Source organism: Lutra lutra, chromosome 8 (genome assembly GCF_902655055.1).
Source record: "Lutra lutra chromosome 8, mLutLut1.2, whole genome shotgun sequence".
In the NCBI taxonomy this organism is placed as follows: domain Eukaryota; kingdom Metazoa; phylum Chordata; class Mammalia; order Carnivora; family Mustelidae; genus Lutra; species Lutra lutra.
In genome coordinates, this window is record NC_062285.1 from 134,530,444 (window position 1) to 134,631,393 (window position 100,950).

The 100,950-nt window shown below is 53.5% G+C and overlaps 5 protein-coding genes across 8 annotated transcripts; 3 read left to right on the forward strand and 2 right to left on the reverse strand.

The window, feature by feature from the left end:
• Positions 1–675: 675 nt before the first annotated feature.
• Positions 676–28,763, forward strand: EIF3L (eukaryotic translation initiation factor 3 subunit L). Of its 2 annotated transcripts, XM_047740106.1 has the most exons (13): positions 676–791; positions 1,332–1,380; positions 3,285–3,495; positions 6,870–6,949; positions 10,523–10,584; positions 13,771–13,840; positions 14,054–14,127; positions 17,343–17,514; positions 19,506–19,660; positions 20,409–20,579; positions 21,623–22,120; positions 27,602–27,682; positions 28,557–28,763. In XM_047740106.1, exons 1-13 carry the CDS (start codon positions 759–761, stop codon positions 28,593–28,595), a joined length of 1,695 nt encoding a protein of 564 aa, XP_047596062.1. In that variant the 5' UTR covers positions 676–758; the 3' UTR covers positions 28,596–28,763. The 2 variants fall into 2 exon arrangements, with proteins under 2 accessions (XP_047596062.1, XP_047596063.1); XM_047740107.1 differs by lacking the exons at positions 676–791; positions 1,332–1,380; positions 6,870–6,949 and having other exon boundaries at positions 3,417–3,495.
• A 10,334-nt stretch (positions 28,764–39,097) lies between these two features.
• Positions 39,098–66,306, forward strand: MICALL1 (MICAL like 1). Of its 2 annotated transcripts, none has more exons than XM_047743066.1 (16): positions 39,098–39,484; positions 44,400–44,448; positions 44,904–45,045; positions 49,536–49,624; positions 50,746–50,888; positions 52,537–52,982; positions 53,644–53,701; positions 54,571–54,956; positions 56,578–56,993; positions 59,079–59,213; positions 59,745–59,871; positions 60,010–60,100; positions 60,282–60,355; positions 62,951–63,065; positions 63,243–63,289; positions 64,447–66,306. In XM_047743066.1, exons 1-16 carry the CDS (start codon positions 39,456–39,458, stop codon positions 64,566–64,568), a joined length of 2,469 nt encoding a protein of 822 aa, XP_047599022.1. In that variant the 5' UTR covers positions 39,098–39,455; the 3' UTR covers positions 64,569–66,306. The 2 variants fall into 2 exon arrangements, with proteins under 2 accessions (XP_047599022.1, XP_047599021.1); XM_047743065.1 differs by lacking the exon at positions 39,098–39,484 and adding an exon at positions 39,551–40,355.
• A 1,042-nt stretch (positions 66,307–67,348) lies between these two features.
• On the reverse strand, positions 67,349–74,643 carry C8H22orf23 (chromosome 8 C22orf23 homolog). Of its 2 annotated transcripts, none has more exons than XM_047743073.1 (7): positions 74,471–74,643; positions 74,034–74,145; positions 72,985–73,047; positions 69,115–69,297; positions 68,367–68,498; positions 68,066–68,166; positions 67,349–67,880 (listed from the first exon to the last, which is right to left on the reverse strand). In XM_047743073.1, the coding sequence occupies exons 2-7, from the start codon at positions 74,134–74,136 to the stop codon at positions 67,809–67,811; spliced, it is 654 nt and encodes a 217-aa protein (XP_047599029.1). In that variant the 5' UTR covers positions 74,137–74,145; positions 74,471–74,643; the 3' UTR covers positions 67,349–67,808. The 2 variants fall into 2 exon arrangements, with proteins under 2 accessions (XP_047599029.1, XP_047599030.1); XM_047743074.1 differs by lacking the exon at positions 74,471–74,643 and adding an exon at positions 74,343–74,427.
• Positions 74,644–74,679: 36 nt separating this feature from the next.
• On the forward strand, positions 74,680–85,384 carry POLR2F (RNA polymerase II, I and III subunit F). The gene is made up of 5 exons (XM_047743076.1): positions 74,680–74,835; positions 76,649–76,718; positions 79,597–79,727; positions 84,648–84,719; positions 85,213–85,384. The coding sequence occupies exons 1-5, from the start codon at positions 74,816–74,818 to the stop codon at positions 85,301–85,303; spliced, it is 384 nt and encodes a 127-aa protein (XP_047599032.1). The 5' UTR covers positions 74,680–74,815; the 3' UTR covers positions 85,304–85,384.
• A 3,638-nt stretch (positions 85,385–89,022) lies between these two features.
• SOX10 (SRY-box transcription factor 10) lies at positions 89,023–99,317 on the reverse strand. Its single transcript, XM_047743072.1, has 4 exons — positions 99,107–99,317; positions 98,129–98,643; positions 93,157–93,425; positions 89,023–90,975 (listed from the first exon to the last, which is right to left on the reverse strand). The coding sequence occupies exons 2-4, from the start codon at positions 98,563–98,565 to the stop codon at positions 90,272–90,274; spliced, it is 1,410 nt and encodes a 469-aa protein (XP_047599028.1). The 5' UTR covers positions 98,566–98,643; positions 99,107–99,317; the 3' UTR covers positions 89,023–90,271.
• Between the last annotated feature and the right edge of the window lie 1,633 nt (positions 99,318–100,950).

A 100,950-nucleotide genomic window follows, 5' to 3' on the forward strand; every position in this document is an offset into this window, starting at 1 on the left:
TGAGACAAGTTCCTGGTCACAGCAAATCAGTAGCAGAGCAGGGACTGGAATCCAAATTTCTATTAGGTGTTGTGCATGAGCAGATGACCGTACGAAGGTCCCTGTGCCACATGCTGGTTTCTGCTGGTTTTAACCCCATCCCTAACTCGAGGGTTCTCGGGAGACGAACCTACCCCACCTCCCACTGCTCCTGGGCCCCACACCACAGCTGGCCGCACACTGCCTGCTCCAGCCTTGTTGTCCAAAGTTGGCAGGAGCCTTTTCTCAATGACCTCTCGCCTCAGAGGACCAGGTCTCAACTTTTACACCAATAAGTTTACTCTTCTGAGGTCGAACATTCCAAGACACTTCTTGCCGCAGGCAAACTGCTTACACCTAAAACCAACAGTAGGCCCCCATACCCGAATTTCCCTTCTCGCGAGAAATCGCCAGAAGAGGCTGCCAGCCATCTTTTGTGTGGCATTATTTCTGGTGTCTCTTTGCCCATTTCTTATGCCGAAGTGGTTCAACCGTATTTCTGAATTTACGCAAGCGATAAAAAGTCACCCTTCCTTGTAGAGCCTCTGTTTGAAGAAGGAAGAAAAATTCAGAGGTTTGTCGTCTTCGCCCTTCTTAACGTGGCGGTCTCCTATCGCTAGAGGCTTCCTAAGGACTTCCGGCTTCCCAGCAGGCCCAGGGGCCCTGAACTTCCGGCCTCACGACGCAGGCGCGGGCCGCACTTTCCGTTCTCTCTGGCGGTGTTAGTGAGCCGCGCAGCCATGTCGTATCCGGCTGATGATTACGAGTCCGAGGTAAGCGGGCCCTGCGCGTGTATTGGGCTCCGTGACGGAGGCAGCGTTCTCTGGATGCTGGGTCCCGCTGTGTTACGGTGTCCGGGTCCCTCTGGGAGCCTCCACCGGCCGCAACTAGCTACGGTCTGCCTTCCGGCGTGCGCGGCCCTCACGCTGTTCCCATTGCTTGCGTCTCCTCTCCAGCCCAATCTCTGCCCGCCCACTTCGCGTGTCCGGTCTCCTCGTCCTCCCGTTTTCCGAGATCGGAGACGGAGACTGGTCATGGGGTTTCTGTAACTTAGCTCCTGTGGGCTTGGTTCACTCTTGTCGGTCCCGGTTGGTTCCCACAGCCTCTTGTGCTTTGCTTTACCTTATCGCACCCGTAACGTTGTATTGTCGTTTGCTTATTCGCCATTCTCTCACGAGCATGTTAGTTTCTCAAAAGCAGAGACTCTGTTTTACCCACTTTTGTATCCTTAGTACTTTTACTTGGCACATAGGTCGAACGAGCATTTTGGGTTCACGAATTGGTGACTGTTCCTATGTCTGTTTCGTTAACAGGCTGCTTATGATCCCTACGCTTACCCTGGTGACTATGATATGCACACAGGTGAGACTACGGGCTGGCTAGCTGGTACTTCTAGGGTTTTGCAACTTTTTGAATGTCTCGGAACAGCTCTTGACGGGCATCTGTGAAGCGCTGCTTCTCCGTGGTCCAGGCTCGGAGTCAGTTATTAGTTCTCAGAAAGAGGGTGGTACAGCGCCTAATAAATGAAGCCTCTTCCGTGGTCCACCTCAAAGTCTCAGAAGGGAAGGCTTACTGTCCTGGCCGTGGTTTCCTTGTTAAACTGCTTGCTGAAGAAGACAGTCTTGTTGTGAAAGATAGTGATTCAAACCAAGCCCAAATGAAATCTTTTTGGAAGGTTTTGAGGTTTCCTGAAATGTTATAGTGAGTTAGTTTGACTTAGCATTTTGTAAGTGCCGTGCATTGTTACAGGTACTCTGTGCGAAGTATTTCCTTTAATCCTTAAGAGCTCTAGGAAGTGCCTAAATTAATGTCTCCGTTTTCTCAGATGAGAAAACTGAACAGAGAGGTTTAGTGACTAGCACTGTTGTATAGGTAGTAAATGGCAGTCATTCATTCAAGAAATACTAAGTGCTGGGACACCCGGGTGGCTCAGTTGGTTAAGTGTTCAACTCTTGATCTCAGCTTAGGTCTTGATCTCGGTCTTGAGCTCAAGCCCCCTGATGGGCTGTACGCTGGGCGTGGAGCCTACTTTAGAAAAATATATAAATGGGGCGCCTGGGTGGCTCAGTGGGTTAAGCCGCTGCCTTCGGCTCAGGTCATGATCTCAGGGTCCTGGGATCGAGGCCCGCATCGGGCTCTCTGCTCAGCAGGGAGCCTGCTTCCCTCTCTCTCTCTCTCTGCCTGCCTCTCCATCTACTTGTGATCTCTCTCTGTCAAATAAATAAATAAAATCTTTAAAAAAAAAAAAAGAAAAAGAAAAATATATAAATGTATATATTTAAAATACATGTACAGAAGGTGCCTCCTACTTACCTACCCTTCCGACGGTCTTCCCTTCTCTTTCAACACACTTAAAACTGTTTTAGGTGCTGAAGGTGTACGAGTACAAGACAGACAAGGTTCTTGCCCTTATAGGATTTAAGTTCTAGCGGATGAAATCGATGATAAGCAAATATATAATTGTAAATAGTGGTAAATGTTCTGAAGAAACAGGGCGATGGGATGGAGAGTGAGTTGGGGATAATTTTATCTTTGAGTGTTTATTTTATTTATTTATTTTTAAAAGATTTTATTTATTCATTTGAAAGAGAGGCAGTGAGAGAGAGCATGAGCAAGGAGAAAGAAGGTCAGAGGGAGAAGCAGACTCCCCATGGAGCTGGGAGCCCCATGGGGGACTCCATCCCGGGACTCCAGGATCACAACCCGAGCCGAAAGCAGTCGTCCAACCAACTGAGCCACCCAGGCATCCCTGAGTGTTTATTTTTAAAGTTTATTAATTTGGGGCGGCTGGGTGGCTCAGTCATCTGCCTTTGGCTTAGGTCATGATCCCAGCGTCCTGGGATCAAGCCCCGCAGGAGGCCTGCTTCCCCCTCTCCCACTCCCCCTGCTTGTGTTCCTCTCTGTCTGTCTCTCTCTCTGTCAAATAAATAAACAATCTAAAAAAAAAGATTTATTAATTTATTTGACGGAGAGAGAGAGAGCATAGGTAGAGGGAATAACAGGCAGAGGGAGAGGGAGAAGCAGGCTCCCCGTGGAGCAGGGATCCCAATGCGGGGTTCGATCCAAAGACCCTGGAATAATGACCCGAGCCAAAGGCATGCTTAACCAACTGAGCCACGCAGGTGCCCCATCTTTGAGTGTTTAAAAGGGAATCGTACTTGATTTTATAGACTTGAATTTTCTTTGGGGGATGGTCCTGCCCTTCTGTTTTGTAACGTGTGAGTTTGAAAACACTTGGTAAAGTATTTATTATATCTGACCTCTAGGTGATCCAAAGCAGGATCTGGCTTATGAACGTCAGTATGAACAGCAGACCTATCAGGTGATCCCTGAAGTGATCAAAAACTTCATCCAGTATTTCCACAAAACCGTCTCAGATTTGATTGACCAGAAGGTGTATGAGCTGCAGGCCAGTCGTGTGTCCAGTGATGTCATTGATCAGAAGGTGTATGAGATCCAGGACATCTATGAGAACAGGTACAGAGTGCTGACTGAAATGACCGTCTTTCTGGGTGGGACTGGTTTACTGATACAGCCCCTAATAAAGGGGTCTATTAGTCATTTCTCTGTAAAGAGAGTGCCCAAGGGGTTTCTGTGATTGCTCATGGGGAGACATGTTATTCTGTTGGAATATTCTGTATTCCCAGAACTCGGGGCCTAAAATAATATCATTATCAGTAGTCGTAGCAGTAACTAGTATGTCTGTCCAGTATAGATCGAACAGTGTTTAGAACGCTTTTCCCATATTTACTCATTACTCTTCACAGTGACCTCGTGAAGTAGGTAGTATTGTTTTCTTTATTTTACAGATGAGGGAAACAAAGCCTAGAAAGGATATAGCTAGTTGAGTGCGTATGTTGAGTTTTGAACTTGCATAGTCTGACATCAGAGCCTAATTTTTTTTTAAAGATTTTATTTATTTATCTGAGAAAGAGAAGGAACAGGGGGAGGGGCAGAGGGAGAGGGAGAAGCAGACTCCCCGCTGAGCAGGGACACCCCACCCCTCCACGTGGGGACATAGGGCTGGATCTGGGGTCTCCAGGATCATGACCTGAGCCAAAGGCAGACTCTTAACTGACTGAGCCACCCAGGCACCCCCAGAGCCTAACTTTTGAGTTACTGTACAAGTTAATGCGTAACAGGGTGAGCCAAGCTTTAAGTGGCTGCTTCTGTTTTGAGGGGATTGCCCTTGTTTTATTGGCATTAGAAATGAGACCAGTTTGTTAGGGTTGAGAAAGTCAGGAAAGACTTCACCAGGGATATAGAATTTTTTTTTTTTTTTAAGATTTTATTTATTTATTTGATAGAGATTACAAGTAGGCAGAGAAGCAGTCAGGGAGAGGAGGAAGCAGGCTCCCTGCTGAGCAGAGAGCCCGATGTGGGGCTCGGTCCCAGGACCTTGGGATCATGACCTGAGCCGGAAGCAGAGGCTTTAACCCACTGAGCCACCCAGGTGCCGCCAGGGATATAGAATTTAAAGAATTCCTGGGAGAGGTGCCTGGCTGGCTCATTTGGAAGAGCACATAACTCTTGATCTCAGGGTCGTGAGTTCGAGCTCCACTATTTAAAGTAGAAATTACTGGGGCACCTGGGTGGCTCGGTGGGTTAAAGCCTCTGCCTTCGGCTCAGGTCATGATCTCGGGGTCCTGGGATCGAGCCCCGCGTTGGGCTCTCTGCTCAGCGGAGAGCCTGCTTCTCTCTCTCTCTCTCTCTCTCTCTCTGCCTACTTGTGATCTCTGTCTGTCAAATTAAAAAAAAAAAAAAAAAATTTAAAGTAGAAATTACTTTAAAATAAGTAAATAAAGTAATAATTAGTTAATTCCTAGGAGGATGGGTGGACAAAATGAATAGCCAAAGGCTTTTTGGATTAATGAATAGAATTATTCCCCGAACTGTTTTTTTCCTGCATCTGCAGGTCTTTCTAGTAGAAATGTGTAGATCAGTGCTGTCCCATAGAAATAATAATATTAGCCACATGCGTAATTTAACTTTTTTCATCAGTTATGTTTAAGAAATGTAAAAGGAGGGGCGCCTGGGTGGCTCAGTGGGTTAAGCCGCTGCCTTTGGCTCAGGTCATGATCTCAGGGTCCTGGGGTCGAGCCCCACATCGGGCTCTCTGCTCAGCGGGGCGCCTGCTTCCCCCCTCTCTCTGCCTGACTCTCTGCCTGCTTGTGATCTCTCTCTGTTAAATAAACAAATAAAATCTTAAAAAAAAAAAATGTAAAAGGAGGGGTGCCTGGCTGTCTCAGTTGGTGGAGTGTGCGACTCTTGATCTCAGGGTTGTGAGTTTGAGCCTCACGTTGGGTGGGTGAGGTTGGATGTAGAGATTACTTAAATATAAAGATTTTTTAAAAACTGAAACAGGTGAAATTAATTTTCATGAATTTCAACATCTAAAATATTATTACCACACATAATCAGTATTAAACTGTTAATGAGTTATTTTACTTTTCTTTGGTATTAAGTCTTCTAAAACCTATCTTTTGTATTTATACCACATTTCAATTCCTGTATGTTGGAAATACTTGATCTCCGTTTAGATTCCATAGCATTTACGATAGAAAAAGTAGATATCTAAGTAATTCTAAATGTAGCTGAAAGTTCACAGTAACCAAGTATTGGGTTTTTTGGTTAAAATTAAGTAAAATTTAAAATTCAATTCTTGGGGCACCTGGGTGGCTCGGTGGGTTAAAGCCTCTGCCTTCGGCTCAGGTCATGATCTCAGGGTCCTGGGATCGAGCCCCGTGTCGGGCTCTCTGCTCAGCAGGGAGCCTGTTTCCCTTCCTTTCTCTCTGCCTGCCTCTCTGTCTACTTGTGAGCTCTCTCTCTCTCTCTCTCTCTGTCAAATAAATAAAATCTTTAAAAAAATAAAAAAAATAAAATTCAATTCTTTAGTCACAATAATCACATGTGGCAAAAGGTTACTGTATTTGACGGTAAAGGCGGATACAGACTATAGTTGAAGCCAAAGTGGTAGATCTTGCTGTAGGAGAATGTGTGGTGAGAAGAATGGCTGGTGCCTTGGAAAATCCAGTGTTATTGAGATGCTTTATGTTTTATACTATGTCCTGAAGTGAGGACTTGAGCATGTTTCTATGCTGAACTGAAAAATCCAGAGAAGGGGCGCCTGGGTGACTCAGTGGGTTAAAGCACTGTCTTTGGCTCAGGTCATGATCTCAGGGTCCTAGGATCAAGCCCCGCATCAGGCTGTCAGCTCAGCAGGGAGCCTGCTTCCCCCTCTCTGTCTGCCTGCCTCTCTGCCTACTTGTGATCTCTCTCTCTCTCAAATAAATAAAATCTTAAAAAAAAAAAAAAAGGAAAAAGAAAAATCTGGAGAAGAGGAAAGGTGGGGCTTGAGGAGCGTGGAGGGCAGTTCGAAGTCGCTCCTGAGGGGATCAGGGCTGTGAGTGTTTGGGTTGGATGCTGTAGTTCTGTAGCGGCGTCAGACCGCCCCAAACAGACTGATTGGCTTCCAGATTTGGATGGGGGAGGAGGCACCGTGCTCTGGGAAAGTAGGGGGAGATTGCTAGGGGGAAAGCGTGGGTGTCTAGAAAGTAGTTATCAGACGAGGGAGTAGCAGGCTGTCCTGTGTGAGTAGAGTTCATGATACAGAGTCAGGAAATGATCCTGAAGAGCATTGGCGGTTGCCTGACTGGTAGAGAGGAGTGTTCACTGTATTAAGAAAAGTTGAGGTGCAGAGTTCTGTTGAGGAGAGTTGTAGCCTTGGAAGGCTCTGGCCCTGACTTTGTTTCTGTGACCTCTCCCTCTTTGTGAGCCTGGGTCCTTACGTAAAACGTGTGGTCTGCCTCTTTTCTGTTTCGGAGATTAGAATTTTTCTGCTTGGTTTTCAGCTGGACCAAGTTGACTGAAAGGTTCTTCAAGAATACACCGTGGCCTGAGGCCGAAGCCATTGCTCCACAGGTTGGCAACGGTAGGTATGAGTTCCGTGTTCTGTACGCTGGATGGGATTCTGCGAGTGACGGGTCCTGAGGAAGCTCAGAAGAGTCTGTGTGTGTTTTACTCACCATTTTGTTTCCCCAGGGTTTGGTGCGTAGTAGACCCTTAGTAAAGAGCTTGCTGAGTGACAGCGGAATAAATGAAGAGGGGACAGAGACCTTTCACACGTGATGAAGCTGAAACAGATCTTTGTCCTGACTTGTTTCCATCCCCTTGTGATTTTGGGGGTCAGTACAGTCACTTGGGAATGAGCTGTCTGGCTTCCTCCCGCCTCTCACCTTATGATGGTGTTTGTTGTATATGGTGTAAAGTAGGAAGATCCAGCTTCATGCTTTTTTTTTTTTTTTTTAAAGATTTTATTTATTTATTTGAGAGAGAGAGTGAGAGAGAGCATGAGCGAGGAGAAGGTCAGAGAGAAGCGGACTCCCCGCAGAGCCGAGAGCCCGATGCGGGACTCGATCCCGGGACTCCAGGATCATGACCTGAGCCAAAGGCAGTCGTCCAACCAACTGAGCCACCCAGGCGTCCCCAGCTTCATGCTTTTGTGTGTACATATCTAGTTGTCCCAGTACCAGTTTGTGAAAAGACTATTCTTTTTCCATTGGATTGTCTTGGCACCTTTGTTGAAATTGGTGATTGTGTAAATGTCAGGATTTATGTCAGGACTCTCTGTTTAACTCTGTTAGTATCTGTCTATCCTGATGCTTGTGCCGCACTGTCTGAATTATTGTGGCTTTGTGGTAAGTTTTGAAACCGGGAAGCATTAAGTCCTCCAACTGTGTTGTTGTTGTTGTTCTTGTTTTCTTTTTTTTTAAAGATTTTGTTTTTTACTTGACTGAGAAAGAGATCACAAGTAGGCAGAGAGGCAGGCGGGGGGTTGGGGGGGAAGCAGGCTCCCTGCCGAGCTGAGAGCCCAATGCGGGGCTTGATCCCAGGACCCTGAGATCATGACCTGAGCCAAACGCAGAGGCTTAACCTACTTAGCCACCCAGGTTCCTCTGTGTTCTTCTTTTTCAAACTTGTTGTTGGTTCTTCTGAGTCCCTTGGATTTCCATATGAATTTCAGGATCAGTTTGTCAGTTTCTGGAAAGAAATTGGGATTTTGATAGGGATTATGTTGCATCTGAAGATAAACTAGGGGACTATAGCCATTATATTAAGCCCTCTAATTTATGGACATGTGATGTCTTTGCATTTATTTAGGTCTTTATTTTAATATCATTTTACTGTTTTCAGTGTACAAATCTTGTACTTCTTTGATATAGCTAGTGTTTTTTGGACACTTTATTTTTAGTATTATTGGTACACAAGTTAGAACTCACTTTGTAGGAGGTGTTATTTTCTATGTTGCTCAGACTTTATGCTCTGTTTAATATGTTGCCTATAAAGAATCATATTGTGTATGTCAACAACAGTTGGGAGTCTTGAAATACGGTTGGCCCTTGAGCACATGGGTTTGAACTGGGTGAATCCACATACACATGGATTTTTTTCAATACAGTATAATAGTGTACATGTATCTTCTCCTCCTTGTGATGTTCTTAACAGTTCTCCTCTTTAGCTTACATATTGTATACCATGGTAACACAGTGTATAACATGTGTACCATGCAAAATAAGGGTTGACTGTTATTGGTAAGGTTCCAGTCAACAGTAGGCTGTTAAAGTTAACAGTTAAATATGTGGGTATTCAAAAGTTAAATGTGAGGGGCACCTGGGTGGCTCAGTGGGTTAAGCCTCTGCCTTTGGCTCAGGTCATGATCTCAGGGTCTTGGGATCGAGCCCCGCATCCGGCTCTCCGCTCACCAGGAAGTCTGCTTCTCCCTCTGTCTCTGCCTGCTGCTCTACTTGCTTGTGATCTCTCTCTCTGTCAAATAAATAAATAAAATCTTTAAAAAAAAAGTTAAAGGTGGGTTTTTGACTGCATGAGGCAGGGGGGATCTGTGTCCCTAACCCCCCTCTGTTTAAATGTCAGCTGTGTATAATTTTAAACAGGTAAGTAATGACAGGGCTTAACAGTATAAAAGTATAAAAGGAGGGGCGCCTGGGTGGCTCAGTGGGTTAAGCTGCTGCCTTCGGCTCAGGTCATGATCTCAGGGTCCTGGGATCGAGTCCCACATCAGGCTCTCTGCTCGGCGAGAAGCCTGCTTCCCTCTCTCTCTCACTCTGCCTGCCTCTCCGTCTACTTGTGATCTCTCTCTGTCAAATAAATAAATAAAATCTTTAAAAAAAAAAAAGTATAAAAGGAGATTTGGTGTAAAAATCCTCTTCCTTCTTTCCTCCTCAAGCCTTAAGTTTCTCTAGAGCCATCTAGCGGCAACACTTTCTTTTTATCCCTCCCGTGATAGTCTGTGTGTACCTAAGCAAGTAGGAATGGCTTGTTTGTTTCTTTTTACATAAAGCAAATGCCATTTTCTTCCCTTTTTAAAGTTTATTATGTTTTTTGGAGAGTATTCTGCATCTCCAGGATTCCCAAGACCACCCCCAGGTTTGATGATTTGCTAGGAGGACTCCCAGGACGCAGGGTGAAGGGAAGGGGCAGAGTGGAATCCAGAGAAAACCACGTGCATGGATGTTATCACCAGTCCTTTCTTGTGGAGTCATTTGGGATGTGCTTAATTCCTTGAGCAAAGAATTGTGACGTGTGAAAAGTCTCAGAGAAACCTGTAACACATCCAATGTCCAAGGATTTTATGGGGTGCTGGTCATGTGGGCACACCCCCTGCCTAGCACGAACCAAAATTCCAGACTCCCAGAAGGAAGGCAGGAGTTCAGGATAAACCATAGTGTTGCATAGTGTGGGGAACCCTCCTGAAATCCAGGTTCCCAGATGCCAGCCAAGACCCAACTTTACTAGCCAAAGGATAGAAGTCTCAGACCTACTTCCTTAATTCTTTTCTGTACAGCATCAGTACCCAAAGACCTTTTCTTCCCTCCTTTCTTTTTAGTGGTTGTATCATATCAATAGGATAAATTCTTTACAGTAGAATTTCTAAGTCAAAAACACCCATGTGTTCACAATTTAGATAATGTGACATTGTCTTTTTTAGAGCTGTTACTATTTATTTATGTGTTGGTTTGTTAAGCGACTGGATGGCAAAAATCTCTAAATGTTAGCAAAGGGAAGCGGGCCTGAATGGATTAAGATGAGGTTGAAAGTGGGGCGCCTGGGTGGCTCAGTGGGTTAAAGCCTCTGCTTTCGGCTCAGGTCATGATCCCAGGGTCCTGGGATCGAGCCCCGCATCGGGCTCTCTGCTCGGCAGGGAGCCTGCTTCCTCCTCTCTCTCTGCCTGTCTCTCTGCCTACTTGTGATCTCTCTCTGTCAAATAAATAAATAAAATCTTTAAAAAAAAAAAAAAAGATGAGGTTGAAAGATAGACGAGAGATGATTTTCTTTTTGCATGTATTCTTGGGGTGTATTGGAATTTAGATGTTATTTTGTATCTTAAATCATGTTTATCCCTCTCTTCCGTTCAGTGGGCTAAAACTGCCTGAAGACCCTAGTTGTTTTGTGGATTACTAAAGAAACTCTGTGCCATTTCTTTCAGATGCCGTCTTCCTGATTCTGTACAAAGAATTATACTACAGGCACATATATGCCAAAGTCAGTGTGAGTATCTAACTGTTGCTAGCTCTATGCCATTTTTGTCTTTGGAGCACAAACATTGGTTTCTGTTGGTTCAGTGTCCAGGAGTTGTTGGCATGTTTTCTGAGTGTTCAGAAATGACAGAGGGAATGCTTGAATCCAATAAGCTGCATGTCTGTCCCAGACAAACTTGCTTGGCATAGCTTGTGTGTCCTTTTCAATTTCTCCATCCCCACAATTCCTGACTTGGCACTCATCACATCGACTGGGTTTCAGGATGCCATCCTAATGGTGTGTTCCCAGACTCCTGCTGCTTCAGCTCGTGATGCCCTTACTTTTTACCTTCAGTGTAGGACTGCGAGCCTTTTCTCTGAAACACGCAGGGAGTGTCCCTGTGTGCCCGGCATAATGCTTGACACCTGGCGGGCATCTCTGCTCTAATCCTCACAGTGGCCTTGCAAGGCGGGCAAACTGGGGTGCAGAGGGGTTGCTTCTTCTCAAATTTATGCAATGAGTAGGTGGCAAAACTCCTTGAACCCAGGCCTGGCTTACTGTGATGCCAGTGTTACTGTGATGCCAGTGTTACTGTGACGCCAGTGTCGCTGTGACGCCAGTGTCGCTGTGACGCCAGTGTTCTCTCTGCCGTGCTCTCCCAGCTTTGGGCACTTGTTTGATTCTTCTGTTTCTGAATGTCGGACTGCCCCAAGTTGCTGAAATAACTATCTGTACTATTTATATACACCATGACTGAAAATCTCTATCTTTAGCCCCTGTCTCTCCAAATCCGCACTTGTATATCCAGCTCTCTATTCCATTATCTCCACTTGGCTGACTGATAGTCATCTCAGATTTGGGTGTTTTGTTTTGTTTAAGATTTTATTCTGGGGCACCTCGGTAGCTCAGTTGATTAAGCATCTGCCTTTGGCTTAGGTCCTGGTCCTGGGGTTGGGCCCCATGTCAGACTCCCTGCTTGTCAGCAAGTCTGCTGCTCTCTCTCCCCCTCCCTGCCTTGTGCTCTCTGACTTGCATGTACTCTCTCAAACAAATAATATCTTTTAAAAAAAGATTTTATTTGAGAGAGGGAGAGTATGAGCAGGGGGAGGGACAGAGGGACAAGCAGACTCCATAGTGACCAGGGAGCCCAACATGCGTCTTGATCCCAGGGCCCGGAGATCGTGACCTGAGTCGAAGGCAGATGCTTAACTGACTGAGTCACCCAGGCACCTCAAGTTTAGCATACTCCAAACGGAAGTCTTATTTTCCCTCTAAGTCTATTCTTCTCATGTCGACCAACTCAGTAAATAATACGACCATTCAAACGAAAACCTTGGCGGTGTTCTTGACTTGACTTGACTTGACTTCCAACCTTATAACAAATCCTGTTCGTCTCCGTCTTCAGCATGCTTTTTGAAACCACCCTCTTCTTACCTCCATCACTGCTGCTGCCTTGGTTCAAGGCATTGTGTCATCTCTTGCCTGAGCTGAGCAGCTGCTTACCTGCTGTCAGGTTCCACTCTTCCACTTGAGTTTATTCTCAGCCTAGTAACCTGCATGGTCCCTTTGAAACATAGTCTTGTCACGTCACACCCTCCCTCCCAATCCTACCATGACTTCTCACCGTCACACTTGGAAGAAAATCCCAGGTCTCAGTCATAGTCCTGTTTGATCTGGCCCCTGACTCCCTTGCCAGTCTCCTTTTCTACGACTTTCATTCCTTTCTTGGGCTCCTGACCATACCCTGGCACTTTGGAGCACACATCACTCGCTGACATTGTGGTATTTGTTTACTTGGGCTTTGTCTGCTACCTGCACTAGAGGGTAAGACTCCGCCAGGGCATGGACTTCGTCTTGTTGCTGCTATAATCTGGTGCCTGATCCTCAATGGTGACAAGTTAATTGTTGGAGCTTGTATGTGCATGTGTAAATGAAGGAACCTGGCACCATGATCTCTCCATAGAATATTTCTTATCCCAGTCAGCTCTCATCTCTAAAGACCACCTGACCTGGCTAGGGCTCCTGCCTTGCCACAGGAGCCACCATTGGTGGTTGCTGGAGGAGTTCCTGTTGTCAATGCGGGGGGCCATGTTTTTCCGGCATCCCAGTGAGCTCTCTGTCCTCTCTGTTAGAAAGTAAAGGTTTCCTCCTACCATTGCTATTCTAGCTCACGTACTCTGTGGCCTAGGTTGAGACTCTAGCTAGCCTGTATAACATCTCTTCTTTGGGAAGACCATGGCATCACAACCCATAGTACAGTTGGTTGTACCACTTCTAATCTTCCCTTAGGTCTGTGGTGAAGATTCAGCAGAAGTTTATTGATTCTTTGACCTTTTTGTTAGGTACCAGACAAAGTACTTTCATATATATGACCCGTTTGGAACCTTGTCGGGCGGGGGGAGTTCTTTGAGAGAGCATTTGTTATATTGGGCACTTCAACTACATAGTCTCGTACTATGGAGAGATCAAATACCTTGTCGGAAGCTCGCAGTTAGTAAGCACTGGAGCTAAAAGTCCAGGGCCGTGTTCTTTCTAGCTATTCACAAATACTAGCATATTCTTTCCCAGCTCAGAAATCTTCAGTGGTTCTCAGTTGCCAGCAACATCAAGTCTAGATTGGGGGGGGTCAAAAGCCTTCTGTGCAAAGGGCCAGATAGTTCTTTGGCTTTGAGGCCATAATGGTCTCTGTTGAATCTATTCGGATCTGCCTTTGTAGCAGCCACAGACAATGAGTGTCTATGACTATATTCCTGTTGAGCTTTTTATTTACAAAAACCAGGTGACGGTGGACTTGCTGATTTCCGTGCCCTGGATTCCTGTTCGGCACTGAAAGACCCCTGCATTCCTAGCCTGTTGTAGTCCAGTCTGGCATAGCCTAGTGTAGCGCTACCTGCTCTCCCCATCCTTCAAGCACCGTGATTTTACTCCTTTGCTTTTGTTAGTACTTCCGTCTTTCTGCTTCACCAGATCTGCCTGCATGTTCTCGAACAGTCAGTTGAGGTTGTTGCCATAATGCCTAATCGTTGTGGTCAAGATATTCATTGTCCTTTCAAATGCTCTAGCACCTACTGTCGTGCCTCTGGCCTGAGTGCTGTTTGCATACTAAGAAGGCCAGAAGAGGCATTGCTTCTCACGTGTGTTCAGCTGTCGTGGCAGACCATGAGTAAAGCACATTTAAATTAACTGTCAGTCCTGATGTCTCTGTTCTCTTTCCAGGGAGGGCCTTCATTGGAGCAGAGGTTTGAGTCCTACTACAACTACTGCAATCTCTTCAACTACATTCTTAGTGAGTTTGAGGTTTGGCCTGGGGGTGAGGCTACAGTGAGGCCTGATGTTAGCCTCCAGCTCTTTTTAGCAGGATTTTAAAAAGGGTGGGAAGGAGGGATGTCCCGTGATTCTTAGTTCTTTTAAGAGAAAAATTACAGAATGTACTCCGTATGCTTATTAAGTGAGAATAGTCATTGCTTTGCGTCTGACTTTTCTGTGATCTCCTGCACAGATGCCGATGGTCCTGCTCCCCTTGAACTACCCAACCAGTGGCTCTGGGATATCATTGATGAGTTCATCTATCAGGTATCTGGCCAGCCTTGGTCTAATTTGAAATAACTAGTCTGACAAAGGATTAGCTGTTACCATTGTTTGCATTGTTTAAAACATGCTTGGGATAAAAATGTCCCATCACTGTGGGAACGACCCCACGATGGTGGTCTTTGATGTTTCAGTTTTCTGAAGAGTCAGGCCTAAGAGCTCTGGATATGAACTTGGAAGTCAGCAGAGTTGAGCTGACTTTCACTAAGCTGTTACCTGATCTTGAGAGTTGGTCTGGTTGGAAAAAATAAAGGCATCATAAGCTTTGGAGTCGGTTATTCTGTTTTTAAGTCTACTCCGTTTCTGAAGAATAAACCTGAGGGACACCTGGGTTCTCAGTTGGTTGAGCGGCCAACTCTTAATTTTGGTCGGCTCAGGTCATTATCTCAGGGTCCTGGGATCGAGCCCCATGTCTGTTCCATGCTCAGAGCGGAGCCTTCTCCCTTTGCTCTCTTGTGTGCCTCTGCGCTCGCTCTCTCTTTCCAAATAAATAAAATCTTAAAAAACCCACAAAAAAACAGAATAATTCAATTTGGAAAAATACTTGTTTTCATGACTTTTATGGGGATGGTGTATCTCTCACTGGGTATTTCAGGAGAAATGAGTTTCTTAATAAAGCCGTTATTTGAGCTGCATAGACAAAACAGACTTAAGAAGTGCTGGCAGATTGTGATTGGTATGCTGAGAAAGCCCTCCTAGAGCTGGCCTCTCGAGAGGGAGGTTTACGAGGGTTCGGTGCCTTTGTGCAGAGAAGGCTACAAACCACACTGGCCTTGTTTGCCTTTTCTGGCTCGTTGGTCTGTGTAAGCCCTTTCTTTGGCAAATTTTAGAAGGTTGGCGGTCCTTTCAACTCACAGCAAGTCAAAGGAGGATCATCCGTGCTAAGGTTCTTCATCCTTTTTAAGATTATCATAATCCCTTGGGCTTGGGTTTAGCTGGTGTTCTCTTAAGGGGCTTAAAGTGCTCTCACTGTAACAAAGACCGGCTGGCAAGAGCCAGGTGTGACTCCTCCCGGCCAGGTAGATGTCACACGGTTGGTAAGTGGGTCCCCTACCCCCTCGGCTTTCGTTTATTTTTATCAGTACGGGTAATACATGATATGTCATTAGTGTTTAAACACTTTGTCTTTTTCAAATTGCAGGTGAAGTTTGTTTTTATCTCTCTTTTTTTTTTAAAGATCATTTATTTGAGAGAGCGAGCATGCATGTGCACACACAAGCCAGGGAAGAGAGGCAGAGGGAGAGGGAGAAGCAGACTCCCCACTGAGCAGGGAGCCTGACATGGGGCTTGATCCCAGGACCCTGGGGTCATGACCTGACCTGAAGGCAAATGCCCAACCGACTGAGCCGCCCGGGTGCCCCCAAACTACAGCTAAAGTTTAAAGTGTCTTTCTTCCTTGCCTTTGTGGCGGCATCAGTTAATGTCTGCAAAGACAGGCGTTACATTCACGCTTCTCAGGAGTTTATATAAACATATACGTATCAAATACACCATCTAAAAATGGCATAATAACTATGTTGTGTAATTTGTTGTGATATGGAACACTTAACATGTCTGTGTAGAGATGGCTTTATTCTTCTCTGCCATGTACAGGATACGGATATACCACCCTCTTGGTGATGATATACCACTCTTGGGTGTTGAGTTTGCACTGTTACACATAGTGAGTCCCTTAATAGTCTTATGTGTGTTACACATTGGTCTGTCTCTAGAGATCCCCAGAAGTAGAATTGTTGTTTGAAGAATTTTTGCTTTTTAAGTTTTTTTGTTTGTTTTTGAGAGTAAGGGAGTACCTGCGGGAGGAGGGAGGCAGGAGCAGTGGGAGAGAGAGAATCTGAAGCAGACTCCACGCCCAGCGTAGAATTGATGTTGGGCTTCATCTCACAACCCTGAGATCGTGACCTGAGCTGAAATCAGGAGTCATGTTTGGTTGTTTTTAAAGATTTTATTTATTTATTTGATAGAGCGAGATAGTGAGAGAGGGAACACAAGCAGTGGGAGAGGGAGAAGCAGGCTTCCTGCTGAGCAGGGACCCCGATGTGGGGCTCAATCCCAGGACCCGGCAATCATGACCTGAGCTGAAGGCAGACGCCTAATGACTGAGCCGCCAGGAGTCATGTTTAACTGACTGAGCCACCCAGGTTCCCCGCTTTTAAGTTTTTTAAGATCAGCTTTATAGAGTCAAAACTTGTATACAATGAGATACTGATTTTTAAGTGTGCTGTTGAAGAGATTGAACAGACGGTATCCACAGTCGATACTGAACATTTCAATCACTTTGGACCTTAATAAATAGTAATACATTGTTCCCTCTAAGGGCTTATCAGATTACACTGCTGTCAACAGCATTTGAGAGTTTTTCTCTGCTGTGGATGTGATTAGTCTAATTTTTGTCTGTTTGATGGGAAAGAAATGGTAATCTCATTTTAATTTGCATTTCTCTGATATGTGAAAAGCTTAGGTATTTTCCCTGTTAATTGGCCAGTTTTGATTTTCTTCGAAGTGATACTCATTATCCTTAGTCCATTTTTCTGATGGATTATCTTGTTCTTACTGAGTTATGGGAATTCCTTCTATATTCCTGATGCTCTTTTGTTTATTATAAATCTACAAAATCTATAAATCTACAAAATCTATAAAATTACAAACCGGGGGGCGCCTTGGTGGCTCAGTGGGTTAAGCCGCTGCCTTCGGCTCAGGTCATGATCTCAAAGTCCTGGGATCGAGCCCCGCATCGGGCTCTCTGCTCAGCTGGGAGCCTGCTTCCTCCTCTCTCTCTGCCTGCCTCTCTGCCTGCTTGTGATCTGTCAAATAAATAAATAAAAAATCTTTAAAAAAAAAAATTACAAACCGGATGGCTTGTACAGAAGATCTGTACAAGTCATCCGGTTCTGACAGCCAGATCGACTGCATTGTGAAGCCCAGAGATGTTAAGTGACTCTAGGCTGTGTTTGCTCCAAATTGAATTTTTTTTTCACAAACTACCTTTCATCTTCGAGAATTTTATTTAGCTGTGGAAGAAGTGACATACTCCATAATGAACACCATTCAGTTTAATGAGAGACGGCTTTGCAAAAACAAGTAGCGTACAGAACAGTTTAGCATGAGACGGTGCCGTGCTCCCCACCTGACCCCCGCGCGGCTCTCCCTCCATTTCAGCATCATACGCAACTCCTGCCTCTCTCCCTTCTTCCCAACAGTTTCAGTCATTCAGTCAGTACCGCTGCAAGACTGCCAAGAAGTCAGAGGAGGAGATCGACTTCCTTCGCTCCAATCCCAAAATCTGGAATGTTCACAGTGTCCTCAATGTCCTTCACTCCCTGGTAGACAAGTCCAACATTAACCGGCAGCTGGAGGTGTATACAAGCGGAGGTGAGTGCTGCTTGCCATCTGTTCTGGGGGGAGAGAGGCCCGGGGAGCGCGGGGGAACCACTGTGTCTTAGGTAATGGGCTGCTCTTCTTCGGTGCTGGGTGTGGACAGCAGCCAAGTGCGGGTGCTGAGGGCTGTCGGGCTCGGCCGTCTGTTGGCCGACATGCAGAACCAGCTGGCACTCACGAGGTCTGATTAACAGACGCTTCTACCGCGTCTCCAGGGCCGTCGTATAGATAAGCGCTTCTCATGCTTTTTCGTGTCAGGATGGCTTTACAGTCTTTAAAGACTAGAATCACAGAGTTTGTCCATATAACAGGCGTCAATGCAAAATGAACAAGCCTTTAAAAAATGTTTAAAGGAAAGGGCACCTGCAGTAGTGACCTTTTTGCAAATATGCCAGGCATATACGAAGAGAGCTGGATTCTCATTCTGCTCCTGAGTTCAGTTTGTTGGAATTACAATATGTGGTTTGGGTTGAAGTATATGAGGGAGACCTGGCCTCACCTAGATGTGGAGTTGGGAAAGGGAGGAGTGTCTTCACAGCCTTCTCAGGTAGTTCTGAGACAATGGGGGTTTCATACTGGTAAATTGCAGTGAAAAATCTGAAACCTTAGCATTGAACTTTTTTTTTTTTTAAGATTTTATTTATTTATTTGACAGAGATCACAAGTAGGCGGGAAGGGGGGAGCAGGCTCCCTGCTGAGCAGAAAGCCCAATGTGGGGCTTGATCCCAGGACCCTGGGATTATGACCTGAGCTGAAGGCAGCGGCTTAACCCACTGAGCCACCCAGCTGCCCCTTGAATGGATCTTTTTACCTCTGCACAGTTTTGTAAAATACTCATTCATTGAGTTATAAAGATTTCCTAAATGTTGATGTATTTTATTATACAACCTAAAACACCCACTTTGATCATCAGCTTCATTAGATAAGTCTTTATTTGGAAGCTCATAGTGGCAGATACAGGTTTTTAAAATTAGAATTTGCTTAAAAGCTCCTGTTTTCATTGGCAGTGAGCACTGTCCGTTGTCTTTATTGACATGCAACAGGCTCACCCCGTTCGTTTTTGAGAAAATGTCTGCTAAACACCCAAATCTAAGTAACCATAATTTGTGGGTCAGTCATTCAAGTAAAAATGGTGTTTTGTGGAAAAGTGGCAGGTTCTTTTGCTGCGTGTGGTGGGAAGGAATACAGTAATTACTGACACGGTTTGCCGCCACTGCCTGGTTTATGCTGAGTTGTCCGTTTCACCCACTGTGTTTGCACCATCAGTGCAACATGGCATTTCAGAGAGAAAGACAAATAGCGTGTTAGTGTTACTAGGAAAGTAACTTTGACCTCATGCACTTCCTGAAAGCAGGGGCCTTGATGAGTAGCTGCTCCTGATAAAAGGGGTCATCTCCGTAATCTCGGTGTCTTGGAACCAACCAAACAAAAACCTGCCCATCCCCCGCCCCCCCAAAACTCCTCTTGGTAAAAGATTAGTGTGAGGCCAAGGACACCTGGCTTGTTAGTTGGTATGGGGGTTGTGAGTTCGAGACTCATGTTAGGTGTAGGTTACCTTTTTTATTTTTTTATTTTTATTTTATTTTTAGGATTTTATTTATTTATTTGACAGAGAGACAGAACACAAGGAGGCAGAGAGGCAGGCAGAGAGAGAGATAGAGGAGGAAGCAGGTTCTCCGCTGAGCAGAGAGCCCAATGCGGGACTCAATCCCAGGACCCTGGGATCATGACCTGAGCTGAAGGCAGAGGCTTTAACCCACTGAGCCACCCAGATGCCCCAGGTTACCTTTTAAAAAAAAGAAAAGGAAAAAAAAAAAGGTCAGGCATGCTGCTTCTGGGTAGTCCTCTGAAGGCAGTTACTCCCCATTGCGGGAAGCTTCAGAGGCCCGTAGTAGGTGGAGCGTCAGCTGAGTGACATTCAGGGATTAGGCTCACCTTCCTTCACGTGTCCCTGCTGGAATGGTCACAGTGTCTGTTTCTCTCAGGTGACCCCGAGAGTGTGGCTGGCGAGTACGGACGGCACTCCCTTTACAAGATGCTTGGGTATTTCAGCCTGGTGGGTCTTCTGCGTCTGCACTCCCTGTTGGGGGACTACTATCAGGCCATCAAGGTGCTGGAGAATATCGAACTGAATAAGAAGGTGATTACCTGTTTCCCCCTGCCCCCCTGCCCAGAGCCAGAGTCTGCATTAAGAGAAACTCTGATTTCAAAGGACAAATGTTAGGGATCAGAAAAAGGAGTCTTCCCCGGCCAGTTGAAAATTGAGACGTGGGGGAAGCACTGTAGTGAACGTCTGCGCATAGGCAAGGTGCTTTCTCTTTGTTGCTTAGTAACACTCGAAATGTTTGGCAGTCTTTGATTCTATTTTCAAGACCATGATAATGGCAGATTTTTACTATTCAGATCTCACTACTTAAGGAGTGAGACTTAGTTCTGAGGTGGTATAGACAATGACGATTAGCTGTGGTGGTTTTTCTTGGCCACAGAAAAATCGGTACTTTTCTGTTGTTATGTGTGTGTGTCTTTTTATTTTAGTCTTGTTATCTGTTCCTTTATCGGTTTTTTCTGGAAAAGGAAGGAGCAGAAAGCGAGGAAGAGTACACAGCTGAGGGGTGGAGGGATTTGGAGTGGAAAGAAATGTTAGGGTCACCTGGTCTAGTCCCTTCCTGTTACATCTAACAGTGTGGAGCTCTCAGTTCACACAACTTCATCAGTGACTGGTGTGGTCTGCGCTCGGAGCCTCTTAATTCCAGAGGACAGCACTTTCCTGCTGGGTAGTTTGGGGCCTCTGTAGGGGGCTTCTGCTCGGCTGACACTGGGCTCTGCCGGCTTGCAGATTCTCTCCAGGATGACTTGGTATTGGGACTCATGGATGCTTCCATCCACAGAGCATGTACTCGCGGGTGCCCGAGTGCCAGGTGACCACATACTACTACGTCGGTTTTGCATATCTGATGATGCGTCGTTACCAGGATGCCATCCGGGTCTTTGCCAACATCCTCCTCTATATCCAGAGGACGAAGAGCATGTTCCAGAGGACCACGTACAAGTACGAGATGGTAAGGAAGCCTCTGACCAGCTTGACCCCTTGGCACATGTGCCGACAGTTTTTGGTAAAAGCTCTCCCAAATTTTGCTTTTTGTATGTGTTTTCAGTAGGGCGATTTTTTTTTTTTTTTTTTTTTTTGTTAGAGAGAGAGAGAGAGCATGAGCACAGGCAGACAGAGTGGTAGGCAGAGGCAGAGGGAGAAGCAGGCTCCCCACTGAGCAAGGAGCCCGATGTGGGACTTGATCCCAGGACGCTGGGATCATGACCTGAGCCGAAGGCAGCCGCTTAACCAACTGAGCCACCCAGGCGTCCCAGTAGGGCGATTTCTTAATGGCTGGACTACTCTTAAGTTTCTTTTGTTGTGCTTGTTACTTCAGATCATTAATTCCTTGACGATAAAGACAGTATCTTTTGTTTTACTTTCTCCCCCCAGCAGTGTCTACATTTATTCAGCAAGTTTTCTGAGTGTTTACTGGGCTCTGGGTAGTTAAAACTGAGGGAGGTGGAGGTACCACCCTCAAGCAGTTTGCCATGGAGAGGGGGAGGGTCCAAGACGTGCATAGAATTGGGAGGTTTGTAGGCAGAGCAAAGTTTCTAGGAAGAGACTTGGAAGCATGGTGATGGAGCAGCACAAGGAACAGTTTTGCTGGAGGGCCGTAGAGTAGTCAGATTGGGGGGCTAGGTTCTGGGGTAACCTTCACTGTCTAGCTCAAGTATTTAGTCTTTGTAGGCCTTACAGTGCCATCAGAATTTCTGGGTGACTCAGTCATGATGGTGTGGGAGGGTCGATCTGCCGGTGAGGATGGGGTGAACCAGGAGGAATGAGGAGGAGGCCCTAGTAAAGAATCCAGAAACCAGCTGAGGAGGCCCCGGAAGTGGGCTGGAAGTTTAGTAGAGTTGGAGGGCAGATGCGGAGGGACTTCGGGAAAGTTAACTGACGGGTGCAAGACCAGGGAGAAACCAGAGGCCTATGCAGCGTGTACATGGGAGGGTGGTGGGGACCTCAGAAAGTCCACCTCGTTTGACCCCGCGCCAATTGGTCTCGCCCCTGCAGATTAACAAGCAGAACGAGCAGATGCACGCGCTGCTGGCCATCGCCCTCACCATGTACCCCATGCGCATCGACGAGAGCATTCACCTGCAGCTGCGGGAGAAGTACGGGGACAAGATGCTGCGCATGCAGAAGGGCGACCCGCAGGTCTACGAGGAACTTTTCAGCTACTCGTGCCCCAAATTCCTGTCGCCCGTGGTCCCCAACTATGACAACGTGCACCCCAACTACCACAAGGAGCCCTTCCTGCAGCAGCTGAAGGTGTTCTCGGATGAGGTGCAGCAGCAGGCGCAGCTGTCCACCATCCGCAGCTTCCTCAAGCTCTACACCACCATGCCTGTGGCCAAGCTGGCCGGCTTCCTGGACCTCACGGAGCAGGAGTTCCGGATCCAGCTGCTGGTCTTCAAGCACAAGATGAAGAACCTGGTGTGGACCAGTGGCATCTCCGCCCTCGATGGCGAATTTCAGTCGGCCTCCGAGGTTGACTTCTACATCGATAAGGTACAGCTGCCTTCCAGCCTGGGCGGCTGCGGCCTCTCTCTCCATCTGTTCAGCCGTCAGGGTTTCCTCGGCGCCCGCCACTCGGAGCATTCGAGACTTGTGGTGCACAAAACCAGCAGAGGTTTCTGCCCTCGCACTGATCTTCTCATGTGAGAAAGTAGACACTAAGCGCTACAGTGAAGCAGACCACGTAGTAGGCGTCAGTGCCAAGTGAACAAGCCTTTATTATTTTTTTTAAAGATTTTATTTATTCACTTGACAGAGATCACAACTAGGCAGAGCAGCAGGCAGAGAGAGAGGGGGAAGCAGGCTCCCGGCCGAGCAGAGAGCCCGATGCGGGGCCCGATCCCAGGACCCTGGGATCATGACCCGAGCTGAAGGCAGAGGCCTCAACCCACTGAGCCACCCAGGCGCCCCCGAAAAAGCCTTTAAAAACACTTTTAAAGGAAAGGGCACCTGAGTGGCTCAGTCAGTTAAGTGTCTGCCTTTGGTTTGAGTCATGATCCCAGAGTCCTGGGATCAAGTCCCACATCAGGCTCTGTGCTCAGCGGGGAGCCTGTTTCTGTGTCTCCCTCTGCTCTTCTTCACTGCCCGTGCTCGCTTGCTCTCCAATCTTTTAAATTTATTTTTTTATTCTTTTAAGAAAAAGAGTTTCATTCTAGTCCAAGTTAAGAGAGCTGCCTGGGGTACACAGTCCTCACAAAGAGGAGACTCCAGGGAAGGGAGGGTTGGTGCAAAAGTCATATATGGTTTTGCTTTTGTTTTCGTTCTTGTTTTACGTAGAGTTACAAGTTGTGATGAAGGACTTTCCAGAAAGGCTGTAAGACTGGAATCTTACAGGAATCAGTGAGGTTTTTTTTCTTACATTTCTGTTTGGAATGTTTTTTTTGGTGGGTTTTGTTTGTATTTTAACGAAGCAGATGTACAGTGTGTACTTGGGGCAGGAATAGAGCCCATGTTTTGAGGTTTTGCCAAGTCAAAATGACTTCGCCAAGTCATTTTGACCTTGGGTAAATGTTTTACCAGGAGCGGGGCCTACAAACATGAAAAGTGGAATGTTCCCTTTATCATGGGTTAGAAATTGCCAAGTGCTGTGCAGTTAAGGGTAGGAAGGCAGAGGTGGCAGTATTGCACAGGTGCTCAGGGTAGCCTTTGTTGAGGAAGTGAAACTGCAGCTAAGACTTGAAGCAGGTGAAGAAACTAGCCAGACACATGTTTGAGGGAGCAGCGTTCCAAGGAGTGGGCGCTGTAAGGACAAAGGCCCTGGGGCAGGAGTGAACCCAGTATGTTTGAGGGACAACCTCATTGTGGCTGCAGTGACCTAAAACAGGAGGCTGTGGCAGAAGAAAGGATCAGGGAAGAAAGTGGGAGGGTGTGGCGTAGAGTGTTGGGATGTAGTTTAGCCAGTGAGAGCCATTGTCCTGACTTGTCTCACTCTAGATGAGTGCTGCCTACTTTTGGACCTCATGTAGCGGACTGACACAGCATGTGCTCTTTTTCTTGTGTCTGGCTTCTTTTTTTCTTGTGTTACATTTAAGAGCGGCACCATCCAGCATTTTTGTGCACAGCAGGAGTCGTCCCCTTCGGCACCCGGCCAGCTGCTGCTGCAGGAGTTGGCTGTGATTTCCGCATTCTAATGCGGATGCGCTTTTCAGTGGTTTTGTGTATTACAGAAAGTGTCCATGGTTTTGGAGAGTGGCTCTTAGTGGTTCATTGAAGTTGTTTTTTTTTTTTTTTTTTTTTTTTAAGTGATTCATTTATATCTGCTTGTGAATGCAGAGTTATTTCTGGAAGGAGGCCCGAGCAACATCCTAGGCTCCTCTCAGGAGGAGGGATAGTGTTCGTTTGCATTGCTGGATTTTAAGTTCAAGTTAACATTTTGGTGTCCTAATGAGGTTTTTAAAAGAACTAAGTTCTGTTTTGTAGATGAGTTTTTTTCAGATGTAAAATATGCTAGACTCCTAGAATTGCTTTTTCCATGAAGTCACACCCTCTCATCATCCTTAATGTGCGCACACTCAGAGACGATGTTCTACTTAACATATGTGGAAAGCTGATACGGACTTACAACAGTCTGTTAAAATGAGTAGACTGATGTCTTTCATCTCTTCTGGAATGTTCTTAGCTAATATCTTTTACTTTATGTGCTCTGTTTTCCTTCTGGAGTTCTTACTTGATGTATATTAGACCTCATTCTGTTTTCTGTGTCTCTTAAACTCTTTCTCCATCTTTTTTAGTCTCTGTTCTGGGTCATTTTCTTTTGATTGATTATTCTATCCTCATTAATCTCTTCAGCTCAGTTTTTACTTTCTCTGATTTTTCTTAAATTCATGGTGAAGTGTTTCCATAAACGTTCTTCGTTCCTTTTTTTTGTTTGTTTACTACATACAGTTTATTGTCCTTGAAAAACTTTGTTGACATTTTTTGAAGTGTAGGATGAATATTTATTCTTCTAGAAGGGATTTGCTTTTGCCTCTTCAAGATGCCTGGGGAGATTACTAGTCTGGGACCACCATAGACTCAAAGCCTCGGGTCCCCTGGACCAACCAGGAAACAAGCCCAGGCTACGGATTGTCAGAAGAATCACCTTGTGTTTTGTTTTGTTTTGTTTTTTTAAAGATTTTATTTATTTATTTGACAGAGAGAGATCACAAGCAGGCAGAGAGGCAGGTAGAGAGAGAGGAAGGGAAGCAGGCTCCCTGCTGAGCAGAGAGCCCGATGCGGGCCTCGATCCCAGGACCCTGAGATCATGACCTGAGCCGAAGGCAGCGGCTTAACCCACTGAGCCACCCAGGCGCCTGAATCACCTTGTGTTTATAACGTCCCGGGAATGTGTCTTCTTTCCTCCTGTATGTCCCTCCCCCAACTTGGTGAGCATTGCTTGGTGTCTGGAGTGGGATGGCTGCCCAGTCCCTGTTTTGCCTTCAGCTTGAGGGTGTGGCTCAAGGGATCCAGCAGTGCAGGGAGCATCTTCTGTAAGACTGACCCTGGCCTTGGCTTGTCCCTCTGTGCAAGTCTTCTGGGATTGAGGAGTGAACGCACTCCCCGCAGAGCAGGCTTCTGTGTTTCAGTTGGAATGGTTTATTTTCTCTTAAGTAGCTCTTTAATCTCTTGTCAGCTCTTCGATGCGATGAGGAGGTTTTTACAAACTATTTATTTTGTATTTCTAGTTGCTTTGAGAAAGTATTGGTCTACACATAACTATATTTTTTGGCCGTGTTTTAAAGGTATAACCGTGTAACATAAACTTCACCATTTTAAAGGATGAAATTCTGTGGTTATTGTTATATTCACAGTGTCACACAGTCGGTTTCCCCTAATTCCATGACATTTCCACAGCTCCCTACCTATGAGCAGTCATTCCCAACTCCCCTTGTCCCCTCATCCTTGGCAAACCAGTAATCTGCTCTCCATCTCTGTGGATTTGTCTGTTTTCGATTTTTGCTCTGATAAACATGTGGCCTTTTCGTGTTTGACTTCTTTCACTGAGCACGTTTTCAGGTCTCGTCCAGGCCGTGGTGCATATCTCTCCGTTTTCGTGGTGGCGAAGGACCGCGCTGGTAGGGGTGCACTGCTTTGTTGACCCAGTCATTAGCTGATGGACAGTCAAGTTTCCACCTTTTGACTATCGCGGGTAACGCCGCTATCATGAATTTTTGTGTACAAGTTTTTGTGTGGATGTCTTCTCATGGGTGTATACCTACTTGGGGAATTGCTGGGTCAGTTGGTAGTTAGTTTTGAAAGCTCATCTTGCTAACCCGAACCTTCTCATTTAGAGAGTATGGCTTTTGGAAGACTTGATGTTTGGCAGAAATTGGCTGTCTCTGACACGAACGGGCTCACTGAAAGTAGAAACATGTCACTAGGGAAGTTTTCCAGTGTTGTTTTAAAAATCAGAACTGTCCCTTGTAGTATCACGTCTACTACCTAAAGTCCTTTTCGAATTTGTTCTCAGTGCCTTCCTGACATAATGTTTGGCAGTATCGGTAACCTGCTCCGTCCCCTGTCATCACTTTGTAACCCCGCTGAACTGGTCCCAGTTATCTGGATGGTCTTTAACAAAACACTTCTGGGAAGCCTGGTGGGCGCAGTTGGTAGAACATGTGATTCTTTTTTTTCTTTTTTTTTTTTTTGAAGATTTTTATTTATTTATTTATTTATTTGATGGAGAGAGAGCGATCACAAGCAGGCAAAGAGAGGGGTAGAAGCAGGCTCCGTGCTGAGCAGAGAGCCCGATGCGGGGCTCGATCCTAGAACCCTGGGATCATGACCTGAACTGAAGGCAGAGGCTTTTACCCACTGAGCCACCTAGGCACCCCCCCTTTTTTTAAGATTTTATTTATTCATTTAAGAGAGAGAGAGAGCCAGGGACAGAGGGAGAGAGGGAGGGAGACGCAAGCTCCTCCCTGAGCAGGGAGCCCGATGTAGGGCTTGATCCCAGGACCCCGGGATCATGACCTGAGCCAAAGGCAAATGCTTAACTGAGCCACCCAGGCGCCCCATGAAAATGTTTTTGATTGCATGTTTTTGGGGCATTTTTTAAAATTATTCCTCTTACTGGTTCACTTTTGTCTTTGGCAAAATGTTGCTTTCTGGGTAGTGGTGGTGGTTCGTTTGGTAAACATTGCATTTTTATGTAACTCCTGACCCAGGGATCCAGAGTCGCATGTTCTGCTGACTGAGCCGCCAGGCATCCCTGCTTGCTTTCTGGCTTTTTTTTTTTTAAAGATTTTATTTATTTATTTGACAGACAGAAATCACAAGTAGGCAGAGAGGCAAATAGAGAGGGGAAAGCAGGCTCCCTACTGAGCAGAGAGCCCGATGCGGGCCTCGATCCCTGGACCCTGAGATCATGATCTGAGCCGAAGGCAGAGGCTTTAACCCACTGAGCCACCCAGGCGCCCTGGCTTTTCTTTTTTCATCCTTGACTTGAAAAAGTCCTGTCAAAGAGATCCAGAAAATTCTTGGGCCTTGACCTAGATTATGCAGGAATTTACAAGTAAAATGGTGCTCAACCACATTTGAGTTAAAAAACAAAGTTTAGAATCTGGATTCACTTATAGCCTCACACTCCTAAACAGTGTGTGAGAATAAAATGCTGTCTGAAATGTTTCTATTGCTGAAAGATGTGTGTTTGTTACAAAAGACTTGAAAATAAAAATGGTGCCTGGGTGGCTTAATGGGTTAAACCCTGTCTTCAGCTCTGATCATGATCTCAAGGTTGGGATCAAGCCCACATCGGGCTCCATGCTTGGCGGGGGGGGTCATCTGTCCCTCTCCCCACCTCAAATAAATGAATTAACAAGGAAGCAGAAATCGAGCATCTAGAAAGAGCGAGCTGCCGTCAGCCGGTAAGGCTCTCCCGTGGGGTGCCCCCGCCCAACGTTTGCGTTTACAAGGCAGTGTGGGGCTTTATGTATTGCAAGTCTAAGTGCCCCTGCCTCCCTGCTCGTCTCTGACTCTGCTTTGCTTCTCCCATAGGACATGATCCACATCGCAGACACCAAGGTCGCCAGGCGCTATGGGGATTTCTTTATCCGGCAGATCCACAAATTTGAGGAGGTGAGAAGTTGGGGAGCGGTGTGTGGGTTGGAGACAGAGGTTTGGAACTGGTGGGGAGTTTTTACTTTTTTTTATTTTTCATTTCAAGAAAGCCCAGAGTTGGCCCTTTAAAAAGTTTCTGAGCAAGACTGGCCGGCTGCTTGGGGTTCGGGGAGTGGGGTTGGGCCTGCAGCAGCTGCTGTGTCAGCCTTCTCCAGAGCATCTCTTTCCAAGATCTCTCTCTGCGGGTGGCCAGCTCGCCTCTCCCTCCCTGGTATTTCCTAATATGGGTGGCTTCACTGCCTGCTCTTACCCATCCCTCCCCGTTGGCAGTTACTCTCCGATGTAGACAGGTCTGGCCGGTTCTTACAGGCAGAGGACAGGAAGCCGGGTTTTGACAGACTTGGTGCATTTCACATCTTGCCCTGGGAGAGGTCCTGGGGGTCACGAGTTTGCAGGGTGTGTGCGTGCTTTCTGTGTGTGGCCGTAGCTGGAACCGCTTCGTCCTGGTGTTCTGAGTTCTCCAGCAGAGGTCACCGCTCTGCTCTGGGCCAGCCACGGGGCTCCTCCTGCAGGAAGAGCGCAGCCCTGGCAAGTTTGGCTTCTGTGAGCCGCGTGTCTTATAAAACGGACAGAGCGGTGTGGGTGTGGCGTGTGGCGTGTGAAGGGCAGGTAGAACAGTCCGTGTGAATTGTGCAGGGCTGTGGGAGTGTCAGGACGGGGGGCACCTGACTGGGGCTTTCTGCACACAAGGTGGACACCGGTGCCTGCGTCAGAGAGACCCTTCCCGGACTTTAGAGCGGTGCCCCGGGGGTCCGACCTGGGGATCGTGCACACTGGAGGACAGGGGTCGGTGAGATCTCTGTATCTAACTTGGCTTTTCTTCTTCTCCTAGCTCAATCGAACCCTGAAGAAGATGGGACAGAGACCCTGAGAACCTTCACATTCTCGTTAGGAGCTGATTCTGAGGTCTCTGCAGGCGGGGCATATTTTTGTCACCGTGAAGCCTTTACCTAGATCAGCCATCCAGCTGAGTTGAAGTTTATTTGAATTAAGGACTGAAATGTTTTTAAAAGGTCTCAGTAAAAGATCTTTGGAGCCATATTTGTCATCTCATCATTGTTGGGGGTGAGGGGGATCTGTGGTCGGGGCGACAATACGTGACTTCCTGTGACACTTTGCTCCCAATGCAGCTGTTTTTGATACTTCATTTGAATTTGCGGTTTGCAGGACGTTCTCACATTCAATATCTTATTCGCATCTCAAGAGTCCTGTGAGCATTAAGTGACCTCCCATGATTTCCACGCATGTTAGCAGAGGTGCTGGGTCTCAGGCAGAAACTCGAACCCCTCCTGCGGCCATGAGCTGCGCTGGGAGGAAGCCAGGTCGCGCTGACACCTCCCCGCATGCGGTTGGCCATCGGATCCCCACTTGCTGAGGAGGATACGCGCTCAGGCTGTAAAGTGACTGCTTGAGGCCGTATAGTTCAGGGTTTTTTTGTTTTTTTTTTTGTTTTGTTTTGTTTTTTAAGATTTTATTTATTTGTCAGAACGAGAGAGCATTCTAAAAAAGCCAAGACTCGGTTCCCAACGACTACTTACTTCTGGTGCCTTCTGCTGCCCATGTCTTCAGTGCCTCACGCTGACAACTTCGCGTGACCAGTCACGACTGAGTTGTGTACTTTCCACTCTTTGCTACTCCTTCCTTAAACGCCCTGAGGGGCTCTGCCATCTTGGGGACTTCCCTGGGAATAGCCACCTCAAAACCTAGCAAACCCACACGACATACTGTCACAGCCAATTTCTAACCTCCTAACAAAGCACAGACGATCCGGATCCGTGATGCTCGAAGACGTCACTGAGGCTGGTTGCCTCAGGCATCTCACTGGTCCCACTCACGCACGTTCGCACATTCCTGGTGCCGCAGAAGCTTTGTGTGCAGAGGTACATCCTCAGCGGGGTCTGCATGAAGTCTGCGGGTTTCCGCGTTTGTTCTGGAGCCAGGTGGACTTGGTATCCTGATTTTCTGGATGAAGAAATCGAGGCTTGGGCTAATCACATAGTTTGTCCAAGATCAAGGTAATAGTGAAAACAGTTTCCCCGACCTACTTGGACTTTAGAAGGTCCTACCCTGAGACTGGCAGGAAGAGACGAGGCAGCAGTGGACGGCCTGGACAAATCTGCACGGGCTGTGAGCCCTAAAGCGAAGGTGTATTTCCTGGAACTTGGCAGGATAGGACTGGCAAGGCTTCTCCATGTGTCCTGGTGACAGGGTTGCTAGGAATTCTCAAGCAAGACTTTGTGCTCACCTGGTGTGTGGGGGGTTCTGTTAGAGTCTCCGGATGCCTCCCCCAGTTGTGAGGTGGGGTGGGTGTGGAAGTGCCCTTGAGGGGTCTTAGTGCCTCAGCTGGGGACTGGGATGGTAGGCATCTGCTGGAGCTGGGCCGCGTGGCTTCCTCCTTACCCTGGCTGTTAGGGCTGTGCCTCCCACCTGAGGTGGGTGCGGGGATGGCTCTCGGTAGAAGACCCTCCTTGTAAGTCAGGGGCAGGAGTTAGCAATTTGAATAGGATAGTTAGAGAGGACCTGTGGTGGGTGTCATTTGGGCAGATTCCTGAGGGGGGCAGGATGGCAGCCGTTGAACTACCGGGGGACGTGTTCCAGGAGGAGGAAACCCAAGTGTGCGGGCCATGAGGCAAGGGCGTGTTCCTCGAGTTAAGAGAAGGTAGTGAAAAGGCCAGTTGGAGTCGAGTGAAGCCCCCAGTCATCTGTAGGCTACAAGGACTGTGACTGAGTCTGAGGTGGGAGACCAGGCAGGTCACAGGACTTGGCCAAGAGCTAGAGTGGAGCCAGGATTGGAACCCAGGTCAGCCCAGTGTTTGAGGCCGTGCTGTCTCTGGGACAACCATCCTACGAAGGTGGGGGAAAACAAAAGCAACCTCTGCTCTTATGTATTAAGCCCAAACATTCACGGAGCTCTTGGTAGCTTTCCAAGCACTTAGGCATCTCTTACCTTGCTGGAACCTGAGGAGTGGCAGAGTCAGGATCCTGCCACACGTTTTGATTGCCAGGCCAGTGCCAACCAGACCGTGTCCCTGCAGTGCCAGTCTGTGGTTTCCCGGCCTCCCAAAGGCTGGCCTGTCCAGCACGGCTGTTAGGCTGTTCCCCCACCGTGAGCCCTGAAGTTCGGCTCTGATGACTCAGGAATTTAGATCCACGTGGGCAGCCCCCTGGGCTTAACTTGTTTTAAATCCAACTCCAACATCTCCTAGTTCATGTCAGTCTCTTGTCTCCATCATTCAAACTCTGCCAGGTCAAGGTGTGTTGTGTCTGACACAGCCTCTCAGCATCTCCTTACTGTGCCAGGAGACAGGCCATTTCAGAAGCTCAAGGTCACACAGACCCAGTGTGTGAGCGCCTGGCTTGGGGCCACTTCCCAGTAGCTTGGTCCGGGCCCAGCAGCAGTGCTGGGCAGCCAGCAGCCCCCGGGAGGGGGCAGGCAGAGCTGAACTCTGCCTGGTACGGCTCGAGGAATGCCGGGCATTCAGCAGCTGCGGCCAGCCTGTCAGAGTTCTCGTGCAGCTTGCCTAGAATGGAAGAAGAGAGGTTACGATCCTCCCACACAGAGAGGGAGTGCAGGTTCTGTGAGGGAATGGGCAGCTCTGGCTGGTGGCCGTTACCAAGTTCTGCACCCACAAGACAAGGTGGCGTAGCAGAGTGTGTGGGCTTGGGCTTGGATCTGGGTTTGAATCCAAACTCCACATTCGGGCTGTGTGATCGCGGGCCAAGTTACTTAGCACCTCACTGTCTCAAACACCTGCCTGAGGACTGTTCTGTTGATTAACTCATACAAAGTTCTTAGCACAGAACCTGGCCATAGTGTGTTTAGGGATTAGCTGGCCGTGATCTTGGAACTCAGGGTGCTAGATGACAGATGCAAAAGGTCCTGTGTCAAACAGCATGGCTAGTTCGGGGTGGAGCTGGGATTCCCAGTCTCCAGATTCACCCCAGGACTTTCTCCACTGCCTGTTCCTCCGTGCCCTCAAGGGCAGGCCTGTGTACAGACACCCAAGAGACCGGTTCACAGAAAGGCATTTGAGGCATCTGTCTAGAGGAGCGGGGCCTCATGCAGGGGCAGCAGCAGGCGCGGGGGGGGGGGGGCAGGGGGAGTGGGAGACTTCAAGAGTGAATTGAGGAGGTCACGGACGACAGGACTTGGTAGTTGGCCGGAGGTGGAGGGGGGAGAGGTGCCCAGTCCTCTGGCTTTTGCAGCTGGGGTGATCGTGGACTCAGTTGCAGGGGTAAGTATAGCAGGTTTGGTACAGGAGGCACGTGCAGGTAGGTAGGGAACTGGGTTTGGACATCAGTTCAATGGTCCTGTGGGGCATCCGGGTGGAGATGTCCAAGGTATAGGAATTTGGGCAGAGGCAGTGAACAGCTGGGGCTGACCCCTGGTCTTCAGACCCCAAGGCTCGAGCTGGTTCCTCGGTACAGACCATCCTCTGGCAGCCTCGGCTGCTTCACGGTGTCTCTGTCCGGCTTCCTCTACACTGGGCTGCAAACCGAAGATGGGGCTTCTCTTCCCAGCCCAGCCTTGACCTTGGGTGGCCACTGATCCCCTCCTCATCTGCCAGGGGAGGTAGTGAGAGCAGCTGTCCGAGGGCTGCGGCATTCTGGGTAACATCCTAGGATCCACGCGGGCCAGGAGGCCCGGGAACACTTGAGGCAAGAGAGGCCGCCCTCAGGCGCCGTGACCTTGGCAGTAGAGAGAATGAGCTGCATGAACGATGAGTGGCTGAGGGAGGCGAGTGAGAAATGATTGAACGAAACAATGTAAGCATATGAATAAGTGATGGAGTGGGCCTTAAGTCTTTTCTAGAACAGAGAGGCAGAGAATGAATTAGTGATGAGTGTGTGCACTGTCTGGCTGGTGAGAGCCGTGGCTGGGCCTGGGCTGGCTCCTCACGGTGGCCTCTCAGCCCCTCCGCCAGCCAGCCCACCCCGAGCCTGGACATGGGCTGGAGGGAGCCACGCTCAGGGTCAGGGTGGCTCTGGGTCAGGAGCGCAGCGGGGGAAGGGGTGCACTCTGGAGGTCCAAAGCCTAACCAGCAATTTCCTGATGTTTTCCGGAGGACAGGGGCTATAGGAAGCTGCAAGTCATCCTGGTTCCTTTGGCTCCACATTCCTGTCAAGCCGGCAGCTGGACATCCTAGACTGTCCTCATGTCTGGCCCCACCCCGTTCCCATCCAGCCACTTGATTGAGATCAAGGTACCTCCTTTCTGCCCTCACCGCCACCCCCTTAGGTTCCCCTGGGGCCAGTGGGCAGGGGCTCTGGTCATGGTTCGGAAGCGGCAGGGAGCCTAAGTCCCAGTCCTGACACCGCCCCCCCCCCCTTACAAGTGGAGACATTTCTGGCACGTCACTTAATTTTTCTGAGCCTCGGCTTCCTCTTCAGCCAAGTGGAGAGAGTCACTGTCCCCCACCTGCCTCCCTGGGCAACTCTCAGTCTTAGCATATAGAGCCGGAGCGTGTGCCGGAAGTGCTGGGTGTTACTCCTGTCGCTGGGCATGCTGTGCTGTGTCACCTGGCGGAGAGGCGCACCCTCTCCAACCCCTGTTGCAGTCAGAGGAAGAAGCAACTGGTGCTCAGAGCTTCCGCGGCAAAGTCTCATTTTCTGTTTCAGACAGGAAGAGCTGCCCTGCTCGCCGTTCCGTGTAGACAGTCAGGTGAGCGGGAGACCGGCAGTCCTCCTCTAGGGTCTGGCAGCCTTGTCAAGTGGTCTGACCCCCAGCCAACCCAACTCTCTCCAGCCGACAGCCCCTCCCTTGTTGCACGGTCCTCAGAAGAGAGGTGACCGTCCAGTGTCGGAAAGGCTCTGAGACCATTTTCTGCTCCACTTGCCATTTGTAGAGCTGGCCTGGGAGATAAAGAGGGGTCACGGGGAGGGGTTCAGCGTTCCTGTCCCCACCATAATCCCCTGTCATCCCGGGAGAGTCAGGGGATAAGCAGGGCAGGCTTTGCAGACTCAACTCTGAGTCAAGCCTTCCAGTCTCCCTCCTGCTCCTTCCTGTCCACTTTCTGCCCTGAGCCCCTCCCGCGGGCTGTTAGGATCTTGAATTCTGCATCAGCAACCGAGCATGAACCCTGCTAGAAGAATCCCAGTACCAGTCATGTTGATCGCAGCTGGAAGTGAGATGGGAAGTCACAAGTGCGGCCAGGCCGGAGGCCCTGGGGCTCCCTGTCCAGGGTGGGCCTCCAGCCTGGTGGACAGGGCTTCTGGAGGCTGCAGAGCTAAGGCCCTGGGAAGGGTTCCTGCTCACCCAGCTCATGGGGAGAGGAGGAGCAAATCCGTAGTACAAACGAGGTGTGCGGGGGTAAATGGGACACACGGCCTGCTTCAGGATACCGGTGACACATCTTTGTGGTGAGAGGTCTTTGTAAAGTCAGAGCTAGGCAGAATGGCTTCAGACAGGCTTTAACCTCGCAAAGCCTTTTCTTTATCAGTAAATGGGGATCCAGTGACCGTCCCTAGCCCACAGAGTTGCTGTGAGGAGTCAAAGAGGTAATGCACTTTAACAACAAAAACATGCGTGTTAAGGATCTCACAGTCCATTGGGGAGGGACATAGATACACAAATAAATGCCACACCACAGGAGCAACTGTTCAGATGCCACCTCCTCCATGCGGCCCTCCGGGATGTACCCTGAGTCCCCAAGCGGGAGATGACAAGTTCCTTCTGGAAGTCCTGTTGCCCTTTGCTCATTTCTCCTTAGCATCCCTTGTCTTTCTGTGAATGTTTATTACAATTGTTTACATACCTGTCTTCCACACTCTGCCAGTCCCTCCAGGGGATGCATGTGGAAATTCCTTCCTGAAATCGGCAAGGATATCCCCTCTAGATTTGATCTAATGGCAAGGGTGGGATTCTGTGAGAAGGCCTAGAACTGTGTTTCCTATCTGGACCTATCATGGAAGGCTTCAGGGAGGAGGTGATGTCTGAGCTGGGCCTTGAAGCCTGTGCAGGATTTAGAACAGCAGCCGTAGGCATTTCAGGGGCAGCTGAAAAGGGTGAGGGACCGGGTAGCCACCTGTAGCACAGAGAGTGAGGATCAGGGAGATGGGGTTCAATCCGTTTCCCCTCTAAGTGCTTCTACCACCCTGAGCCGACACCTTGTCTCCCTGGGCTCTAGTCTCCCTTGTCAGTATTACAAGGGGGCTGTGCTAGCTAACCCCAACAGTCCTCGCCAGCTGGGACTCCCCTCCTGGGATAGCCCCAGATGCTAAAGTAGGAGTATTTCCTGGCTCAGAGAGCACCCTCCCAGTGACAGGCAGCTTGTGGTTGTTTGGGTTTAGGGTAAGGATACAAGCCCTTGTGCCTAGTCCCGGATGGGTTTCGCCATACGCGTGTACGTGGGGAGAGGCACAGCCTTTGAAGAAAGATCTGGGAGAGCTGCCTATCCTTAGACATATCTGGGATTCCAGGGGACCGTGCTCACCCTGGCAAGTCGGGGTCAGGGCTCAGGATGCTGTCCCGGCTTGCTCAGGGCGGGCTTCTGGCCCAGTGGGGATGAAGAGCAGGGAAGCAGCTGCCACTTCTGCCACCGGAGCCTCCCACACGCCTCCTGCTGCTCCCAAGCCCCAGCTCTGAGGTCCCACAATGCTCTCATTGTCCACCAGCCCTGCCAGGCTGCCCCCAGGGAGCAGCTCGGAGCCAAGGGCCTGGGCAGGGCCCTGATTCCTGGGGGCACAGCCTGGACAGAAAAGCACAGCCGACAGACCTACATGGAACTTGGAGAATCATAGGATCTGGCAGAAAAGCTTAGAAGAAGGAAATTGTAGAGTGAGAACTGCACGGGGGCTGAGGCTCCATGCTCAGGGAGGGATGGCCCGGTTCCATCGCCCCACTCCCTTGTGTTATTTTAGTTGTTCAACTCTAAAGGTTGACTTGCTCCATCTGACCTACCCAGATCTCTCATCTCTCCTGTGATCTGCCCTGTGGCCCGGTGGACAAATTTCGTCTTGCTCACGTGGGGCCTGTTTTGCTTTAAAATCCGAGCCCGATTTTCCTCTGGCAGGGTTGATCCCATGGCAAACAATGTTGTGTTGGTATGAGAAAGTTAAAGTGAGTTTTTTCAAGTGATTGGTTAATACTGTGACCAGAATAGAAGTTTAAAAATTAACCCATGTCGTATGACCCACTTATAAGAGGTACTCAGTGCAGCCAAACGCCCAGAAAGTAAAATGGAGGTCGAGTGCCAGGCGGTACAGACTTTGGGGCATGATGAAAATGTTCTAAATAGGGGCACCTGGGTGGCTCAATCAGTTAAGCACCTGCTTTTGGCTCAGGTCATGATCTCAGGATCCTGGGATCGAGCCCCATGTCAGGTTCCCCTCTCAGTGGAGAGCCTGCTTCTCCCTCTCTCTCTGCCTGCTGCTCTGCCTACTTGTGCTCTCTCTCACTGTCAAACAAATTAAAAAAACTTTCAAAAAAAATGTTCTAAATAGTGGTGATAATTGCACAACTCTGTGAATGTATTAAAATCCGCTGAACTGTACAGTTGAAGAGAGTGGATTTTATGGTATGTGAATTCTATCTCAGAGCTGTTATTTTAAAGTTATACCGGCGGTTGTCATAAATTCAAACCATAATGACTTATAAAAAGTGAGTCTGCCATACCCCCAGTCTCACTCCGAGTTAATACCCCCAGCATTTGGGCTGGTACCCTCTCTTCCTGATGTTGACAAATTCCATAGGTATGCTCATGTCAATGTTTCGATACGTAAATATATACGATATGAAGTATCTATCACATGCATATGAATTTTGGTTTGCAAAAATGAGATCCTTTTATACCTATTACTCTGCAGCTTGGTTTTTTCATTTCTTTCGAGGATGTATTTCCAGGACATTCTTTTTACCAGTTGTGTGGTTTCTGTCATGTAGCTGGTGCTGGAACGTAATTACCCAGTCCCTTACTAATGAATGTTTAAGATGTTTCCAGTGCTTTGCTGCTAGCAAACAAAGACCATATTTGTATGTGCATCTCAGGGCCCCTGGGATAGTATTTTTTGGAAGATGGAATCCTCCACCTTTTACAGATGTTGATGTTGAACTTGGGCAGATGACATCTTTGTCCAGGATCTTCTAGCAAGTCTGAGGTGGAGAGGGGTTGGGGGGTGAAATGGGGCCAGCCAGGTCTCCCGTCCCACCCCGGGGAACGCACATACATACATGGAGCTCTCTGGCTCTGAGACAGAAGCAGTCCACAGGCCTCTATCCACCGGCCTCTGAGCAGGTGCAGAATCAGATAAACTCAGCAGCCAGAGGTGCCTCGTGGTCCCTTCTAGGGCAGTCCTTCTCCTTTTTTCCTTTTTTTTTTTTTTTTTTTTTAAATCTCTCTGTCCAACATGGGGCTCAAACTCAATCACCAAAGATCAGGAGTCTTTCCCCCTGATCCCCAACCCCTTTTCCTTTTGTCTTTCTGAAACTGACCTTGAGATCTGCCTGGGAAGGCAAACGTAAACCTTAGGTCCTGGTCAGTCCCTCACTCTTTCATTCCCACCAGTGTTCCTCCTCTGTTAGTTTCTCCTATCCCAGTCGGTGGTGGTTTTCCACCCAGTCTTTACCTCCGCCTCCTGCAAGACAGCTTGGCAGAAGAAAGGCCAGTGGAGAAAGCAAGGCTCTCTTTCCCAAAGGAGCCCGGGAGCTCCCTTGGACACCTTCCTTCCCCTTGCCCTTTATCCTGTTCACTCACCAGACTAGTCTGGCCCTACTACTGGGCCCCCTGCAGCTGTTACCCTGGATTCAATCAGAAAAGATTCCACCTCTGCCTGCAAGGACATCTCTCACCAGCTTGCATTCAATGTGCTTTCTGGCGGGATGGGTGGGTTTTTTTTTTTTTTTTTTAAGACTTTTTAAAATTTATGTGACAGACAGAGATCACAAGTAGGCAGAGAGGCAGGCAGAGAGAGAGGAGGAAGCAGGCTCCCTGCTGAGCAGAAAGCCTGTTGTGGGGCTCCATCCCAGGACTCTGAGATCTTGACCTGAGCCCAAGGCAGAGGCTTAACCCACTGAGCCACCCAGGCACCCCTAGCTTTTATTTTTCAATGTTTGATGAGAATGTGATCCCTTAATTGGTAGTTAAAAAAAAATAAAGAAAAACACTGAATTAAGGGCCCAGACCCCTCAGTCCTAATCCTGAAATTATGGTAGGATTTGGGGCCAGCGACTTGACTTGCCTAGCCCTCTGTGGCTTCTGACCTCACCCCACCTGTAAACACAGTCCCAACTCCCTGTTCCTTCCCTTCCCCCCCTTCCCCTCCCCTCCCTTCCCTTTTATAAAGCCCGCTAATGGGGACGCAGAGGGCTGTGCCGGTTAAGTTATTATTATGGCAATGGGATCAAGGTCTGATCAGGAGCTATCTTCAGGGACCTGAAGGGAGCCCCTTAGGCTGTTGAGGACAGAGGTATAATCCCTCTTGGGTTTTAAGAGCCCTGATGGTCTTTGAAGGCCAAGGTGGGTCCTGAGGCTGAGTCTCTGATTTAGTAAAAGAAACCTTCCTTTCCTGGAGTGGCTTTCGCTCCAGAGACAGGCGGGTGAGAGGCCAGGAGGGCTCACTGGGCCACTTGGCCCATGGCAGCCACTTCCTAGGTGGCCGGGGAGAGTCCACATTCTGGGCCAAGAATGTGCCTTCACGCCTTGAACAGATCTAAGGTGGGAGGCTGGCCCGGTTGGGGTCATAATGGCATTCTGGGCTGGGGCTTGGTATGTCCTTTAGGAGGTGGGAAGCCCCAAGTGGGCTTCTCTCCTCCATAATTTCCTCAAAAGGCCCACGTGAGAAGCCGGTACAAAATGTTTTCAATCCATTTTGCCTCATGTTTAAATACCAGGTTACCAGGTAACCAGAGTTAGAATTTGTGGGTGATGACTTCAAGGTCAGGCACATTATATCTTAATCCTCTCAGCCACTTCGTAAAGCTAGAATTATCCCTATTTTTTTAATTGGAGAATAATTAACATGCGGTGTTATATTGGTTTCAGGCGCACAACGGGTCAACAATTCTATACATTACTTGGGAAGTATCCCTATTTTTAAGGCATGGAAACTGAAGTTCAGGGAGCCACAAGATCCCACAGCTGAGGGAGTGGGGAAAGCCAGGATTCCAGCCTGGGTGCTAGAACTCCCAAGACCCTGCTCTTTCCAACCTCCAAGGGCTGAGGGTGACAGAGGTGACTAAGATCCTGCTACTTCCCTCGGGGGAGGGGGAGGGGAGAGGTGGAGCTACAGACCCATCCAACTAACTATTCCATCGGTCAGAGTGACGTCACCACTGGGGGAGCGGAGTGGAAGGCTGATTCATCTGAGGTCTGGAGGGACCTCTGGGAGGAGTGGCTGACCCAGGTCTCGGAGAGGGGAGCAGAATGAGGCTTGGGGGTTCCAGGGCCTGAGTTTCAGAGCCCCAGCAGAAAAGGGCTGCTTCCTATGGGTTCTGCCCCCAGGGGCCCCACCCACCACCATTCTGATGGGGAGATCGCTGAGCCTACGGTGGAGCAGAGAACTCTGAAAGACCAATTATCAGGCTCATCACTTCACTGGTTGCGCACCTGGACCGATGGGGGTGGGGTGAGAGCATGAAGTCTCCCTGGCAGGCGATGGGGGGAGGGGCTGGTGGCAGAACTGTGGAGGTCAGGGGCGTTTTGGAGTGGTGAGACTGGCTCGGGGAAGCTGGTGGCCCTCTGGGGGTGCTTTGGGGTCAGCGGGGGAACTGCCCGATTGGCCTGAGGCGCGGGAAATGCCTGTCCAAAGTTTCAGGCAGGAGAGGTGAGGGGGTTTAGAGAAGTCAGGGTGGGGGATCTGGAGGTCCTTAGGCCAGAGTGGGAAGAAGGCGGCCTGGGAGAAAGGAGAATTCCAGGTGGGCGGCGTGGTGGAGGTCGTCGGGTGGAGAAGTCATTGTGGGACCGGCGAGTTGGCAGTGGGTGAGGGGTCCAGAGGCTGTCCCGGAGTTCTTTGAGGCGTTCCCGAGGGAAAGCGGTGACCGCGATCGCCCAGCAGGGGGGCTGCGGGGTGTCGGGCCCTCGGGAGGGCGGGGGCGCGTCTGGGGGCGGAGCCGCCGCTGGGTGGGGCGCCTGGCCCCCGCTCCCGGCGGTGGCGGCGGCGGCGGCGGTGGCAGCGGGCGGGGACCGAAGCCAGCGGGACGCCCGCGCCCGCGGCCGGCCCACAGCGAGGGGGGCGGGCGGCGGTGAGTAGGCGGCGGCCGGGCAGGGCCGGGCCACGCGGGCGGCGGCTGCTCGGGCAGGTCCGGGCAGGGCCGGGCCGGGAGCTGCGAGCCCAGCCGGGACCCCGCGCCGGAGCCCGAGCGCGGACACCGAGGCCGCGGCCCCGCCTCCTCCCCGCCCTCCGCCCGCCGCCCGCCGGTCGGCGCCCACAGCTCGGAGCGGCGCGGGAGTCGGAGCTGGAGCCGCCGCCGGAAACCGGACGGAGCCGGGTCCGGGAGTGAAGCCCGATCCCGGCGGCTCCCGGAGCCGGTCCCGAGCCCCGCGCGGCTCATGGCGGGGCCGCGGGGCGCGCTGCTGGCCTGGTGCCGCCGCCAGTGCGAGGGCTACCGCGGCGTGGACATCCGCGACCTGAGCAGCTCCTTCCGGGACGGCCTGGCCTTCTGCGCCATCCTGCACCGGCACCGTCCAGACCTGCTGTGAGTGCCGGGGGTGGGAGAGAGGAGGGGGGAGGGCGGGCGAGCCGGGGCGCCGCGGGGCGCGGGCCAGAGCTGGGGACCCCCGCCCCCCTCAGTGACGCGGAGCCCGGGCCGTGGGAGGCGCCGCCCCCCGGAGGCCGAGACGCCCATCCTGAGGACGGGCCCGCAACGACTCGCTTGGGTCACCGAGCACCCGTCCCCCGGGGAACCCCTCCCCACGAGGCCCCGCCCCCGCCCACTGGGACACTGAACCTACCCCGCATACTGGTCCTAGCACCGAGGGCCCTGGCCCCGCCCACAGGGCGCCGATTTCCGCCAAAGGGACACCTAGCCCTCCTTGGGGACCGTGGGCCTTTCCCGCACCACGGTGCTCTCAAACAGGCGCACTGAGCAGCCCCCTCCCCGCGAGGCATTGAGGCCCGTCCCTCTGTGTGCGTGGTCCTCTTGCTCACTTCTCTGATTCCCCCATGTGGTCCTCTTGCTCACTTCTCTGATTCCCCCATGTGGACTTGTCTCCAGGGCGCTAGCATGGTGCCTGACACAGAGGAGATCCTAGGTTAATAGTGGTTGGATGAATGGATAGACACCCCCTGCCTACCTCCCACCCCAGTTAGGACACGAATCTGCCCCCCAAATGTGTGCCCCACAGCCCTGCGGTCCTCAGTGGGCCACGGAGACTGAGTGAAGAGTCCCAAGGTCTGACTGACAGCCAGCGCCCCCCGCCCTGCGGCTCCGGGGTGTGAAATGGGCCCTTCTCAGCCCCAGCTACCCAGCGAGGTTCTCTTTGAAAATTTTATTCAGACCCCAGAGCAGTGGACTTGGGGCTTCTCTCTCAGCTCCCTCGCCGTGGGCTCTGGAGCCTCTCACTCGTTCACTCATTCATCCAACACAGACTGAAAATTAAGCGGGGGCCCACCATTCCTTGGGTGCCTGTCTCATCTGCAACTTGAAACTCAGAGACCTGGTCCTTGCCTCTCTTGCCAACAGTGTCCCTGAGAGGGCTCCCCAAGCCTGGCTGGGTCTGCGGTCTTTGGGTGTCTATACTGTGTGCTAGCATGTCTGGGTGCTGGGGCGGGCCCTGTGTGGGGCCGTGGAGGAGAGGGTTTTGGAGGATGTGGCTGCAGAAGAGAAGGGGACGAGGTGGAGACGTCCCTTGGCTTCCACCTGCTGTGGGCAGGTCACCGGCATGGGATGGGGACAGGATAGCCCCGGAGTGGGAGATGGAAGGATGGAGAAGGGTGCCCAGGTTGGACCCCTGCTTTGGAGCAGAGGGCTCAAGGGGTCTTCTGTTTTGCCTGGGGAAGCAGGCAGTGAGGCAGGAGACAAGGGACAGGGCCAGTGTTTGAAGGGACCTCCGTGTCCAGCTAAGGGGATTGGTGAGCCTGAGCTCGCCAGGCTGTTTGGCTTCGTTCAGCTCCTTCGTGTTCTAGATGTGCGACCTGGGGTCAGTCACTGGGCCCCTCCAGACATCAGTTTCCTCATCTGGACAGTGGGGTTGATAATAGGATCTAGGTCACAGAACTGTTGTGAGGGTTATATGAGGCAACGAGCATTCAATTAACCTGAGTTATTGTAAGTTGTGTGATTAGGCAGTCGGGTGTGATGAGTGTATGTTACCCCTTTCTTTATTCAGCAGTATTTACAGAGTGGCTGCTGTGTGCTGGGCCTGGCACGGTAATGGAGAGAGCAGGAGCCGGGTGCCGCTGGAGGAAAGGGTGGTCCCGCAGCTGGAGGGGGCCACCTGAGCTGAGCCCTGGGAGGGAGCACTGCTGGGGCCTATGGCTCAGGGCAAGGAGGACTGGGAGATGCAGATGGCCTGGAGCTACTAGCCCATTGTCAGAAGACAGACTGAGGCCCAGCTGCCACAGGAGGCGTAGGGAGGCTCTCTATGAGGGGAGGGAAGGCCGCAAGAATCATCTGAAGAGGTTCAAGCTCTTGGAGCTGGGGCCTCGCCTCTGCTGGAGGGGCGGGGTTTGCCAAGCTGGGGGGGCCCTGGTTCATTGTTTGCTGGCCCTCCCACCCCCAATCCAGGCCTGTTTAAGCTCCCTTGAGGGCAGGGACCATATGGGTTTCATTTTTGTGTACTTTATCTCCCCCAGGGCCAAATAGAACTTCCCCGGCTTTTGAAAACTCTCAGAAAATATCTGTTACCAAAGCCCAGATGTGCATTAGGGACAGGGATGGGGGAGGGGAAGAAGCTGCAGGAAAAACCAGTGTCTCTGGGGTTTTTGCAGTTTTCACACTGTTTCTGGAATTTATTCATTCAATCAACATTTGTTGAGCACTTACTAAGTACCACGAATTACATAGGGTGCTGGGGGCACAGGGCGAACAAAACGTGACACCCAGCCTTCCAGAACACTGCCCGGGAGACTGAAATTACCTGTCGAGAGAAGTTGCCTTTGTCTCTTTTGGTCTCCAAACTAGCCTTTGTTGGGGCTGGGCTTGTGTCTCCTCATCTGTTCCCAGTGTCACAGACCAGGAGGCTGAGGTTTAGAGACTAAATAACTTGCTTGTGGTCACACTCTTAGGCAGTGGCAAAGCGAAAGGGCTTAGGGACCCAGCTTCGGGTGGGGTAGGGGCGGGGGTGGCGGTGGCGGTGGGGGATGTGTGTGGAGTGGGGAGGGAAGCAGCTTGGCCAGAGGTGGCAAAAGGGCTCATACTTAGTCAGCAACTCTGTCCTAGTCCACCCAGCCTTGGGGCACCTCCCTGTAAGGGTTCTTAGGCTACCATTTCCTGCCTTTGCCCACCGTTCCTACCCTGACCCTTCCTGGAGCAGTGTAGGGGCAGGAGGAAGGGGGCGAGGCCTGCCCTTCCCCAAGCCCAGACTCAACCAGCCTTCCCCACCAACCTGGCGGTGGGTGCTAGAGCTTCTCCCAACTGACAGATGGGAAAATCAAGGCAGAGAAGACTGCTGGCCTGCCCAAGGTCGCACAGCCAGGCCTGGAAGAGCAGAGGGTGAGACCCTGACCTTGGACGTGGTGCTGCCTGCTCAGGCCTCTGGGCCCGTCAACAACGTGGGAGGGTCAAGGCTGCAGTTTGCAGCCATAGAAGGGCAAGTCCTTGGCTGGGTGCACCCAGGAGGCTGCCAAGCCAGAAAGCTACCTTTAGGCGCTTGAGCAGCCTGTAGTGCTGGGGTGGGGGGAAGGGGGTAGGGGGCTGGGGCTGAGGGTAGGGGGGTAGGGGATGGGGGGTTCGTGGTAAATAGAGCCAGCAGGGGGGCCAGCTATCTCTGGCTGGGGTCCCTGGGGCAGGCCCTGCTGCCTCTCACCTGTCCCAGCTTAGACACTGGGAAACCCTTTACTGCTCCCCCAAGGAAAGCGGGCCCCAGGAGCAGCCCAGCCGGTCGGCCAGAGGGTTAGTGTCCGTAGCTCTAGAATATGTACAATTGCCAGTCGGTTTCAAACTTGTCCCTTCTGTTCTTAGCCCCATTAAACAACATTCGTCTCTGCGCTGGGTTGGGGATTGGGCAAGTCGGTAACCCAGCTTCTCTGGGTTTCTGATATGCACTAGAAGAGCCAGAAATGCAGATTCTCAGGGCTAAGTGTCTTCCCCTGTCTGGGTCTCAGTGTCCTCATCTGTGAAATGGGGTCAGTACCTCCCAGGAGAGTTGCCATGAGAACAGACTCCCGACAGGAGCTCAGCACAGTGCCCAGCGTGAGGTCAGCAATCGGAGGCCGTCCCTGTCATTACAAACCTTAGTCCTGGTCTCAGTCTTGTCTCTGCCGCCGACTCAGGACCTGGCTTTCTGGCCGCTGGAGAGAAGGGATCTTAAACTTGAAAGCTTGGACTTGAGTCCCGCCCCTTCAGAGTGATTTCCAGCTTCTGCAAGGATGCCTCAGGGGGCCCTGAGCTCATGTTCCCCCCTGCACCTGGCAGACCCGGCTTGTTGCCTCAGTTTCCTCGTGGGCCATCCACAGACCCCTCCCCCAAGCCTGCTGAGGCCCATGCAGGCTGGGATGAGGTCAGCTCTGTTCCTCCCAGACTCCACACCCCTGCCCCAGTCACCTCCTCAGTGCTCCTCCCTCCCTCTACCTCTTGCAGAGATTTTGATTCGCTTTCCAAGGACAATGTCTTCGAGAATAACCGTTTGGTGAGTCCCCAGACAGAGGGAAGCCTTGGAGGCTGTGAGTGTGTGTTGGGCGGGGTGAGGGGGGGCAGGGGTGTTGCAGAGTAGGAGCTGAAGCGAGAAACTGCTTTGCACTGAGGCCTTGGCTGCCCCTCTCCCCACCCCCCTCTTCCTTCTGGCCCCTTTGTGCCTGGAACACCAGCCCAGCCCTTCCCCGAGTCACCCTGTGGCAGAGCTGAGGGGAGCCCCTAGTCCTGGACCCTTCATCCCACTTCTGGAAGCTGGGCCTCTGCTGAGGGCCACTCACCCTAACCCTGCCTCCTCCTCCTCTTCCTGTTCTGTTTTTGCATCCATTCCCGCACCTTCCCCACCCCTGCACCTGCTCCCCATGCCCACCCCTGCCTCTACCCCCCCCACCTTTCCCCACCCCCACTCCTACCCTTGCCCACCCCCCACCCCTACACCTGCCCTCACCCCAGGCCTTTGAAGTGGCCGAGAAGGAATTGGGGATCCCCGCTCTCCTGGACCCCAGTGACATGGTCTCCATGAGTGTCCCTGACTGCCTCAGCATCATGACCTACGTGTCCCAGTATTATCACCACTTCGCCAGCCCTGGCCAAGGTGAGAGGGGGCGGAGCTGTTCTGGGAGGCTGGCGCTGGGGGTGGGGCTGGGGAGGTGCCTGGCTGTGTTCTGAGCTCCCCAGCCCAGGAGGCAGCATGGCCTTTATTTGCTGGATCATTCTTTTAGTCCTCATAATACATATTGAGTAAGGCAGCACTGTGCCGGGCCCCCGGGGGTGCAGTTGGGAGCCTTCGCTGCCCTTGAGCCGCCCACAGTCTTACTGGCACAAAGCCCAAAACCCATCACTGAACGAAATGCAGGTAGGGAGACAAAGCAGGCAAGTTCCTCTCTCTGGCGCCCACCCCCTCACTTCCTGTGTACGGACACTTCCCTGGGGCTTTTCCCCCAAAGCCTGCGAGTGGCCCTGTGGGGCTGTGGTGCAGCGGTCTTCCCCAGAAATGACCTTCAAGGTCTGAGAACTGAGAGGCTGGGGAGCGGGCGGGGGCGATGAGGGAGCCACAGGGCGCTTCTCTGCTCCCAGTCCGGTCACTGGGTGGCTCCTGAGCCTCCCGCCTGGGGCATCCTTCAGCAGGAATCTTTCCTGGGGATCTCCTTCTGCAGAGAAGAAATGGGTCCAGAGGGGAAGCAAGAAGGTCAAGGTCACACCACAGGAAAGCTGAATGGTGGGGCCAGAATCCAGGTGTCCTGACACCTGTGCTGGGTCCCTGGGGGCCTTGCCCCTCCCCTGTCCCATTTCAGTCCTCCTCCTGCCTTGGCTCTACCTGTGGACAGTCTCTGCCTGTGTCTTTAAGAAAAAGTGTTCTACAAAGTCATTTTTTTCTTATTAAGGGCAAAACATGCTTACTATAGAACATTTAGAACATAGCAAAGAGCATAAAAATTAAGATAATCTGTTACCTGCCCCCCCAGTGATACAGATCAGTATTATAGTTGAACAAATAACATTATATGTGTTTTTTTTTTTAAGATTTTATTAATTTATTTGTCAGAGAGAGAGAGAGAGAGAGCACCAGCAGAGGAAGGAGCAGAGGGAGAGGGAGAAGCAGACTCCCCACTGAGCAGGGAGCTCCATGCGGGACTCGATCCCAGGACCCTGGGATCATGACCTGAGCTGAAAGCAGACACTTAACGGACTGAGCCACCCAGGCATCCCACATTATGTGTTCTTTTTTTTTTTTTTTTTTTTTTATAAGATTTTATTTATTTTGACACAGAGAGAGAGCACAAGTAGGCAGAGCAGCAGGCAGAGGGAGAAGGAGAAGCAGGCTCTTCACTGAGCAGGGAGCCCAATGCGGGGCTCAATCCCAGGACCTTGGAACCATGACCCGAGCCAAAGGCAGCCAATTAACTGACTGAGCCACCCAGGCGCCCCACACATTATGTGTTTTAACAGAAAACAAAAATGAAAGTATTTCCCAGCCGCCGAGTCTTTGGTGAGAGGCAGTAAGGTGGAAATTAAGAGCACAGGCTGCGGTTGACTGTCTGGGTAACAGTGGGCCACCGTGGTCACCTATCTGCCTCAGTTTCTCCTTTGCGATGCAGCAAAGAACAATGCCCACCTCTTAGGGTTGATGTGAGGCATAAGCGAGGAGATGTGAACCTGTGTCCGGCCCTTATTTAGGACTCAAGGTTAACATTATTATGACTTCTTTATTTCATTGGTTAGAGTGTAGCTTGCTTACTTAGAATCATGGTTCAGTCTTACCTTCAGGAGGGTTCCCTGTCTCCAAACCCTGATCTCTTCCAACTAAGCTCTTTTCTGGAGGGCCACCCTTCCGGGGGCCTGTGAGGTGGGAGGGTTGGGGAGGGGCCCCCACAGTACTGTTGATGGTGCCCGCTCTGTTCCTGGGTCCTTGCAGGGCACCCCGGGATGAGAGTGGTCCTGGTGGGCCCAGCAGCCCTAGCCGTGCCGGGGAGAAGGGGGCACCCCCTGGGCTTGCGGGGGTTCTTATTGATAAAGGTACAGTCTGTGCTTCTCATACAACTTGGCTTCTAAATACGAACCGTTTGTATCCCGCCTGTTGTTCCGCCAAAGGAAACAGCAGCCGTGCGTTCCCACCCCGGAGGCAGAGCTGGCTGTTAGACTCCCCCAGATGGTCCTGTGCTGTGCTTTCTGGGCCACTAGAAGGATTTCAAGGGCAATTTAAACCAGACTTGACTTTCCCTGGACCGGGTGGCTCTGAAGCCTGACCCTGGCTAAGACACAGCACTGTGCTGTGTTCGCTCGTGCCAGGCTCCATGGTGCCCGTGACCCTGGGCCCAGCAGCTGGCCCTGCCCTCCAGGAGCCACGGCATGGTCTGGAACCAGAGTGAGTGAAGGACGCCCAGCGGCTGTGTGAAATCAGCCATCACAGGGGCAGGGCGACTGTTATCTGGATGAAGTCCAGCTTTTTGTTTTTGTTTTTGTTTTTGTTTTTGGGTAGGCTACGTGCCCAAGCTGGGGCCCAGCGTGGGGCCTGAACTCACAGCCCTGAGATCACAACCTGAGCTGAGATCAAGAGTTGGACGCTTACCCCGCCAAGTCCAGCTTCTTTTTTTTTTTAAAGATTTTATTTATTTATTTGACAGAGAGAGATCACAAGTAGATGGAGAGGCAGGCAGAGAGAGAGAGAGGGAAGCAGGATCTCCGCTGAGCAGAGAACCCGATGCGGGACTCGATCCCAGGACCCTGAGATCATGACCTGAGCCGAAGGCAGCGGCTCAACCCACTGAGCCACCCAGGCGCCCCCAAGTCCAGCTTCTTAGTGGGGCCCCTGAGGCTCTCTCCCCACTTAACCTTGAGCCACTCACTGCCCCAGCTGTGGGCATACTGAATTTTTTGCGTTTTGAATACATCGCATTCCTTCTCCACTCAGCCTTTCTCCCTGGTGATCCTCCAACCCCACACTCCATTTTCTGCTCCACATCTCCCACCCACAAACATTCTTTCCTACCCATCCTCTAATCTTCACATTTTGCCTCCTCTATGCAGCCTGCCCTGATTTACCCCAGGTGTTCTGGTGGCCCCCTGCCCTGTGGTGAACACAGGTCCTAGGTGTTCATATGACAGGTCATATGACTGGTGACTCTGGTCATAATATTTGGATCACTCCTCCCTTTTCCCCTGAAGACCATCTGTGTCCGGTTCCCAGCTACATAACCCCGGCACCTGGTACTTACTCATTTAACAAATATTTATTGAGCCTCTACCGTGTGCCAGGAACTGTGCTAGGTGCTGGGGAGAGAGCTGAGAATAGGAAGGAGAGAGAGAGAGAGAGCACAGATGAAGAGGTAGTATAGTTTCAAGGGAGTCCAGTGAAGGAGACAAAACAATGGAGTAAAAAGCAGCAGGAGGGTGAAGTGGCTGTTCCAGGTGAGTGGTCACGGAGGACCTCTCTGAGGAGGTGACATTTGAGCTAAAAACCTTGAACGAGGAGAAGAAGGAGACCATTTGGAGATCTGGGAAGGAATGTTCCAGCCCAGGGCTAGCAGGGGGCCCGTGTGCTTCAGGGGACGGAGCAGGAAGGAGGGGATGAGGACAGAGGGATGGTGGGGAGTGGTACTTGATGAGGTCGTGAGCTTCCAAAATTTCTGGCTATGACTCATCACACACATGCCCATCAGAGGCCAAGTTCGTGCACACATGTGCCACTGAAACACGTTTCAGGAAACGCTTCTTCCCCTTACAGCACGTGACACACGCAGGGGTGCCTGGCTGGCTCAGTAGGTAGAGCGTGCGACTCTTGGGGTCGTGAGTTCAAGCCCCATGTTGGGCGGAGAGCTTCCTTAAAAAAAAAGACAACACAACCCTGTGTGATGCGTGAAGATATTTTCTATTTCACCTTTTAAATGTGTTGCTTGTAACCACTAAATGGATTTCAGGGTCCATTAACTAGTTTGGTAAATGATATTTTAGACGACAGCAGGGAACTTGGATTTTATTCCTAAAATCATCAAACAGTAATATTGATGTTTTGGGGTATACGGCTTTCTGGATTTTCGTTTTTTTAGTTTGATCACTGGGGACAGAGGAGGTGCTGCGTGAATATTTGCTGAAGTAATAAGGGAGTGGGGTCTCCGAGGGGGCTCATGGGCTGGGGTGGCTGAGTTTTTTCTGCTGTGAGGGAGAGCAGCCATACCAGCCTGTTTTCCCGAACCTTCTGGCCAGCACCACGCGGTTCCTCTCTTTGCCTTCCCTCCCATCCCCTTATGCTGGTGGGAAGGAAGCTGCTGGTCCTGCCACATGCTGGGCACCTGCTCCTTCCATGACTTGTACTGTTGGCCTCAGCCTTTCCATCGCTCCTGTGTGGCTGGAGTCACGGCCCTACTTTGCGGAGGCTCTGGGAGGTTAAGCGGCCTGCCCTTGGCGCTTGGCTTGGAAGGGGAGGTGTCTCCTGCTCTGTGAGGAGCGGGGAGCCAGCTCTGGCCCGGGTGTTGAGTGCTCTTCCCAAAAGCCATAGCTGTGGAGTTCAAGTGGTAGGCCGGCTGGGGTCTTCTGGGCCCCGGGGGTCTCCACCTTTCTTAGGGTCTCTTTCCTGTTTCTTGGTAGCTGGTGTCTCATCACCTAGAAAGGCCCAGGCACCCTCCTCCCCGCCCTGCGAAGCACCTACTCCAGCAGAACCAGGAGACAGGGCTCAGGTAGGCAGGTGCCCAGGGGCCGCGGGGGCAGGCTGTGGGGGCACCCTTGCAGTGTTCATTCTAGGTCGTTTCCCCTTGGCTTCGGAAGTAGAGCCTCAGTGGCAAGGGTGGCTGAGGGGACATGGGCCAGATTCCGGCCCCATTCTGTGGGCGGGGGGCTCCATTCTTTCTCTGGGGCTTGGGGCGAGAGCAGGAGCTGCCAGGCCTGGGAAGGGGGGCATTGGACAGTCTGTCGCATTGACTTTGAAACCCTGGCCTTGACCGGATTTACACGTGGAATGTGGCAAATATTCCCCTTGATTCCTGCGCACTCAGAGCTTTCCGCTTCCCAGCATGATTCTGTTCTGTCCTCTCAACAGCCCTGGGAGGTGGGCGGTAGGAGTCCTGAGAGAGAGATGAGAATCCCGAGGGTCATTTGTCTAAGGGCAGTGCCCCGCCCCAAGATGCGGAGAGGACAGACACCAGCCCTTCATATCTGGGTAGCACGTCACGGGGCGCAGAGGGCTTTTCCCACCTGCTCCTCCACTTGTCCTTGCTGGAGGAGCTCCTGAGGGCCGGGATCCTGGCCGGTGTTGGTGCCCAGTGATATGGGCCTGACACAGGCAGGGGGCCGAGGAGTTCGCCGGCAGGTGGGAACCTAAGGTCCAGAGATGTGAGCAGCTTGCTCTGGGTCATGGAGCTTGGAAGTGGAGAACCTGGGATTTCAACCCGCCGCAGCTCTAGGAGGGGAGGCAGAGAAGGCAGATGAGGTGGGTGTAAGAGGAGGTCACCCGTCAGGGGCCGACCTGCAGGGACGGCAGAGGGGCAGGGAGGTTATACAGCCAGGAGCCGTCTCTGGCAGAGAGGGCCCCAGAAACTGGAAGTCAGGACTTTTGTTTCCATTCTGACTCAGTGACCTTGAGCAAGTCTTTCCCCTCTGCTCTGGGCTTCAGTTTCCTCATCTGCAAAGTGGCGACTGCGTCCCTTCCTCTACTGCCCCGGGGCTCTGATGACGTGCATTAGCACCATGGAGCTCATGTGCACTCGGGGGAGAGCCGGTGCTGGAGGGGGAGGGGGCTGTTCTAGAGCAGGGAGCTTGGTGAGCACAGCCCCACGCCCCTCTGCCCACCCCGTTCCTGCAGGGCGAGGAGCTGTCGTCGGGCAGCCTGTCTGAACAAGGCGCCCAGCGGACCCCCAGCAGCATATGCGCCGCCTGCCAGCAGCATGTGCACCTGGTCCAGCGCTCCCTGGTCGAGGGCAAGCTCTACCACCGCCACTGCTTCCGGTGAGTGGCTGCGGGAGCGGGGTCGGGGGGAGCAAGCCCCACCTAACACCGTATTACCAAGGAAGGGAGCTTCTGTGAACTCAGCATCGCAGTCTGCCAGGCACACTACGGGGCCCTTCCTGCCAGAGCATCTTGCTTATCAACCCATTTTACTGATGAGCCAACTGAGGCTTAGTGAGGGGAGAAGCCTCGTCAGTCGCGGGATCAGAGGAGCTGAGCTCAGGGATTCTGCCTCCTGCCCAAAGCTCTCTGAGGCGAACGACCTCATGAGATTAAGGAGCTGCTTTAGAAGCCCTTGAAAATAGAAAGGATTTAAAAAAAAAAAAAAATCACAATAACAGCTTGCTTTCCATGTGTGGCTCCTGGAAGAAGGTTTAAAGAAAATGGAATAAGAGACAGGGAAAAGACAAATAACTTAGAACATGTCTGAAAACATTTTTATAAGACATTTTATTTGAGAGAGAGAGCATGAGCAAAGAGAGAGAGTGTGAGAGAGCAGGAGCAGGGGGCAGTGACAGGGAGGAGAAGCAGGTCCCCCACTGAGCAGGGAGCCCCGTGCAGGGATCCTGGGATCATGACCTGAGCTGAAGGCAGACACTTAACCGACTAATGCGTCCCTGAAAACATTTTATGTGTTGCAAAAAAGCAATCAGAAAATAAATAGTTGGAGCGCCTGGGTGGCTCAGTTGTTAAGTGTCTGTCTTCGGCTCAGGTCATGATCCCAGGGTCCTGGGATTGAGCCCCACATTGGGCTCCCTGCTCCGCGGAAAGCCTGCTTCTCCCTCTCTCCCTGCCGCTCTCCCTGCTTGTGTTCCCTCTCTCGCTGTGTCTCTCTCTGTCAAATAAATAAATAAAATCTTTAAAAAAAAGAAAGAAAAGAAAAGAAATAGTCAAGGGAAGCCAGCAACTGAGTTCCAACATGCATCAGATTGTGGGTTAGTGTGTGTCTGTGTGTCTGTCTGTGTCTGTGTATGTGGGTGTCTATGGGTGTCTGTGGGTGTCAGTGTGTGTCTGGGTGTGGGTGTGAGTGCATGGTGGCCAGGCCTGGAACCCCAGGGGCCTGACTGCAAACCTGAGGGGTCACAGCTCAAGCAGGGGCACCATGTACTAACACACTGACATCTGGCCACGAGGACAGCGTTTTAAGGACTTTTTCCAGGGACCCCAGTAAAAAAATGCCCTGGACCCTGTGAGCAGTTGTGAGTACAGACCGGAATAAGGCCCCGTGGAAACAGACACACAACAGGAATTAGAATTTCCTAGAAAAAACAGTATATTCTTCCTTGTGCAAGACGTTCTATTTCATAAAAAAACAACACCAAAACACCTTGCTTGGTTGACAACCTGAGCCACTGGTGGCCGACTGCCTTGGCACTGGCTCGTCCTCCCCGCACAGGGGCAAACTTTTCTTCCTCTTGCAGCACAAACCAAAGGCATGTTTCACAATTTATGTTGCTTGATTTCATGTGATTTTATTGTTCTGTACTTCTGGCAGTTACCATTTGCCTCCTTCTGTGGGAAGGCCCTGGTGCAGGATCTGGGCGGGCAGGTGGGAGGAGGGCGGGCGGGAACAGCTGGGACTCCTTGGGGAGGAGGAGCCAGTGTCCTGGGCGCCGTTGAAGCCCCCTCCCCACCTTCTCCCTGGCAGGTGTCGGCAGTGCTCCAGCACCCTGCTCCCTGGGGCTTACAAAAGTGGGCCTGAGGAAGGCACCTTCGTGTGCGCGGAGCACTGTGCCAGGCTGGGCCCCGGGGGGCGGTCGGGGGCCACGTCCGGGCCCCCTCTGCAGCCAAAGCAGCAGCAACTTGCAGAAGAGGTCAAGGATGTGGACGGAGGCGGTGTGGGTCGTAGTGCGCCCACAGGGGCTGAGGCGGATGTCCCCAAGGCCAGCCCCGAGGCCCGGCCCCAGATCCCCACCAAGCCCCGGCTTCCAAGCAAAGCACAGGAGCTGGGCAGCTCCTCAGCGGGCCGCCCCACGCCTGCCCCGAGGAAGGCCCCGGAGAGCCCAGCCCTGACACCCCCCACACCCCGGCCCCGGTCCAGCCTGCAGCATGAGAACTTGGCGGAGCAGGGTGGCAGCAGCAGCCTAGTAAATGGTGAGCAGGGGTCTGAGGTGGGGGGGGGGCACTTGCTGGGATGCGTCTAGTGTTTAAATGTGTGTGTGGTTGGGAGTATCTGTGTGTCCGTGTTCTCTGAGCCTTGTTCAGTTCCACACCCACCGGGGAGGGGGGCTGCTCTGAGCCCAGGCCTGAGCTGGGCCCTGGGGACAGATTCTGTTCAGGCCTGTTTGTGCCTTTGAGGCCCTGCCAGTCTGAGCGGGGAGACAAGCACAGACAGGGATGTCCATAGAATGTGGAAGTCTGTTAAGACAGGGGAAGCAGGGGCCACTGTGGGTTTCACAGAGGACACTCGGGGGGTCAGGGGAGGCTTTGAGCAGGAGGTGACACTGGGGCTGAGTTCAGGCAATGTTTCCTGTCCACGTTGGGGAAGTGTCCAAGGGACACTTAGGTTCCCTTTCTCAGCTGAAATGCCTGTGGGGTGTCCGGGTATCCTGGCCTTGCCCACATGACCATTACCTGTCACCTTTCGTGCTTATCTAATCGCCCCAAGTGCTGGGAGGTACAAGGTGGGAGGGGAGTTTGCCACGGCCACCTGGAGTCCCGGCTCTGCCAGGTAGAAAGGGAGGGCACGCTGCGGCTCCCTGGTGCCCACAGCCGCCCATGAAGAAGGCCTGTCTCACTCTCCTTTCCCATCTAGGAAGGTTGCACGAACCCCCCGTCCCCAAGCCGAGAGGGACACCCAAGCTGTCAGAGAGGTAGGCTGGCTCAGAGAGGATTTCCTGTGATGGAGGCCCTCGTGCTGGGAATGGGGGTGCCCCTGGCGTCTGGTGGGTGGGCAAGGCTTCTGTGGGCACCTGACTCACCAGCACACCGTCCCAAGGTCGCACAAAGGTCATTCTGGGTGGGTGACAGCGGGGCTGAGTGCTGTGCCCACATCTCCTTCCCCGAGGCTCCCCTGGGGTCCCCACTCCTGTGGGGAGTAGTCCTGGCAGAGACAGGCCCCCTGGAGCCCCTTGACCTCTCCATGCCCCCGCTACTCTGTGACATGGGACACCTAGGCCTCCCTCACGGAGCTGTTGTGAGAATTGGCAGCTGAGTCTAGAAAGACCCCGAAAAGCTCCGTCCGCTGTGTGCCTGGCCCAGGGGCTCCAGCCTGGGACCCTGCGTCCTGCGCTTGGACATCTGTTTCCAGCTGTTCTGGAGCTGTTCTTCCCCTGTGTGGTCTCTGAGCGGGAGAGTGGGCCCCAGCTGTGACACTAGTTAACACTCCATCAGCACTAACCCTTGTGAAGATTACTGTCCCAGTGGACGGCTGTGGCGAGGGGACAGGTGACTTTCTCAGCCTCACACAGAGAGCTCCTGTGCATCCTTTCCTGGGCCAGGCTGATGGAGGCTGAGGGTTCACTCTCTCTGGCCTTACGGGGCCCCGCTGGGTTGTGACCATAACAGTCCACTTTAGCCTTGAGCCCAGATTGACCCAGCTGGACTCGGGGAGACGCGGGCAGTTTCTCATCCACTTCCTTTGAAATGGACTTAAAACTATCCAGGGACAGGAGGAGGCTGCTCGCCTCCCCCCCCCCCCCCCCCACCGCCAATGGTGTCTGCCTCTTCCACCTCCCTCCAGGACACCAGCCCCCAGAAAAGACCCCCCATGGATCACACTGGTGCAGGCAGAGCCCAGGAAGAAGCCAGCCCCCCTCCCCCCGCGCAGCAGCCCTGGACCTCTGAGCCAGGAAGGCAGGTGGGTGGAGAATGGAGGCATGGAGGAGAGCCAGAGCCAGGAGGAGCAGAGCCAGGTGACAGCGGGCCCGGAGCCCAAGCCCTACAACCCCTTTGAGGAGGAGGAGGAGGAGTCCCCAGCGGCACCCAGTCCGGCCGCGGGCCCTGCCCTGGCCCACTCGGCGGAGGTCACCCCCAAGTCCCTGCACCCCTGGTATGGCATCACCCCCACCAGCAGCCCCAAGACGAAGAAGCGCCCCGCGCCCCGCGCACCCAGCGCATCCCCGCTCGGTGAGTGCCATCTCCTGGAGCTCTCCTGACGAGGTGCTGGGCTGGGGGGCTGGGGTCAGCCCTGGGCTGGGATGGCTGTGCGGTGGTGGTGGGGGGGGGGATCCTGCCAGGCCAGGTGCCACGTGGGTCCTCTCAGCTAATTCGAGAGCATACCTGCGGGCTGGGTAGCATGCGCCCGTCTCGTGGGTGAAGAAGCAGGCCCAGAGAGGGCAGGGGATTTGCTCGAGGCCACGGAGCACTGGAGTGGTGGAGGCAGGATTCGACAGGACAGGAAGGAGGCCGGGGGCCATGACCTGCCTGTGTGTGACCTTGAGCAGGTCCTTTCCTCTCTTGGCCATCAGCATCCCCATCTGGAGGACGGTGGTGGCGGGTCAGCCTCTGGGCGCTGTGCCTCCCTCCACCTACCATGCCCTCTCATCCAGGCTCTGTGTGGTTCCTTTTTTTAAAAGATTTATTTATCTGGGTGCCTGGATGGCTGAGTGGGTTAAGCAACTGTCTTCGGCTCAGGTCACGGTCCCGGAGTCCCGCATCGGGCTCCCACCTCCACAGGGAGTCTGCTGCTCCCTCTGACCTTCTCCCCTCTCATGCTCTCTCTCACTTTCTCACTCTCAAGTAAATAAAATCTTAAAAAAAAAAAGATTTATTTATCTATTTGAGAGAGAGAGACAGGGAAAGAAAGAAAGAGAGAGAAAGGTGGGGGGAGGGGCAGAGAGAGAAGCATCCTCCCTCCTGAGTGTGGAGCCCGACGTGGAGCTCGATCCCACCAGCCTGAGATCATGACCTGAGCCGAAATCAAGAGTCAGATGCTCACTGACTGAGCCACCCAGGCGCCCCTCGTTGTAGGTTTTGTCTGTCACCATCCTGGGGGCTTCTTAGGCCTCAGGGCTGGTCACCTTCCATCATGGCTGGGGTATGCCACCTCCAGGACCTCAGCGGGAGCCCCTCGGACAGGGGGTCTGAGAGTGCATGAGAGATGCTTGGAAGCAGGTGGTCAGGTGGCCCCCACTGGAACCCCGGGGTCTTGTAGCTATGGCGGGTAGGCAGCTGCGGGACGCCGAGTAACGAGTCCCACAGGGCTGTGTCTGCCCCGGCCCTTCCCCGCCAGCCGAGTGCCTGCCCTCTGAGCCTGCCGCCTCATCTGGAGAACACAGAGGGCGAGGCTTCGAAGCACGGTATCTGTTGCCCACACGAGGATCAAAGCGGCATACGGTGGCGCCCGGCCAGGCCCGGCGGCTGCTTTGAGGCCTTCCAGTTCCTCCCCTGTCCTGCCGGGCCGAGGCCCAGGATGGGCCAGCCCGGACTCTGTGTGTCCTCCCCTCCCCTGCAGCCTCATCTCCTCCTCTGCTGGGTTTGGCATTGGGTCAGATCAGACACGGGAAGGGAAGTGGAGGCAGGGAGGGAACCCAGGACTATAGACGTGCCCCGAGGTGGCTCCCCGGGTCCTGAAGTGTGGGGGCCGAAGGCTGATGAGTCGGCGGCTGCCGACCTTGGTCCCGTCATGCCCTCGCTGTTCTCTGGGCCTCGGCCTGTGGGCACATGGAAGCTCTCTGCGGAGAGGGAGGGGTGGTAGGTGAGGCTGTGCCTCCTTGCGGGGCGCTCACATGCTTACTTGTTCGTTCAGCTCTGCACACCGCCCGCCTGTCGCACTCAGAGCCGCCTTCTGCGACCCCGTCGCCAGCCCTCAGCGTGGAGAGCCTGTCCTCTGAGAGCTCCGGCCAGACCCCCTCTGGGGAGCTTCTGGAGCCACCGGTTGTGCCCAAGAGCTCCTCAGAGCCTGCAGTCCATGCCCCTGGCACCCCTGGGACCTCTGCCAGCCTCTCCGCCCACTCCTCCCTGTCCTCTTCTGGGGAACTGGTGCAGCCCAGTGCAGACCAGATACCTCAGGCCGGCCCTGGCCTTGCCCCCGGCATGAGGGGCAGCCCGAGTCCCCAGCCCGCCAAGCCCTGCAGTGGCGCGGCCCCCACCCCTCTCTTGCTGGTTGGAGACAAGAGCCCCGTGCCTTCCCCTGGAACCTCGTCCCCGCAGCTCCAAGTAAAGGTGAGTCCTCCCCCTTGCTAAGAACTGCTGGCCTGTCTGGTCTCAGGGCAGGAATGTCCAGGGTCTTCCGTCTTTGCTGGCATCTGACTTGGCTGTGTCTTTCTGCCCATTTGTGACTCCACTCACTGAGGCACTCATTCATCTGTCCGTCCTCCCACCCATCTAGTCACCTGTCCACCTGCTTAACCCTTTATATAGTGATGCACCTGGCCACCTGTTTACTTGCCTATCCTACATACGTGCCTTCGGGGATCCAGTCCCCCAGCCACCACCATCCATCTCCACGTCCTTCTGTCCACCTCTCTGTTCACGAGGCCTGTTTATGCCAGAGGCCCCCTCCCAGGCCTCCTGGTACTCTGTCTCCTCATGGGGGCAGAGGGGACTGGGGTACCCATCTCAAGAAGCTTGTTCTCCAGGTGACCTTTGTGGCTGTTCGTGTCATTGCTTCTCAGTCCCGTGCCAGGAACTGGGGGTCATCAGGGGTCAGGACACTCCTCTGGGCGTCTGGTTCCCAAGGGCCTCTCTTGTAGCCACAGTCCTTTTGGGCCACCAAGTTCTGATTGTCCGCATCTGTGCACGCTCTGCAGCCCCTGAGGGCCCAGGGCTTGTGCGGCCCAGCTCAGGTGGGGTGGCTGTAGTCGAGGGCTGATGGACCTGACGGGGGATCAGTCTGGGGAGTGGGCTGAACTATGGGTCCAGCTCCTACCTGTGCACCTTTCAGGCATCTCGCCTGCCCTGACCTGGTCTGCAGCCTCCTGTCTAGCTCTGCCACCTGCCTGCTGTGTGACCTTGAGAAGGTCCTGCCCCTTCTGGGGCCCTCAGCCTGCTCTGAGGAGGCCCAGGGTTCCCTGGTGGTGGCAGGTGGGGCAAGAGGTCAACTTTGGACCCCTGCCCCCTACCTTTAGGCAGCGCCTTTTAAACATCATCTTTCTGTCCTGGTGGTGTGTGTGAAAGGTTGGCTTGACAGAGTCTGTGGTGAAAGGCTGAGAACCCTTGGGGACCTTGGGTGCCTCGGGCTGTTTAACACCCTGCTGGGTCCCCTCTGGGTGCCGCCCTGTGGGAACCAGCCTCTGTCTCCCTGCCCTGCCTGGACTCAGGCCCTCGTACTTCTGCTTCAGAAACCCCAGGGCAGCCACTGCCAGCCTGAAGGAATCTTTCCATGGGCCGGTGAGGGGGAGGTGAGCAGGGCTCCACCAGCCTCCCTCACCTGCTTGGGAGAAGGTTGGGTGAACATTCCTGGGAGCACTGCTGCCCTCGAGTGAGACCTTTCCTTGGGGCCCATCACCACATCTCTGTGTCCGATGAGCTGGAAAATGCCGTTGGAGGACATTTTGCCTGTGTGGCGGCGAGGCCCAGTCCCAGGGTTGGGGCTATCTGGCTGTGCTTGCCTCAGAGGGGGCAGGGTCTCTGCGAAAGCTGGACTGAAGCAGGGCTGGGGGGTGGGGCTTGCCGTGGGGGGAAGAAAGAGGGGAGGGGTCTTTCCTGGATGGGGAGGAAGGAAGCTACTCTTTTCCTCCATCTCCTGGCCAGATGGAAGGTGGGATCCCCGCTTTCACACTTCCTGGCAGAGTGACCCAGGCCAGGAGCTTCCTTTCTCTCTCTGAGCCTGAGAGTCCCTGCTTGAGAGGGGTGGTTGTGAGGCCTGAGTGAGCGAGCAGAGCTGTCTGGCCCTAAACTCCACATCCTGACCACTGCCTCTGGTACTAGATGGCTGTCCTGGCCCTAGCTTGGGCTCTTAGGAAGTGCATGACCTTGAACCAATTAATTAACCTCTCTGGACTTGAGTATACTCAGCTATAAAATGGGCATTACAATACCCATTTTGCAGAGAGGTTGGGAGAACAAGAATGTCAAAAGGGATCCAGTGTAGGATGGGAGGTGGGAGGTCCTTGGAAATGGAAATGTTTGTCGAATGCCCCAGTGGACCAGAGATGGAGTGCTGGGAGGGTCTCTCTCTCTCTGCCTGGACTGCCTCCTCCCGGGCTCCAGGCCCCAGTCCCATGTAGTCAGGCTGCACGGGCAGGGTTGGGGGTGTCTCACTGCCCCCTCCCCAGACTTATCCTTTGCCATTCTCCCTGCCTTTAGTCTTCCTGCAAGGAGAACCCTTTTAACCGGAAGGCATCACCCACAGCATCCCCAATCACAAAGAAGACCACCAAGGGATCCAAGCCGGCCAGGCCGCCGGCCCCAGGACACGGCTTCCCGCTCATCAAGCGTAAGGTACTGGCCGGCAGTCCGCAGGCGCTCGGCTGCCTCAGGTGTCCTGTGGGACTCGTGAGAGGATGGGCTGTCTGGGCAGTTGCCCTCCGGGGCTGCAGAGAGGGGCCCTTGGGGGGCCCAAAGGGAGGGTTTAACTTGCAGCCAGGGGTATTTTGAGCCCACTGTCATTTCACTTGTTACTAATAATAGTTCAAGCATCAAAGCACTCACATGATACACTTTGAGTTAAACAGATTAGAGTGTTTTCCAGTGATATCATTTCTGGAATGGCAGAGGAGGGGGAGGGGATGCCACAGGAGGCAGGAGGTTGATCCTCCCTCTGGGTGTGCCTTTCGGGGCTGGGGCCAGGGGCCTGGAGGGGTTGGGGCGCGCTCTACAGTGGCCCTTCCCCGCACTGGGGTCCTGCACCTGGCCGTGCTGGGGTGTGGGAATGGGCAGGCCAGTGCTGGCCCGAAGAATGGCAAAACTCCTGGCAGCGGGCAGGTGGGAGGGGTGGGCCGTTCTTCCGGTGACCCGGGCGTTGTCGGGCAGGTCCAGGCGGACCAGTACATCCCCGAGGAGGACATCCACGGAGAGATGGACACGATCGAGCGCCAGCTGGATGCCCTGGAACACCGTGGAGTCCTACTGGAGGAGAAGCTGCGGGGCGGAGTGAACGGTGTGGTGGGGGGAGCTGCTGGGAGGGCCTGGTTGGGGGGCGAGGCTTGGCGGGGGGCGGGAGCTTCCCTCCACCGGGGGCTCCTTTGAGGGCTGCAAGTCCTGCCAGCCCTGGCCTCAGTGGGCTTCTGGCTTCCAGAGGGCCGCGAGGATGACATGCTGGTGGACTGGTTCAAGCTCATACACGAGAAGCATCTGCTGGTGCGGCGGGAGTCCGAGCTCATCTATGTGTGAGTCCAGACCCCTCAGCCGTCTGCTCCGCTCCCTGGAATCCGTGGTGTTCAACACGGAGAATCTGTCCTGCCTTCCTCTTCTGACAGCGCGGGGCAGGGAAGCCGTGCGAGGGGCGGGGGCGGGGGCGGGGCTTCCGCTGAGGGGCGGGGCTAACACCTGGCTGTTCCCACCCTCCAGTTTCAAGCAGCAGAACCTGGAGCAGCGCCAGGCGGACGTAGAGTATGAGCTCCGGTGCCTCCTTAACAAGCCAGGTGAGCGTAGCGCCACGTGCTCTTCTGGCACCCGCCAGGGGCTGTGACATTCACTAGTGGGCCCAGTTCTTACCCTCGCGGCTGGGGAGGAGACAGAACCCCAATGGGGACGCATAGGCCAGCTCTGGGAACAGGGCCCCCCCTGGGGAGAGGGCCAGAAGGTGCTGTCTGGGTCATAGCAGGTGATAAATAGGCTTGAATGATGGCAGGAGCAGGAACAGCGTGGCCAGTGGAGGGGTGTGGCCTCCTGTGGCATCAGGGATGACAGGCTTGCAGAGAGCGCCAGGCCCAGGATCAGACTGCCCTGTTTTGGCTTCTCCCTCTCTTGGAACTTGGGGGTAGACGGGTCCCCAATGGGGAGAGCCTTCAGGCTCCAGGGCCCCAGGCTGCCCCAAATGAGTGAGTGACAGCAGAGGCACCTCGGGGTTCATGGCTCTGAGGCCAGAGCGCGGTCAGACTTTAGCAGTGGTGGGAGGGAAGGTGGAAGGATCCCATGTACAGTGTGGCTCAGAAGGACTCTGGGGGTGCAGGGCGGGATGTGCTCAGAATGGTGGAGCTGCGGCTGGAGGGGTTGGGTGTGGAGTCGTATAGCCCTGTGTTCTGCTGGGTTCCGCCACAAATGTGTTGGAGGCAGGGGACAGGGTGGGAATGGGGTAAGGGGGAGCTAGGCAGGTTTCTTAGCCTCACTGAGCCTTAGTGGCTTCAGGTGTAAGACAGGGCGAAGGTACCCACCCTGTAGGGAATTCCTGGAACAGGAGATAGAGGATGTGGAAGCACCTGGTGCCCCCCAAGGGGCTGGTGGTTGATGGTTATTACGTGACCGAGGTGGGGTCTGTGGCCCTGATGTGTAGTTGAGCCACAGCTGGGCAGAGAGACCACAGGAGCCAGGCTTTTGACTACTTCCTCTGGCCTGGGCAGTGGGTCTCACTGTATCCATTTCACAGATAAGGAAATGGAGAACCAGAGGTTGAGTCTTGCCCGTTCGTGGTGGCACTGGGCTTCTCATCCCTGCCTCTGACTTGGCCTGTCCCAGCACACGCAGCCCCTCCTGCCTGCTGGGACAGTGGCCCTGTCTCTCCACTGACTAGGGAACTTGGGAGACGGGATAAGACCCAGAGGCAGAAGTGTCTCTGGAAGCCATTCCACTGCCCCCTGTGAGTCATTCCCACATCTGGAGGCCCGGGCACGGCCCCCATGCAGAGAGAGCCACAGCGACGCCATGTGGCTGGAGTGGGCGCAGTCCCCTGTGCCCCAGGCCAGCCTGGCCCTGGGCTTATTGTGTTGCTTCTCCAGCCTTCTCTGTGATGGCTGCATGTCCTGGGCTCGTCATCCTGTCCCTGGGGTTGCTTTTGCATGGTGAGGCTGGTTTATAAGGCCCCAGGTCGGTTAGGGACCCATAAGATACCATAAAGGCTGTAGCTTGGGGCTGTCAGGCTACCCAGGATCAAAGGCTGGCTCCATCGTTGCTGTGTGACACTGGTTAAGGCCCTAACTTTCCTGAGCCTCAGTTTCCCCATGTAGTATAGGGATATGACCTCCCCAGGCCCCATATTTGGGAAGTAGACGAAGGATTTGAATTGGGATGATGACTCCCATGCTGTCCCCAGAACTGCTGGGCCACCTGCTCCCGAGCTCTGGCAAGGTGAGGTGTAAGGATATTGGAACATGACTGGGGGTGCTCGGAATAGGGAGGTGTGGCAAGGTGAGATGTAAGGACATTGGCAAGTTGAGGTATAAGGACATTGGAACATGACTGGGGGGGCTCGGAATAGGGAGGTGTGGCAAAGTGAGATGTAAGGACATTGGCAAGGTGAGGTATAAGGACATTGGAACATGACTGGGGGGGCTCAAGATAGGGAGGCCTGTGGTGGCAGATGGCGTGGAGGGAAGGCTGAGTGTGGACACCCTTCCCCTGGGAGCCTGTGGGCTGGGTGAAAGGGAAACGAAGGTGCATGTGGGCCCTTGGATGGTCCCGTGGGATGGCTCGGGGTCTTGAGAGGAGGCTGGTGGGGCAGCAGGTATAGGACACGTCAGGGACACCTCCTTGCTGGGCTCACCACCCCCAGTGTCCTGTCTCCTCTAATATGCCTTCCTGTATGGCATTTTATTAAGGTTCCAATATACCTTGGGTTACCTTGTTTCTACTGCATAAAGACCCCTGGGGCTCCCTATTATCTCCCAAGCTCTGCCCCATCTGGCCAGCCCACCCTTGGGAGGCTCTCAGCAGGCCTGGCCTGAATCCTGCCTCCTCCAAGAAACCACCTAGTGAACATTCATTGAATCAATAAATGAATGAGCAGAAGCAGGAGCCTCTTTGGCCACAGCTGGTCTCTGTTCGCAGAACATGTGTTGTGCTCGCCTTCCTGGAGCCCCCTTGAAGAGTTTTTCAGTAGGCAGCCTAGTATCCTCGGTCTCTTAACCTTCATTTCCCCCCAAAACTTGTCACCCCCCAGGTGGTCCCTTCCTTCCTGTCCTCACAGGATTCAGCATGGGCTGGTCCCCGGCCACCTCAGCAGTCAGGCGTTGGTCCCTGGCTTCCTGGGAAGGCAGGAGGGTTTCCCCCTTGCTTAGTTCCCAACTTTTCTCCTTGGGCAGAAAAGGACTGGACAGATGAGGACCGGGGCCGAGAGAAGGTGCTGATGCAGGAGCTCATGGCTCTCATCGAGCAGCGCAATGCCATCGTCAACTGCCTGGATGAGGACCGGCAGAGGTGAGGGACGGGGAGGGGCTCCCCCACTCTGGGGAGTTGGGGGGGTCCTTGCAGGAGGGGGTCAGCTATCCCAGCACACCCTCCCTTAACTTGTGGGAAGGAGTCAGGCTGGAAGGGACTGAGAGAATATCCGGTCCTTTCTCCTGGGGGACACTGGGCTTCCCTTTCTCATTTCAGGGAGGAGGAGGAAGACAAGATGTTGGAAGCCATGATCAGGAGGAAAGGTGAGGCCCCTTCTGGTGCTCTGGTTCACCCGAATTTTGGGAGGCAGCGGGGGCAGAGGGTCAGAGCGGGAGCTCCGGGGATGGTGTGTGCAAGCTCTTGGCCTCTCTCTTCAAGAGAGGGCCATGTGTGGTGAGGCAGGCCAGCCTAGAGCCAGGAGTGCTGTGGCCTGGGCTGAGAGAGTGGGCTAGAGGGAGGGCTCGGTGGGCGAGGAACCCTGTACCAGGGCGGTTGCCTGAAGCCAGGAGTTCCTCCTTGACATCTGCATCTGATCTTGGAGAAGTTTGTGGGCTAGGGGTACCTGGGTGGCTGAGTCAGTGAAACCCCTGACTCTTGGTTTCAGCTCTGGTTATGATCTCATGGTGGTGGGTCGAGCCCTGCATCTGGCTCTGTGCTTAGCGGGGATTCTGCTTGGGGATTCTCTCCCTCTGCCCTTCCCCCCACCCTGGATGCTTGCACATGCTCTCTCTCTCACTCTCACTCTCAAATAAATCTTTAAAAAAAAAATTTGTGGGCTCAAATAGCCATGCCTACTGGAGATCAGACGGTGCCCAGAACAGCTAAAAGAGCACTGGCCTGGGAGTCAGGAGACCTGCTTCCATCTTGGTCCCACCAGGGACTCATGTTGTGGCCACGTGGTTTGGTCTGGACTCTAGTCGGGCTGCTCGGGCCCCTCGTCTGCCGCACGGGGGTGCTGAGTGTTTAGGGATGGCGCATGGAAGGCACCTCTCCCCGGGCCTGGCCCCCGTAGAGAGCTCAGCTGGCCTTAAGTCCATTCCAAAGGCCCACAGTCGCCCATAGCTGCCTCGTGAAAACTGGGGTTGAGGCAGATATTTTTGGGGTTCCTTCCAGCTCTGTCAGTGTCCATGTTGTAGCACCCAGAGCTGTGAACAGTGGCCTAGGGAAGCGGGGCCTTTTCACGATAAACCTGTGCCGTGCTTCCGAGCTCCAGATTGCTTTCACGGTCATTTATTTCTGGATCCTTGCCAAAACACCGGGACGGGCACAGTCCCTGTCCTGCAGGCTCACAAAGCTGAGGTGACATGTCCAAGACCCCAAATGAGCTGGAGGAACGGAGCTGGACCTTCGTCACTGGCCCCGGCCTGCCCTGATGTACTCCCCTTCCCGCACACTGAGTGCTCCCCTTTCTCTTCTGCAGAGTTCCAGAAGGAGGCTGAACCCGAGGGCAAGAAGAAGGGGAAGTTCAAGACCATGAAGGTGCTGAAGCTGCTAGGAAACAAGCGGGATACCAAGAGCAAGTCCCCAGGGGACAAGAGCTAACAGCCAGGGCGGCCAGCTGGGACTCCGCTCCTCCTGGCACACACCGCCCCGGGCCGTGCTCCGCTGCGGGGGCACCCTGCTTCCCATCGGGATCAGTCCTGGGGAAAGATGACGTCAGGGGAGGGGGCCTCTGGGTGACAGCCTCTCCCTCCTCAGGGTCCTCTGGCTGGTCTGGGCCAAAGAATTTTCTTCCCTTCTCTCGGGGCTGCAGGCAGCTATGGGTCAGCCCTGCTCAGTCTGGTTCAGATGCTGGGATGGACCCAAGGAGCAAGGAGGGCCCTGGGTTCAGGGAGCAGCAGGGGCGTAGCACCCCTGCCTTGCGTCCCACCCACCACCTGCCAGGATGGGCTGCCCCCGGGTCCCTCTTCCCCTCTGTACCATGTCCAGATGGGATTCTCAGCAGTCAGAGTTCTGACCCGAAGGTCCTTCCACCCATGCGGTCGGCCCGTGGTGGACCTCTGGCCCAGGTCTCCTGCCTTCAGGGCGCTGCTGCTCTTGGCAGGCCAGCAAGCCTGGCTTGGCCGCACCGGCCTCTCCCACCCCAGCCCTGGCTCCGAGTCCCTATTTTCCTTTCCAGTGCAGGTGGCCCCGAATCTGTTTCTCCTCACTCAGGAGCTCTATTTATGAAGTCTGATTAAGTTTGAGCTTGTTACTCTGTCCTCAGACACGAATGGGCCTGATGGACAAATTCCTGCCTCTGTCCCTCAGACCTCTGGCAGGTGCTTCTCTCTTCTCCCCTCGGTCCATGGGAAACCTCGCCTCCCAGGAATTGGAGTTGGGTGGGTGCCCCGGAGCTGAGTCCCCAGAGAGGGCCTCGGGGTGACAGGCCCCAGTGGTAGTTGTTGTCCCCACGCGTCAGCGGAGGGAGCTGTGTGCTTCACGGAACACACCGCAGTCTGACTCCTGCTTCCAACTTGCCGCCGCCCCGGGCTGATCTCGGGTGTGGCCATCACCTTTCTGTCTCCTCACACCTGACTGTTGTCCATTCTCTCCCGACTTGTTCCCCCAGAGGACTGATGGCCACTCACCGCACTGTGATGGCCATGGGAGAGGAGGAGCCGATGGGGACAATGTGCTTGTGTCCAGCAGCCCTCAGTCACAGCACTGTTGCTATAAGCTATCTCTGGGGCTCTCTGGGGCGCTCTAGGGCCCCCCTCCCTCAGCACACCTCTGGGGAAAGTACGCACTGTATTAACTCCTGAGGATTTTCCTCACCAACAATAAATGGAGACAACCTCAGTTGCCAGTGCCCCCGAGCCTTGGGCACTTTGCCCTCAGCTGGCTCTGCCTTCTTCCCTGCCTCCGCCATGCCCTGTGGTCAGGTATCTCTGGTCACCTGAGAGGGGCAAGTGGGGTATCCACAGCCAGGGACCTTGGCCCCAGGGCCTGGTGGTGGGCACGACTCTTCCTCTGCCGGGAGTGGCGGCTCCTGTGCCTGCGCAGCCCCTGGGGTCTCCTTCCAAACATGCCTGTTGATCAGAAGCTGGTCACCAACTCCAAAGACTTTGGGGGCCTGGCGGGTCACATACCTGACGAGGCTGGGTATAACCCGAGGGGTGGCTCTGTCAGGCTGTCTTGGTGTCCGAGACTCAGGTAGTGGGGCCTGAGGTGAACGAGGTTGTCTGTGTCCCAACTCTTAAGGGGCAAGTTCTTCCTTCCTTAAGTCAACCGTAGCCTGTGGGAATGTGGGCCCAGTGTGGCCAGACCTTTCCATTTTTCAAAAGAAGCTGGAAATCCAGATTGTGTGTGTGTGATTTGTAAATATTGGCAACTAGTCTGCATTTAAATCAAGGGTAGGCTGTGTTGTCACGGGTGGGCCAAAGGTGTCCTGGGGTTCTCCAGTTTGCTGTCTCGGGGCTACGTGAAGGGGCCTTTGGGGTGGAGGACAGCTGTCCTTATTATGGTATACCCTCTGTGCTCAGGTTCTGGAGGGTACCTGGACACAGGCTTCCCACAGAAATGTTCTGGAGCCAGCCCTTCCTTGAGCTGCCCCTTCCGCTAACCTGAGGCTGTAGGGCCATGTTTGTTCAGCCACTGGAAACTTGGGTCATGTGGCCTGTAGGATTATACAGATCCCTCCAGATGGAAGTGTTGGTTGAATTTTCCAAACTGTTTTGATGTATGGGGACAGGAAAGTGACAAGAGTCCTGGAGAGTGCAGGGCTTGTGGTTGTCAGAAGACGTGAGGACTTTGGTGTGGGTCGGGTGCCTCCAAAGGCCTCTGAGGCGGGGCATCGCCCTTGAGCTGTGGGAGCTGAGGCCATGGTCCTGCTCGGGCTCCCAGTGCACAGGCTGGGATCAGAGCTCCCAAGCCAGGCTCCTTTGGTCTAGCTCTCGCCCACCCTTGTGTTTCTGTGGGCTGTGGGGTTCCTGGAAAGCCCGAGAACTAACATCTTATCCTGAATGACCTTGGTGACAGTGTCTTGGGGAGCCTTAGGCTTCACACAGGGAGAGCAAGCCGTCTTCGCACAGTTTTATTGAGAGAATGAACCAAGTGAAATTCAGCCCCTGACACAGTGCCCTGGCCGTGGGGTGTCCGAGAAGTGTTGGTTCTCATTTCCACTTGAGATGCACAAACAGCCAAAAGGCATTTGTACTTAAAAAATTCTAACTCCTTAAACAAACAAGCCCATCCTTTTGAAAACAGAATGGTGTATGTCATGACCTATGTTAAATATGTCTTACTGGCCAATTAATCATAGTGGTTAAACATTTGCCTAAGGCTGTGAGAAGTCAGACAAGTAGGTCCTAAGGCAGGTAGGAAGGAAGGAGTGGTATTCATTCCGCAGGTCTGAAAACTGGATGTGGAGGACTCACAGTGAGCCTTGGGGGAGGGGGAGGAAGAAGCCTGTTGGATGCCCTCGGACACACGCCCAAGGTGGTGAGAACGGGCCTTGCCTTCACTGTGTATGGGCTCTTTCCCCGAGAAAAGACTCAAAGTTGTGTGTGTGTGTGTGCATATGTGTGTGTGTCTGTGACTGTGGTCAGCAGCCCAGCTGACCTAGGCCCCCTGGGCAGAGTCTTGAGGAGAACGAGCCCATTCCCTGAGGTTGGTCCATTTTCCAGAGTGCCGTGTGTGTCCAGGGTCCCCTAGGCCAAGGCAGGGCTGCATAGCCATCTGATGTGACTGAAGGCCAGGGTAGGTGGGCTGACTTGGGTGGGGGGTGATGGCTCTGCTTGGCCAGGGGGTAGGCTCCAGTGGTCCAGGATGGGCTACCCTGCCCCTGTCTCTGGAGACAGGTCAAGGGGTGACAAGAGCCTTCCTAAGGTCCTCACTCCTTTTGTGGTCAATGTCTTCCATTTCCCGTAGTTTCTGCAAAGGGCATCAGGGAAAGCTGGGGATCAGGGATGGAACTTGAGGAGCCGCTGCTGACGTGAGGCTAGAGAAGACTCCCAGACCTGGGCCCGACCTGGGCGCCGGCTGCCTCATCCACTCCCATCTCCTGCCGCACGCTCATGGTGGGCCCTCCCCCACCCCCTTCCTGTTGCTTCTCCTACCTGGGAGATCTCAGTGAGGATGATCCCTCGGTACTGTCTGCCTTGTCCCAGAGCCTCCATGCCAGCCAGGAATTCTTTCCTCTCCTGGATTTCCTTTACCACTAGATGGGGGAGAAGGGTTGTCCATGTTCAGGGCAGTAGGGAGCCCGCAGGCTCCTGGGACGGGTGGCGGGGGCAGCAGGTTGCCTCTCTCGGGGAGAGGAAGCAGTTCTGGGGTCAGACAGTGTTTCTCACTCTGGCCGCTGAAGACGCGCCCCTCCATGCCCCCCACTCCAGTGTAAGTGGCCCCTCAGAGGCTTACATTCTTCAAAGCGGTCCAGCTCAGGGGCTGAGTCCTCCTGTCGCACGGGAGGGGGCTTTCTTTTCCATTCCTCTGAGTCCTTCCCAGTGGCAAAAATATTTTGGAGTCTTCGCTTCTCTTTGTCCAGATCTCCTGTAGGGCCCAGAAAAGGCCTCATTAAGGCAGGCAGGGTGCCCCATTCATGGCATGCTTTGCCCCAGGGTCCTTGGCCACATGGAGGGGGCTTCTGCAAACCGGGCGCCTTCCACCCTGGGAGCCCCCGAGCTTGTGTCAAGACAGGCAGGAAGGGGAAGGGCTGGGAGAACGAAGGTCAGAACCCACACACGGCTCCGGTGCAGAGCGAGGCTAAGAAAACCACGCCTGCCGTGACGGCGGCCTGGGCAGAGAGGCTGCGTGGAGTTACATCGGACGCCAAGCAGGAAGGGGGACAAAGGCTCCTCGGAGTAGGCTGGCATGCAGAGGAGCTCTGGATTGGAGCGACTATGTCACCTTAAGAGAGCAGTGGCCATGAGAGCAGACAGCCAAATGTTCCTCAGGGACTGGTAGCCTCCAGGTAATCATTACAGAGTTCTCAGAAAATAAAAAAGGATCACCTAATCGGTTTCCCCTGGACCCTGAACACCCCAAGAGAAGGCGTGCCAAGGCTCAAGCACATTCATATAAACAGCAGAGAATTTCCTTAGACACCTGCTTGCCTGCCCCGTGGGCTGCTTGGCCCTCTGGCCCCCCTCGAGGCCCTCTCACTTACGGGTGGCTTGAGGCTTGAATGGTTCCCGGCTGTAGGCCCCGTTGGCTTGGCACAAGCTGGCAGGCCGGAGGTGGGGCCGGGCCGCCAGGATGGGAGGCAGGTAGATGGCTGAGGCTGGCTGTTTGGAAGGCAAGACCCTCTGGCTGGATGTTGGGCTGCACTGTAGGGGCAGAGTGTCTCCTCCTGGGGAAGGAAGTTTCGGGTGAGGTGCGGGGGGCGGGGATCCCCCTGCGTTGGGTTGGGTTTCGGTTTGTGAAATTATAAAAGTAATACCGCCTGTTACAGCAAGTCGAAGAGTATAGAAGTCTTCCCTTCTGCCCTCCAACCACCCACCCCCACCCCGTAACGAGCAGTTGTTAGAATTTGGTGGTCTTGTTCCAGACTTTCTGACATTAATACAAATATGTTCAAAGATGTATGTGCGTATGTGACCTCCGTGTTTCAAACACTGGCTCCTACTGTGTTACCTTCTGTAAGAGACTCTTAACAAGTTATCATGGACAAACTTCCAGATCACTCCATTTATATATAACTTATTTTTATAGCTATATACTAGTTTCTAGAATGGATACATTATTTATTTTTTTCAACTAGTCTCCTAATTTCAGAAATTCAAGCTGTTCCTCCCCCCCCCCCCTTTTTTTACTACTTCAAACCAATGCTGCAATAAACATTCTTGTGCGTCAAGTCTCTATCCTGGTGCATTTATTTCTACAGACGGATTCCTAACACCTGCTTGGTCCACAGGCAGGGAGGGATGGTTTGGGTGGTCATACAAACCAGTCCCTCCTCCTGTCCATCCCCATGGTCTTGGCCCAGGTCTGGGGCTTCTCCCCCAGGCCAGCCAAGTGTGTCACCTCCTTTCTGGTTGTCTGGTCCCTCCTCTCAATCACACCAAAGCCCAGCTCAGAGCACACCCCACCTGTTGCTTTGATCTGGCTCCCAACTACCTCTTCTACTTTTCCAACCTTCTATCATCCACTCAGCAAAGATGTACTGAGCATCTACTCTGTGCTAGGCCCTGGACACAGGGGTAAAGTAGTAAAGTAAGATGAAGTTCTGCCCTCGGGGCACTTACATTTGGGGTTGCAGGGATATGAGTGAAACACACAGACTGTGACCGTAGAGGGACGGACCAGACTAGGTCAGAGCGGCATCTACAGTTTTCAATAATAGGGGAGGCAGGGAAGGCCCCATGAAGAGGCTAACATTTGAGAGAAGACCCCAGAGATGAGTAGCTCTGCTGTGTAGATACTTGGGGAAGAACATTCTAGACAGAAGGAACAGCTAGAGCAAAGGCTGTGAGGTGGTAATGTGTTTGGAATGTCTGAGCAACAGCCATGAAGCTAGGGTGGCAGGAATGGAGTAAGCAAGGTGGGGGTATAGTGGGAGTAGAGGTCAGAGGTCAGAGGTCAGGGAGGGCAAGAGAAGCATAGGGCCTTGAAGGCCTTTGGAAAGACTGGCTTTTACTTTGAGGTGGGAAGCCATCAGAGGGTTTTGGGCAGGGAAGTTACATGGTCCTTTGGCTGATGATGAAAATACAGTGTGGGGGCCAAGGGCGGAGGTGGTCAGAGTCAGGAATGGTTTGGAGGTCAAGCAGACCAAAGCAGATGGATTGGATGTGGGGTCTGGGAGAAAGAGAAAGAGGAGCCAAGGATGGTTCCAAGGTATCTGTCCTGAGGGCCTGGAAGGATGAAGACACCATTACTTCCCACTAACCTTCCCCTTCCCAGAGCCTCTACCTAGAGCCCCAGTGCGCCTTTCCTACTCTTCTCTGAAGAGATGCTGCGCTTCCTAGAATGTCCCTCCTGTTCCCTCCACGAGCTATTTCCACAGGCCCAGGGCCACGTGCTGCCTCCTGCTCGGGCCCAGCCTCAGCAGATGATTACAGCCCAAGTAATTCTGGGAGTTTGGGGGCATTTGTGGCCTGCCACAGCACTCGAATGAAGCCTCAGAACAACAAGTAGGATTTGGTTAAGAGGAGGAAAAAAGGGGATTCCAGAAGAAAGCTGACTCAACACCAGTGGTCGGAGGCAAGTTTTTAAAAAAGAAAACTAAGGGGGCACCTGGGTGGTGCAGTTGCCTGAGAGTCTGACTCTTGGTTTTGGTCTCAGGTCATGATCTCAGGGTCTGGGGATCGAGCCCCGTGACAGGCTCTACACCAAGCGTGGAGTCTGCTTGAGATTCTCTCCCTCGGCCCTTCCCCCCACTCTCTCTAAAATAAATAAATAAATCTTTCTAAATAAATAAATAAATACATAAAAAGAAAACTTCGGAGAATAAAACTGTCTGGCAAACCTGTTCCTTACCTTGGTTTCTCCACTAATGAAATCAGTCCTTCAGTAAACATCCAGCGTTTGGGCGCTGGGGGTACTGGGGTGAACAAGGACATAGTCCTTCATCTCCTGGAATTTACTTCTAGTGGAATTTCTAGGTCCTTCTCTTTGTAGTCGTGCTGCTGGGGGCACCAGATTATTCCTGGACTGCTGAGTGCAGAGGTGGGAGTGATGCATTGGGCATGGGTTAACATGCCAGGCTCTGACAGCCTGAGCTGTCCTCGTTCTCAGCGAGGAGGCTCTGACCCCCGTGCTGGTGTGGCAGAGCCTGCCTTGGCCACCGCTGGACCTGAACTGCCGATATTTGCCTTCCTGGCCCTCCCTTCCCTTTGCTTCTGTGGCTGCTCCGGTGCCCTCCCATGAGCATGTCTTCTGGCACATAAGGCAATAGCTTCTGGTAGACTCAGAGAAAAGATTCTGACATTCTCTCTCTTCAAGGCCACATCACAGGTCTCTGATCCATTAAATGCTGATTCAGTGGAACCTCAGGAAGCACGGTGGGGTTCAAGATCTTCGTGAGCACCTTGATCTCGTGCTCATGTACTTCCATGGTTTGGTTTTCCTTCAAAACAACTAATACGTTGGGTGGCCAAAGGCGAGGTGCGGACAGCCTTTGCACACTCCTCCTATGCTGGAATTCTGCCAAGTGTTTTGCTTCTGCTAGCTAAGCTGTGACTGAATAAAACCATGAGTAACACACACACACAGTTCTTCCCTCTGGAGAGCTCCTGTGGGATGTGTGTAACGGGGAGGGACAGATGGCAGCCACGACCACGTGGAGACTGTTTTGGCTGGGCAGCATGTCTTGATCGGGCTGTGTGATCTCCTGGAAGGCTGGCTAGAGAGAGATAGACTGCAAGAGGCTTGCTGTTATGCAAGGACCCATGTCCCGGGAAGAAGCTAAAATCCTAAAAGGTCAATTCCCCAGGAGCAAGGGTCAGAAATACTATTCATATTTTCTTTGGTCTTTTTATTTTTTATTATTTTTTTAAAGATTAATTTATTGGGGTGCCTGGGTGGCTCAGTGGGTTAAGCCTCTGCCTTTGGTTCAGGTCATGATCTCAGGGTCCTGGGACTGAGCCCCGCTTTGGGCTCTCTGCTCAGTGGGGAGCCTGCTTCTCCCCCTCTGCCTGCCTCTCTGCCTACTTATGATCTCTCTCTGTCAAATAAATAAATAAAATCTTTTAAAAAATAAATAAAGATTTATTTATTTATTTTTAGAGAAAGAATGAGAGAGAGAGAGAGAGAGGGAGGGAGGGAGGTAGGTAGGGAGCACGCACAGGAGAAGGGGCAGAGGGAGAGAATCCTTCAAGCTGACTCCCGTTGAGTGACACCCATCATGGGCTCAATCTCACAGCCCATGAGATCATAACCTGAGCCAAAACCAAGAGTTGGATGCTCAACCAACTGAGCCACCCAGGTGCCCTTTCTTTGGTCTTTTAAAATGAGGCCCCCTACCCCTTAGTATGGAAGAGCATTGAAAGTGTGGTCCGGAGTCCCTCCGCCCAGGAACCCTCAGTGGACTGCCTCTTACTTTTCACGGTGTCCATGATGTGGCGCTGTTGGAAGTTAGTCAGTTTGGATTCCTTCATCATCACTGCAAAGATAAAAGCACCTCTATGAGGCCTCCCGGGCTGCAAGCAGAGCCCTTTCATCTCATTCTATGCCAGTGTAAAACTGAATCACCCCCTAATCCCATTCTGTACCTGAGTACTCCTTCTCTCCCTTTCCTGCTTCATTGTCTTTTTCTGGAGCACTTACTACCATCAAAATTCTTGGGGCACGTGGGTGGCTCAGTGGGTTAAGCCTCTGCCTTCAGCTCAGGTCATGGTCTCAGGGTCCTGGGATTGAGCCCTGCGTCGGGCTCTCTGCTCAGCAGGGAGCCTGCTTCCCCCTCCCTCTCTGCCTGCCTCTCTGACTACTTGTGATCTCTGTCAAATAAACAAATAAAATCTTAAAAAAAAAAGAAATTCTACATATTTTACTTACTGTACCCCTCCTACTAGAAAGTTCCATGAGACAGCAAGAATGTTCACTTTTTTTTTTTTTTTAACTGCTGTATCCTCAGGACTTAGAGCAATGTCTAAAGCACATTAAGTGGGTTTAACATTTTTGTTGTTGTTGCGTGAATGAATGAATGGGTAATATTTACTAAGCATGTGCCAGGGGCTGGAGCTAGAGTTGTGAGCCCAAACAGGCATAATCACTGCTCTGATGGAGTTCATGGTCTAGAGCGGTAGATGAATACTAACCCAATGGGAAAGAACTAAACATCTGACAACAGGTTGTGCCATCCATTGAAGGAAAAGGTATTTGGTGTTGTGAAAGGGCGGAGTTGTTGGTTCCACTGTGGTGGTGGCAGGTGGGGAGACTTCCTGGCTTCCTGGGAAAATTCAAAGTGTGGTCTATGGGGTCTACAAGAGTTTTGCAAGTTGTAGGATCCTTGAACCTTTCTGAACCCCAGGCTTTTTATCTATAAAATGACAAAAGCAATTGCTGAGCCGCAGGTCATGTAAAGGAGAACTGAGCTGCAGAGGGTTAACTGTTACCACTACTCTTCTCCTGTCCTTTACAAATACTGACCTCTGAGCAGCTCGCAGGTCCCGGGGGTGTAAGTGGCCGACCTGGGGCAGCGCCAGAACTCTGTTCCTTTGGTCACCGTCTCCACCCTTTCCTGGGAAGCCATGGGAGGGCTCTGAGGAGAGAAAAACGCAAAGGCACAACTCCTGTCTCCCAGGTCCAATCTCTGCTCGCGCACCCCACAACGCCACCCAAAGTCTGGCGGGGGCAGGGGTGGTGGCTGTCGAGCCACAGGAGAATCGTGACGTCGCCATCAGTATCGCGACAGTGCCTGATCCCCAACCCCGAACAGATACACAGGCAGACCCACACACACGAACGGAGACCTCATCCTGACCCGACGCCTGAGGCAGGGAAGCGGTCTCCGGAGGAACGGGGAGTTAGGATAGCCGTGGTCCGGACAGTGCCCGTCGGGGGATACGCCAAAATTGAAACCTCACCCTAAAGTAAGACCCCGGCTGGCTACCCCCAGCCACAGAGATCGGCTGGGCTCCGGAGACCGTAAACACGGCTCCGCAGCGGCACCGTGCCTGGACCCCGCACAAACACTCGCAGACCTCCGCGACCAGAGCCGCCACTAGCGACTCTGGCTACCATGGTAACGGCCATACGGCTCTCGGCGCGTGCGCACGGTTACGGCTCCGGCCTGCCTCCCGGAAGTATTTGTCTCTGGGTCACGGCGCAGGCGTAGAGTACGCGGGGCACCGCGCGGGACTCAGGCGCGGTGTTTGCGGGTCTCCGCGGGGGTCTTGAGTGCAGGGCCGCGTCGCGTCGGTGCGGGCGTCATGTCAGACAACGAGGACAAGTGAGTGCGGGAGCTTCGGAAGGGGCGGGTGAAGCGGGAGCTTGGGCCGAAGGAGGCTGTGGAGCCAGGCTCCAGGGGCAGTCTCTGAGGGAACTGCTTGTGCTGAGGGGGCGCGGGGCTGGAGAGGGGAAGGGCGGGGAGCCCGGAATAAAGACGGGGCGAGAGGCTGGGCACGGAAAGGCCCGACTCGAGGGTCCAGAGAGGAGTAGTGAAAAGGAATTACAGCAGACTTTCGGTGAGCCGGGCTGTGTGGTTTGTATTGGGAGTATTGAGGTGAATTAGGCATAGTCCTGCTCACCGGAGAGGGGACAGGCGCAGAAACAGGTAGTACGGGGTGGTGTGAGAGTACGCGCTAGAAGCGTGTAGCCCAGAAGTCATCCAGGGGACAGTCTGGCGAGCCCCGGGTTTGTGTGTGTGTGTGAATGTCTGTAAGGGTTGCAGTAATCTCGGTGAAAGAAGGTAGTGGCTTGGACTGGGGTGACATTAGTAGACGTGGTGACAAGTGGTTTTGAATTCTGAATTGATTAAGAAGCTAGGGCGCGAAGATTTCCGGATGTGCGTGGTCGGAGGAGAGTCTTCTCTGAAGATAAAAACAGTGGAATCAGGGGTGGCTGGGTGGCTCAGTGGGTGAGAGCCTCTGTCTTCAGCTCGGGTCACGGTCCCAGGGTCCTGGGATCGACGCTCCGCATCGGGCTCTCTGCTCGGCGGGGAGCCTGCCTCTCTGCCTACTTGTGATCTCTGCCTGTCAAATAAATAAATAAGTAAATAAAATAAAAATAAAATAATAAATAATAATTTATTTTATAATAAAATTTTACAATAAAATAAATAAAATCTTTAAAAAAAATAGTGGAATCAGCAGCCTAGGTTTGTTAGTCAGAACTAAGAACCAGGTGAGATCACCAGGGGAGTGTCAGTAGGGAAGAGTAGATGGCTGGTGACCCAGGTGTTAGAACATTCTAGCATTGAGTGCTCCTGGTAAAAGAGGGGAAATCAGCAGAGGAGACCGAGATGGAGCAGCCAGTGAGGTGGGGAACCCCAGGAGAGAGAGGAGGCCTTGCAGTCAAATGAGGAGAGTATATTGAGTGGGGGGGGGAGCGGGGGTGTGGTCTAGTGGTCCAACTGATAGATCAAGCTAAATGAGAACAAGAATTGTTGATTGGATTTAGCAGTGTGCCAGTCATTAATGAACTTGAGAAGAGTGGTGTTGCTGGAACTGTGGGGGTGAAGGTCTTACTGGAGTGAGATTATGACAGAATGAGAAGAGAGGAATTGGAGACAGGGAAGATAGGCATCTCATGAATTTTGCTTCTAAGAGAAGCATGGAACTAGGACTCTGCGGGAGGTAAAAGAGAAGTACATTTTTTGCTTTTAAAGATTATTTATTTGAGAGAGAGTGAGAGAGAGATGGGGAAGGGCAGAGAGAGAGAGAATCTTAAGCAGACTCCGTGCTGAGTGCAGAGCTGGACATGGGGTTCCATCCCACAACCCTGAACCGAAACCAAGAGTCAGATGCTTAACTGACAGCCATCCAGGGACCCCTGTTTGTTTTTTAAGATGGGGAAATAACTACGTGTTTATACGTTCATGGGAATGACCCGGTAGAGAGGGAAACAGTGATGGAGAATGAATGAGTCCTAGCAAAATTTGTGGGCTGATGGAATAAAGATGAAGGAGTAAAATGGAGCAGAAGTTTGATTTGCTCATTAAGTAGTTACTTATAGAGCCCTTTCTACATATCGGATGAGACACAGATCTCTTCTTTCTTTGATTCTAGTGTGATGCTCCAACTAACTGATCTCTTCTTGTACAGTTTTGATGGTGACGACTTCGATGATGTGGAGGAGGATGAAGGGCTTGGTGACTTGGAGAATGCTGAGGAGGTCAGTGTTTAGCTGTGGGCTCCCTTTCTCTGCAGCCCAAGCTGCCGAATAAGCCATTTGGTGATAATTGCCTGAATGAGTGAGCGGTGTCCCAGTCCTGGGTGGTGGAAAAGTCCAGCAGGGTGGGCCATAGCCTATGGCTTTTGGGGCAGTTGGTTTGCTGATGGGTGAAGTACCGCCATTCCTTCAGCAAGCCTGCTTTGAATGTTTGTTATGTACTAGCTGCCCTGTGGGCAGAGTGTATGTAAGGGGTGGGGGGATGACCAGGATAAAGCTGGAGCGGTAAGGGCCCACATCAGGCAGGATTTTCTAGCCTAAAGGCACTGGAAGCCCCTGACAAGTGTTGAGGCAGAGAGTGGTCCAATCCAGTGTACATTTTAGAAAGGGCGTTCTGGCCTCAGAGTGACGAGTGAGTTGGGGAGGTCCAGGAGTAAAAGAGACCATTAGCGTCTCTCCATCCAGGTGAGAGACCTGTGGCTTAGGCTTGGGTGCTCGTAACATAGGTGATGACAAAATGGATGAAAGATATTTTGGTGGATTGGATACAGAGCTAAGGAAGTGGGAGATGACGGGGGCGACCCCCAGGTTTCTGGCTTGCATAACTAGGTGGATGGGTTCCTGACTTCATGAAAGACATACAGCTTTCTGTCCTGTGACTAATGGAGGAAGAACTGCTTTATGGCTCCTGGAAAGGGGACGGTCCCTCAATTTTTTTAGACTTGGAAGCCAAAGCCCCCCTTTTTGGATTTTCTCTTCCTGCATGGCACCCTGAGCTGCCTGTTCACTGAGTCAGAAACCTTCTCCCCATCCTGGTCTCCCCATCCCTGTTCTGTTGGTTCTGCCTCCGCCTCCCACACGTGGTCCAGCCCTGGTTCTCTTTCTCCATTCTTAGTGCTTCCGCCTTCATTGCTTTCACTCACTTTGTTGTGGACATGTTTTACTGGTTTTCCTGCCTTCAGTCTCCCTCCACGCTGCTTGATTTGCCGTCCTGCTCCCAGAGTTTTCTCTCTTACCTGATTGATTACTGCAGCTGGTCTTCCTATAGGGTCTGCTGCTGCCCTCGCCCCCTACAGAATAGTGTCAACAGAGCATCCATAGGGATACCTTTAAGTCTTTTTTTTTAAGAGTTATTTATTTGAGAGACAGAGGGTGCAATCATGTGCACAAGCAGGGAGGAGGGGTAAGGGGTGAGGGAGAAGCAGGCTCCCTGCTGAGTGGGGAGCCCGATGTGGGACTCGATCCTAGGCCCCTGAGATCATGACCTGAGCCGAAGGCAGATGCTTAAGCGACTGCCACCCAGGCGTCCAGGGATACCTTTAAATCTTAAGTCAAATTGTGTCTCTCCTCTATTCAGAACCCTCATCCAGGGGCTTCCCATCTCATACAGAGTAAGTGCCAAACAGAAGTACAAGGTCCTCCATGCTCTGGCCACCTGCGTTCTCATCTCTTCTTACTGTCCCTGTCATACTAGTTGACTCCTGCTCAGGATCTTTGATCACCCTGTTCTCTCTTAAAGGAATGCTTTTCCTGTATGTATGTACATGACGTATGGCTCACCTCCCTCAGGCCTTTGTCCAAGTGTCCCCTCGGTGAGGCTTCCGTGACCATCCTATTTAAAGTGGTAGCGTCCTTCCCCTCCTCCCACACACCCATCCTGGCACTCCCTTTTTTCACTTTCTGTTCTTAATTTTACTTATTTTTTTCTTTTGTTTTTATACTACAAATTCTACTTGTTAATTTTGTCACCTCTTCTCATAATGTCAGCTCTACAGGGGAAATAATTTTTTTTTGTCTTGCTCTTGTATTTAAAGCACTTAGAACACTATCTGACACACAGGTACTCAATAAATATTTGTTGGCTTAATTTTTTGTTGTTGTTGTTATTTAAAAGTTTCTCTTTATTTTAGTAATCTCTACACCCAGCATAGGACTCAAAGTCCTGACCCTGAGATCAAAAGTCACATGCGCTAACCACTGAACGAGCCAAGGGCCCCTATTTATTATAGAATTTATTCTGCCTAAAACACTATGCTCACCTTTTGCTCTAATCACACTTCCTAAGTAGTACATTCTCTCTGACCCCTGTGCTTTTGTGCATGCAGCCCGGCCTGCCAGAAATGCCTTCTCTGCCTCTTGGCTTGGCAGCTCCTCCTCATTCTTCTAGTCTCAAGTCTCCTCTCTGGATGGTCTTCTGAACCCCCAGCACGAGTTCGATGTCCCCCACCTTCTTGTTAACTTCGTGGCACACTTGCCTCCCTTTGTAGCACCTGCTGTCTTGTTTACTCATGTCTCCTCTGCTGGCTGACTTCTTTGAGAACAGAAACGCTTAGCTTGCTGTCTTACCATTATTGTGATGGTGTTTGGCATATGACAGACGCTTAAAGGAATTGTTGAATGCGTGTGAGTACGTGCACATTCCTGTCCTCACTTTGACTTCTTAGCCATCCGACCTGTTGATCCGGTACCCTGTCTGAAGGATGGAGTGCTTGCTCCTTGCCTCCTGCTTAGAGAGATCTGTTGTCTGTGCTCCAGGACTTGCGCACAGCTAATGTTCTGGGACCCGCCCACCCCCCACCCCCCACCCCCCACCCCCATCTCCAGGCTGTCTGAATCCCAGTCGTGGTTCTTCTCTTTCACTAGACCTGAGCCTTTGGCTAAGGCAGCCCCTACTCTGAGCCTCTAAAATGGTCACTGTCACCCCCACCATGTGACGTCATCGCGAGGACTAAATGAGGTGTCACTACCTGTAGCGGCATGAGTGCCGGAACGTAGTAAGTGGTGATGGTGGCGGTGATTGTCGTCATTGTCATCAGCATCCTCCCCCTCAACCCAGAACATACTTCCTGAGACTTTCCGTGCTTTCTGTCTTGGTGCCCAGGAGGGCCAGGAGAACGTTGAGATCCTCCCCTCTGGAGAGCGACCACAGGCCAACCAGAAGCGAATCACCACACCGTATATGACCAAGTATGAGCGAGCCCGTGTACTCGGCACCCGCGCCCTCCAGATCGCGTGAGTGTATGCCCCTTCACGGTCTTTTCTGTCGGTCAGGCCCCTGAAAACACTGTCCCTGCTCTCACCTGCTAAACAGGGCTGGTGTCTCTGTGTGCCGGGCACTGTACGAGATTCCTGCCCTCAGGGAGTTTGTGATCCAGTGGGAGAAATAGAACATGAACCATCTGAGAAGCCGAATAACACTACAGTAGCAACATAAAAATACAGAACTTGAGTGCCTGTCACATTAGTGAAGCAAAACAAAGAAAAAAAAAAGTGTGACTACAGGGAGCCGTAGACTCTTGTGGCTGGTTGGTCAGGGGCACTGCGGGAACACCTGTCGGGCTTAAGGTGGTTCTTGACTCGAGGTGGACTGTGGCCAGTCCTGAGAAGAGGGGGGGCCCTCCATGTAGAGGCCAGGCCAGACCTTTCCTTTCTTCCAACTTAGGTGCCAGGTGAAGAATAAGAAGATTCAGGAACTAGCCAGTAGACAGGTGGAGATCAAAGCTTCCAATGATTGTGTATTCACCCTCTCAGCCGTAGGCAGTGTAGGCCTCCAGGGCCAGTGTCTGCAGGGGTAAGCCTGCCTGCCAAGGTGGTGAGTGAACAGCCCTGAAAACAGCCTCCCTATAGGCAGGTGGCTTTGAGAAAGCAGGAACTGTCGACGCTGGGCTCCAGGTAACAGCTTTTTCTCCCTGACTCCCCTCTTGGGAGTTATTATTCCTCCTTCCCGGGGATGAGTGAGTTAGGGCACAGAGAGAGGGCAGATACGTTATTGGTGACTCTAGTAGAATGTCCTCCCCAGGGAACACAGGCTGAGGGAATGAACCCCCGATCCCAAACATCTTACAAGCTGGTGTGGGAAATGGTGGGTGTCTGGAGGAGTGGGAGCTGTAAATAGGGAATAGTGGGAAAATGTCTAGAAGGAAGAGCTGGGGTCAGCTTTGTGGAGTCCTGCATGCTGGAGGAGATTCTGATCTGTGTTCCCTTCTTTGTTTTCAAACAGCGTTAGGCTTTATCGCCTCTAGTTCTCTGGGGTAAAGATGACCACCGTATCCACTTTGAGCAGGGTTTTATGGGTGGCCCACAGTTCCTCACCTTCAAAGTAATAGACCTCTCTTTAGCCTGGTTGTACTCCTGGCTGGTCTGGGTGGGATTAGTGCTGCACTCACTATGATAATTCTGATTATCTGTGGGTCAGGATCCTCTGGGTCTGTACTATCAATTATGGTAGCCACTAGCTACATGTGGCCATTTAAGTAAAAAAAAAAAAAAATAATATTTTATTTATATATTTATTATATATTTATATATAGATATATATGTAAATATTTTATTTATATATTTATTTGTCAGAGAGCAAGTGCGAGCGCAAGCAGGGGAAGCAGCAGGCAGAGGGCGAAGCAGGCTCCCTGCAGAGCAAGGAGCCCAATGTGGGACTCAATCCCAGGACCCTGGGACCATGACCTGAGCTGAAGGCAAATACTTCACTGTTCACTGCCTGAGCCTCTGAGGCATCCCAAAGTCAAGTAATATTAAGTGAAATTTGAAGTTCAGTTTTTCAGTCTAATTAGCCTCATTTCAGGTGCTCAGCAGCCACACGTGGCTAGGGTCTCCATAACAGTGCAGATAGAGGACATTTCCATCACTGCAGAACATTCCAGTGGGCAGCGCTTGTCCAGGCTAAAGATGATCCAGCGGAAAGGATAACTTGTAAATTATTTTTCAAACAGGTAGAATGGTTCTCTGCCCGCTTACAGTCTTTCAGCACTGAGTGAGGCATTGGGCTCGCACCTGTTGGTGGGGGGAAGCTGACTGCGGGTGGCCCTAGGCCCCCAGGCCTCCAGGCGTTCGCCGTCTGCTGGGGGAGATGGCTCACAAGTCACCAGAACCCGCAGCAGCCGGGTGCCGTGCTTTCCAGAAGGCACGAGGAAGGAGAGAAGGGAGTCACTGCGGGGCTGCCTGGGAGAGCCCAGGAGGATGGGGAGAGGCAGGCGGTTTTGAGGGTATCCCGGGTGCCAGAGACAGCACAAGGAAGGGCTGGCAAGCATGGATGGTGGTGGGGGAATGGCAGGTAGCTGGGGGCACAAGGCTGGAAAAGGTGTCACCGGTGCCTCGAGTGACAAGTTCACAAGATCAGCATGCATTTGGTGGGCAGTGTGGGGAAAAGTTGGGAGGCGGACATTCGGTACACCGCCAGTCCCAGGGTCTTGCTTTGCTTTGGGAGAGAAGCTTGGTTCAGCTTAGTTGGGTCTATTGTGCTCCTTCTCCTTATGGGCTGGGACGCTGTCTGGTGGCTCCGTGCTTGCTGTAGGCCCTCCGACAGCCAGGGCTGTATCTTGTCACCTAGTACCAGGCATGGGACCCTGCACCTTGAAGGTGCTGAACAGTTCTTTGAATTTTTTGGATGAAGTGTTGCTCTGGGTCATTAGCACCACCTGGTGGCCGGTGTTTACCGCAGCTATTTCTTGAGGATCATTGGCAAGTTTGTGGGGTCGTTGGTGCAGGACAAAATACCTAAGGGCACACTCGTGATTCGCACATTGTATGCACAAGGCTGGATGAGTGGACTTGAATTATTAATATCTTGAAAGGAATAAGGTGTACACGGATCAGGAAAACCATTTTGCTATATATTTTAAAGCTTTAAATTAGTGGGAAATTTGAACACTTGAGGGGGGATATAGGGAAGGTTAAACATTTGGTCTCTGCCTCTGGGAAGTTTTCAGGGAGTAACAAATCAAAGTCATAATAAAATTAGTAAATGACATTGTGTAAACTGGCACCTCTCAGACTGGCTATGATCAGAATCACCTGGCGAGCTTTGCAAATGCAGGTTCTCAGGCTTCTTCACTAGAATTCCTATTCAGAGGGTCTGGAGCAGGCCCTGAGGCCTGTATTTTTAGCGTGTTCTAGTAATTCTGATGATTGTGGGGTTTGGGATCCATTCATGTAAACTTGTGATGAAATCATGAATGGTGATCAAGCCCTGAGTTGAGATTCCTCTCTCCTTCTCCCTCTGCCCCTCCTCCCCTAAAAAAAAAAAAAAAAAAAAGAAAGAAATCATGAATGGTGGCTTCGCAGGGGATAGAATTGGCGTTCCTCCCATTCATTTTGAGAGCCTCTGCTGCCGGCCAAGTGTTGTGTTAGGACGTGTGGTCCCAGGCCACCAGGTGCTTATGGTCTAATGCAGAAGACTCCAGATAAGCAACTACCATCCAGTGAGATCGAGAAGCTTATGGAAATGTGGCAGGGCGCTGAGCAGGGATTTCCGGGGCAGAGGATTGCCAGAGAAGAGAAATTTGAGCTTATCCCTGGCTTCTAGGGAGAGGAAGAGCTTATTGGAGGGTGCAGAAGGGAGCCCCCAGGCTGTTTCTGGGGCCCATGGGAGTTTGGTATGGCGGGAACGTGGGATGAATACAGGCAAGTAGCGTGAGAAGTTGCTCCTAGAGAGGTGAGCAGACTGGGTTCTGCTGATGGCCGAACCCAGTGTCATGGAAGGGTTGGAAAGAAGAGAGCATCTGCCCGCAGGCCCTATGTGGAGGTTGAAGAGCAGGATTCTGAGGGGTGTTGCTTGGGCAGAGAAGGAAAATGAGTTGGCTGGGCCCTGAGGCAGGCCTGAGGAGTTGGGTTAGAACTAGCCTTTGGGTGGTCGTTCCTTTGTGCTGGAACACTCTGCTGAGGGGGCCGGGCTCCAGAGTCTGTGGAAGGCCCTTGTCAAGCGAGCTGACAAGGATGTCTTATGGCCCAGTGAGGAAAGCCTACATGTGTCCTGTTCACAGTACCTTTCTTAAGTTTATGGACATGTATTTTTAAAGATTTTATTTATTTATTTGACAGGTAACCACAAGTAGGCAGAGGAAGGCAGAGAGAGAGGAGGAAGCCGACTCCCTGCTGAGCGGAGAGCCCGATGCGGGGCTCGATCCCAGAACTCTGGGATTATGACCTGAGCCAAAGGCAGAGGCTTTAACCCACTGAGCCACCCAGGCACCCCTGTGTTTTTTTTTTTTTTTTTTTTTTAGATTTTATTTATTTGACAGAGAGAGCACAAGTAGGCAGAGTGGCAGGGAGAGGGAGAAGCAGGCTTTCCGGTGAGCAGGGAGCCCGATGCACACCTTGATCCCAGGACCCTGGGATTGTGACCTGAGCTGAAGGCAGACGCTTAACTGACTGAGCCACCCAAGTGCCCTATTTTTTAAATTTTTATTTTCTAAAGATTTTATTTATTTGATAGAGCACAAGTATGAGAGTACAAGCAGGCAGAGTGGCAGAGGGAGAGGGAGAAGCAGGCCTCGATGGTAGGGAGCCTAATGTGAGGCCCTATCCTAGGACCCTGGGATCACGACCTGAGCTGAAGTTAGATGCTTAAACGATTAAGCCACCCAGGCGCCCCCAAGTTCATGGATCTTTAGCCTATTAACGGGAGGTGTTACAGCATAGTGGGTAGGTGCATGTGGGATTCCAGTCTTGGCTTTGCCACTTACTGGCTGTGTGAGCTTGGGCAAGTCACTTATGTCTCTGTTCTTAGTTTCCTCCTCAGTAAAATGAGAATTATAGGAGTCCTCACCTCAAGTGAGATCCTCTGTGGAAAGAGCGGGGAACAGCATACAGTACTAAGTTAGCCAGTAGTGTTTTTGTATCATTGTAGGCAAGTCAGGGCTCTATGTCTCCCATGTTTGAGTGAGGATACTGAGATGTGGAGAGAAATTCAGTGTCTCTGGAGGTAGAATTTAAAGCCTGTCTCCTGGATCCCACTTGCTTATTATAGTCACTGTGGCAGTGCCTCCAAACCCCTTCCCACCCCCCATGCTTGCCTGCCTCCCTAGAAGGTGACCTTTCTTGGGGAGGACTAGGGCACTGATCTGATCCTATTTGTGAAGTGAGCCCCCGTCTTCCTGCTGGGCCCTACTCCCCCAACACGTGTCCCTATACCTACAGGATGTGTGCCCCTGTGATGGTGGAGCTGGAGGGGGAGACAGATCCCTTGCTCATCGCTATGAAAGAGCTCAAGTAAGTCACCCAGACTGTGGTTCACTTCTTCAGAGCCCTGGGAGGCATCCCTTAGGTTCTCTGCTGCATACCCCGCCCCCCCCACACCCCTGGCTTGGGAGGTGTGATTCTTGTTCCTATAGGTCCTTAGTTTGTTCAGGAGTCAGCCCTGTAGGAAGAGGGGTGGGAGGGAGCAGACGAAGGCGGGTGGGATTAATGAGACACAGTCCTCTCCTGTCTGTCAAAATCCCCCTCTTCCTGCTGCACTTGGCCTTACCAGTATCCCCCACACTTCTTCTTTCTCTTTCTCATAAGATGGCAGACCCACTGTCCCCCACTCGAGAATGCAGGAAGTTTCTTTTTATTGTAATTTATTTCCCACAAAGTGCCCTCATAGTCCCAAAAGGATGCTGTCCAGACTTCTCTTTAGTGGCATTCTGCGCACAGTCTTTCCCATCTGCTGTAGAACCGGGGCCACCATCCCTCATATACCTGTGACTTCCCCCTGCCACAGGGCCCGAAAGATCCCCATCATCATCCGCCGTTACCTGCCGGACGGGAGCTATGAAGACTGGGGGGTGGACGAGCTCATCATCACCGACTGAGCCGGAGTCGTCTTCCTGACTGTGCCTCATCCTGTTTTCTCATTCTTTCTACGTGTAAATAATAAACTGTTCAGCCTTTTAGCCCGCTCTGCCTCCAGCTCTCTGATGCCCACTTGGTCCTTCCCTGTTACTGCCCCGCTGCCTGGCGGGGACACCCATTTGTGTGGCCCCCTGACCGTCCGCACTGAGGAGCACCGGGGGCCTTACTCCACGTGGATCCCCCGCATCCCTCCCTCCATCTCCCCGTTCCCTAGTGCAAAGGCTGCTGCGGGGAGACACCTCAGCTGCCTTCCCAGCAGACAGACGAGTCTTTGTGCCCAGGGAGCTGGTTGCCACGGAAACCCCCAATTTCCTTTCCAGTGGGGACTGGCTGCAGGGGCTTCTCCCTTCTCAGGAGTATCACAGAGCAGGTCTCATCAAGCCACCCATTGTTTCCTGAGGACATGCCTCGAGCCTCTTATCGTGGGCTCAGATCCCCTTTCAGGAGCTAGTGCCCCAGCAGGAAGCTTAGGGATGCAGTGATCTCCCGCCCTCCCCAGGCAGAGCCCTGCTGGGCAAGGCAGCAGCTGGAGCAGGGACCGAACACCTGTCCACCCCTGTCCCCTCTCTGTCCCCACTCCTCAGGCCACTGTCCTCCATGGCCTTCTGGTCGGCCACACCCATCTCCTCTCCTTCCCCACCTCTGCAGGATGTCCCTTCCCTTCTGTGTAGGGCCCATCCTCCTGTGAGGCCTTGACTGGGATGACAGTGGGCATGGAAGCAGGGCTCCCAGGTTCCAGGTGTGACATGAAGTCGACACTGGCGCTTCCTCTGTCCTGAGTTCTGGGTCCTGCTCTCTTCATCCTGCTTTACCCAACCTGCAGTAAGACCAATCTCACTGCTTCCTCCCTTCCTGGGGGGTCAGGGAGAGGATGTATATTGACACCCACAGAGAGGGAAAGTTGGTTCCCTGAATATTCCAGCCTTGACCTCCATTCTGCTGCCAACTCCCCTTCCAGGAGGAAGAGTGGGCTTTCCCGACCTCTGCGAGAGGCAGAACCTTCGGGATGTGTGTGCCGTGGACAGAGTGGGAGTGACAAGTGTCCCCAGGAGTGGGAGGGGTGTCTGCCTCTCCGGAGAAGGGTTAATCCAGGGAGCCCTGGACTCAGCACCCCCTTCCTCCCTCCTCCAAGCCTGTGGAGTCCTTTAATCAAGTAGGGTGCTGAAATTCCAGCTCTGAAATGCCGCCTTTGTGCTGGCGTCCAGGCGGCCGCCCCGGAGTGCGGGGTCACTTTCTCGGCCCCGATTCTCTAAATGGTTTCTTTGTTCCTGCTGGGCTGCTCAGTATCAGATGTGATTAAAGGGAGATGGGGTTTGGGCGGGGGAAGAGAGAAGGGGCTGAGAGAGGGAGTAGGGGGTTAACCCTTAGGGGATAGGGTGTAGGGGAGATGGAGGAAGGGGTGGCTTTCCTCCCGTCTTGCCCTTCCCAACCTGCTCCTGTTTCATGGAGTCAGTCCCTTGCTGCTCAGCTGGCCAAGCCTGGGCATGGCTTCTTCAGTCCCTTCAGAAACATCTGGCCCCATTTCTCCACACACAGAAGCCACTGCCCTACTGAGGCCCAAGCACATCCAGAACCTTAGGTCTAAGGGGGTGAGCACAAGCCAGGTCTTCCCGACTTCTCCAAGGTCATTTGTCCTCTCTGGGGCCATTTTTACCTCCTTCCATATCCCCAGTGACTTCCCAGTCCATCTCCATCTCTTGAGAGGCAGGGTCCTGGAGGGGGTGGGTTCATCTCCATGGAGCCCCTCCCTTCTGCCCTACTGGCTCTGTCCACAGCTCCGCTGAGAGCAGGAGCAGTGAGCACCTGGAAATGGACTAACAACCTGCATGGCAACAGAGGGGAATGGCTGGGTCATAAAACTTAGGAGCACCGAAGGTCAGTCCTCATCCGTCCCTGACAAAATTTGTAGAATAGGTTGTTGCCTATTTGAGAACACAGAGGTAAATAAAGAGGAGATCCCGGAGCTAGCAGAATTTCTAAGAATGTTGCCACATGAATCCAATTTCCATTTCTCAAAGGTTAGTAGTCTGGTTGGTCTGGTAGGTTGGAGGAATGCCACAGAGCGAATCTTGATTTCAGCAAGGCATCGGGCAGTCTTCCCGAATAGCTATGATGGAGAAGGTTGTACTCGTGGTAATACAGTCAGATTCAGAGTTGACTGGCCAGTCCTTCCCTCAGAGTGTTGATAATGGAACAGATGATGGAGAAGTATTTGGTGGTGGATATGGGCCTCTCTTCATGTCAACCTGTTTTATTTGTGACTTGAATAGGGACTTTCAAGTTTGCAGATACATAAAGCTCAGAAGGAGCACCAATAAACTGGATTCAGAATTCCAGGGCTGAGTACAGGTGGGAAAACAGTCAAATCCAACAAGACGAGTTCTGTCAAAAGTCCGTATAAAATCCTGCCTTTTGCTACAACACAACAAAAGAAAACACCAGAAAATAGCTTCTCTACGGTTCAGGGTGATCTGACTTGGCATCCATTATGTCTGTAAGAGCAGGGCTTTCTAGTTACCGCTAAGCCTCATGGGAGCCGGTGGCTATGGCTGACGTTGCCAGAAGAACCCGTGTGACGCAGCTTCCAGGTGGGAGTGTGGCCAGCCCGGGGGACTGTGCTACTCGGTGCTCCCTGCCCCGCCCCAGGTCCTGAAGAGGCGGTGAGGGGCTGGAGCCCGCAGGCGGAAGAAATGGAAAAGGGAGCTGGGGACGCTGGTCTAGAGCAGCGGGAGAAGCATCACTCCCGATGACAAGCAGAATTGGGGCCTGTAAGCCGTGGGCAGGGTCAACGTCTCATTAGCATCAACGTCTCAAAGTTTCAGCTGCCCATTTGGAAAATAGGGATAATGAGTGGACCCACTTGGTCCTAGGCCTGAATGACAAAGCACTTAGCAGAGCACTTGGTCAGGGAGCACTCAGAGCACGGGGCCTGTACTGTTGTTAGGAGCCGGGCCTAAGGAAGACCTCCAACTCCCAGAGCCATCCATCAGTGGAAGGTGGCAGGAAAGAGGTTTCCCTTGTCCCTGACAGGGAATGGCTTCTGCCCCCAAGCACAGGCTGGAATTCCACCAAGGGAAGAGCTTTTAGGGAATGAGCACTGAAGGATGAGTTTGCGTGTCTGCCGTTCCGGGTTCACACACAGACCCATGCAGCTGCCATGAAGACTTGGCTAGATCGTGGAGCAGACCGAGGGTGTGTGTGTGCGCGCATGCACATACGCGCTAGGGGAGGGGAGGCACAAAGGGGTGCAGTGAGAGAAAGCCCGGCAACATATCCCAAAGGACAGGCCTGCTGGCCGTAGACGGCTGGACATCAGGCTTGACCCCCCCTCTTTCAAATACCTGTCCCTTGAATGCTTCCAGGTCCCACCCCTCTGCTGGGCAAGTAAAAGGGGCTGCTCCTGCTGAGCTCCAGCTGGAAGCGCAGGTGGCCCCCCGAAAGGATGAGCACAGCAGGGCTGGGGGAGAGCTCCCAGCAGGGGCCTCCAGCCCGGGCATCAACTGACCCCACCGGGATGCCAGTTGTCCCAACACACGGCACGGCCCCCACCGTCTCACGGGAGAGAGGAGACCTCTGCATTATCCGTCCTTTGCATTCTGCCCCTAGCTACTTCCAGAAAGCATCCGAGGAGGCACAGGTGCAGGGATAAGAGACCAAGAGACAGGCCAGGTCAGGCCCACCAAGCAGGTAACCGGAACCTTTAATTTTATTATGTGGAATGCTTAATGCAGAGTTAATAGGGGCTGGAATACCTAGGAGGAGGGGAGAGGGGAGAGGGGTCTACTGAGATAAATAAGAGGGGGGCAGTAATGAGTTACATGTGGACTGCGGGGGCTGCAGAACAGGAAGATAGGGGCAGACAGAGCTACATACTTTATTCAGATACCACTGGGAGGCAAAAGGCAAAAGGCCAGGGCAGAACGTACATGTCAGGAGTCTAGTGTCTTCAGCCTGCTGCCAGCAACCTGGGTCCCGGGCCCTGTCCTGTGTCTCCTTCTGGAGCTAAGGGCAGAGGTCTGAGCAGCTGTGACCCTCTGGGAAGCCCGAGGGGCTGGGGCTGATAGAGCAGGGACCGCAGAGCCTGGTGAGGGGAGAGGGAGTTGGCGGGGAGCCTGGGAGGAAGGCTCTGTGAATTGTCTCTGAATCCTTTCCTAGAGCCCCTGCCTCCTCACTCCTCATCTGGGAGGTGCCTCAAGGTCTGGGGGGCTGTCATGGAGTAGGACCAGGACGCCCTGTCTCCGCGAGACAAAGAATGAGGTGGCTGGCACGGAAATGGGTCCGGAGGCCTCTGTGTCAATTCCTCCCTGTGTTCAGAAGGGGAGGGGGCCCTGCGGGGATGAGGAGTCCTCCCTCTGAGCACCCCTGCCCTGCCCAGGCTGTTCAAAGCTGTCCTCAGCCCCCAAGGGGCAGACGTAGCCCACTGTAGGCACTGACGCAGGTCTCTGGCTGGCTTTGATCTTAGGCACGTGGCCCAAGTGGCACGGGTTATGTCAGACCCCTCACTCTCCACAAGAAAGCCAATACGGGCACAGGTGTGGCAGGGCCTCCGATTCCCATCCGACCCTAGATGCCTCCCCGACTCCCAGAGGAGGGTGAATGGGTCTTTCTCAGGTCCTGGGATGAGGGTCATTCCTGGGGGGGAAGGTGCAGCCCCTCATCGTTCAGTCTAGGGGCGACAGTCACCTCCTTCTCCTCTGCCCAGCCTAGTAGCCCAGGGCTTTTCCTGGGCTGGTGCCGGGATAGGATGGGGTGGGGTCATCAAAGGCAGTGAGCCAGACAGAAAGCCTTCCCTCAGCTGTCAGCCTCTGCAGCCTCCTCTCCAGCCACCACCAGGCCTGAGATGGGTGAGGAACAGGGCACGAGGGCTGGGGGAAGGGGCATGCTACCCAGAGGGGCCGGGCAAGGTGGCGATGACAGGGCCCCCCCCTTTAAGGCCGGGACAGCGTCGTATATACTGGCTGCTCCCAGTGTGTGGGGCTGTGGGACTGGGGCCCTGAGGGGCTGGGGTCAGAGATGGCCGTGTAGAGGGGCCGCTGCGAGGGCCCCATGTAGGAGAAGGCCGAATAGAGGCCAGAGGCCTGGCCTGAATGGCCATAATAGGGTCCTGAGGGCTGATGGTCAGAGTAGTCAAACTGGGGGCGGGAGATGGAGGGGAAGGCGGAGCCGTAGTGGGGCAGGCTGAGGGAGGTGTAGGCGATCTGCGAGGTGGACGGCTGGTCGGTGTAGTGAGGCGGGCCCTGGGGCCCTGCGGTCTCCGTCTTCACCTGGGCTTTGGCGTCCACGCCGGGTGGCGAGACTGTAGGCAGAGCCACGCCTGGTGGCTTGGAGATCCAGGCGGAGTGTCCACTGGCCACAGCCAGGGCGCTGCCCAGCCCGTAACCGGCTGCTGAGTAGCTGCCCACGTGGCCCGGGTGCCCGTTGGGTGGCAGGTACTGGTCCAACTCAGCCACATCAAAGGTCTCCATGTTGGACATTACCTCGTGGCTGATCTCACCGATGTCCACGTTGCCGAAGTCGATGTGAGGCTTCCCGCCCTCCCCCATGGAGCGCCCATCCCGCTTGGGGTCTGCCTTGCCCGACTGCAGCTCTGTCTTTGGGGTGGTCGGAGGGGTGGGTGGGCCATGGCTCTGGCCTGGGTGGAAGAGAGACAGAAAGAAAGTGGGAAGTGAGTCAGAGGCTTCTGGATTCTGATGGTTCACCATCAGAAAAGATGCCTCGGGGGGCTGAGGAAGGATCACGGCGTGACCCTGTACGCTTTACGCGTTTGGGCAGCCCGGGCTGGTGCTTAATTCTCTAACAGTCTAGGGCTGGTCTCCGGCTGTTTCTGAAGTGCCCCATTTGGAGGGGTGCATCTGCCTCCCCCACCCACAGCAGGACTCTCCCTGTCACCCACCTCCTGGAGAGACTTGCTGCATCCCCTGTTGGGGAAGTTGTTCCTCATATGAGCTGAAGTCAGCTTCCTTCTCTGCCCCCACTGCCCCTTAGCTGTCCCCTCGATGGGCACTTAGCTGACTCTTTCCACCCCTGTTCCTTGGTTTTCTCATTCACACATTCATTCGGCAAATGCTTAGGGGGTGTGGTGCCAGGTGCAGGGCATACAAGCGGAAAGAAAAGGGATCCTATCTTTACAAGCTCCCAGTCTTAGGGGAGGATCCAGAGACTCACACAGAACTGGAGGGCAGACTCAGAAGTGACAGGATGTGCAGAGGGCTCAGGAGACCAGAGAAAGAAGCCACCCACTCTGCCGTGGGGACTTGGGGAAGGTCTCTCTGGGGAAAGGAAGCTGAGCTGGGCCTTGAAGGCTGAGCAGAGGCCCAGGCCCACAGTTGTATTCCGAGGTGGCTGTTTGGTATGTGGTCTTCTGCTGTGTGTGTGTGTGTGTGTGTGTGTGTGTGTGTGTGTCCCTGAATATTTGAAGGTAAGGTATGTAAGTGTGTGGGAGAGACGGCTAGACTGGGGATCCCATTGGAGAGAGAACATGCCCATGGTCTATGAGACTGGGGCCTCCTTGGGGGCCGGCACATGTCTCCCCCATCAGGCCAGAGGCAATACCAGGTCCGGCACTGGCCAAGTGCTCTGGAGTTTGAGAGGCCCACCCGGGTTTGAATCCTGGCTCTATCACTTACTGTGTGATCCTGGAAAAATGCCCATCTTCTCTAACCTGCTTTCTTATCAGTAAAACAGATGATACTGGGGCGCCTGGGTGGCTCAGTGGGTTAAAACCTCTGCCTTCGGCTCAGGTCATGGTCCCAGGGTCCTGGGATTGAGCCCCACATCGGGCTCTCTGCTCAGCGGGGAGCCTGCTTCCCTCTCTCTCTGCCTGCCTCTCTGCCTACTTGTGATCTCTGTCTGTCCAATAAATAAATTTTTAAAAAATCTTAAAAAAAAAAAAACAAAGATGATACTAAGCGGCTCAGACATGGCCTCCTCCTGGAAGGTGCAGGCTTCATGCACACTTGTTTTGGATTCTCTCATTTGTTTTCATCCCTGCTCCTCCCTCTACACTGTGGACCTCGTAGACCAGGGAGCTTCTTTTGTTGGTGCCTCTGGTGTCTGCTCCAGGGTCTAGCACAAAGGAGGACTCGGGCATGTCTCCTGAGGGCAGAGCTGTGCCAACAGAGACTTCCCATATGCCTGACCCCACGTACGGCCTTCTACACGTTGTACAAACAGAAGCAAGGCAGCACTAGTGTCATCAGGGGCCCTGGAATCCAGCTGCCTGGGCTCAGACTCAACTGTGTCCGTTTATTCATCTGTGACATGGGCGTCATTTGCCACACAGCTGAAGTTGGAGCCCAGGCAGTGTGGCTGCCTCATCACAGCTCAGAGTAATTGAATGATAATACACATAAGGTAATTCAGGTGCCTGTACACAGTAGGTGCTCAATTAATGTTAGCTGGTATTTTCATTAATAAAAATGCAACGAGATGCTATGTCTGGCCTCTCCATGGCACTTGCTCAAGATCCCATGCCGTGGCTCCCCCATCAGACTGGGAGGCGGGAAGGAGGCAATGATCTCTCCTGATCTGATCTCCCATCTCTCAAAATCATCCTGTCTCTGCTTTCCCTGTTGTAACTCACCCCTTGGCCTCCATGGCCTCCACAGCCTCCGTAACTGGCCTCTTCACTCAGTAGCTGTGCCCGCTTCCATCCACCAGAGCCATCTTGCCCAGCTACTTCCTTGGGGGCCTGAGTTCCCACCGAGCTCCCTCCGGGACCCTGCACCCCAGCTGGGGCAACTGTGCAGCCCGGCGAGCCTCCCCAGCGCCCTGGCTCTCCCCACCTGCAGCTCGTCATCAGCCCAGTGCTCACCTGAGGGGTGCTCGGGGTTCCCGTCTGACATGGGGGAGCCCTCTCCTGGGTGCCGGTGGTCCAGGTGGGCACTCTTGTAGTGGGCCTGGATGGCAGCAGCGCCGCCCTGCTCGGCCTCCCCGCCGGGACACTCTGACTCCCCCTGGGCCGCCTTTCCGTTCTTCCGCCTCCGGGGTTGGTACTTGTAGTCCGGGTGGTCCTTCTTGTGCTGCATTCGGAGCCGCTCAGCCTCCTCGATGAAGGGGCGCTTGTCACTCTCGTTCAGCAGCCTGGGGCGGTACAGTTCGGGGAGACAGCCCAGTGGCCAGTGTGAGTCTCTGCCCTCAGACAAATGAGGCCTGGGGGTGGGGGGTGAGGGTGGCAAGTGCAGAGGGTGGGCGGGGTCCAGGGCAGGGGGAGTTGGGGGGGGTTTGCTCTTTGAGTCACAAACTAGGAAGTGAGGCCGGAGGAGCCACAGGCTCAGAAGGCTGTGATCGTCCCTAAACTCTCAGGGGCTCCTGGCAACCCTGAGGATGGAGTTAGATGTATGGATAGAGCTTTTTTTTTTTTTTTTTTTTTTTTTTTTTAAGATTTATTCATTTATCCTAGAGGGAGAGAGAGCATGAGTATGAGCACACAAACAATGGTGGGGGGCTGGGGGGTGGGGAAGGGGGTTTGAGGGGAATGGGGAGGGACAAGCAGATTCTGTTTGAGGTCAAGGCAGGGCTTGACCCCAGGAGACAGGAGAAGCTCACAACCTGAGACAAAACCAACGGTCAGATGCTCAACTGACTGAGCCTCCCAGGTGCCCCAGGAATAGGGCTTTTGAGGGACACAGAACTTCATTTCAAGGAAAGAAGAAGCTTTTTCATCATCAGATCTGTCTGGAGGTAGAGCTGGTTGCCTTCTTAGGGGATGAGCTCCCTGGGGCTGGAGGTATGCAAAGCATAGTGGGGGGAAGAGCTCAGTCTCTGCTACTGGCTAGCTGTGGGACCACAGGCAAATTGCTCCTATGGGCTTCTTTGCTTGTCCATAGAGGAACATGCCTACTTCACTGGGTGTCAGATTGGCTGAGGTCCCGGGTGTGAAACGCTTTGCACGAGGCCTGGGGCTGGAGGGCAGGCACCTTGAGAAACAGGTGCTGTTCTCATACTGCTGGGGTGGCTGGGTCAGGAGGACCTGGGATGGGCCCTCTCAACTCTGGAATGCTCCTTTTGTGAGTCCCAGTGTGATGTGGACAGGATGAAAGTCTCCTTTGCTATGTGGGATCACAGCATCCCAGGGGAGATCACATCTCCTTGTCCAGGGGGTGACAGAGGGTAGAGGAAGCTAGACTTTCTTTCCAGACCCTGGGACAGAGGCAGATAGACCCTCTCCCCAGCCTGAGACCAGCCCTGAAGGCAGTGCCCGGGGCCCACTCAAATCCAGCCTCAGGCCAGGGCTGGAGGACAGTGGAGGGGGTGATGTTTAAGGCTCGGCTGCCCCCAGGGCAAGGAGGGCAGACTAGAGTGCCTCGTGGAGTGGGCGGAGGGAAAGAACAGACTCAGAGAGTCCTAGACCTGAGGGACTCTGGGGGTGTGACTCTGCTGCCCAAAGGGCCTCTTTCCGCTGCCCTCTTCCCCCAGCCAGCAGAAGGCCTAGCCCTCCTGTCCAGGATGGGAGGGGGTGGTCATACCAGGCACCTCCTAGCCGGAGGCAGCATTCCTGTGCAGCTTAGCCTGCCCGGCCGCCCCCCCCCCCCCCCAGGCTGCCAGAACCCAGCCCTAATGTAGCTTTCTCCAAGGAGCCCTCCAGCTGAGGGATGGGATGAAAACCCCAGATCAGCACCTCCTCTGGGATGAGGGACTGGGCTGCCCCCTTTCTCCCCCAGCCATGAAGGTTATCCCCCCAGCCAGGCCTCAGGGAGGTTGGGCCGCAGATGTGTGTGTGTGTGAGGGCGTAGGGAGAGAGGCACTAGAGGACTCAGCCACTTCCAAGGGCCCCGGCTCAGAGGCTCTGGAATGGCTGGGGACACTGAGCTTCCTCTCCTACCTAGAACTTTGCTTGTGCCCTCTGTCCAGCTGGCAACTGGGTGTGAATCCGCAAGAACACAGTAGGGGCCATGGAGTGGGGGCAGAGGCCACAAGACAGGGAAGAATCCAACACGACACACTGTTCCCTCCCTGCTAGTTCCCAGCAGTACCCTAACCTTGACAGGATCCTGACCTCTGGTCCCCCCACCCCCAGCCCCCACCCCAGCCCAGCTGGCTAACGAGCCTCCAAGCCCCGACCCCAGCCTTACTCCAACCTCAGCTCTGTTCATTTTGACCCCCACACCAGCCTTGCTCAGCATTGTCCCCAGACCCCCCACGTACCCACAGCTCTAACTGCAAACCCGATCCTCATTTGCACTCCACCTGGCCTCTGTCCTCTAGATCTCCAGGGTCTGGAATAGGGGCCAGGAGAGGGTAGGCTGCTTCCCCCTGCAAACTGGAAATCCCGACTTGGTTGGGGGAGCTCCTAAGGTGGGGCATGGGCTGCTGCTCTGTCTGCTCTTTCTGTCAGGGAAGGGGCCTGTGGACTTGGGGGTCAAGAGAGGCTCCAGCCTGTGACCCCCTTTCCAGTCTCTGGGGTCTAATTACTCTTTCCAGCAAGTCAACCAATGTACAATGATCAGCATGTGACTGTCAGAGCTCACACAGCCACTTAGGAGCTGGGACCTGGACGCTGGGTGTCCGACCCCAACCTACTTCCAGCACCCTAAGCAGTCTGTCCTCATGTCTTCCTCTTTTTGGGTTTAGGGCCCTGTTTTCTAGTTCTACCTGTTTAGCCCATCCCCCTCCCTGGTGGCCTGGGAATTATGAACCGGGGAGGGATTTCAGTAGGGGCCCCCACCCAGGATCCAAGGTAGCTTGCCCACCTGTGGGGATAGCCTTTGATCCTTGTCCTTGTCCTGCCACCCTCCTACCCTGGGCTTGGGTCCTGAGCAAGCAGTGCCTGCTTTCCTGATGGCCCTATGCTAGATTGGCCCTTGGGGCCAATCATGGATGGCCAGGAACTAGTCCTCTGGAGGGAGCCCAAGCCCAGGGTTCTGGGCTGGAGGAACAAGAACAGGGACAATGGAGGGTCTGGTCTTAAATCCCTTGCAGTGGGTTGAGGGACAAGTGGGGGTCCATCCTTGTGTTGATGCTGTCATTGAGCTGGTGCTGTGGTCTGTTCCTGATCCCCAGGACCTGCTCCTTCTGCCTGTCTCCCTCCTGGTTGTCTGTCTCTCATTTGCTCTTCTCTGTCCCACGACACCCAAGGGTACTGGCCTGGGCTGCGCCCTACCCAGTGCAGATGGACCTTGGGCGGACGAGCTAGTTTTCACCCTGCTCTTGGGCAGAGCTGGAGCCTCTGAGTCGACCCAGCAGGCTGGTCACTAAGCCCAAGGCCTGCCTGCCCAGGATGAGCAGAGCGCTGCGGGCCGAGACGGGGATGTGAAGGGGCACCAGGCCATCAGCAAACACGTGGGGCCTTGGGGCTGGATGCGAATCCCTCTTGGTCTCTTGGGGGGGCCTTCTAGCTTCTTATACCACTCTAAACCTTTGGCCTTCTAGGCCCCATCTCCATTACGCTGGGGCCCACCAGGGGAGGGCAGCAGCAGGAGGGAAGCCGGCTCCTCTGAGAAGTGCCGACTCTCTGGAACTCAGGTGTGCTGTACTTCCGCTCTCTCCTTCTCTGTCCCCCCACCTCCTGACCACGCTTTAGAGCCAAAGGGTGACCTGCCACTGTCACCAAGGACAGTGTGGAGGATGACCTGTAGACCTGGATTTGATCCTGCTCTGCCACCAGCTGGGACGTGGCCTTTGAGGTCCCTTTTCCTTTCTAGGCCTGTCTCTTGGGCAGTCTTGTGGGGGGGTCAGGGGGCCTCTGTAGGCTTGCATCTCCTGGATCCCCTGTTCTTTTTCTGAGCTGCCCAGGACGCCTGAGGTGGGAGGTGGTTACCCTGCTCAACATATCCCAAGGGGCCAGGCCGAGCCCCAGACCTGAGGGGAGGGGTGGCTGGCTTCCTCGTTGGGGGGGCATGTTTTCCCCCAGAGGTTTGGGCTGGCCCCAGGGAACCAAGGACTCTGAGGCACCCTGGGTAGGAAGAGGGGCCAAGGTTTCCTCCTGGCCAGGGCTCTCGGCTCCAGCTCTGGGGCTGGAGGGGTAGGAGGTTACTCAACGCTGGGTGGGGCCCTGGAAAAGAAGATGGCGCCGGACCGCAGGAGGGAGGGAGAGAGGGGCAGGCCTGGCAGCTCTGGCACAGGGTGGGAGAGGATACTTCTTTCTGTGCGTCCCTTACCCTAGAGGATAAAGACAAGAGCCCCCCCCCCCCCAACCCGGAAGGAGGGGAGGATAAGGAGGGCACGAAGAAGGTAGTTGGGACAAGACAGGATCCTGCAGTGACAGATTTGCCCTTGGCGGTTCTCCATCCCACACTCTTTCAAAGGCTCCTAAGTTCCTTATTTTCCTTGAACTGCCCCCCAGTTCTCCATCTGGCTGCCTTAGTTTCCCTGCCTCGCCAGCCAGGCCTTCCGTTCTGTCCCAAGCATTTCTCGGGCATGCCCCTGACTAGTGGGGCCGGTGGCAGGGGCACCCTCGAGTGCGCCGGGCCGGCGGAATACGTTAGTGAAGGTCTTTGATGTGGGCCCCTCGGGATCCTCCCCCCTCCCTCTCCTTTACCCCCGCCAGGAAGAAGCTCAGACCCTTCGCCTGCCACCGACGGAATTCCAACCACGAGGGGGCGCCCTCCTGCCCGCTGCCCCGGGTGGGGAGCCTTGCCTAGGCCACTGGAGTTCTAAGGCGGCGCAACCTCAAGGGGGTACTTGTGGGGGAAGGGCGGGCCCGAGCCCCACACCTGGTCTTCCAGTCCCATCAGAGCGGTGGCTGCCCCCGCGAGAAGGGCCCGGGCAGCGCGCGTCTGGCCTGAATCCACCCGCAGCTAGGGGGGCCCGCGGGAGCTCCCCGGAGGCGAGTCGGGGGCGCTCACCTCCAGAGCTTGCCCAGCGTCTTGCTGAGCTCGGCGTTGTGCAGGTGCGGGTACTGGTCGGCCAGCTTCCTGCGCGCCGCCTGCGCCCACACCATGAAGGCGTTCATGGGCCGCTTGACGTGCGGCTTGCTCTTGCTGGCGCCGTTGACGCGCACGGGCATGGGCACCAGCGTCCAGTCGTAGCCGCTCAGCACCTGGCTGACCGCCTCGCGGATGCACACGGGGAACTTGTCATCGTCCGCCTCGCCGTCCTGCTGCTCCTTCTTGACCTTGCCCAGCTCGCCGGGCCCCGGGCTGGCTCGCAGGCCCGATCCGCCGCCGCCGCCGCCACCGCCGTCGGGCCCCAGCGAGGGCGCGCTCCCCGGGGACAGGCAGCGGGGCTCCTCGGAGCCCACGGGGCTCAGCTCCACCTCGGATAGGTCCTGCTCCTCCGCCATGTCGCCCCCGGCCGCCGCCGCCTCGGCCGCCTCCCCGGGGCCCGCCGCCGGGGTCCTCGCGAAGAGTCCAACGCCCACCTGGACGGGAAGAAGGGCGCGACGGAGCGGCGGTGAGCGCAGCCCCGACGGCAGCCCGAGCCGGGACGCGGGCGCAGCCCCGAGGTGGGGCCCGCGCACATGCCAGACCCGGGCTCGGCCTCCGAGCGCCCGCCTCCGCGTCTTCCCACCACCTGGTCCCAACCGTCTCTTGGTGTGGGTGGGTTTGGGCTTTTTTAAACCTCTTTTTGGGTGGAGGTTTGTTGATGGAAAGGAAGAAAAACGGACTCTTTATTCTACTCTAATCCTGGTTCCTGGAATTTCCCACCTTTTCTCTCACCTTTCCGTCTTCCCTTCTGCCTGCCCCCCATGGAGTCTAGAGGAGCTGGCGGGGGCGGGGGGACAGATGTTGGTGTCATTCTCTCTCCACCCACGCCCCACCGCGGGGTCCCAGGCCCGGGCTCAGGAAGGCAGGAGCGGAGGAGCGGACTGCGCACTCACTCACCTCCTCGGACCTCTCCTCCAGTCTGGGGCTCGTCCTTAGGAAGTGGAAAACCGTGTCCCAAGGTGTGCGGTCCAGCTCGGGGCTGGGGGGTGACGCTGGTGGGCTGGGAGGGAGGGGCTGGGGGGCCCTGAGCCTCAGGCCACGGCCTCGTCCCGACGGAGCCTGAAACCTCACCACCAACCACGCTGGCCGGACAGCCTGAGACTGACTGAGCGCTGAGCTGCTGCAGAGGGCTGGGAAGGAAGGAGGGGGAGAGGGAAGGGGGAGGGGAGGGAGGGAAGGGCAGAAGGTGGAGCCTCCAGCGCTGTCCTTCATCCCCAACACTCAGGGCTCCTCCGCCAGGCCCCCCCACCCCAGCTCCAGGCGCGGCTGTCCCAGGCCCGTCTTGGGGCCTGGGCTTAGTCAGGGAGGTGTAGGAGTGGGCGTGGTTAGGCCGGGAAAGCCAAAGGATGCAGGTGGGCAGGGTCGGAACCTGTCGCCGGCAGGAAAATTGGGCCCAACTGGGACCCCCAGCCTCTGCCTCAGGTGGCGGGATGGGCAGGTGGCAAAGGATTGGGGCTGGATGAAGAGAACACAGGGGAAGTTTCTGTGGACATCTGAGGGCGTCCGGCCTGTGCTGCTGGTTTAAGACGCTTAGGGAGGGCCTACTGTGATCTGAGGGACCCTGCTTCTCAGCCTGCCTCACCTGCCTCCCATCCTGACCCAGGCTACCCTCTGCCTCAGCTCACATGGGAGAGAAAGCACATGCAGCTCCGTACCTGGAGAGGCAGGGGTGGCTGAATACCCCCTGCCCAGGCCAGAGGCCCTAGCTCCAGCCCTGGGCCCTTTTCACCAGACACGCAGAGCTTGGAAGGGCTGGCCTGGCTCAAGGTAGAGGGAGGTAGGACTGAAGTTCCTAGGGGGCTGGCCGTGGAGCTGGGCTGGGGGGGTCCTCTTCAGCTAGGTCTGAAAGGCTTCTGGGACCCCAACTCCCTCCACACTGAGTTCATGCTCTCTTGGTCTGGCGGGGGGAGATTCTCATTCAGGGTTGTCGTGAAGTCCTGCACTCCCCCACCCTTTCAGGGTGTCTCCCTCCCTGCCTGCCTCCCTCTCCCACCTCTCTGCCCACTTCTGTCCTCGGCCACCTCCCCAGTGGGGTGACCTCTCTCCTTTTTCTTTCCCGCCCATCACCCAAGGCTCCTTTTCCTCTCTCCTTTCCTAGGTCTCTCCCCCAGAGGTCACAGCCCCTCTCTCTTCCCAGGGGGCGGGTGTCAAGGCAGAGGTGCGGGTGGGCGTGGAGGGGCACGTGGAGCCTGGGCCCGCGCTGGCGACCACGTACACTCCTGAGCTCAGCGGCTGGGCAAGGCCTTAGGCCCAGCCCAAGGGAGTCTTGTCTGGAGTGGGGCTGCTAAGGGGGTCTAGGCAAGGCCTCATGCTTGGGAAAGGCCAAGGGGGTGGAGGGGGGTGGGTAATGGGACACAATGAGGTAGTCACACGAGGCAAAGGCATGTTGGGGGTGGGGGGAGCGGACATTGGAACACACACACACACACATGCTCGCACACACAACCAGTCAGACAATCGGGCCAGTGTGTCTGGGGCCTCGGAGCCCAGTGAATTAGGAGTTTGATAAGGGTTTTCTCTTTCTCTCGCTTGCCGGCCTTGGACAATCTCCCCCCAGTTTTCCTCGACGCCACCCCCGGCGCTGCCAACCCTCCTCCCCCCGCCTCCCTTCTCTTCCCTGTGCCCAGACTCTTGTTCGGGGCCTTGAAACAGTGAGCTGTCTTTGTTCGAAATACAGGTGAACGGCAATCATGTGATTAACACACACACACATAAAAAGCTTTTTAACAGCGCCCGCCCGG

What these genes read in the sequence shown, in the direction of transcription:
- EIF3L (XM_047740106.1), top strand. Translation starts at nt 759, where the DNA reads ATGTCGTATCCGGCTGATGATTACGAGTCCGAG. An exon ending in CAGGACATCTATGAGAACAG is followed by an intron (nt 3,496 to 6,869) that starts GTACAGAGTGCT and finishes CTTGGTTTTCAG; the next exon opens with CTGGACCAAGTTGACTGAAA. An exon ending in CCACGTACAAGTACGAGATG is followed by an intron (nt 20,580 to 21,622) that starts GTAAGGAAGCCT and finishes TCGCCCCTGCAG; the next exon opens with ATTAACAAGCAGAACGAGCA.
- MICALL1 (XM_047743065.1), top strand. Translation starts at nt 40,210, where the DNA reads ATGGCGGGGCCGCGGGGCGCGCTGCTGGCCTGGTGCCGCCGCCAGTGC. An exon ending in TCTTCGAGAATAACCGTTTG is followed by an intron (nt 44,449 to 44,903) that starts GTGAGTCCCCAG and finishes CCCTCACCCCAG; the next exon opens with GCCTTTGAAGTGGCCGAGAA. An exon ending in TCCCGCTCATCAAGCGTAAG is followed by an intron (nt 59,214 to 59,744) that starts GTACTGGCCGGC and finishes GTTGTCGGGCAG; the next exon opens with GTCCAGGCGGACCAGTACAT.
- C8H22orf23 (XM_047743073.1), bottom strand. Translation starts at nt 74,136, where the DNA reads ATGGCTTCCCAGGAAAGGGTGGAGACGGTGACCAAAGGAACAGAGTTC. An exon ending in CATCATGGACACCGTGAAAA is followed by an intron (nt 69,298 to 72,984) that starts GTAAGAGGCAGT and finishes TTCCTTCCCCAG; the next exon opens with GAGGAGACACTCTGCCCCTA. An exon ending in ATTCAAGCCTCAAGCCACCC is followed by an intron (nt 68,499 to 69,114) that starts GTAAGTGAGAGG and finishes TGGGCCCTACAG; the next exon opens with GAGATCTGGACAAAGAGAAG.
- POLR2F (XM_047743076.1), top strand. Translation starts at nt 74,816, where the DNA reads ATGTCAGACAACGAGGACAA. An exon ending in ATGTCAGACAACGAGGACAA is followed by an intron (nt 74,836 to 76,648) that starts GTGAGTGCGGGA and finishes CTTCTTGTACAG; the next exon opens with TTTTGATGGTGACGACTTCG. An exon ending in ACTTGGAGAATGCTGAGGAG is followed by an intron (nt 76,719 to 79,596) that starts GTCAGTGTTTAG and finishes CTTGGTGCCCAG; the next exon opens with GAGGGCCAGGAGAACGTTGA.
- SOX10 (XM_047743072.1), bottom strand. Translation starts at nt 98,565, where the DNA reads ATGGCGGAGGAGCAGGACCTATCCGAGGTGGAGCTGAGCCCCGTGGGC. An exon ending in ACGCTGGGCAAGCTCTGGAG is followed by an intron (nt 93,426 to 98,128) that starts GTGAGCGCCCCC and finishes GTACCGCCCCAG; the next exon opens with GCTGCTGAACGAGAGTGACA. An exon ending in GAACCCCGAGCACCCCTCAG is followed by an intron (nt 90,976 to 93,156) that starts GTGAGCACTGGG and finishes TCTTCCACCCAG; the next exon opens with GCCAGAGCCATGGCCCACCC.